This window comes from Medicago sativa, chromosome 2, assembly GCF_051527215.1.
Source record: "Medicago sativa cultivar Bolivia chromosome 2, Bolivia_mono, whole genome shotgun sequence".
Classification (NCBI taxonomy): domain Eukaryota; kingdom Viridiplantae; phylum Streptophyta; class Magnoliopsida; order Fabales; family Fabaceae; genus Medicago; species Medicago sativa.
Window position 1 is genome coordinate 10,144,632 of NC_140750.1, and position 122,364 is coordinate 10,266,995.

The window sequence follows — 122,364 nt, forward strand, 5'->3', positions numbered from 1 at the left end:
GTCTTTTGTTAAGAGGGATGGGAGTCGGGTGGCCGAACTAGCATGATTTGCTCTTGTCTATCTAAATTTTATTTGGGAGCTCATCCCCTATTGTGTCCCAAATTCTCTTTCAACCTTTTTGGGGTTTACTATATCAATCATTTATTAAAAAAAATGGGTTTTAACTCAAATTTGGATTAATTTTACCTTTGAAAAAAATTGTGATTATTCTTAGTTTTCAAATGTTTAACACCTTTGTCCTGCTATTTTCCTGCATTTTTGAACTATTTATTGTCGGTGTTCATACCTGAATTGATTGACATTCTCCACCGTTCTCATCAATCAGCACCATCCAACATGGTAATGAAAGAGGGTATTGGACACCCTCTTTTATTATCATTGTTGCCTTAAGAATGAGAACTCCTAACTGCCATTGGTTAACATCCTATGTTGTTTCATCACCTAACATTTCATATTGTCACGACAATATAATTTTGAGTCACAAGAAGAGTCTAACATATCATGTAGATCTCAACCTTTTACTAAAATCAACCACAATGAAGTTTGAACACTTCATACTTATTTCAAAATCTTAAAAAATCGAGTACATGAATTATCTCTCCATGCTCCTACCAAGCAGAAGTAATTTTTTCATCCATATACCATATAATATGTATTTGTTCTGTTGTTAGCTCACAAATTAAATACATTAAAGGAACACCTAGTATAAACCACCACAATGTGGAAATTTTTTTATACAATGTGCAGTTCATATTTAGTTTGATGACAATACCATGTCAAAAGAGAGTTTAAATTGGAAATAGATTGTCTTCCGTGAAATTTTTTCTAAATTTTCTTTAGTTTAAATCTCACCCCTTAAAACCCTCTCCCTCCCCATTTTATAATTTAAATACTCATCTCAATGGTTGAGATCATGCTCGATGATAATGTCGCATGAGAGGATCTAAATCCAAATTAAACACCATCACTTTTTTTTAAGGAACACCATCACTTTTAACCACTAGCATTTATGAGACTCTATCATTACTATGGGCCATATTCTCTATTGCATCCACTACCAACATCTTGTGTACTATTGTCCCATCATCATCGCCTAGCAACAAACATCATTGTTAATACCACCCTCAATTGTCACCACTTTTTCGCACCACTATAGCAAGTGGTTAGATCAAATTCTATCATATTTTAACACTAAATCATCCATGACATTTGCTAAAACTTTTACTCTAAAGTTCACCCATATAAAAATTCAATATTTGTCAATTGAGCCAAACATCACATCTAAAGTTGAATCATATAAATCAATGAAGGTTTTGGATTGTGTTTCGTCAATTCTAATCTAACTCTTTTGAAAATGACTCACATGAGAAACGAAATTGGAAAGCATGTACGGAAAAGCATGCCCTATATTTTATCAAAGACATGATGTGTTGAAATTTAAACCATCCCAAGTTGCAAATATGACATCTCTCCTAGTTGAGTTTTGGTCATTTCATAGTCCAAATATTTGTTCTGTTTTCTAGAAGACTTTGATAATGTGTCATTGTCAAATAATATTATAGATACTTCTTTCCCACTTTCATGTTGGGCTTATTGTATTAATAAAAATCATCAACATTAGAAAAAGTGATAGTACAAAATATTCACGAAATTGGTTATCAATCACATGAACTCCTTCAATTTATGCTTGGTTCCATTTTTCGAAGAGTCAAAATAGTTCTTCTAACTTGAACTCAAATTAATTGTTCATAGTTCAAACAATCCCTCTCTTAAGTGTGGATATATTTGGGCGTTGGGAAAAATCACGTAATAAAATCTTCACAAAGAGAAGCATAACTGCAAAAGAAACAAAAAAGACAAAAATAACTCACAAGATTGTGGTTTGACAATTCATACTTACATCCACAATCTCTCAACAAAAACATTTATTACTCAAACTACAATTTTTACCGCAGAAAATTGTAAACCCTCTCATACAATTTTTCTAGACACAACTATACATCTTTTGAACTCTCACACAATTGCACTTTTTCAAGGATGAAATTGAAAACCTCTCGATTGCAATTTTTGTACGGAAAAATTGCAAACCCTCTCACACACAACCACCCAAGTACACCAAGAGACTAGAGATGTTGTGGTGAAGAAATCACAAAATAACTCTATTTATAATAAGCTTCAACCTCTTTTTTCTTCTTACGACCCGATGTGTGACTTGGATGAATACCCACTTTGACATAACATTGAGATTGAGACACCGCATCTTATTGTTTAGGTTGAAAAACAACCTCACCATCACCAAGTTCAATAGTATGTTTGGTTCCATTTTTGGAAGATGCGAACATAATTCTTCTAACTTAAACTCAAATAAATTGATCAGAGTTCAAACAATCCCTCCCTTAAGTGTGCACATATTAGAACACCACATCTTAACCATGCACGGATCTAGGTAGAGTAAATTGAGGGCAACTACCCCCACTACTCTTTCCGTTATATTTGTTAAATCTTTGATATTTTAATGACTGCACCCTCTTAAAATAATATATTGCCCCATTAAATGGAAATTTATACCATAAAAAAGAGTTTCGCTCATTAATTTTATAAAATCAAATGTGTAAATGCATTTGAGATGAAATTTTGAATAATTTCTACCATATTTTTTTAAATATAAAGACACATAAAAGAACAATTTTAACTTGTAGACGTTGATGAGTTTTTTTTTTGGGTACAAACTACAAATGTTGATGAATCTTTAATTTTTCTAATACGTAATAGGATAATGTTTATAATCTCGAATATTTTGCTCAATGATAATGATGTTATTATTATATCACTTTTATATTGCTAAATTTTTCTTTAAATATATATCATATACAATCTTGCCGCTGCAGATCAACATTTTTAGATCCGTCACTTCTTAACCCAAAATTTTAAAACATTAGGTGTATGCATCTTCTCATTTATATATTACTCAACATTTTTTTAAAATGTGACACGCATATTACTTCACATTTTACTCACTTTCAACTAAAACGATTTATTATACTATCTCTAGGATTAGGAAGAGTGACTCATGTTCTAAGCAGACAAAAATCTAAAAAATGGACAAGATAAAAATCTAAAAAATACTTCTTAAAATTATACAATACCTGAAAATGAAACAGACAGTAGTACATATCTGCAAATTGGAAAGGAAAAGTGAATATCTAGATGGTCTATTTCATAAATAAGCTCCAAACAAATTTGACAACTTTATTGGCATTCTAAAACATGTGATTCATGAAATCAAGGGTACCCTACTTCCATACATATCTCCCAAAATAGTTTATCATCAACATCATCCAAATTAACATTAACCATTCTTATTTCCTCCTCATCATCAACAAGTAAAGGTGAAGAAGAGCATTCTATTTCCATGGTTGCATCTGATAACCACATGGTAGAGCTAAAACAGCAAAATTCACCTGACCCTTTATCATTCTCATCTTCCTTAACTAAGCTACACATACCATCATTGTCACCCTCACAGGTACATGACTCAGCATCATCTTCCTTGTGCCCAAAGTAATTAGCAGCAGGGTATAGAGTAAAGAAGCCAATAAGGTCACCTTCAGAATCTGCACTGTCCTCAATAAGCAACAAAGATGAACATGATACATCCATATCATTCATTTCTTTATGAAAATGAAAAACAAAATAAACTTGTGAATTCTACATAGAGAATCTTTTGCAAAGGGATCGAATAAAGAGTGCTAGTGAGGTGTCATTATATAATTAATAATTGTGAAGGTTGGAGTGGTCCTCTTTTGTTGAAACCATTTAGATATTTTGCCGTCACATGTTTTGTTTGCTATATATCATGGTCATTTTAGATTGAATATGTTTTAAGTGTCCAATTATTGGTGTCTTACACTAACACAACACCGATGTTTATAATTACATTCAATAATTTTATTTTATTTTAACTTTTTTTGGTCTCAATGTGTCATTGTTCATGCTGCTTTACGTGTTATTTGACTTATTTCTAGTTTAAAGAATGAAGGTTGGTATTGATTTTTCGATAAAAAAACATAAATCCAATCCCAACACATGACTAGAGAGAGCAAAGACTCGTTTTTACAAAATTGACTTTTAAGATGTGTATAATTTGATTAGTGATTTGAGTTGATAGACTTTAATATATTAATTTTTATATCGAATCTAGTTCATTATTATAAAATTAGTGGCTATGTAAGACATCTAATTTGATAAGTGATACAAATGGGCATAGTTTTTTTTTGAAGAAATGAATGGGCATAGTTATTTGATACTATAGAATTCGGTCTCATATATAAGCAAATTTTTTTTTTTTATATATTTATTGAGTAATTGCTATATCTGATCTATATTATAAGCTAAATACATTGATTATTAAGTGCAACTCATCATTATAAAACTTGTGGATAATTTAATCAACGACCCGAATCGATAAACTCTGTTATCATATTTAATATTTATGTCGAGTCTAACTCATTCAAATTAGAGTGCCTATATTTATTACTCCCTCCGTTTCAAAATGAGTGTCGCTTTAGCCAAAAATATTTGTTTCAAAATGAGTGTCGCTTTCAGTTTCCAATGCAATAATAACTTTTTCTTTTCAATTGTACCCTCCAATTAATACTCTGTACACTACTTCCAAAGTATTACTTTTAAAACTAACCAATAGTTAATAAGGATAATTTGGTAAAATAACTATTCTCTTTCTCTTAATCATTGCATTTCTTAATATGTGTGTAAACACCTAAAACGACACTCATTTTGAAACGGAGGGAGTAGTAAACTCTTTTAAAATCCTCTCTCTTTTCAAACCTATTTCATTCTCTGTTTGGTTTTGATTATGAATTTTATTGACATTTCATATTGACCATGAGTTTATGTTCATCAATCCACTCTATTTTGGGTCTTGAAATTTTCCACTTTGATTTCATGTGCCAATAATGGTGTGTTGCTGGTGGACCAAAGAAGGGGTTTGATTTTGGGTTGAAATATATGCTTATTGTATTGGGGACATAAGGAAGTTTATTCTTAATTAGTGATGTTTATGCAAAAGGGTGGAGATTGTCTCCAGTGGTTTCTCTCTCATGTGTAATCCAGACCCTCCATTAAATAGGGAGAGAGAGTGTAATTAAAGGTGGATGATGGACCACTGCAGAAAACAGAAGAGATCTCCACCGGAGAGGATCCACTCCCTATACAAAATACACCCTAGGATATGCCGACGCTTGGTATCACATTAGAAAACAGACTAGTGACTGCAAAGTGATGGTTATAATAGTTTTTTTATGTGGTGTCATTAGCACATTTGCTTATGTGTTTTGTCTCTTGAATTTGATTTGATATTAAGAATGTTTTTTTGTAAGGGTGATATTAAGAATGTTCTTAAACATCATACTGCACTTAAATATTAGTGTGCCATTTTGAAACCTTTGAATGTTTTACTACAAAATTCATAATTATTGGTTACATATCATGTGTTTATCTGTCAGATATGTATGAAGACGAAACATACACGTTTTCTTCATGTAGAGAAGAGAAGCTGCACTGATTTTGTCACCAGCCGACATCTTTGAAAAGAAAATGACTCTTTTGGATTGATGTGTTTATTTTAGATTTTTTTTTAAAGAAGTGAATATAAACTAGGTAAAATTATTCAATTCCTTTTTTTTTTTTTTTTTTATCTTTTTAACTTTGATTTAATCCTCAAATATCAACATTGTCCCCCTAAAAAAATGAAAATATTGTCGTCATTTTTTATTAAAAAACCCAAAAAATATATCACAAAACTCATTATTTCTTAAAAAAAAATGTAGAATTTTATCAAAAACTCCATCTTCTTCATTTTCTCTCTCATCAACCAAGTTACACTCCAACAACATAAAATGATCTTCATCTTTTTTCACTCTTTCTTCTTCGATTTTTCTTAAGTTAAACGACAATTGTGTAGTTTTGCCTATAAACTATTAAGTACGCGTGATTTGAACAATGTACTAGCACATTTCTTACCTTTTGAGTGATTAGTTAGGTTACTTATGTTGAAAAACAACATGAACAAATAATGTGAAACATATATATACCATTGTAATATAAAGAGGAGAGTTTTAGAATTTAAAAAATGGATAAAAATTGGTTTAAGGTTGAGATTTAAAATATGAGAAAACATGAGAGTAATAATGGATGTGATGAATTCTACCTAGCTAACAAGTGGGGGTGCATATCTTATAGATCGAGTATGTGGTGTTTATAAAGGGAGCTGCTAGGGCGTTCACACTTCACACAACACAACATGCAAGATACGATGGGCCTCTATCTATGGTCAATCATGGGCCTTCTTGCTGATTAACCAACTCAGGCCCGCTTAAATTTTATTGAAACATATATATACCATTGTAATATAAAGAGGAGAGTTTTAGAATTTAAAAAATGGATAAAAATTGGTTTAAGGTTGAGATTTAAAATATGAGAAAACATGAGAGTAATAATGGATGTGATGAATTCTACCTAGCTAACAAGTGGGGGTGCATATCTTATAGATCGAGTATGTGGTGTTTATAAAGGGAGCTGCTAGGACGTTCACACTTCACACAACACAACATGCAAGATACGATGGGCCTCTATCTATGGTCAATCATGGGCCTTCTTGCTGATTAACCAACTCAGGCCCGCTTAAATTTTATTGAAACATATATATACCATTGTAATATAAAGAGGAGAGTTTTAGAATTTAAAAAATGGATAAAAATTGGTTTAAGGTTGAGATTTAAAATATGAGAAAACATGAGAGTAATAATGGATGTGATGAATTCTACCTAGCTAACAAGTGGGGGTGCATATCTTATAGATCGAGTATGTGGTGTTTATAAAGGGAGCTGCTAGGGCGTTCACACTTCACACAACACAACATGCAAGATACGATGGGCCTCTATCTATGGTCAATCATGGGCCTTCTTGCTGATTAACCAACTCAGGCCCGCTTAAATTTTATTTTTTGAAAAAATAGCAAAATTGAGTTTAAAATTACCTATATTCTAAGACTCTTATACTGATAATTAATTAATATATACTAAATTTTGATACTATATTTGATTGGACACATGTAAAAAGATCAGGAATATTAATCTCTTATTGGATGTCAACTATATTATTATATTTGAGAAAATAATGTACAATATAAATATCAAACTGACCTTGTTTAATCATTAGACACATACCAAAATTATGGATAATTTTATCAAAATAATTGATACAAGCAAAACTTTAACAATGTTTCGTAACACTAACTAATTTTTTTATAACTGAACTAGAGATAGGCTTTGTCTTTTATTTTTACTAAACAAGCAAAACTTTATCCTTGTTTGAATATAAAGAAACACATGATAAATATTTGTCACCGATACATTAAAAAAATCAGACAAATAAATGTTTGTCACTAATACATACAAAAGTGCTGGAATTTTTTTTTTTAAACAACGGGGCAAATATTTTGTTGGATAAGCAATCTGCATGGAAATCGTTAAGGGCATGAATTGTTTTTGTACCCACATTTACAGAGAAAGAAATGGCGTGCTTTGGCTGAAAATGGCCATGTTTGCCTTTAAATGCTTCACGTTGGTGGAATACTCACTCACCCTCCCTTTGTAATTGTATTACGTCTTCCTTTTTTAAACTTTCTTTCTTGTAATTTGGCTTGAGTCCGTCCCCCTGGTGTACGCTCCTTTGACTTTAATAATTTTTTTGGACTTTTATAAAAAAATAAATCATTGATAGATACAATAAAATTTAGATAAATATTTGTAACCGAACAAATAATTGTCATTCTTGCTTAAAAAACACGGAACAAATATTTGGAGCTTATTCATAACATAGACTTTAACCCACATACTTAATACACTACCATGTTTGTTTATTATACTACTAGGACTAGGAAGAGTGGTACCTATTCTCAATCAAATTTTTTAAAATGCTTCCTACAAAACTATACAATACCTGAAAATGATGTGTACATATCTGAATATGTATTCTAAAATCCATGTTTCACGAAATCAAGGGTACCCCACTTCCATACATATCTCCCAAAATAGTTTATCATCCACATCATTCACATTCACATTAACCAATCTTATTTCCTCATCATCATCATCATCAACAAGTAAAGGTGAAGAAGAGCATTCTATTTCCAAGGCTGCATCTGACAGCCACATGGTAGAGCTAGAGCAGCTACAATCAACACAACAAAATTCATCTGACCCTTTATCATTGTCATCTTCCTTAACCAAGCTATACATATCATCTATGTCACACTCATAGGTACATGACTCTGCATCCTCCTCCTTGTGCCCTATGTAATTAGCAGCAGGGTATAGAGTAAAGAAGCCAATAAGGTCACCTTCAGAATCTGCACTGTCCTCAATAAGCAACAGAGATGAACATGATACATCCATATTCATTTATTTCTTCAATGGAAATGAGAAACAAAATAAAATTGTCAATTCTGCTTAGTGAATGTTTTTGCAAAGGGAATAAAGTGTGCTTGTGTGATGCAACTATATAATTAACAATTGTGAAGTATTAAGTGGTCTTTTTTTATTATTATTAAGCGGTCATGTTTTGTTGAAAGCATGTTGTTGGTAGAGATACGTTGCCATCACATGTTTTATTTACGAGGGAATAGGAAAATTGGTCATCGAAATTAAAAATATCGGTTAAAATAGTTTATCATTTTTATGAATTGGAAAGTACATCCCTCAAATTATAAAATGTTATTAAAATAGTTCATTCGTTAACTTATATCGTAAGAGACCGTGAGATATATCGCTGCGCGTTCATCTCACATGTTAACTCTAAACTGTACGTAGTATACAAAAATTACCCTCTAGAGTGATGGTATTGTTGTGAGATCAATATTAATAAATGACCCATGTTTAGTTCACATGTCACATCATAGTCTTTAATATAATTTTAACTCACATACCTTACAAAAGAAATTAACTGAAATTTCACATTCTTTAAGCATGCCAATTATTAGAAGTACAATCTCCCATTGGTTGGTTTTGATTTTGAATTTGATTGACATTTCATATTGACCATTGGTTTATATTCATCAAACCACTCTATTTTGTGTCTTGAAAATTTCCACTTTGATTTCATGTGCCAATAGTCATTGGTTGCTGGTGGACCACAGAAGTGGTTTGATTTTGGGTTGAAATATATATATATATATATATATATATATATATATATATATATATATATATATATATATATATATATATATATATATACCCTAGGATATGCCGACGCTTGGTATCACATTAAAAACATACTAGTGACTGGAAAGTAAAGGAGATAATGGTTGTTTATGTGATGTCATTAGCACATTTGCTTATGATTTTCTCTCTTTAAATTGCTATTATATAATATATAGTATATGTCCTTAAACATCATGCTGCACTTAAATATTAGTGTGCCAGATTGATATACGTTGCCATTTTGAAGCCTCTAAATGTTCATTGCAAGATTCATAATTATTGTTGGTATCAAATCATGTGTTTATGTGTCAGGTATATATATGAAGGAGCAACAAACACGTTTTCTCTATGTACAGAAGCTACAATCATTTTGCCAACTGCCACATTTTCATTCTATGATATTTGCGGTGAGGAAGGCTCAAATCCACCGCAAATACCAGATAGTGAAGATGTTGACAAATGACAAAATATTTAAATTACTATATTATAAATAATAAGATATTAAAAAAATCAAATGATACATATTTTTTGGGTTTGTAAAAAAATGAGGATGTTATAAATTTAGATTAGTAGGAAATTGATAATTTTGCATAAAATTGAAAAAGGTATTGTTTTGGTTGTGATTCATTGATGGAAATCAGAACACTAAGATATAATTTTGAGATAATGTGTGAATAAAAATAGAGAAGAATTTTTTTTGATAAATTACACACATAGGTAAAATTTGGTATATTTAAAAACAGGTCATACAATGGTAAAATTTACAATTGACCTAATTAGAGAAAATAAATTAACCAGCACACTTGATCAAAAATATGCACCGGCATATTTTTTACCTTTTGAGATGGTGACTCGTACTTTCTCATATTTTCATTCTTATTTTAATTGTAAGACTCATGTGCCCACGTGTGTGCCCACTATTAATCAAAAATATGTTTAGGTAATATTGTACCCATTAAAAAATTGAGACTTTCATCGATGATAAATAACTAGTTGGTGAAACAATTTGCATTGATCATTCTAATTACTAATACTATATCCTTGTATTACAAAAATTAAATCATGCTATTTTGTACTTTTAGGGGAATGAATACAAAAATTAAATCATTACAATTAGTAATACTATATGTCAAATCCATGATCTGCATTTCTTTTATGTCATATACTTAATGAGTCATGACCTCTAGTGCCTCTCTTGTTTGTCCAAGAATATTGAATACTGTTGCTGCTATGTGAGATGATGTGAGACCAGCTACAGCCAATTGCTCAGCAGGTGAACCATGGTCAATATAAGTATCAGGAAAGACCATTGGCCTCCACTGGATAATATGAAACACATTTCAGTTTTCAGCAACTAGTTAAATGTTCACACAAACTTCAAAGATGCATGTTATATATTACAATGATGAATTTAATTCATACGCGCTGCCACCACCGTCAATGTGGGAAAAAAATTACAGCGTCAATCAATTATAATCACATATTATTAACATCGTTTAACTTTGATCATAAATATTTCTAAAGTCGCACAAATGATAGGCTATGATTTATTGATAGTGTAAAACCTTTTGAACTCTATTATTATAGTATGAAAGAATATGTAAATATTTGGCTAGGATTCATACCTTCAATTTTCCATCAAGAAGACCATCAAGGGCCATGAACTGAGCAACATGAGAACCAAATCCTCCTATTGATCCTTCTTCTACAGTGATTAAAACCTCGTGTGATTTGGCTAGGCTGCGAATGAGTGCATGATCTAATGGCTTGCAGAAACGTGCATCCGCGACTGTTACAAGCAAGCCATGATGTTCCAACATGGAGGCTGCAGCTATGCAGTTCTGAACAGCTGTTCCAAAACCCAAAAGTGCCACTCTCTCCCCTTCAACCAATATCCTACCTTTTCCAATCTGTTAACATGTCAAAACATTAAATGTTAACTTCATTTGCCAACAATGTTTTGAAGAGAAATGCTAGCAATACACAATCTTACGCAATTATTTAGTGGGATCCAAGTGAATTTATTCTAATAATAGATAAAGGATTCTGGTTAAAAATGACGTGTTTGAGAATATGTTGCTAACAATAACAGTTCTTTCTCATCATATTCATAAAGGCATAATTGTGAAGTATATATGTGACTATAATTCTAACTCACCTCAAGAGGAATGCCTCTATTCCCTGGTGGTAGTTCAACACCAGTTCCATTTCCCCTTGGAAATCGGAAACAACTAGGTCGGTCGTTAATGGCAACAGCAGTAGCAACCATGTGAATAATCTCTGCTTCATCGGAAGGAGCCATCACCACCATGTTAGGGAGACATGCCATATAGGTAACATCAAAAGAACCACAATGAGTTGGTCCATCTTCTCCAACAAATCCTGCTTTGTCGATCACGAATCTTACAGGCAGCTTTTGCAAATCCACATCATGCACCACCTTCGAATAGACATGAAATATATGCTTAAAGCGTTATGTAAAAAAATTAATGTTGTACAATATGCTATATGGGATCAGGTGCATTAGTGGAAGTATGATCGCACGTGAAAAGAAATGTGCTTTAATTATACATATTTGTTGCCTTATTATACATAGTATTAAATTACACTACCTGGTCATAAGCTCTCTGCAAGAACGATGAGTAAATTGCGCAAAAAGGCTTAAGACCTTCACAAGCTAGACCTGCAGCAAATGTAACAGCATGCTGTTCTGCTATCCCTACATCGAAGCATCTGGTAGGGAAACGGCGAAGGAAGTGATTCATGCCGGTTCCACCTCCCATTGCAGCATGGATTCCAACAATGCCTTTGTCGGCTTCTGCTTCTGCAATCAAAGCATCAGCAAAGCATGATGTGAGTACCGGTGTCGGAGCCTTGGTCTTGAACTGTTTTCCAGTTGCAGGATCAAACTTGGCAACTCCTGCAAAACTAAACCATGTTAGATACCTCTCATGAAAATAGAAAGTCAAAGATTAATTAGGATTTCTAAGGTTGAATGAGCAATAATAAGTGAATCATGTTGATGAATGACAACAATAAAATTGTAATGCCTATTGTATTGTACCATGGTACTTGTCTGCTGCTTTTTCTGCATACGAATATCCTAGGCCTTTTTCAGTGACAACATGAATTAGTACAGGACCAGTTTTCTTAGGACTCTTAACTTGTTTGAGAATGGCAACAAGATCATCAATGCTATGACCATCAACAGGACCAATATAGTCAAGTCCAAGTTCTTCAAATAGTGTTGATCCAGAACCACTGATCATGCCATGAGCATACTCATCAACCTTGGCAATAGGTCTACCATTTTGTTTAGTTACTCCCTGCATAAATGTTAATTCATAGAGAATCAGTTTTACCAAGATTTCGCAGCTATGCAAGTCTTTCCGAGTGTACTTGGATGAGGTAATTAGAAATTTTAGGAAAATTAGAGTTTTAGGCCATTCAAACGCTTCAATTGAATTTTCTTTATTTCTAATTTGCTTCAATAGGTCTACTTGGTTTAATGAAAAGTGATTCATAATGAGAATTTTAAAAGATTTGGGCCAAATTTGAAATTTCAAAAAGTTGGGAGACCAATTTTCAACATATGAAAAATAGAGACACATCTGCAATTTCTTAAAAAAATTAGGGATCGGTTTGCAAAATTTGAAAAATAAATAGTAACCAATTAGTAAGTTTTTAAAACATATAAGAATCAATTTGCATAATTTGAAATAATTATAAGGACCAATTTTAGCTTTGACAAAAATATTTCATAAAATGTGTTCATTTTGAAAATTCTCCAAATTTATCATCCAAACAGTATGATTTACGTTGAAGAAATTCAATTACAAAATGTGGCTTTTGCAAAACTACGGTAGCTCACTGTGATTTCGACAATGATCATCATAATACCCAACATACATTCACTCAATGATATAGACTTGAGAATTGTAATACTTACCTTGGCAACATCTCTCAATTCTCTTAGAGGTTTGTTTGATTGTAACCTGCTGAGAGTCCTACTCAAAGCACCAACAGGTGGTATTGGACCATCAAGATCAGCAGTAGGCAGAGAGACCTGTTTATTATCATTGAGAATAACAATCATATTAGAATTAAGATAACCAGCATTGTTCATGGCTTCAAAAGCTTGGCCAGCCGTCATAGCGCCGTCGCCGATAATGGTGATTACATTATTCTTTTCTCCCTTCAATTCCCTTCCAACAGCCATTCCTGTTTTTGCAGTAAAATGTCAAAATTTCAAGAGCCAAATCACACATCCAATTGTGCATCATAAACATGCTATGAAGCAATGACACATATATTAGACACGACACTCTCGCTAACATTAAACACTAATAATAATTTTAAGGGAAGAAACGATCAAATGTAATTACATGTATCAATGTCAAACACCAATATGTGTTGAACACTACACACTTAATTTTTTTTCTTCCAATATATCATTTCTTGTCAATTAAATAACTTTTTTTAGGGCTTCGGCTCTCTTGTATTCCAAAAAATATATAATAATAATCTTTTTTAAATAATCAGCTAAAATTTATAGTTTCAATTATTTCATCGGTAAAAGCACAAAGACTAGCACGTTAGTGTCTATCTTGACATTAGTGCTTATAATTGTATTTTCTATTTTGTTTGATTATTTCCATTTGAACATTTTATTAGAATTATTTTTATAAAAAAAGACTTATTAATTAAGTGTCTCTAAATATTTTGTCTTAGGCTTTAAAAGTTCTCTACACGGTTATACCTTCAAGTTGAAGTGTAATATATAAATTTCTTTTTTTGACAATATAGTCAGTGACATATAACTTAAAACTTAAAAGAGTAGATCTCATATCATCATCAAAATTCATTCTTCATGAAATACTTTACTACCTAGTTTTTTTTTTTTTTTGAAAGATACTTTACTACCTAGTTATTTATATAAACTATGGCCTGAAAAATTCTACCTAGAAACATAGATAAGAACAAAAAAAATACCTAGCCCTGCTGATATTGTTGTTGAGCTGTGACCAGTGCCAAAACTATCAAATTCACTCTCAGAGCGTTTTGTAAACCCACTTAATCCATCTTTCTGCCTCAAAGTATGCATCTTATTCCTTCTACCAGTGAGAATTTTATGTGGATAAGACTGCAAAATTCACACAAGTGTCATCATCCCCTAGAAAATCAACTAGTACTAACTATCAATACCATAGATTTTTTTTTTTGGGTTAATTATGTTTCTAGTCCCTATAAAATAGCGACCTTGTAAGTTTAGTCCTTACTTAATTTTAATAGCATTTTTAGTCCCTATAAAAAAAAATTTACTTATAATTTTAGTCCCTGCTAAAACAAAGTTTGATTAATTATCCTTAAACTCTTAAATTTTTGAACGATTTTTTTGAGACAGGATTAGAACACTATGAAAGGTTCGTTTACTAAAATTTAGAATTTTCAGACATGAAATGAATTAAATATGAATTTTTTAAAACGACAAAAGTTAAAGATAAAAAGTAATAAAATCTGGATGTAGAAATCAAATTTTGCGATAATTTTTTGCGGAGGAACTTTTAGTAATGTTTTAAACATGTCTGCAAAAAATTGTTCAAAAATTTAAGAGTTTAAGCATAAATTAAACAAATTTGAATTGAGTAGGGACTAATACTCAGGGCAAAAAAACAAAATTAGGGACTAAAAATGCTATTAAAATTAAGTAAGAACTAAACTTACAAGCTCGCTATTTTATAAGGACTAGAAACATAATTAACTCTTTTTTTTTAAAAAAAAGTTAATAATAATAATAATAATAATAATAATAATAATAATAATATGAGTATAATATAATCAACCTGATGACCAACATCCCACAAGATTTTGTCTATAGGAGCATTGAAAACATAATGGAGGGCAACAGTGAGTTCCACAACACCAAGGTTTGATCCCAAATGACCTCCAGTTTGGGAAACACTGAAAATAATATCTGAACGCAGCTCACGCGCAAGTTGTTTTAGTTCCTACATCAATAAATCATATATAATCAAATTCTCATATAATAACTTTGAATCCAATCCATTAACAATTTTATTATATGATGTATGAATTTGTAGTTGAAAATTCGTAATTGGCTCATAAGGGGTACCATCATAATATGGGATATCTTAGTTTATCATGCCATGTTTTTGCATTTTTTTGTTTTAAAAAAAATATATATAGTTGGATACATAGCTAATTGGATGCAATTGTCACCCCTGGTATTTGGGCACAATGTTGACATTTTCCTTTAATAAATATCATGTATATTTAAACACTTGAAGAAGAAAAAAAACATTGACATTAAAATAAAAAAAAAGATCATGACACCTGCCATATTCATTATACGTTCATTAACCATTTAAATTATTCGAAGTTTATAGTGAAATTATTGTGTCAAAATATATATGTTTCAGTTTACCTTGTTAGAAAGATTCTTCATATGAATTGGATAGTTTATGGTATCCAGGAGTGGGGTTGGTTGTCTCTCATAATGATACTCCCCCGTTTCAGATACTGATGCACAAACCCTATATGGTTTTTTCCTTACCTACATACATTCATAATAAGACATGCATTTATTTCAGAATACGAGTCACATCTCAATTTTAATGATAGAAAATAACTTCAACAGAAAAAACCAAACAAGTTGGTTTAAATATATTGATAGAAATGGGAACAAAAAAAAATATATATTGATAGAAAATAACTTCAACAAAAACAACTCAAACAAGTTGGTTTAAATATATTGTTAGTTCCCGTAATGTATCTTTTGCTTTTTAATCTTTGTGATTTTTGCTTTGTTAGCCCCAGCAAAAATATCAATTTTTTGCTTTTGCTTTTGCTTCTTGTTATTTAATTTTATTCAATGCAAAATTTATTCATTTCAAAATTTGTACTTGTAATATGTAGAACCAATTTCAATATGAAATTTTGCATTGACTAAAACAAAACATCAAGGACCAAAAGTAACAAGTTGCATATTTGCAAGAACTATGAAAAAAAATATATATTGAAGAGTCTAACAGTATATTTAAACCTTGGATTTAATTTTGGTATAAATATATGTTTAGTCTCTATAAATATACTACTTTATAATTTTAATCCATCCAGATATATCATTTTTTTGCCTTTGATGTTTTATTTTAGTCCCATCAAAGTTTCTTTTTGAAAAGGCCATGCAAAATGTGTTCATATTAAAATTATCCTTCTATGTTAACTTCAGTCCATATTTTGAGAGATTAAAATCAAATATTCTACATCATCACCATCATTAAAAATCAAATATTTTATGTATTACTGGAATGAACTTCAATATGAATTAATTATGAAATGACTAAAATAAAATAACAATGATGTAAATCAAAAAGTGGTATATTTGCATAGATTAAAAACATAGTTTTTACAAAGACTAAAAACAAAAAATAATTATATATTTGCATGTAATAAAAACATATTTAAACTTATAATTTTGTGACTAATGAGCAATTAATAATGAAATGACTAAAATAAAATAACAATGATCAAAAGCAAAAAGTAGTACATTTGCATGGATTAAAAACAAAAACATAGTTTTACAAAGATTAAAAACAAAAAATAACATATTTGCATGTAATAACAAATATTTAAACTATTAATTTTTTGAGACTGAAAATGAGCAAAGGAATAGGCCGAGTTAAGTTCAAAGTTTTACTCTTTTCACCCATTGACTCTCACAATAAAATTGAGTAACAATTATATTAAAACTCTTTAGTCCTAACCTGGTTGAGTCTGTGATGGGAGATAAGATCTGAAGTACCCCATTGATAGTTAGAACCACCAAAAGGAGTTGCTCTTTTGGGTTTTGCTGTTTGGCTCAAATGGACAGGGAGTGGTAATGTGTTACTTAGAGCCATGATAGAACACCACAACACAACACAATACAAACTAGTTGGAGAGATTAATGAATGAAATGAATGTGTACGTGTTTCATTAAACAAGATGGAAGAACATGTACTTCACGTTAATGAGTTGTACTAATAGAGGTGTGAACTAATTAATTATTTGAATTATACTTAACATGAAAGACGAGACTTAAAAAAAATGAAGAAAGAGGATGTGTGTAAGTGTAACACTCCATTTTTATATTATGTGTGAAACCGTACTAAATTATTGTGAATAAGTGATGGTTTTATTATGACTTTGATAAGTGATTTTATTTTGACTGTGTTAGTTATCTTTAAGTTAGTTTGAGAGACTATTAAAATTACTGGATGATTATTAGGAATGGATCTTGAGAACTTAAAAATGTTTGGGAGTGAGTTAGGATACGAGAAAACCAGATTTTGAACCCATCGCGTAGGCGAGGTCATTGCTCGTGTGAGTGAGCTTCAAAGAGTGGGCCAAAAATGTTTTTTTGCTAACTTCGTGTACATGGGGGGCGAGTCACGCATGTGAAGTTACCAAATTTTTCAAATTAAATCCCCGCGAACTTCGTGTACCTAAGGCTATGGGTCGTGCACGCCATGCTTCACAAAACCGATAATATTTAAGTGAGAAATCATAATCTTCGTAGGTTTAAGAACTCCCTTTGGCCGCTGCGCTTTGGTTTATGGCAGTTTAGATATGTCTCATACTCCATAATCCAAAGTTTCAATTCATGCTTTCAGTCCCCAATTTAAGCCCTTCAATCTTTGAGTATTAGTGACCTTACCAAACTCATTGGAGTTGATTGATTCCTCTGTTTTCAAGTAAATTGTTCAACCTATTTCTTTGTAATTAAATTAGAGTTTTCATTAGGTTATGATTCTAGTCCTATTTATTTAATTGGTAGATTTAATTTATTTGCTCGTAGTGTTGACCTTGTTTTTGTGCCCAAAAACCAACTTGATTGTAAAACTTCATTTAAGGTAAGGTTTTTTTTTTTTTGATTGACGGGAGGGCCGAAGCCCAAAAAGAAAAAAAATTACATCTTAATCAAATGCAAAAAAGAAATTCCTGCTTGATCAGCAGCTAACATATGACTAATTTGAGTCGGACAAGACTCATAAAACATCATTCCATGACTCATTCTACACCCCCATATTAGCTAAAGCATTGGCACAATTATTTGCTTCACGGTACGAGTGTTGAACCTTAACTTCCCATTCCATCTGTAAGAGTTGCCTAATCCTTTGAACAAGACTCCTTCCAATCGAATTGATATCCTGCCCCTTCGTAATTATGTTCACCACAACCAAAGAATCCACATGTAATTCCACACCATTCTTTTTGCACACCGGAGACCTTCCAAAACTCCCCACTACTCCGCTATAAAAGCATTACATTTTCCCAAGAATTTGGAAAATCCCCCAACCACTCTAAGGTAAAGGGTTTTAGATATCGATTGGGTTATGGTATGATAATGAAGAGTGACAAACAAGGGGTATCCAATTTCCACTTTTGTCTGGAGTCTTGTTAATTGTTAGGCTCTATTTGGGGAATTAATCGAGTAAATGTAATATTGATAAGAGACTTTTTTTACAAGATAAGAGAGACTAAAATATGAAATGAGATACATTATTAAGGTTTCACGTGCTTTATATTTTCTTTATATTGAGATACACACACACAGACACTTGATGATGTGTTTATACAATTTTGATAAATTCATGGCATATAATGATAACACTTTCTACTAAAATAGTTGTTTATCCATCGATTTCATTTTCTCATTGCATTATAGAGCGAGAGAGGGGGATAATTCATGTGATTATGTGACAATGCTTTGCTTGATTATTATAATACATGAATGAGTGCAAACGAATATGACCATCTAATTTTGTTTAATTAAAATTAATTTGACACTCGACTATGATTAACTCAAGCAAACGAATATGACCATCTAAATTTTATTCTTTCTCCCTTTTAAATGTGGTTGCTTCAAATTACTGCACGATAGTCGATAGAATAATAGAGTTTATGCCTAAAAAAAAGTCTTGCATTCAGTCTCTCATGCCTTGCTGTAGCATATGAATATCCATTATTGTAGAAGTAGTTCATAGTTATAAGTGATTACTTGATTAACAAGGAATAGTTTAGTTTTGTGACTTGTTAATCAAGTAATACAAGTTAGTTAAATTTGTTATATTACATGTTTGTCAAGCAAGTAGTTAGTTAGTTGTTGTGAGGTTTAAAAGGTTAGTTAAGGTTGCTTGATGTATAAGTAACCATGCAATGAACAATTGGATCATTCCTTTTTGTTAATAATTTTGATTCTTATCGTTCTCTTATGTATTAAATCTTTCTAAAATCTCATTTCCTTATTATTTCTTAACCTTTTCTTTCCCAAATTGAGAACCCTAGTTTGCTCCGACATCTATGTAGCTGCAACATTTTTTCCTCGAAGTGTTATGGCACATGGGAGAAATCGTGACGCAAAATATTTCTATTCAATTATATTTTAGCTTCAAATTTTTTGACAAGGACGTATTTAGTGGTTATGGGAAATATTGAAAAAGTCTTCATTTAATTAAATAAGTTAATAGAAAAAATAAATAAAAACTGAGGGATTATTCTTTTCAATGACTATGACTGCATTATGAACACGAGAATTGTACAGCTCTTTACAATTTCACTTGTCTATAATTAAATAAAGTCTTTACACCCACTTATAATAAGCGATATTTTATTTTGTTTTTTCAAGAATGACTATGATTTGAGGGCTTTACATTTGATTTTTAGAGTTTTTTTTTTTTTGAGGGAAGATTTTTAGAGTTTTTAAATCATGTTTTCATTTTGGTTTGATGGTTGTGCAAGCCATGTGATGGATTTTATGCAGTAAACTAAGGTATGTCATAATCACATTAATTAGTAAATGCATATTTGTAGAAGATAGAGAGGCCGGGAAAGATGGTGTAAACGGGTGAGCTTATAATTCATATACTGGCATGTGCCTGTGGTTATGTATACAAACAAAGTGAAATGCTAGTTCTCTCGAATTTTTTGCTCGCGATAGCATCACGATATCAGAAATTAAATGCAACAATAACTCCTTTTATTTTTTTCCACCCATGTTTTCCGGGCAATTCCTAGATCTAGCGGTTGCTGTTTGTTCGTGATCAATTACTATAAAAAAAAAAAACTAAAAAAAAAATTAATGATGTTTTATATTTTTATTTTATTTTTTGGCGAAGAATGATGTTTTATATTAAAATCACTATTGAGCTTTTTAGTCCAGTTATTCCGCGCAAAAATAAAAAAAAAAAATCTCTTTAGTCCATTATATATATATTTTTTTTTTAAATAAACGGCCTTCGGTTCAAAAAAAAACAATGTTTCTTTTTCCACCCTCCACATTTAATTTGAATTATGAAATAAGAAAAAGGCTTAATTGTATGTTTGGTCCCTTATGTTTATTTTAGTTTTCAAGTTGGTCCCTTACGTTTTGAAAGTTTCAAGTTGGTCCCTTACGTTTTAAAAGTTTTCAAGTTGGTCCCTTACGTTTTGAAAGTTTCAAGTTGGTCCCTTATGTTTATTTTAGTTTTCAAGTCGGTCCAAAACATAAGGGACCAACTTGAAAACTAAAATAAACATAAGGGACCAACTTGAAAACTAAAATAAACATAAGGGACTAACTTATTCCAACATGAGCAACGTTTTGGACCAACTTGAAACTTTTAAAACGTAAGGGACCAACTTGAAACTTTCAAAACGTAAGGGACCAACTTGAAAACTAAAATAAACATAAGGGACCAAACATGCAATTAAGCCTAAGAAAAAATAGATGGTGAGTTTTGAAATAACGAAACAATGGAGAGTGTTGAAGGGTGTTTTTAATGTGTTTTTAGGTTTTTTAAATTATATAATCCCAAATTCGTAGGGCGCACGAGAAACCATTACGATGGAAAACGAAACTATAAAAAATAGAACGAAAGACGATAATTGAAAGGTTAATGAGTTAATGGGAGCTAGTGTTGACAAGAATGCACTTAAGTGTTTTGAAAATTGTTTTGTATTCTCAACGGCACTTAAGTGCAGTTGGAATGACAGTTAATTGTTGTTCGACACCGTTTGAAATCGAACGACGTTTAATTGTCATTGGGGTAAATGGGTAATTTCAGGATGTTTGAGAGCAATTTTAGAAGTTAAAAGGGTCAATTCCTTCCCACAAGTCCAAAAAGACCCAATGCAACTGGTCCTTGAGCCTTTGAATACTTAGACCCAAATCTATCTATATTCCAAGAAACTACATAGCTGCCACAAAAAAATTTCTCTTTATTAACCCAGTGAATTTTAACACGCCACTATTTCATCAATAAGGAATTGATTCTGACATTGAAAGAGTTGATGTATAACACTCCGATTTTTTTTAAAATAATCTATTATTATTATTATTATTATTATTATTATTATTATTATTATTATTATTATTATTATTATTATAATTGTTATTATTATTATTATTATTATTATTATTATTATTATTATTATTATTATTATTATTATTATTATTATTATTATTAGTATAAATCGTTTGATATTATTAATTAAATTATTCACAATTATTGAATTATATGTAACGAGGAAGTAAATGGGTTAAGAGAAATGATATTTGTACAACCATTTTTGTACAATTTTCTTATACTCACATTATTTTCTTATTCTCTCTCTTCCTCTCTCTCTCTCTCTGTTGTTTTTGACTAATGAGAAGAGAGAACAACAAGGTTGTCCCAAAAGTTGTACTAAAAATACTTGTTCAAAGTATCATTACTCATGTGTTAATTAGTTTGTTACAGAATGGGAGAAAATAATGTTCAGGAAGAAAATAGTGTTTTGGCGAGAATAAAGAAGTAGAGTGAAAACAAAGGTGCATTAGTAAAATTGGGTAGAAAACGGGTGTAAATAGTAAGTTGTGTAGTGTTTTAGTAACTTGGATAGAGGGAGGTGTAAACAGCAAGGTTGTGTGGTTACAAAAAAGAATAGTAACCAAACTAGGGGTGCAGATAGTAATTCTGTCTAAGAATTATGTGAGAAAAATAAACCCAAGTGGTTATAAATAGAGAAGAACATTAAAGAATGAGTTAATTAAGTTTTTAGTCCCTATAAATATTCACAGTTTTGTTTTTAGCCCCTACAAAATAAAATCACACTTTTTAGTTCCTATGACATTTTTCTTAAGCATTTAAGGGACTAAAAATGCTGATGGAAAAATTTTATAGGGACTAAAAATGCTGATTGAAAATTTTATAGGGACCAAAAATGTTGATAAATTTTATAGGGACTAAAAAGTGTGATTTTATTTTGTAGGGACTAAAAACAAAATTTTGAATATTTATAGGGACCATTTACTTAATTAACCCCTAAAGAATTAGGGTTAGAGAAAAAGAAAGAAAGAAATTCAAAGAGCAAAAGAAAACTAGGGTTTCGGAGAAAGAAGGTAAGGGAAGCATAGACAGAGCTTATGGAGAGATTCAACCGTAGAAGTCACCGTTCCTGCTAAACTTGGGAGACCAAAAGTGCATTTTAGCCTAAATAAAACTATGAAGGTAGAAAGACCGTAGCACTTACTATTGTAGCGCAAACCATGTTTTACATTGTATTCATCATGCACCTCTCTTATATATGTACTCTTCCTCTTAAATATTTTCAAAACTTCCGATGTGGGATTATTTGTGTACAAATATTTGTTTAAAAAGCCTTCAAAAGGTATTAACTTTTTTCTTCTATTATTACAATTATCGTTAATTTTTAATCAAATTAGTAATAATTCCTATGAGAAAAGTACATAATAATTATAAGAAACTTGTAATAAATTACATATTATATAAGAGCATGCAAAATAATATTTTATATATATCGAGCTGGTTCATGAACCAAACGAGTCGAACCATACTCAACCCAAGTTCAACTAATTTATTTAACGATCTTAGTTTTCAACTTAAGTTCGACTCATTTGGTTCATGGACCAAGTTCAACGAATCAATTATCGAATCGAGTCTCGAACTATTTTCGAGTTGGTTCGGTTCATTGTTAACCCTAATCATAAGTGTGATAAAATTATTGATATAAATTATTAAGTATGCTAAATCGAAGGTACACTTTTAACAATAGTCTAACATTGATTTTATATCATTATAATGAACATATTAGAGATACTTGTAGCATATAAAAAGAGGAATGATGTACTTTTAGTATACAAAGGAGTTTTTGTATCTATGAGTTTAACATTGAAGAATTTTCTATCCCAAAATTTAAAATTTAATTAATTATGAGTTGATATACTTTACTTTTTTGGTGTTTTTATTTTTAGATGCTAAAATTTCAGTTTCTAATCTTCTGGTGCTAAAATTTCAGTCTACTCCGCAGGTGCTATTGTTAAAACTAAACCATCTTTCTTCAAAAAAAAAAAAAGTAAACCATCTAAATGCTAAGCTCGATGACGTAACATAATTCCTTTCAAGAAAAAATTTGTCGCATTTATGCATTCAACACATCATTCGCAGTTCATGATCTTAGTTTTTTTTGGCTTAATTCCACTTTTCCCTCATATCTTTTGCTAATTGTGCGATTTTGCACCCCCTCTTTTTTTTTGAGCGATTTTGCACCCTATTTTTTTGCCAATTGTGTTTTGTTCAAAATCATCATTAAAAGAGGGGAAATCGGGCAAAAGATGGGGTGCAAAATAGCTAAAAAAAAAGAGGGGGTGCAAAATCGCACAATTGGCAAAAAGATAGGGGGCAAAAGTGTAATTAAACACAAGAATGTCCATCTAACCAGAAAGGGGCAAAAAGATGGGGTGGAAAATCGCTCAAAAAAAAGAAGGGGTGCAAAATCGCACAATTATCGAAAGATAGGGGAAAAGTGTAAGTTTTTTTAGGGATCAACTATCTAAGTTTTACCTAGAAACAAACGATCTAAATTTTAAATCAACATATTTTTTTAAAAGGAAATATTAATAAGTGTTTTAGACACTCTTTAAGCACAAAAAATAGTAAGTTTTTATAAAAATTTGTACATTTATTACATTAAAAATTAAAGTCTTTAATTTTTTTAAAGCATATTTTTTTTATTAAAAATAGTTAAATAGTATCCCCGGATATTCGTTAACAAAACCTTTTTTAAAACGATTAAAAAATTGCATTTTAACCTAGACCATCTGATTTTGACTCAACATTCGTATGTGTGTCCAACACATGTGACATGTTATGAATTGAATAAAGTACGCGTGTGATAAGAAGGATTAAGACAGCGCGTGGTATCAGTAAGAAAACTTAAAAATGTCGTCACAATGACCCTACCGTAGAAAAATGAAAAAACAAAACTCAACAACCCATCCACCACCGTATCGTACCTTCTCCGCCAAACATCCAACAACTCTCTAACCACCACCAAAAAGCGCTTATTCCAACCGCGCTTTTTTCATAATCTCAAATGGAATCCAAACCTCAATCTCAATCCCAATCAATTCTCCCTCCAATGGACCCTCCCGAAGATCTCTCATCCGTTTGGGACCTCTCTTACCTCCTCGACTTCGACGACGATATTCCACAACTCCCTCCTCTTCCTAACCCTAACCCTAATCCAGACGAAAACGATAGGATCCGAAAGCGTGACCCGAGGTTAACTTGCTCCAACTTTCTCGCGGGTCAAGTACCATGTGCATGCCCCGAACTCGATGCTCTGTTAGAAGATAACGGTTTACCAGGGAAGAAACGAGCACGAACTGCACGCGCGGCTGCATCGGCGCGTTGTCAGGTTCCTGATTGTGAAGTTGATATTTCCGAGCTTAAAGGCTATCATCGACGGCATAGGGTTTGTTTGCGGTGTGCTAATGCTGCTACTGTTGTTCTTGATGGTGATGTGAAGAGATACTGTCAACAGTGTGGGAAGTAAGATTGATGTTGATTGTTATGAATTTTGTGATTGATGTTGATTGTTGTGAATTTTATGATGATGATGATGATGTTGATTGGGGAATTTGTTGATTATGTAGATTTCATGTTTTATCGGATTTCGATGAAGGGAAACGGAGTTGTAGAAGGAAATTGGAGCGGCATAATACTAGGAGGAGGAGAAAGGCTGTGGATTCTGCAGTAGGAGTTGATAATGAAGTTCAAACTGTCACTCAAAATGATGATTCCAATTGTGATGGAGAACTAGGAATAGGTTGGTTTATTATTATATTCAGTGATTAGTATCACACTCTTATTTATTGCTGTAAACACTTGTGAGTTGTGACACTGTTTCAGAGAAGTTATGAAAACTGCGTATAAAATGATGTTCATAGGTTGTTTTCAGCTTATTTCCGTCGGCGCATTAGGATAACTTATGAAAACAACTAATAGGTTATACAGAAGCCGTTTGACTTTATTTGTCCTGTGTTAGAAATAGCTTATTCATAGGCGCTTATTATATAAGCTGCAAAATAAACTGTTTGTGCAAACAGGGCCTATCACTCTGTCAACTGACAAGTCAATGGTTGAATAATTGTTTTTCTTCTTCAATATGATAGTATATTCTAATTTAATTTTCATGTGGCTTTATGGATGTGTATGGATCTTGCAGATTATTCGAATTTGAGTAGTGAGAATATTGAAAAAAGAGTGTTGCCGGATCATGAAGAAGAACCGGTTGTTAATGGTTCGTCAACTCCAGAGACCCAGAATATTAATGGTGACAGCGTCGTTTCCTTTGTTGCTTCTGCTGAAACACAAACGAATATTGGAAAAGATGTTTCCGATCCTTCTAAGTCGCCTTCATATTGTGACAATAAGAGTGATTATTCGTCTATGGTAGGTTGCTCTGCTTGTTTATTTATTGCTTTTCTTTCACGTGTTTATTTTTGGTGCGAGAAATTGTGGTTGGTATTTGCTGATTGAAATTTTGCTTGCAGTGCCAAACAGGCCGGGTTTCTTTTAAGCTTTACGACTGGAATCCTGCGGAATTTCCGAGAAGGCTGCGGCTCCAAGTATTTTAAAGCATTTTATTACAGTTTAGTATTTCGATTGTGGCAAGATTTTCTGCCATCTACATGTTAGTGACTGATTAACAAGCAGTCAAATGTTTTTGCAGATATTCCAATGGTTGGCAAGTATGCCTGTAGAGCTGGAGGGATATATCCGCCCTGGGTGTACGATCCTGACGATTTTTATTGCAATGCCAAATATTATGTGGATAAATGTAAGTGTTCAACTTGATGTTCTTTATATTATAGTTCTTGTACCATATCTTAAGTGCCTGTTAGGTAAAAAGAATGCTTTCGTATTACACCGGTTAAGTGCCCTGTATTAGACTTTATGGTTCTTCATTATGCCCTTCTCATGGTTGCTAGTTTTGCTACATTGAGATCATCTTTGTTTGTTCTCTAATTAGTTGTGTGCTACTACCTGCGACATTTCTCCACTCCCTCTCTGTAATGAATCAGGAATTTCGTTAATTACTAATAAAAAGAATTAAAACCCCGTTTTCAAGTATTTAGTTTTCACTGAATCTGATTGGTCCGTATTTTTTCTTTCCCTTTCTGATTTCTGACTTCATTTTGTCTCTCTTATGGATCAACCAGTTACTCAAAGACCCTATGTATTATGTGCGTGATCTCGTTGCTCCCAGAAATATGCTATCTGGAAGAGGAACCGCTCTAATTCATCTGAATGATATGATCTTCCGTGTAATGAAAGGTTTGTTTCCGTTTCATTTGTATACTTCTTATTTTTGGTTCACTCTTCTCCTAAATTATTTGAGTTGTTTTTCTGGAAGAGCATTTTAGAACCTTATTCAGGTTCCTTTTGTTATTTTTAGTTATAGGCTTCAAGTTCTGAGGGAAGCTTTCCATTGTTTAAATTAACTAGTACATTTCATTGATTACAGATGGAATTTCTGTGACAAAAGTCGAGGTAAACATGCAGGCACCTAGGCTTCACTATATTCATCCCACATGCTTTGAAGCAGGAAAACCCATGGAATTTTTCGCCTGTGGAAGTAACTTGCTGCAGCCTAAGTTTCGGTATGTAATTTTCACCTCTTCTAAACATCATTTAAAGCATGTTTTTGCATGTTCATTTGACAGACATACGCATATTTATTTGCATTATATATATATATATATTTGGCAGCGTTGGGGACCTAATGTAAGGGAAAACACACGTAGGTGGTAAGGGAAAACACATGCAGGTCACAAGGCAAGTGATAGAAACCAGAACCACACAAAGGCAATTAATAGAAAAAACAACTTAGTAACAAAATCCAGTGTTCGTATTATTCCTGAAATGAAAATATTACAGTGGAACAATATCCTTATTGCCCATTGCTGAGCTGCTACTCTGTCCATATCTAACTATGATTTTCCAAGATACCTTTCTCATACTACTCAATCCCCCATATATTAGAACCCCTCTACGCGATTTCCCCTCTCTCACTCCCCCGCTACTCGATTTTGTAATCTACTTGTCTCCACCTTAAATATAAAAACAAAAGGAATGGAGGGAGTAGCAATTAAAGCTGTATTATTAGTTTTTTAAAAACAATGATTATCTATGTTCCTAAATATGAGACCCTTGTGAAACCAATTCAAACTTTCTTGTATTAACTATTATTTCACCATAATACCCGTAATTACTTCATTTCTCTCTCATGTGAGGATCGAGGAATGAGGTTTAGTGATGAGCCCAGATACAAATTAACTATGTTGATAATTAATTACATGTAAAAGTGAGATATTGAGTCCCAATAACTTTAAGAGTAATTTTGGAAACATAACACAAATTTTAACAAATTTAATGCCACAAACCAAATTAACCAATTTTCTTAATCTGTGTAAATTTATCGAAGGGTCTTATATACGAGGGTGTAGTTAGTATATGAATGTTGAACATACCAATTAATTTATGAAGTGTATTTCACATCTAAATAATGTATCAATAAGTGTACCTAAGGTAACTTATCAATCAGTATACTCTTAGGTACTATATATTCTATTGGGGAAAAACACTGCATTACTTGAACTGAATACTAGGTACTATGATTGTAAACATCTTCAGTTGTTCTATCTGGCGTTAAGGAGAGAATATTTTATGCTGCAGAAAGTTAATAAAATGACTCTGCTCATCACAGCATCAAGTTTTGCGAATAAAACTTCATGTAAAAGGCAATTATTCATATAAATAGCTATATATTTTATTTAGGAATTGAACTTCCTTTTAGGGTTGCATTCCCATAGCATAATGATAGCACAGTTTAGTGGGTTCTACCTTTTGTTATAATCTTTTTTGGTTTCACTCCGATCTAAGTAAATTTTGGGAAATTTAATTTAATATTATATTTATCATAAAGACATAAATCACTTCGGTTGGCCTGGTGGTGTTGGTTTGGGACCTTGGAGTGTGCTCCTTCAAGGACTCAGGTTCAATTCTCCCCGTTACCAATTTCGGTGGGCTAGTTTTGCTTATTCAAAAAAATAAATAAATTATATTTATCATATTTGAGTTTTTTGTCTTTTAGTTGACACGTGTTTATGCTCATTTTCAAATGTATCATATTTGTTGAAGCCACTAGAATCGGTATAGTGGCGAGGGGTTTGGGTAGTATGCATGAGGTCATAGGTTCCGACCGCCACCATCGTACACCAAAAAAGATAGTATCATATTTATTCAGCTAGTTTAGATTTTGGTTCACTTGTCAATGTACTTCTGACTGTAATGAGGTGATATTCATGGCAGGCTTCTTGTATCATTTTATGGAAAGTATCTGAAGTGTGAGTATTGCGTTCCGTCTCCACATAACTCGGCTGAAGACAATATTTCTTGTGCTTTTGATAATCAGTTATATAAGATATGTGTCCCTCATATTGAGGAAAATCTCCTGGGGCCTGCATTTATTGAGGTAGTTTTTGACATCTTTTGTTTCCTGAACTATGCATTGACCTCCATTTCTAATTTTCTGTTTGCTATGTTTCATATCACATTGAGAAAGAACACTCGACGTTGACCAATACTTATTGTTGTATGTTTTCTTTTAAATTAGTTAACTTCATATGCATCTGTTGCAATTAAATTTTGTCCGTATGACCTGATAATTTAACAGTTCATTCTAAAAAATCATCAAACAAATTGAGGAACACTGAGACTTTAATGGGTGCAGCTGAGTACTTTGACCTTACGTATTTAGTTTAATTTGGATGTGTCATTTTCATTGGTAATTTCTTTCTATATTTATTTCTTATTTATTTTTCTGATTTCTGATAAATTAATTTCAATGCATCAAAAGATAATCATAATGCAACGTGCCAAATTCTAACATATCGTCATAGAAAGTCTTCCCGGTATTGAATTTTGCACTGATATCTTATTGGTTCTTTTCATTTAACCTGTTCTTATCTTAAGCAAATGAAATTTATCTAAGGAAGCTATTTTACTAAAAGCTGTAGTTATCATGGAAACTTTCGAATTTGGGATTTGTATTATAAAATTGGGGTTTGGCGATGTTGTATTGAATTATACTTGATCTGTAAAAAAAGCAAGAAATTTCTTGATGATTGTAACATCAAATCAAGATAAATTGCCTGAACCTTTTATTTGATGTGCCTTTGGAGGTAGCTATAACCCTGATTAAATTTCATTTATAAATTGTTTTTATCAAAATGGAATTTTTTTCGTTACCACTTCATATTTTTCCCTTTTGTGTTTCATCATATTTCTTTCCTTTCTGTAGGTTGAGAATGAATCTGGTTTATCAAACTTTATTCCTGTACTTATTGGGGATAAAGAAATTTGCACCGAAATGAAGATATTGCAACAAAAATTAGACGCTTCTCTCCTTTGTAAACAATTTCGGTCTACACCTGGCAGTTCTATTTGTAGCTCATGTGAAGCTTTTGTACATATTCACACATCATCATCAGACTTGCTTGTAGATATAGCATGGTTACTTAAAGACCCTACTTCAGAAATTTTTGACAGAATGGTATCTGCTTCACAGATTCAAAGATATTGCTATTTGTTGGATTTTCTAATATGCAATGATTCAACTATCATTTTGGGAAAAATATTGCCAAATTTGATAAGCATAACAAAAAGCATGAAATCCAATATAAGTGATGCTGACATGGACCAACTGCTGAAGGGCATGTGTAATGCTAGAGATGCTATTTGTCGGAAAGGTGGAAGTATATTTTTGAACTCCAAAATGGAAGGCTTCAAACCTGCTCAGTGCAGTTCTCAAAATGCGAAGTTATCAGTTGTTGAAGATAACAGTCAGGTTAGAGCTATTATCAGTTCTGTTTTATTCCCAAGATTATGTCATTCATTAATTTTTAGCTTTTAGATTAGATACTCCGCATTGTACTTCATGATATTTTTTTTACTATACAATCGAAAATAAAACCTAGTGGGCCATGCATTTATGTCAACTATAGATATCTCTCTCAATCTAAGGAGCCCAACTCAAGTACTCCAAACTGGTGGCAATGTGAATGAAATTGTTGGAGAATACTTTAAGCATTATATTGTATCTGACTTCAAATCCTATCCTCAATTCGTTATTTTTTTGTTGTTGAAGATTTAAAGCCATTTCTTCCACATATATTTTTAGCTCAAGAGTATGTTTTGAACTATTGATTAAGTTCTCTCAGAAAAATGGTAAAGTAGAATCACATGAAAACAACAAATTTATTTCATCTAGTAAACTCTGCTTTGGACCATCAACAATAGCTTGTGTTGGAGTTTCCATGCAAAAGATGGAGCAAAGTTCATTTTCTGATTCCGCAAATCCTAGTTGGATTGACATGTTTCTTATCTTGTACATTGATTTTTGCTTTGCAGGATATCCAGTTTAGAGCAGATGCAGAGTTGGGAGTTCCGAGCAGTCTCGCTTACGATGAAAAAAATCAGAAGATACCCCTTTTGAAAAGGGATATTATAATGAATATGGAAGAGTTGCCTAAAAGATGTGACCATCGAAATCTTACCAGGGGATTCTTGAGATCTCGACCAACTATTTTTGTGCTTGTATCACTTGTTGTTTGTCTTGCAGTATGTGTATCCATCTTTCATCATGGGAGGGTTAACGAGTTGGCAGTATCCATTAGAAGGTGTTTGTTCAACCATTGACAAATTTTTCAATTTTTTGGTACTTATATTGTGTTTGGTACATATTTGTTGTAACTCTAAATAAATAGATGTCATTAGGACAATAGATGTCATTAGGACAGCCATGTTTATTTGTGGATTTTTAATTTAGATGTCCGGGAAAAAGCAACAGGTGCTAATTATGAACCCAATTTTATGGGTTGAAGGTATAATTAGCATGCTACAAGGGTATTACAACATAATAATACATTTTGTTCATTTTTGGCTCATGCGATTGTAAAATTTAGCTATGTAATTATGCTAATTTATTTGTGCAAACGTTTGTATACAGGTTTAAGAAAAAAACATGAACTTTCAAAGTTGTGATTATCTTGCTGGAATTTTGCAAGCATGTCCTGAAAAGAAGAAATTTAATAACCATCACTGTCAAAAACGTTGGCTCTTAATGCAATGTATGAACTATAAACATGTAACGTACCTTAAAACTAAAGTAGAAGCCTTGAACTGTTTTATTGAATTGATGAAGTAAAATAAGTTTCATAGCTACTTGAATGATTACAATAAAGAAGGAAGAATCAGAGAGAAGAGTTCAGATAGAAAAGAAGATTTTGACATCACCATTTTCATCCTTTTTCCCTTGGCTTTCTCTTATTTATAAGAGTCCACATTCACATTTCCTATAATGCCCCTTTCAACTCTGACTCATTACAGAACAATTCACTACAAACAAATGGCTTAGTTGCATTTTGGGTTTTCTTGTGCTCACGAAATTACTTCCTTTTTAAAAATCAAATTTGCTGGCCTTATCACAATTTTTGTAATTTTGATCTCAGCCCACTTTTTTGGCTCCAAAAGTGGTGATGTGACAAGTTTCTAAATAATTGTGTTAAACATGCTAAGTGGTGAAAATAAATTATAAAAAGATTAAGTTATGAATCGTAATCTCCAAATCTCATAGACCTAAAACCGTAAGGACTTTCAAATTGAAACTAAGATGGCAAAGGATATAGGACGAAGAAGTGCTTTGAAAATGTTCAAACAAAAGATAAGAAAGTGGATGATTAAGGGACAAGATATGTGTTAGCAACAAAATTACACAATATTGAGCTAATGTACTTTTTTTTCTCTTAGAAATTATTTGTCGGTAATGAAAATTTGGGGTATTTGAATATTATAAGAATCATATTCTAGTTTTTAAGGTCCTCATCAATCAACCCACCCACCCCCTAAAAAAATAAGCTGGTTGAAATCCCCTCGAAGAAAAAAAAAAAGCTGGTTGACATAGATGGTCTAGCAGTTAGAACTTAGAAGCACCAACACTTTTGAACGATGGCATGTTCACTGTAGACACCGACACATACAATTGCATTTATTAATTTATTAGTGTCGATTTCTGCCCGTGTCAATACTTCATAACTAAGAAGGCTTAGGGGGTTGTGATCTTCAAGTTTAAAATTCGATGGAATTCAACTGTCCTTCTAAATATAAGCAAATTTGCTTCCCTTTCCCTATTTTTCAAAACCTCTACTTTTAGGGTCTGTTTGATGCGATGATTTTGGAGGAATAGAGATGGGATGCCTTGAATTCTTGGAATCTGGTAGCTTTGGAGTCTCCTCCTAATGAGCTTCAAAACCTCATGTTTGATGATATTTCTGGAGCGTGCATGCCTAGAAATATGCGATTAGCTCCTTAGTTTTTTGTTTCTTTCTTTTGGGCCTTTGGCCCTCTTTTGTACCAAAAAAAAAAAAAGAGATGGGATGCCTTGTTTTTATTTTTAAAACCAAGTAAACTATAAAATGTTTCTAAAAACGAATGAAGTGTGACTGAATTGATATACAAATTGATCATATATCATAATATTCTTATAAATTATTTAAAATCTCAAAAATGTATTAAAATGTAGACTTAGTCACCAAAACCATTTCAAAATCTCCCTCTAAATAGACCCTTAATGATCTAGGCTGCATTATGAATACTTTTTCTAGTTTAGCTAGCTTAATTTCACTCATTAGCCTCTATTAAATAGGAAATAGGGAAGTATCTGGCTTTTAAACATTGAGTTAAAAGAGATTGAAGTTTAGTAATTTGTATACTTAGTAGAGTGAGCTTTATTGAAATTCTAAATAATCTGAAAAACATAACCAAGAGTCGTTAAACAGAGGTTCTCCCACATTTTTAATACCTGAATTCTTCTTGCTGATCCCTTTTAATACATACAATGTGTTGAAAAATCATATTCTAAAATGCAACAATAAATAGCATTGTTATGAACCGAATAAAATTTCTCAATCTTCCTTCTTATAATCAACAGCAGTGTAAGGAGTGAATGCCTCTTTGACCAAGTTCTTCTTCCTCCAAGTATGCCAACCCAAATCTTCACAAATTTCATCATTATGGTTGATACTAAAAGTTGTGATGCAATTCTTTTTGTAAAACCTTGTAGACTTTTTCATTGTTTCCATGTCCTTCATTGTTTGTAAAAGCATCTTCTCAGCACTTGGAAGCTTAAATTTGTTATCTATTAGTCCAGCTAGCCACATGGAACGTATCTCTGATGTATAAAGATTTGAAACACTCTCAACATAACCCACAAAGGCCATATTTGGAATTGATGGATGGATAGTTCCCCTGTGACCAATACATAATAACTTACTACTCTTTCTCAACTATGTTTAGAAAGGAGCCCTGATTGTCTGCGGTCACTGATTGCAGACAATCAGGCAGTTAGAGAGATGCTGACGGCCAGTCGTGATCGGACGATCACATCTCAAGTTCGGTAATTTAATTTTAAAAAAATCGTTGAGATCATCGGACCATCATGATCTCTTAGACTTCTTGATTGCGTGCAGTCAATGACTGTATGCAATCTAGGTTCGCTTAGTAAGCTAGGGAGATTAAAAAACATGTCAATTGGTTAGAAACAAAATATCTCTTATGATTTAGTACCTCAAGCCCATTCTATCATTTTTGTTTGAAAACTTTGTTTTGAATAAGCCAAAATCCAAAATTGCATCTACCTGTATAGTGGCATGATACCAATAGGGTATTCCAACAAGCTACAAAAAGGCTCTGGCAAAAGTGTTTTGAGCTTCTTTTGGCCATCATAACCAGTTGCAAGTAGAACAACATCAGCATCCATTTTAGTGTTATCATCAAATTCAATACCACCACTCCAAAACCACCACTTTGATGCTCTTTTGAATATTATTTTCCTCTTATCAGCCTCATTGTAAAAACTTTCTGGTAGTACAGCTACTTGACAAGATGCATAATCTTCTTCAAATGAGTGTTCTGGTTTCAATCCATATTTCTCTAATGGAAGTTTCCAAAGCAAGTAAGACTCTATGAACTTTGAAATCACACGCCTCTGTTTGGTGTCATTAATTCAACAAAAAAGAAAATTATATTTTTGCTATTAATTTAATTTATTTTCTATATGTGAAAAACATATGCATTTAACAAATGATCCAATTGATTAAGAGCATATTTGCTTACCATTGGAGATAATAGGAGGCATACAAGGGTTTTAAGTAAACACTGATTTGGTGTTTGGTGGAGGAACTGTGCAGATCTTGTTGAGTAGAACATGAAAAATGGTACTCCCCATATCCGAAAATGGGGAAGTGTCCAATGCACACTCCTTACTATCATGGTGCATGGTTGCCCTTCAGGTCCTTCATAACAAGTTAGAAGCAACGTTGTCACTTGTGTCATTATGATGTTTGAAGTTTTAAAAAATTAGGTTGGTGTACAATGAGGATGTTGTATACAGTTTTGTATTGCAAATGTTTGAACTCACATGCACGAACTTATTTTGGTTTTAAATTTTAAAGAAAAATCATGTTGGCCATGATAATTTTTGAGTGATGATACACATACCACCATAGGTGGCATACCACTCCTACACCCCCTTATGTGGCACATTTTATTAATAAAAATTTTTGGGACATCACTTTCTCTTTCTTTCTTTTCTCTGTCTTCTTTTTCTTTCTTTTCTCACAACCCTCACCATCTTCTTTCAGTTCCTTCTCTGGTACCCCCTCTCCATTCACCTCCCGTCTCTCGCGAACTCTCTCTGGTACCCCTCACTCTCACTGGGCTCTTCAACTTCGGCTACGGCCAGGCTCAAAAGCTCTTGAGTCTCAGTCTCTGGCGCGGTGGAGGCGCGAGGCATCTGCTATCTTACTCTCTCATATCTCAGTCACTTTCAGGTTTGTTTGTTTGTTCTATGTTTTTTCAGTTCACTTCTTTGTTTCCTTTAATTTTGATTCTTTCACTTGAGGAGTTCAATTTGTTCCTTTAATTTTTTTTAAAATTATCATTTGGTTCAATTCAAAGTTGGTATGGAATTATTCTATGTTGCTTGAACCCTAGAAATAAAAAGGGGGAAACTTGAACCCTTTATTTCCTGCGTTGTTTGATTCAATTGGGGGAAGCTTGAACCCTTGATTTCCTATGTTGTTTGATTCAATTCTATTATTTCGTTTGTTGAAAGCAAAATGGCTTAATTCCATGATACCCATGGATAAAAAAATTTACTGTTTCTAATTTAGGTTTAATTTTTCCCTTTTTAATTTGCTAATGTGAGGGTTAATATGAGGAATCAGAATCTTGTGACTCAGTGACTAACATCTCTAATTCTATCTCATGTTTTTCTTGAATTATCAGATGGTTTTTTACTAATATGAAATAGAATAAAGTTGAGATTTTGATAAATTGTTTTAGCCTGTTTCTCTTTAATTCTTATTTTGATTCTAATTATTATACATTGTCTATTACTCTTTGTTTTGTGTTCTTAGACAATGTGCCTTTTTCAATTACTTGCTTGAGCCATTGTTCTTATTCTCCCTTTCTTGTTTTATTTTGTTATTTTTGTGTGAATTGTGCATTTTGTAGGAGTAATAATGCAATGGTTCAACCAGATGAGCAGCCTTGAAAGGAACTTCTTAGTCAATGTTTTCAGCCTCCCAAACCTCTGGTGATGATTCAAAGGAGTGAAAGACAACAGGGGTAAGCTTGTGTGGTTACTTGCAAGATAATAAAAAGCATCTGACTTGTAATCTTTTTAGTCAGCTGTACAGCGATAATTCTAGATATAGATGGTTAGTTTTTGGTGATTTCAATTTGGTTTTGTGTCAAGCTGAAAAAATGGAGGTAATCCTATTGATAGCAGTATTATTAAACAGTTCAGAGACACTATCCATCTGTGTGGCTTTAATGATTTGGGCTACATTGGGGATATTTTCATCACATTAAAGCTAGATTGGACAGATTCTTAGATATCAATCAATGGTTGTATATGTTCCCCAATTTCTCTAATATACAAAGGTATGCCTCTGATCATATACCTTTACTTTTTTTTTAAAATCCGTAACTCTCATTTGGATATAATATTTGCGGCTCCCCCCAATATTTCGGGCAAGATCCGCCATTGTAGAGAACAAACATCATCATCGTATCATCATGTCATTCTCGTTCTTTAAGGTTTCGAGGCCTAAAACGCCGCAGGAAGTTGTCAAGTCTATTAAAGAGAGTCTCATGGCACTCGATACCAAAACCGTTGTTGAAGTTTAAGCTCTTGAGAAGGTAACCCATTTCTGATTTACACGCTAATTACCACCCATTTCTTATAAATTTTCAATTACTCTATCTGGGTCTTCGTTTTTTCTGTTAAAGTTTCTCTTTTTCATCATGGGTATGTCTTAAATTTGTTTATTAGTTTAGTGTGTTTTGTGCTGCAAAAAGATATGATTTTTTAATTGGTGTTGAGTAGTTTTGTTGGAGAAAACAATAATAACTGAATTAGACTTTACGTAGATCATAAATTATTCTAATTTGCTAGTATTAAGCTTTTTGAAGTGTGTTACTTGTTTCATAAATGAAGGAGGTTACTCTGATTTTAAGTCATCAATGCTTTCTGATGGAAATTGGTTGTGTGGTTATATACTTCTATATTTGTATCTGTATAAGAAGGTTCTTTTTGCTTCCAATTGGGTTATGATCTCTGTTAAAAAAAATCCAATTTTGTGAAAATAAAATAGTTGGTAACTGGTAGAGAGTAAAAGAAGATACTTGAGGTTGCAACTTCAATTACAACATTTTGTTATGTCCCTCTCCAGTAATGGCACGTCTGATGGTTGTTGAATATGAACTTGTAGATTTAACACTCTTTCAATTTAATACAGCGTGGACCAAACAAGCACTAAAATTACTCATAAATATATGGAAAATGCTTGTTGGTATGAAGACTAACAAGCTCGACTAGCGACGGATATGTTTTAGCCGACCCTTAGATGAAACACGGCACTTTTATTTTCTCTATCATGTATTGTATTTCAACATTTGTTATGTGTCATCAGTTTGTCGTGGGTATATAAGTCTTGCAATATATGCTTCTGATTGTTATCATTTTGTTGTCCATAGATATGTTCGAGTGATATTATGCCTTTCTTTTACTTGCAGTTGCTCTACATTGGTTACTGGTTATTGATGCTTGTTTTACTTTATTGTAGGCATTAGAGGAAGTTGAAAAGAATTTCGTAACAATGAGAACTATGCTTTCTGGAGATGGAGAATCAGAACCAAATTTAGATCAGGTTTCACAACTTGTGGTGGAAATCTGCAAGGAGGATGTTCTTACTCTTCTAATTCACAAGTTGCCTATACTTGGATGGGAAGTAAGATTCAGATACACTACACTATCATATGCATGCAGTTGACTTAACTGGTTGCTCATCGTGGGTGCATGAATTTTGATACACGCTAGAAAGGATTTAGTCAACTGTTGGACGATATTGTTGAAGTCTGAAAAATTTGGTGAAGGATTGCATTCGTAGTTATTTTTAGTTTGTGAAGGTTCGGGTATCCACATGATGAAAATCATCAAATGTATCAGATGATGAAGATCACCAAGCATCAACCGTGTTCACTCGAATAAAAGACAAGTCAAGAAATCGTGTCAAGAGCGGGGTTCTTGGAACACCGTGGGTGAAGAGTGATACGAGGAAGAATAAAAATAGTGTAGTGGCGTAATCAAAATTTAATGTAAATTTTTTTATGCTCTTTTAAATTTACCAGCACCATGTTAAACCTATATTATTAATGAAACATAATATGTTGTTAGTTACTAACTTTCTTGAACAATACTATAGTATGGTACTCACTAAGCTTGTAATGTATTATTCCTTCTAATCGCACTATGTATGGTTTTATGGTTCTTAAGAAAGATATTGACAGAGTATGAATATGAATATGTTTTGTGTGACCACATATTTTAAGGTGCGTGACCACTATTTTTTCAGAAATTAGAACTTGTCCGTCTTTAGGCGTGATAAACTTGCAGATTGTAAAAGAAGTTATTTATCGTTTGAAAGGCTTTTAATGCAGTGATCAAATGAGATCATGCGTTCGATTCGCCTAAAACGAAATTATTTACATCTGGGAAATATAAACTAGCCAAATATATGGTCTGTATGACCACATTTTTACATATACGTGACCACTATTTTTTCATAAATTGGAACTTGTCCGTCTTTAGGCGTGATAAACTCGCCGATTGTAAAACAAGTTATTTATGGTTGGAAATGCTTTTAGTGCAGTGATCAAATGAGATTATGCGTTCGATTCGCCTAAAACGAAATTATTTACATATGGGAAATATAAACTAGCCAAATATATTGACTGTATGACCACATTTTTACAAATACATGACCACTATTTTTTCATAAATTAGAACTTGTCCGTTTTTAGGTGTGATAAACTCCCCGATTGTAAAATAAGTTATTTATCGTTTGAAAGGCTTTTAATGCAGTGAAAAATGATATTGTTTAGGCGTGATATTGGTCACTTTTTCAGAAATTAGAACTTGTCCGTCTTTAGGCGTGATATCGGTCACTTTTGATATTTTTCATTGATAAATTGCCTTAAAAAGATATTGTTTTCACAACAAAACTGCAGATGTCCAAATTGTTGAAGTGTATAACCATAATTTTACAAATGCATAACCATGGTTTTTTTCCTGTGTTTAAAATTGGTCGTCTATAAGTTTACCAGCCTCATAACAGAAAACTATTGCAATTAAGAGTCCAAAAAACATATAATCTCTATCACTTTTAATATTTCAGTGATAAAATGACTTAAAAATATACTGTTTTCATAGAAAAACCACAGATCACCAAATATTTGAAGCGTGTAACCACAATTTTAATGTGCGTGACCACTATTTTTTTTCAGAAATTAGAACTTTTCAGTCTTTTGGCGTGATAAACTCGCAGATTGTAAAAGAAGTTATTTATGGTTGGAAAGGCTTTTAGTGCAATGATCAAATTAGATTATGTGTTCAATTCGCCTAAAACGGGATTATTTATAGCTGGGAAAGATAAACTAGCCAAATATATGGTCTGTTTGACCACATTTTTTAAGGTGCGTGACCACTATTCTTTCAGAAATTAGAACTTGTCCGTCTTTAGGCGTGATAAACTCGCAGATTATAAAAGAAGTTATATATGGTTGGAAAGGCTTTCAGTGCAGTGATCAAATTAGATTATTTATTCGATTCGCCTAAAACGGGATAATTTATACCTGGGAAAGATAAACTAGCCAAATATATGGTTTGTATGACCATATTTTAACAGGTGCGTGACCACTATTTTTTCATAAATTATGACTTGTCCTTCTTTAGGCGTGATGAACTCGCAGATTGTAAAAGGAACACTCATGACATTTCTTTGTCTGTCTTTACCCACTTTTTATTAAAAGAGTAACTGCAATTTTTTATTGTAGAAATTAACATTCTTGACTTTTTTTATCACCTTATAATTTTACAAGGCACATAAAAGGAACACACTCATGATATTTCTCTGATAAGTTTTGAGTAATTTCAAAAATATGACAGCAACTCGTGAACTAACCAAATTGTTGAAGCATGTACCCACTTTTTATCAAAGGTGTAACTATAATTTTTTTTAGTCTTGAAATTAACATGTTACTTTTTTTTTATCATCTCATAACATTATAAACATAAAAGGGACACACTTGTGGTATTTCTATGATAAGTATTTAAAAATTTCAAAAATATGACAGAAACTCGCAAACTAACCAAATTGTTGAAGCTTGTATCCACTTTTTATCAAAAGAGTAACCTATTTTTTTTTACCAAATATCATTACATACAAAAATAAGTTAAAAACTTATAACAAAATGATAATATCTTCCGGTGGAACTACAACTTAGCATGTCTTGTTATAATTTTACAATAGAACTACAACTCATCAAGTCCTATCACTAATTTACAAATTTCCTACAAAGGGATGAATTTTTCCTTGTGATTGAGTTCACCACGTACTGTATCTGCTATGATGGTATGTCATTAGGTTGACTTGTTGTTGATAAGTATCAATCCTAGAGAATTCAATTAATCCAAGCACTGCATTCAATATCAAAGCTCTCATTTTCACAACTTTCATGGATGTGTTGTTTGTATCAAAATCAAATTGTTAATCAATGGACCAACCTGAAAATGCATCAATGTTAACGTTTCTATATCGAACTTAAGAAAATAACAATAGAAGGTAACCAAACATGTTATTGCAATGAGCATATTTCATTTTTTTTTTGAAAATTATTTGTTCAATGGCTTAATGAGCAACTATATTTGTTCTTGGTCCAACTTTTGCATAATAATCAAATGAACCAATTCAAACACTACAAAGAGACTAATGTAGAGAGGTATCCTCTATAAATGAAAGTCTAATTAATCATAATGAAATATCTTAACACAAAAAGGAACATTGATCGAAGGAAGTAACATACCTTTTTGTTTTGTTTCACTGTTCATGGCTAAATGAACATATTGAAAAGCTTGAATAAGGAATGCCAAGTAAAGAAAACTACATCCAAATAAATTCATCACTGTATAAACTAACAGCGGGACTTAACATACAAAACTAAACAAAAAACATGCAAAAACACCCCCAATGATGCTAAAAAAGCAATGACAACAAATCAAAGAAACCCAAGATAAGATATGTGTAGCCAAAACCAAATGCCCCTGCAACCATAAGTACAAAGTAGTCCAGCTAACTGCACAATTAAGAGCGCTTCAATAATCCCATGAAGTTGAACGAAAGATACATGATCAAATGAAACAACAGAGCAATGAATCCAAAAAAAAATGTTATGTGCAACTATAATGCTTGGCACGCCGAACGAATACAAAACTGAACATAAGACATCTCATATGACCACAAACTCATTAATATAATCACAGGATTGATCACCACAAACATCGCAACTCCCGCACAACCAAACAACTCAACCTACAAGCTTATTCACCATGAATCATTCATAGGCATAATCACTTAAGACATGGTAAATAATTGGAGGAAAACTTGTGAATTTTGATTAAGAAAATAACAATGAGAGATGAATGTTATTCTATGTATAACATGTTTCACACAAACTAGCCAAAGAATGACTTAACTTAACCCACACAAATTATCATCACAATCCCATTTGTAGATCCCATCAAATGCAACCAACAACATAACATCTTAATAGGTAACAACCCAAAAGACAACAATAAGACACTAAAGTAACAGAAGATTTTAACAGATATGTGATCATGAAATTGCAGGGAGTTTAGCAATACTATTTATGGATATGTACAAAGCAGTAAAAAGTCTTCATTTTTTTACTGGATATGTATGAAACAAATTCTTCAACATACTCAAATTTAAATCCTTACATAATACAAGAAAGATGTTTATCATTTTTACTATAAGAATTGGAAACAGAATGAATCACATTCAATAGTTGTTAAAAAATGGTTATGATTTGTAGTCCTGATACCTACAATCACGATGGACCATGTTGCTATAAATCTATAAGAAAGTGTGCATAGTAATCACCATCTATATAAAGTTCCATGTTTACTATTTAATCACTATTAATTCTATAAAGTTCCCTATTTAATCCATATACCAAACTGATAACATTTAGCAGTAATCACTATCTATATAAAGTACCCTATTTACTATATAATCACTGAAAAAGGAAACACAAGATCAAATGTATCTACATTCTATATTCTATACATATCAAGTGTATGTGTCATTTTCACAGTAAATTTTTTTCCATTGTATACTTTGCAGAGTGTGAATTCTTTCAACTGATGTGTATGAAAAATTCAGCAAGCACATAGAAATTGTATCAGTTGATATTTTCACATCACAACAGAATATTTTTTACCTTCATTATGCAATTTAAATCAAAACAAGATGGTATCAATTCATACACATAAACCAAAATCAAAAGAGAAAATAAGAAATCTAAACACACTGCATTCTAATCCATTTCCTGTACAACTATATCATAAACACAAAAACTGCATTCTAATCCATTCTAATCCATTGCAGCAGTTTAAGAGTATGGCTTTGTACAAAAAATCTTAGAAATTATCATATTCACATTTTCAATCCTCAAAATAACTTAATTATTTTCAACATATTCACATATTCAATCCTCAACATACTCACATGAGACTTAGTACAACTCATGTAGACCAGATTAAAACATCATCTAAACCGATTTACACAAATATGAAAACTATTGGCCTAAATGATTCAAAAACAATAACCCATAAAGCATAAAGTGTAAAAAAAATATAAATTCAAGAGAGCAACTTACTGTGAGAGTTGACTGCGAGAAAGGATAGCTGGTGGCCGTCGCCGGAGGGTTGAGGGAGAGATGGAGAGATCCGTCGCCTAAGAATGGGTAGAGAGATGGAGCCGTCGGAGAGAGGGTTGAGATGGAGCCGTCGGAGAGAATTGGAGAGATAGCTAGTGGCCGTCGGTAGCGAAAGGGTAGCGTGAGTGGAGATGGAGCAAAAGGCGGAGAGTAATAATCAAAACGGCAGCGTGAGTGGAGAGAGAGACAAACATAGATCTGAAACTATGATTTTTTTTTTCTCCTTTTTTTTCTTTTCAATTTGCCAAATCTATTTGTTATTTTTAATTATTTTTTATTGCCATGTCATGGTGGTATAAGAGGGTGTACCAAAAGAGTGGTACATGAATCTTTTTCCATAATTTTTAGCTGTCACATTATTGGGAGTGTTTGCTATAATTATGAAGAGAAAATATATAAGGACTAAAATTGCTAAAAAGAGTGATACCAAAATTATACCACTGATATATTTGAATCATTAAAAAGAGAAGGTATTGCCTCATCATAAACATTTGGGCACACCATTGAAGCATACCCACAAAATTACACATGCTTTAATTTTTTTAAAGATACACGTTATTCAATTATTTTTTGTTTGTACATTTTTTCAAATATGTGTGTCTAGATAATATGCTCAAATACTTATGTACGTTTATGATATACCGGTTTAATGATAAAATTTTGACCTTCTAACCCTAAAGGAAGCAGTTCAAATTCATTCAAGAACAATTGCAGTACTAGTATGATCATTAATGTGATTTTAATTAATAATATTTTATCTCTTCCCTAATTTTTTTTTTATAAATATTATGTACATCATAGATTTAAATTATGATTCCATATGCAATTGAGTTGGCAATATAAAAGATTTTAGAAGTCTCATTACGATGTCACGACAATTGCAACTGTAGTTGCATCTGTATATTAAAATAAATAAATTATATCTTAAGAGAGAATTGTTACCTTGGTTTTCGTGTGCACATTCCATGGCAATATCAGTAGCTGATTTTTTGAAACCGATCACCACAACTTTTTTTCCTTTAAGAAGGTCACTAGTAGCTTCGTTGTTAAGTTTACAGTAATCAATGGTATGCAAAACCTTACCCTTGAACACCTCAGGGCCCTTGTTGTGTGGAAATGTTGGCATCAATGGTATATCTCCATATTTTCCAGTGCAAACCACTATAAACTCGAAGTGGTACCTCTGAAAAATCAAGTAGGTAAAGTAAAATAGTAGTTTCCTCTTTAGATAAAAATATTAATTTTCTCAATTAAATGATTAATTTTACCAAAAAATAGTAATAGGCTCTCTCCGCGGAAGGTAAGATCCCCCAAAATGTTTGAATTTCAATTAGTATTACCATGTTTGCTAATACACCCTGTGTTTTTATGGGATTAAATATACACCTCGCCCATTTACTTGTAAATGATTTTTTGGTCAATAATTTCTATATTATATAAATTTGCTTAAATTTTACTTTTAATCCTTTTCTTTTTCATTTTTTTTTTCTTTCTATCTAAGACATCCAATTTTGCTTTCATTAATCTTGAACTTATATGTTTTTAAATTTGAGTTTTTTTATTAACTAACATAGATGGTTAGGTTGAAAAATAATTGAATGGTTACAGATAAATATGTCAGAAAAAAATCCGATCAAAAAGTAACTATTATATTTAATTTTAGAGTTGCCTTTATATAACGATGAATGCGTATATATTTAATTTTAGAGTTGCCTTTATATAACGATGAATGCGTATTATTATTTCCAAAATCTTGATTAATATTAATTATAGATGACGTGTTCGAAGCTAGTTTACGAGTTGAGAGTGAATAAACACCTGAATAACATCCGATTCATTAGTCTGAACATAAAGTTCCCACACCGGACGACCAGGAAGTGGATTTCCATGGTCATTAGGCAAGCGTCCAAAATCAAAACCTTCTTTGTCCGGAACAAACTTGATTTCCACCACCTTGTAGTTAAACTTAACATATTTGAACAAATCAAAATGAACAGCATAAGCACTTAAGTATTCCAAAATCTCAACATAAGAAGGATGTTCAGAACTTTCCCTTTCAGGCCAAGGGAAATCACTGAATTCATAATTACATGTTGGTGATTGAAGCTTAGTACACTTAGAGGAACAATGTCTCCAAACACCACCAATTGAATCAGTGGCTTCAAAAACAATAGGGTTATAGTGTGATAGTTGTTTTGCTATGGCTAAACCACTCACCCCAGCACCTATGATGCCAATTCTAGACACCATAATTGGTAGGTTGTCTTGAGTGGCCATAGAGTTATACAAAAATTGGAAAAAATGTCTTGCAGTGTAGGGAGTGAAAGGGTGTCCTTATTACCATATACAGAACAGAAATTATATCACCATATTTTATCTCATATTCTCATTCTTTTCTATTATTGGAGTGGGTTGTAGGGATGATGCTAGGATATGTTAGGAATCATCACGTTTTATGATCTTGCTAAAATTGGTAGTTTGATTGGGTAAGCAAGGGATTATTGAAACTTTTTTTTTTTCACAACAACTGTGTGATACTCATACATGATCAATCCCGTACGTAATTGATGATAGACAATACTTTATTGACACGCTTTAGTTTTTATTAGAGCTATATAACCAATACTTTTTTTTTTGGGTACAATATAACCAATACTTTATTAACAAGATTTAATTTTTATTAGAGCTATATAATGGTCAATCACACTGCCACATTACAATAATGTTTCAAGTGGCTTGCAAGACCTTGCGTGACGGTCAATCATTCTACTCCAATATTATGATAATCTAACAAAAGCTGATTTTAACAAATGAGCTTGGCACCATGTGACCAACACAACGATGGAGAAGGAGGGGATTAAGAAACATTGTTTATTAGAAGAAGGAACAACAATTTTGTTAAGGGAGGTGAGTGCTTTTATATAAATAGAGGGTAGGTGAATGCCATTTTGATATAGCAACAGAGGGAGGGCTTTTGTAGAAATAGAGAGGAGATCAAAGTAATTTACTCTTTAAAAATTGGCTCCATGTAAATTATTCAAGTTTGCAATGTGAAGTCTGCGGTTGTAATCTTGACCATTGAGTCATTCTAGGCATGACAACATGGTACCTATGGGTGTTTGTTCGATCCCGCACCGATTTTGACGTAGGAAATTTGATTGAATTGGATTTGGGGTTTTCTCGATTTTAAAAGACGGGACATGGTGGGTAACGGCGACAATGATACCCTTCCTAAACCCATCCCTTACTCCGCCTCGCTTGTATTAAAATTACGTTTCTGCCTTACTTAAATTAGAAACTCTTAAACAATGTCTTCAACCAACATGGCTCCATGTTACTATATCATTATAAAATAGAACTGAAATACGTTGTCGTGTAATTAATACTCTCTAAATATCAATTCTCACGAGTTTGCTTGATAGTGTAGACTTGTGATATAGAAGGGTGTTCCTCTCTAAGTTTCTAGTTTGAATGTCATATATGTCAACATTTTTGTATTAGACTAATCCATGCAGAACTTTGATATGGTTTTAATTGGACCCCTTTCGCTAATGGACTCAGATTTATCCAATTGATTAAACAATCATTAGACCGAATATCGAGTTTCTAAACACAAAAAACTCTCTAAATATCACGTGAAATCTCAAATAGAACTTTATGTCACTGACCTATTAACTCTATAGTCTATTTAAATATAAATTGGACTATTATTTATTTGAAAACAATAATATGAAATAGACATTTAAGTAGGCTAATATGAAATAGACATTCGTAAAAAATGAAGAAAAACTAGTATCTCTCATCATTTATTTAATATACACATGTGCTCTGCCACATCAATAATGACTTGAACACATTATCAAAATTGACCTCAAAATAGGGCGAGGTATCAAAACTTAGAAAAAATTGAAATAAGAAGACCAAAAAGTTTTTTTTTTTTGTGGTGGCCGGGGTTTGAACCCTAAACCTTGCATATTTGATGCATTGTCTCTACCAACTGAGCTAAGCTCACGAGGACGAAGACCAAAAAGCTTAATTTTATAACAGGGGTGCCAAAGTTTTTTTAAAAAAAAATTAGAGGTTCAAAAGTGCATTTAAGTGATTTAACCCAAGTAATAAATAATTAATAATATAATATAAAAATAACTTTAATGCTTTATTGTATAAAAAAGGACTTATAATTTGAAAATAAATTATTTCTCAATATAATTTTACTTTAGCAAGCCAAACAACATGACAACTTGGTGAAATCACGTTTTGATCAAGGCAAACTTGCGTTTGTCCACTCAACCAAACATAGGCTTATGTCTCATGTTATACTCTATTTTTTTTTTTTTTTTTACTAACAATATAATTTGGCTTTAGGGTTTTACCTTCGTGATCTTGACTGAACCCCTACCACCATGCAAAGCTTTTCTCCGCAACTTCTTCGTTACGTACTCTGCTCCTCTACCCCCACCACGGCGGCGGGGTCTCTTCTCACCGGCGGCACTTCCCACCTCCGTCACTTCTCGACGGGAAACGTAGCGCGTGCTACTGCGGCAACAATTGACAAGGAGCCATGGTGGAAGGAATCAATGGAAAAGGTTCGCAACATCGGTATCTCAGCGCACATTGATTCTGGGAAGACGACGTTGACGGAGCGGATACTGTTCTACACTGGTCGAATCCACGAGGCTCGCTGGAAAGATGGCGTTGGTGCGGAGTTGCTGCGGGGAATCACCATTCTGTCTGCTGCTACTTATTGCAATTGGAAAGACTCCAATATCACCATAGTTGACACACCTGGTCACGTTGATTTCACCGTTGAAGTTGAGAGGGCTTTGCGAGTTCTTGATGGTGCTGTTCTTGTTCTTTGTAGTGTTGGCGGTGTGCAAAGTCAGTCCATTACCATTGATCGCCAAATGCGAAGATATCAGGTACCAGATGCAATAGTTAGCTAAGTTAGATTAGTTAGTTGTGTTGAGAGTATTTAGAAGTTTGTTTTTGAGATTTAGGTTTATATTTATCAAAATAAAATATCATTAGTATTTAAATTTGAATATTTGTTGGTGTGTTTTACAATTTGTTAGTTTGTTCTTTATGATATGTTTTTTATTCATTAAATAACTAATGTACTACCTCCGTTCCTCATTATAGGACCCTTTTGAAAAAATAACGGGAATTAAGATAGTGGATATTTGTATTAAATATGTTTGTAATTACTATTGGTTTTACAATTTTATCCTTTAAGAAAGATGGTTGGTTTATGTTTTCAACATGTTATTTATTGCTTATTGAAGAAAAAGATGTATAATAAATAGGGGCATGTGTGTAAAAAAATAATTAATGTAGTTGGAAATAGCAAAGGAGTCTTATAAAAAGGGACAAAAAAAATTCTCAAAAGAGTCTTATAATTAGGGACGGATGTTGTATTTGGTATTTGGTATTTGGTCTGTAAATCAGACCAAATACATTAGTGACCAAATGTATTTTTTATTCATTAAAGTACGTTTTGCTTATAATCATGGCTAGAGAGGGTACGATTTAGCTCTATATGGAGAGTATGAATAAAAGTTTAGTAATAGTTTTCTCCGTATAATAATTATAATTGGATATATAATGTAACTAACTATTACATTTAATATCAGGTTCCAAGAATTGCATTTATCAACAAGCTTGATCATCCGGGAGCGGATCCATGGAAAGTTATAAATCAGGCTAGGTCTAAGCTTAAGCATCATTGTGCTGCACTTCAAGTTCCAATAGGTTTGGAAAGTGATTTTAAAGGAGTTGTTGATCTTGTGAAGTTAAAGGCCTATTGTTTTGATGGTGAATATGGCCAAGATGTTGTTGTTGGAGAAGTGCCTGCAGATATGGAAGCTTTGGTAGCAGAGAAAAGACGGGAACTCATAAAAACTGTGTCAGAGGTAGATGATGTACTTGCTGAAGTGTTTCTTAGTGATGAGGAGACCATTTCAGATGCTGATCTTGAGGGAGCAATCCGTAGGGCTACCATAGCGCGGAAATTTATACCGGTATTCATGGGTAGTGCTTTCAAAAACAAGGGGGTGCAGCCACTTCTTGATGGCATAGTTAGTTATTTGCCGTGTCCGATTGAAGTTAGTAATTATTCTCTTGACCAATCTAAGAATGAGGAGAAGGTTGAGCTGACTGGAAGTCCTGATGGGCCCCTTGTAGCATTGGCTTTCAAGTCGGAGCAAAGGGACTTTGGTCAGTTAATAACACATCTAAGAGTTTATGAGGGTGTCATTCGGAAGGGTGATTTTATTGTCAATGTTAACACTGGAAAGAAAATTAAGGTTCCTCGCTTAGTTCAGATTTCTAATGAGATGAATGACATTCAAGAGGCCCATGCTGGCCAAATAGTTGCTGTACTTGGTGTTGATTGTACATCCGGCGATACTTTTACTGATGGGTCGGTTAAATACACAATGACTTCTATGAATGTTCCCGAGCCCGTGATGTCATTAGCTGTACAGACAGTCTCAAAAGATTCTGGAGGAAAATTTTCAAAAGCTTTGAACCGCTTCAAAAGAGAGGATCCTACTTTCCGTGTTGCCTTGGACCCAAAGAGTGGGCAGGCAATCATTTCTGGAATGGGAGAATTGCACTTAGAAATTTATGTTAGACGCATTAAGATGGAGTATGGGGTTGATGTTTCAGTTGGAAAACCCCATGTAAACTTCAGAGAAACTGTTACTCAACGTGCTGATTTTGATTATTTACATAAGAAGCAATCCGGAGGGCAAGGACAATATGGACGGGTGATTGGATATATTGAACCACTTCCCGCTGGGTCAGGAACTAAGTTTGAATTTAAAAACATGCTTGTTGGTCAAGCTATTCCATCGAATTTTTTCCCTGCAATTGAGAAAGGTTTTAAAGAAGCTGTCAACTCTGGTGCCTTAATTGGACATCCAGTTGAAAATCTCCGAGTTGTCTTGACAGATGGTGCTGCTCATGATGTTGATTCCAGTGAACTTGCCTTTAAGTTGGCTTCTATCGATGCTTTTAGACAGTGTTACGCAGCTTCCAGACCAGTTATATTAGAACCTGTTATGCTTGTTGAACTGAAAGTACCAACAGAATTCCAGGGAGCTGTTGCTGGTGATCTCAACAAGAGAAAAGGTGTGATTGTTGGCAATGATCAGGACGAAGATTATTCTGTCATTACAGCTCATGTCCCTCTTAACAATATGTTTGGGTATTCTACGGCTATTCGTTCGATGACACAGGGAAAGGGTGAATTCACAATGGAATATAAGGAACATTCACGTGTTTCTCATGATGTACAGACCCGATTGATAAACACATACAAGGGCAATAAGGCAGCTGAATGATACGGCCTTTCAAGTACACAGTCGTAAATTTTTTGGGAGTAGTTATCTAGGAAAAAGAATTGTAGTTTTGGTTCATTGAATTTCTATTTTGTATTATCGGATGGAATAAAGTTGGAATAGTATATTTGACATTGAATTTCTATTTTGTATTATCAGATCGAATAAGAAAAGATGAGACAGTATAAAATAGTGTTGAAACATAATATTATTAAATGCAACAATAAATAACATAGTTATTTACCCAAATAAAAATTCTCAATCTTTATTCTTATAGTCAACAGCACCGTAAGGAGTGAATGCCTCTTTAATCAAGTTCTTCTTCCTCCAAGTATGCCAACCCAAATCTTCACAAATTTCATCATTATGGTTGATACCAGAAACTGTGATGCAGTTCTTATGGTAAAACCTTGTAGATTTTTTCATTGTTTCCATGTCCTTCATTGTTTGTACAAGCATCTTCTCAGCACTTGGAAGCTTAAATTTGTTATCTATTAGTCCAGCTAGCCACATGGAATGTATCTCTGATGTGCCAAGATTTCCAGCACTCTCGACATAACCCACAAAGGCCATATTTGGAATCGATGGATGAACAATTCCCCTGTCACAAATACACCGTAACTTGACCATTTTTTCCCAACCAGCTTAGAAAGGAGCTGGATTGTCTGCAATCACTAATTGCAGACAATCAGGCAATCAGGGATCGTGACGGTCAATCTAGATCGATCTGTCAAACCTCAAGTTTAGTAATTTAATTTAATTCCTTTTATAAATAAAATTTGCTTGAGATCATCAGAAAATCATGATCTCTCTGACTGCCTGATTACGTGCAATCTATGATAGTAGGCGATCCAGGTTCGCTTAGTAAGCTAGAGAAATTAAAACATTGATTGACAATTGGTTAGGGGAAAAAAGCATCTCTTATAATTTAGTACCTCAATCCAATTTTAAAATTTTGTTTGAATAATTTGTTTGCTTCAATTGTATGTAGCATTAAAATATTGTGAAAGTATTTACTACTTTATTTCAATAAGCCAAAATCCAAAATTGTCTCTACCTGCATAGTGGCATGATACCAGTAGGGTATTCCAACAAGCTACAGAAAGGCTCTGGCAAAAGTGTTTTGAGCTTCTTTTGGCCATCATAACCGGTTGCAAGGAGAACAACATCAGCATCCATTTTAGTGTTGTCATCAAATTCAATACCACCACTCCAAAACCACCACTTTGATGCTCTTTTGAATATTATTTTCCCCTTATCAGCCTCATTATAAAAACTTTCTGGTAGTACATTTATTTGACAAGATGCAAAATCTTCCTCAAACGAGTGTTCTGGTTTCAATCCATACTTCTCTAATGGAAGTTTCCAAATCAAGTAGGACTCTATGAATTTTGAAATCCCACGCCTCTGTTTAATGTTAGCAGATCACTAAATTAATGAGAGAATCATAGGAGTATAATATATGTTCAATCTCTATATTTTAGTTATTAATTTAATTGATTTTCAACACGTAAAAAACATGCATTTAACAAATGATTCAATTGATCAAGAGCATATTTGTTTACCATTGGAGATAATAGGAGACATACAAGGGTTTTAAGTAAACCCTGATTTGGTGATTGATGGAGGAACTGTGCAGATCTTGTTGAGTAGAACATGAAAAATGGTACTCCTCATATCCGAAAATGGGGAAGTGTCCAATGCAAACTCCTTACTATCATGGTGCATGGTTGCCCTTCAGGTCCTTCAGAACAAGTTAGAGAAAATTGTTGTTGACACATTGCATAATGCTGTGCCACACGAGTAATTTACCTAAATACCCCTCGGTAGTTAACTGCCGAGGGAATATGAAACCGGCTGCAGTTAACTCCCGAGGAAAACCTCGGCAGTTAACTACCGCCGATTTCATATTTCCTCGGCAGTTAACTACCGAGGCGTCCTGAAGCCATAAAATGGCAGAACCTGTTGAGGCAGAACCTGTTACATGTGTTTTTACACATTGTAAACACATTGTTTCAATGTCAAATCATAAAGTTAATCAAAGAAAATTACCAACATAATTGAAATTGAAAATATGATACGGAAACGAACAATTGTCACAAAAAAATGTCATCGAAACAAAGTAACAACAAATGTCATGAAAATACAACAAAACGGCCAAATATCATGAAAATAAACACCAAGTCCTAAAAATATATCCTAAACATAAAATACTACTAGTCCTAATCCTACTGCTGGTCCTGGTCCTGCTGATGCTGCTGGTGCCTCCTCCTCGGTCTCTGGCCTCTCCTCCTAGTAATGATCGGCGCGATCTGCTGCCTAACATCATGCAAGGCCGCATACAACTGCTGAGGGGTCATGCTCATCACCTCCTGACCCAAAAACGCATCAGCATGGGCAACAGCGCTGCTAACCATGTCATAGGTATCAGGAGAGCTTCTCGCCTTGTACCGCTCCCACTGCTCTGCAATGATATGCTCCTCATTTGGAGGCCTCGGAATATCTCCCGGAAGAAGTGGCAAAATCTGAGGGTGAGACACAACGGTGTACCATTGTACATAGCCATCTGCCATAAGCCATGGTTGCTCTCCTGCATGCTCACCCCAATCGGCCGCCTTAAGCGTGCGAGTGCGGAAGTCGAGGAAGGCCTGCACAATCTCAGCCGGTGACAGTTGTGCAATCTCAGACGGATGTCTAGGGACGGACTGGACGTATCCGTACTGCCTCAAAACCCTCTCGGGCAAGTGACGGTACACCCTACGATCACCGCACATAATCCAGCATGAATACCAGAATACCTCCTCGAAAGCCTGGAACTCCCTGTGCTCTTCGTACAGCCTCCAGCATACGTCATCAAACGTAATGTGATCAAACAATGACCGATATGTGACCCCTTCTCCATGACCCTTCTGAAGCTTCCACCTCGCCGCAACCGGTAAGTTTTCAACATAGTCCGGGTTTGGATCAACAACATAAAACTTAGAAAAGTGTGCCAAAAACCATGCCTGCACAAACCAAACAAATCACATTTATAACTAATTACGCACGAAAAATATAACAAAAAATTAATAGTTAACAAAAAAATAAAAGTTAACAAAAAATAAATATAAAATTTCTTACAGTGAGCAGTGTCACGCTTCCCCAAGTTGTCTGTCTCCAGGCAAACAGGCCTCAACTAACTCGCTATATAGGTATGCAAGGGCCATCCCTCCCCACGAATAATTACGCATCCCCACGTAGTCGTCCTCCATGGTCGTCAGATAGACCAACTCGATGCGTTTGTTGCTTCTATCCCCAAACAACAAGCATCCAACCAAGTAGAGAAGGTAGCACTTCACAGAATAAGTCCTAACCCTCTCCAACTCCTCCAGCTCCTCTGGATCCTCTATATCCGCCACAATGTTAGCCCTGCCAAGGTGTGTCGTATATAATTCCCTCAGCGCTGGATAACTAATGTACCCATCATACTCTCTATTGTAGATTTTCTCTGCCTCATTCTTCGACGCACCCAAGTGATTCATCAGTAGTGCCTCTCCCTCATGTCTCAACATCTTCTTTCGGTGGCCCAACATCCGCCCTTCAATCGGGACATGCATAAACATGCGACATCATCCAAAGTCACAGTCATCTCCCCTATGGGCATGTGAAAAGTGCTGGTCTCGGGATGCCACCTCTCGCATAGAGTCATGTAACCCGCTCTCCTTAAGCGGATCCCAAAACCATGACTGATTGTCGTTTGGACGTCCGAGACTCAAAATCTTAGTGCCATGATTAATCGGTTTTACAGAACGCTTCTTGCGGCACTGAAATAATAGAAAAAAAAACATAGTTTAAACAATGTAAACATTTAACTAATATAAATAAAACTTAAAAATTTAAATCAAGATAGTTTAAGACATAACATATGTAAAACTTAAAAAAACATATAACAAAAACAATTTAAATCAAGAAAGAAAATATAACGAAAATAATTAAACATAAAGAAAAGAATTAAAAAAAACACATATACCAGTTGATATAAAAATTAAACAAACACACATATAAAGAAAATAACTAAAACAATATAAAAGCTGAAAGAAAGAAAATATAAAGAAAAAACATTTAAAAAAATCACACTTACGTTATCTGAATTATACCAAAGCGGCAATGCCACATGATTGGCATAAGAGTGAAGCAGAGATAGGTTTTGCGATCCTCCAGGAAAGGGAGCGTCCGTAGGTAACACCTCCGTGGCAGCCGTTGCTGCAATGTCATCATCGTCTGGTATATGCGGCTGCTCTGGCATATACTGCTCGTCGTACCCACCATCAGTGACATCATGGTGATCCTGATAATTCAGGTACTCCACCTCCTGGACTCTTCAGGCTGTGCCTGAGAAGCCTCAGAAGCCTGAGAAGTCCCGAACCATCCACCCTCCGACCTCTTCCCCTCTTTGCGATGTGCCCCCTTTGCCTCTCCCTCCGGTGGCTTTGAGTCAGCGCACGCCTACCACCAATCATCTTAGATGGATCAATCGGGTCCTGCTCAGACATATCTACACAAACAATTAAAAAATTTACATCATTTCCATAACCTAATCAAACACTTTGTGTGCATCATTTCAGTATAATCTAAACTAAACCTTCACATTTCAATATAATCATTCACATTTCAATATAACCTTCACATTATAACCTTCACATTTCAATATAAACATAAACATTCAATATTCATAAACATAAACATAACTAAACCTAAAACCATTCAATATAATCATCATTTCAATATAATTTGTGTGCAACATTTCCATCATAACCTAAACATCATTCAATATAATTCTCATAACATAAACTAACTAAGTAATCAATAAAATTGTCATTGAGGCATTTTATCAAACACTTTGTGTGCAAATATCAAACATACTCAAAATGTGTTCATTTGGCACCATTCAAAACCACATTATACTCTAACATCATTCAAACATCAATTAAAGCAACTGCATTCAATTATAAACTACGTGCAATCATCTAAATTTCAATTCCAACATCAACCCTAACCACATGCAAACTACCAATTTTTTTTTTAAAAAAAAACCTACACAAACTAACATTATGATTAAAAATGAGTCAAGATACTTACTTGTGATTAAATGGAGATGATGCACTTGATTTTGCTCAAAAATCGAAATTGAAGGAGTTGGATGGTTTTGGAAGTTTTTTGAACAATTGAAGGAAACTACAAAACTCAGTTTCTGCTTCTGTTTATGTTCAGCACGCCTCGGCAGTTAATTGCCGATGATTTCCTCGGTAGTTAACTGCCGTCGGTTGTAAATTTCCTCGGTAGTTAACTACTGAAGGGCATTTTAGTCTTTTACTCGTGTTTCTCAGCCAAACCACATGTGTATACAACAATTTTCCAAGTTAGAAGCAACGTTGTCATTGTGATATGTTTAAAATTTAAGAATGGAAAAGAGGAAAGAAAGGGGTTATTTTTTTTTTTTAAAATTAAGGATTCTCATTAAAAAAAAAAGTAAAGGTTATATATGTTTTTAGTCCCTCTAAAATACAAATTTTAGTTTTGGTCCCTTGAAAAATTTCTTTCGACCTTTGATGCTCTAAATTTCCGGTTTTTCAATGTTAGTCAATTTTTTTTACAAAAGTTTGTGTTTCGTGTTCTAAACAACCTTTTTTATGACATAAATTGTTTTGGGTGTGAATCTGATATCATTTACATGCAATTGCAGAGACTAATCTCTTCAGTCGGGTAGATCCGCAATGGGTATCAGAGCTCTCTCGCAAAAGATTCAACACTGTTGCCATTCCATGTCTGAATTCGAACTCATAACCTCTGATCAAACTGAAAAAGAGCCCTAAGTCCTAATTCAAGTACTCATAAATTTTATGTCATATAATTGATAAAACCTTAAAATATAATTAGTTTAATAATTTAACTATTTAATATTTAATCTTTGTTAATTTTTTCTATAACTGCAACTTAAAGATTAATTTTTGAATTTACAATTAAATAGTTTAATTATCAAACTAATGACATTTTATTGGTATTATAAATGATATGTCATAAAATAAAAGTTTTTTTTTGAAGGAAAATTTTTTTTTTAAAACACAAAACATGAACTTTTGTTAGAAAACAAAGATTAAAATTGAAAACAGAAAATTTATAAGACCAAAAATCAAAGAAAATATTTAAAGAGACCAAAACTAAAAATTGAGATATTTAGATGGATGAAAAATATATTTAATAAAAAATTAAAAACGCAAAAATAAGCTGGTGTCAACTTTTGATGTTAACATATAATTTATGAAAAGGCATACACTTACAATTTATTTTTTTTCCCTCCTGAGGGAACAAATTTGTTATTAAGTTATAGTAGATAATCTAAACTAGAGGATCAATCCATCAAAACAGACGAGCTCGCCTATGATAAATTTAAAAAAAAAAAAAACCCGAATTCAATTGAAAGTGAAATCCTCTATATGTATTTGTTATGAATCCTCAGCTGTTGGATGAAACACATGAGAGATGGTTGAACAATAAAAGCAGAAGAGAATCTATTTCCGAATCGGATTCTTGCACCGCTTGCTTCATCTCTTATAATAATATATATTCATTAATAAATGATTGATTAATGCTTGTCCCAAAAAAAAATTGATTTATTTATTTTTAATGAAAAAAGATTGATATGTACATTATGGTAAAGAGAATTGTTTACCTTGGTTTTCCTGTGCACATTCCATGGCAAGATCAATAACTGATTTTGTAAAACCGATCACCACAATTTTTTTCCCTTTAACAAGGTCACTAGTAGATTCGTTGTCAAGTTTACAATACTCAATGGTATGCAAAACCTTACCTTTGAACACCTCAGCCTCAGGGCCCTTGTTGTGTGGAAATGTTGGCATCAATGGTATATCTCCAAATTTTCCAGTGCAAACCACTACAAACTCGAAGTGGTACTTCTGAAAAATTAAGGAAAATTGCTTTTCTTACATGTGTTTTTTTTTTACTAAAAACACATGGAAAATACATTTTTGTCTCCAGCCATAGTTAACTGCAGTTCAGCCTTTTCGGCTGCAGTTAACTACCGTTGGTTTCAACTGTGGTTAACTACCGCTAGTTCAGCTGCACTTAAGTGCGGTTCTTGGCAGAGCATCAATTGTAATTTTATGTGTTTCGGTCGAAAAAATAAACCTATTCATAAAGATACGAAACTTTGCAAATCCTCTATATGTATTTTTTATTGAGGTATCTATAAAGTTTCGTAACATTCCGACTAAGACTCGATTTATTTTGATTTTTCGACGGAACCGTGCAAAAACATAATATTTTCCAAGTGCGCGTTCGAAAAAGTGACCTGTAGGTTGAATTTTTTCACGGTTTTTTGCACGCATGTTTAGGGCAAAAAATTTGAATTTTTCGACAAGGGACGGACTAATTATGAATTTTTAACGCGCCTAAAACTAAAGACATCAAAACATCGACCTAGAAATCGAATATTTAGCTGTTTTGTGCAGATACCTGTATAAAAATACATATACAAGATCTGAAAATTTCCTTAGTATTTCGACTAAGCCTCAATTTATTTTGATTTTTTACAGAAACGCGTAAAATCATTTCCCAAGTGCGCGTCCGGAAAAGTTACAAAGAGGTTGAATTTTTTCATTATTTTTTGTACACATGTTAAGGGCATAAGAAAGTCATTTCCCACAAAAAATTAGACTTTTCCTACAACGGCAGAATTAAATATGAATTTTTAAAGCGCCAAAAATTCAAGAAACCAAAACATCAAAACATCGATCTAGAAATAGAATTTTGTGCTGGTATTTTGCAGACACCTCTATAAAAATACATATAGAGGATCTATAAAGTTTCGTAGTATTCCGAATAAGCCTTGATTTATTTTGATTTTACGACCGAAACGCGTAAAATCACAGTTGATTCTCTGTCAGGACTGCACTTAAGTGTAGCTGAGTCAACGATAGTTAACTACCGCTTGGGGAAAAAACTTATTTTCCATGTGTTTTTAGGAAAAAACACATGTGAGAAAAGCAATTTTCAAAATTAAGTAGGTAAAGTAAAATAATATGTTCCCCTTTAGATAAAAGGGTTAAATTTTTTTTTTTTTGAAGAAGATAAAAGGGTTAAATATATTTTTTATTTCTATAAATATTTTAACTTTTTTTAATATCCTTAAAAAAATGCTTTGACATTTGATCATTCACAAGTTTTACATCATCACTTTTGATATTTGCTTTTAAGTCAACTCATGTATATTAATTTTGATTTTTTTTTCCGCAATCGTGTTTAATATACATCATAGAATTTTGTTTTGAAGAAGTTTATAATTTTTTAATAAGGGACAAGGTAAATATGAATTTTAATGTTTTTGACACTTAAAAATTCATATTGAATTAATGTTTTTTTTTAGAAAAAAATTCTAATTTTTTTGGGAAGACATGCTTATAATATTCTAAGATTTTTTTTTTTAAAAACTCATTCAAAATTTAAAGGGTTAAATATATTTTCAGTACCTACAAAATTAAAAGTTTTCAAGTTTAATCCCTACAAAAAATTTATTCACTTTTAAGAGTAGATTAGTCAGGAAAGGTTCCAACCAAAAAGTAGTTATGTGATGAGTTTGAAGCTAGTTTATGAGTTGAAAGTGAATAAACACCTGAATGACGTCTGATTCATTAATCTAAACAAAAAGCTCTCACACTGAACGACCAGGAATTGGATTTCCATGGTCATCAGGTAAGCCTCCAAAATCAAAACCTTTTTTGTCTCGAACAAACTTGATTTCCACCACTTTGTAGTTAAACTTAACATACTTGAACAAATCAAAATGAACGGCATAAGTATGTAAGTATTCCAATATCTCAGCAGAAGAAGGTTGTTCAGAACTTTCCCTTTCAGGCCAAGGGAAATCACTGACTGAATTCATAATTATGTATTGGTGATTGAAGCTTAGTACACCTAGAGGAACAATGTTTCCAAACACCACCAACTGAACCAGTGGCTTCAAAAACAATAGGGTTATAGCTTGATAGTTGTTTTGCTACAGTTAAACCACCCACTCCAGCACCTATGATGCCAATTCTAAACACCATAATTGGTAGGTTGTCTTGAGTGGCCATAGGGTGGTTGTGGAGAAAAATTGGACTTCTATGATTTGGTTTTGCAAAATGTGTTGCAGTGTGGGGAATTAAAGGGTATCCTTATTACTATGTATAGAAGAGAAATTATATCACCGTATTTTATCATGCTTTTTCTTTATTGTAGTGGTAGTGGGTTTAGGGATGACTGGGATAGGAATCATCACATGCAATGTAGTAGTCCTTATGAGTTATGAAGTTTTATGATCTTGCTAAAAATGGCAGTTTGATTGGGTAAGCAAGGGATTAACGAAACCTTTTTGTTTCACAACAACTGTATCATACTCATACATGATCAATCCCGTACGTAATTGATGATTGCTAATACTTGATTAATACGATTCTTTCAAAAAAAAAAAAAAATACTTGATTAATACAATATAATTTTTAGCAAATTTTAATTTTAGTTTCTGAAAAATAAAATAAGATGTTTTCATCCTTTAAAAATTTCCAGTTTAATCTTTTGTCCTTAATGACATAATTTCAGCATGTCATTTACATTTTTGAACATGGACATACCTAGGTTGTACATAATAGATTTTCATAACTTAAACACATCTTGAACATAAAAATTCATAACCCTGACATTGATATTAACACAAACTGGTCATTAGAAACCAAAAACAAAATGAGAAATTTTTAGAGAACAAAAATATCCGATTTTATTTTTTATGGACTAAAATCAAAATTCTCTATATTTTAAGAACGAAAAATTTTCTCCCAAAAAAAAAAAAGAACGAAAAATTTATTTAATCCCAATTTTTATTAAAGCTATATAATGGTCAATCACACTGCTCCATTACAATAAGGCTTCGAACGGCTTGCAAGACCTTGCATGACAGGCAATAACACTACTCCAATTTTTTAATATTCGTGTCAAGTACGGGATAATATTCCTATTTTTTAATATTATTAATTTACTTTTGTTGAAGAAAAATATTATTAATTTACTTTAAAAAAAAAGGAAGAAGACTTTCGTAACAATGTGTTTAGCATCGAGTGTGCATGGTATATTATTACCCATGAAAACATACACCAAGAAACATGTCATTCAAGTGGTCTAAGTTGGACTTAAACTTTAAGTGGTCTAAATTTTGGATATTACTTTTCTCACTCTATAATGTTCTCTTGCGCCCTATTTTTATTACGAAAACACTCATAAGATTTTCAGATTCTATGATGTAAAATGGAGTTTCACCCTTGTTTTGGGTGGAAACGGGTGGAAAAACGAGTTTTTCACCAATTCAGATTATACAATCCGAACAACCTAAAAAATATAGCGTGTTCCTTGTTTTTTTTTTTATTATCCTTATTTATTAATTTTGTTAAGTTTGCAGCAACTTAACCTAATTTTTTCCCTCCACTAATCCCTTATTAGGTTTGCAACAACTCAATCCTAAAATTTTGGCTCTAAATTTGCATCATTAAATGCTAATCCTCAACCCTAAAATTTTGGCTCTAAATTTGCATCATTAGTTTGTGATTATCCATGCTACCTCAACAAAAACCCTAATATTTTCCTCTTTTTTTCTTTTACCCATCCATGATTTTTCTCGAGGTTCGTTCCCGTTAAACCTTTCTCTCTTCCTTCTTTGTTTTTTCTTCACCGCTTTCCATATAAATTCACAATCACTCCTTTTTCTTTTCATTTCAGGATCTTTGACAATTACTGCTTCAATACCTCCTTCAAAAATCTCGCTTCTTCTCTGGTAACACTTTTTTTATATATGCATTTCTCTGTTTTTTATTTTTTCTTCTTAATCCCTAATTTCAATTCAATTTATACCACGGGATACCAATTATTTCATCTCTTATACTTTACTTATTACAGTCTATTCAACCTGTGCGGCGCACGGGTCAACAATCTAGTAAAATCAGAACAACTCTTAAGTACCCCTCTTGTGCCTGGAATTTAGGGGAAAACATTTCTGATTCTTGAAAAAATCCAAAAATTTCATTGTTTAGACCAATTTTTCATTTTTTTTATATAATTTTTCACATTCTCTAAAAAAGCCAAAAAAAATTGTGTTAGTTTTATTTGCTTTTTAGACTTTTTTGTCGTATTTTTATGATTATATTTAAAAGGCTTTATCGTTTTTTTACTTTGTCTTTTGGTTGTTTTTAAAAGTAAAGTTCAAAATTGCTTAAATGAGAGAGATTCTGATTGCTGATTATATATAAATATATTTAGGATTATATAATCCGAACACATCAAAATTGTGTTTGAATTGTATAATCCGAAACCACATTTAACATTTTTATATAATTTTGACAATGATACGTGATTTGTTTTCTACAAAAAATAGTGTAAAAGTAGTCGTATATAATCTTAAAAAAAAGTGATACACGCATATAAAGAGTGTATTTGAGACATTGTGCGACAAAATTAGATTTTTAGTCTCTTAATTTAATTTTAGGTAATAATTTGGTCATTTGTCTGTTTTTCATTTCAATCTTGCCTTTTTGGTCCATATTTGTATATGAATTTTCAAGCTTCAAATTTATAGTTTTATTTTCTTATGACCTTCATATATGTTTGCATTAGAGTATTAGATTTGAAGCTTGAAAAAGATAAAATTAAAATGGAAAAAAGATAAATGACCAAACTGTTATTTGAAATTAAATTAAAAGACTAAAAATGTAATTTTTTGTGCTCGTTAGGTATCCAAATGTTATTTTCTTCCCGTAGAGGCATCGCATAGAAAGAGGGTATCTATTTGCGGTCTGGATAGTTTTAGTGAAGAGGACAACAAGTCATTGTTGAGATAAAATCTAAAAATCCTTTATTGATGTTTTAATGATAACAAACCTTGTGAAGTAAATGATAAGTTTTATGAATATTAAGCTACTGATGTTTGCACTTGAGCTTTTGTTGAAAGGATAAAAATCAATTGAGGTGGACAAACTAGAATCAACTTACATCAACAAGTGCATTATTTATACTCAACGATGAAAGAACAAAAATACTGAAAAGTATCACCACAATAGTATCAGAAGCTTCATGATGATATTGAAAGACTATTGTTTTCATCAAAGGAGATTTAATCGAAGGTTATGATTATCTTTTTATTTAACTTGTGTTTTTAAGTGTTCTATTTAGTCACATGTTAAATATTAAAGGCGCGCAACAATCGTCAATTTTTGTTCTCATACAACGTAACAAATTTTGAAAGCCAAAAGACCTTCTCACACGCAAAGAAGAGAAAAATGTATAGTTTGGTATATTGCAATTTAAGGCATCAAAGGTCATTTAATTGACATTTTAAATGACAAATATGGAACGGTTGAAACAACAAGATTTTAGTAAAATGGCTTTCGACCAATAAGGAAGTGACACCTCATTAGCTCTTGCACAAAACAAGCATACAATTTTGCTATCAAGAAATACAAAGAAAATGGTTTTGGTTTTGCTTGTCTCCAATACTACTCTATGTCCAATCCAATGAGAGAAACAAGCACACAACAAAAGTTGGCTTTTCTCCTTTTACAGCAAGAATTCACTAGCCTTTGGATAATTTTGTACACATGGATTTACCTACCTTAGAAAGAAAGAAAAAACACTACACATAAGGTGAAGGTCACAACTAATTGCTGGCTTGCATATTATCAAGTTACACGTGAGAACATAAAACTTGTCCAAAGCTTCACACAATTTTTCTAGCTTATGGAGGTACAACACACGTGGGACTCAAGGCTCTTCTAAAGAAATTGAGAGTTGTTGCTAGCTGTTTACACACATGTGAGACTAAAGGAATTTGAATTAAAGTATCATGTGCACGTGAGAAGAATTAAGAAAGGCAGCAAGGATACCTCTTTCATTACAACTTGAAGCACCTCTCTGCCTATAAATATTGAAGCTCTCAGCTGAAGGAAAGTAACCGAATTCTTTTGAGAAAGCAGAAGCATACAAAGTTCAAATACTCATAAGCTCTCACTGAATTTTTGAGAAAGCAAGAAGCATACAACCTGCAAAAATTCCAAAGCTCTCTCTTTTCATATTTCAGTTTTAGTAACTAAAATTGCTCTTTTGCTTTGAGCCTTTTTAGTGAAACACATTTTTAGAGAAGCAAAGGCATAAACATCTAAATACTCCAAAGCTCTCTTTTTGTTCTTCATCTTAGAATCCTAAAAATTGCTCTTTTGTTTTGAGCTTTTTTTAGTTTAGCACAAATATTTTATTTGGTCCAACTAAGAATTTATTTCTTATTGGGTTGTATTAGCTTGTTGATAACAAGTGTGTAAAACAAGGGTAAAATTACTCGGTTGCAGAAAAGATCAGGAAGATCTAGCAAGGGGTAATTGTTACTCGTTTGTTTGTTTGGTTGTAAAAGCTTGTAGGTAACAAGTGTGCAAAAAAAACAAGGGTTAAATCACTCGTTTGTAGGGATAGATCAGGTAGATCTAGCAAGGGTGATTTGTACTCGTTTGTTTTTTGGTTGTAAAAGCAAAGGTAGATTTACTCGTTTGCAGGAAAGATCAGTCGGATCTAGCAAGGGTAAAAGTTACTCATTTGTGTAAAAAGAAGACTAAAGAGGAGTTGTGGTTAACGTAACTTAACGCAACTACCTAGTGGAAAATCTCACAGTATTGTGGGGACTGAACTAACCCATATTGGGGGAACCAGGATACTTCTTGTGTGTGATTTTCTTTTTCCCTATCTCTTTTATTTTTATCACACACTTCACAATATTATTGTTTTATTAACTAACATACTAACCTAATCCAAGTATATATACTTGAGAATTTTTATCAGGCAATTTTTAAACAGGTCACAATTCAAATCCCCCTTTCTTGTGAAAATATTTACTTCAGTCATGGTGCATGTTTGGATTACCGTTCGAACACTCAAAACGTGCGTTTGGAGCAGTCAAATGCGGTTTGACGAAAAACTTTCATGTTTGACTTTCATCCATATGAATTGCCTCCATACCCAAACTCACGGTGGACCCGAAGTTACGATTTGGAGCTTTTGCGTTAGTCAAAATCGATTCTCAGTTTCAATTTTGTTTTTCAAACCATCTTCCCTTATAACCCTTTCTTTATAATTGTCCTCTCTGGCTAAAGAACAACAAAGTTGTTGTGCAAGAGGAAGAAGAGGGCTGTACCAGAATACCAATAGGCTGTACCAGAAGAGGAGGAAGAGAACAAAGCTGAGATGCAGGGAAGGAATTAGAAATTGATTGTTTCCTGTGAGAAATTTGGACTCTTATAGGGAAGAAATTTATTGCTTCCGATGGCATCTCGGCTTGTTTTTTCATTTTGTCGGTGGTATCTCAATTCGATTTTCACTACAAGTGGGTGAGTAACCACCGAGTTGGCATGCTATCCTCTTTTTCTTTACTTTTTTTATTGGTGGTGACCGGAGTTTGAACTTCAGACCTTACATATATTTTGCATTGTCCCTAACCAACTGATCTAAGTTCATGAGGACATTCTCTTTTTCATTACAGTATAATTTTTTTTTAATTTTTTTTTACAATATATAAACTTATCCTATGATGCTTATATTACATTTAAAATAACTCTGTCAGAAAAAATACTAAAAATAATTCTTCTAAATTCATATTATTATTAAATGAACTTGTGAACAAATAATATTTCTTTACTAATTTTATGCAAGAGGGATGCTATGGACAGGCGATTTTACAGTCGCTATTGACACATGCTTCCTTATTGGGCCACGTTGCAGTTTTTTTAAATGTGGTTACCGGATTACCGGCTCTCTCTTTTGCATAGTTTAACACTTTTTTTTCCTCTTCTAAAAAAGACACATTTTTTCTGAATAAAAAAACTCCCTGGAAACAACTTTCACAGTCGTCCTTAATCTTTCACTTTGTATAAAACCACCATGGCCGGTGGTGCTGTGATAGTTCTGTTCCAAAAAGACTCCAACAAAGTTTAAGATCGAAAGCTTTTTTTATGGGAATTATACAGTGAAGGAAAAAGGGGTTATGACGGTTCCTTGAGTTTTGATGGTGATGTGGCTTTTGTTGTTTCTTTTACCAATTTTCTCAATAGATCTTCTCTCTATTGATGTCAAAAATAAAAGATCTTCTCTTGATAAAAATAAAAAAGAAAGGAGATTCAGTATTAAAATACCAGTTTTCATTGAGCAAGGGTGAGGTTAGTGGGTGTAGGGATGCTTGATGGAGAGCGGTTGTTGGTGATTTGCAGTTGACAAAGAAAGAAAGAACGAGATGAATGGAAAATGATGGCTAAAAAGAAAAAAAGAAAAAAGAAACAGAGAAAACCGGTTGCCCTTTACATGGCTAAAAGAGAGGATGACGTGGACGTATAATTGGGAGAGTGTCTAAAGAGAGAGTGCATAAGCGGTTGTCGCTAGCATTCCTCTTTATGCAATTATACTAAATTTAATTATTCAACATAAGCTTAATGGGTTCGGAAAACATATGTTTGAATGATGATCTATGTAACACCCTATTTCTATTAAGCGGTAAAACGCGCGAATACATCAGAAATATTCTAGAAATAGATGCTACGTCTCAAAACAAACCCAACAATATCGTGCATATATATAATATCTCAACGATCACAGCGGAATTCAAATCATAAACTTCAACATATACATGCCAAGGTCAATAAATCCTCAAATGAAAATACTTCAAATCCGACAAGTGGACAATAGCAACAACATAGCAACAGAATCCAAAACAACAAATAGACGCTAAGCCTAATCAGAGCCTAGATACTACGACACTGACACGACAACGGAGAAAGCTCCCGTCGTCCAAACATCCAACAAGCAAACTCACCAAGCGTCTAGTCCTGCACAACGTCTACCCATCCATACAGACAGGTAGGCGGTTGAAACCACTGGGGGTAAGTATTACATTAATCATAATCAAACTATAATAGACAGATGTATAATTATAAAAGAGTTCACAAGTATTTGCATGCATGTTCAACATCAATCATTCAATCATACAAGCAATACAAGTATACACTTACCACCCATCATTAACAATCTCAAAAACAATCATCTGACAATTCAATTTATGCAATGCGCCTAGACTTGACACATATATGCATGTGGTACCAAATCAACAACAATGGATGCAACAAAAACATCCAAGTAAGAGTACACCTCCTCTTACTATGTAAAAGTACACCTCCTTTTACATTTCAACAACAACAACAACATGATATGATGCATGGACATATAGCAATGACTCGATAATGCACAACTCCAACATAACAACTATCAAAACAATGTAAAAGTACACCTCCTTTTACATTTCAACAACTCAACAACATTGCATTATCAAGAATCATGCCCATACATTCAACAATCATAGCTCACATAAGGTTCATCCACATTCATCATCATCAATTTACAATTCGTTTCCATTTACATCACATAAATCAAGTAAAATGGAATAACACAACAATTTATGATAAACATCATTCTCAACCTTCCACAATCATTCAAACACAATTATTTAATCATATGTGACCATTCACAAAAGATTCATAAGACTTTAGTCCTTCAAGATTCATTTCTACTAAGTTCGTCTCCAAAAGTCACCTTTTAAAAATAATAGAATTTATGAACCAAAACCAACTCTACAAGCTCAATTGCCTATGCCATGTATTCTCACAAGTCGCTTATAGGTGCAGTAGAGGATACATAAGCATTTCATCGGCCAAAAACAACGAATTCATAAAAATCACAAAGTTCGTCTCACTTTTCCACTTTTTACAAAATTTTCCATTTTCAAAGCAAAACAAGTTAGATCCCTCACATCATAGTTTAAATACTACTAAACACCTTAATTGAACTCATAAAATATAAGTTTCGAAGATTGGAAACAATCCATGAGGTTTGGGTCGACTTAGAAATAGTTATGCGGAATTTTCGTAAAATTTCACCAAGACCACCTTGGAGTATTTTCATCATAACTCAAAAACCAAGAATTATTTTCAAGTCAAACCAAAGCCATTGGAAAGCTAACAAAATTCTCTACAACTTTCATGTTTACACCGAAAACCAATTCAAAACAGAAACGTGCGAAAAAGACACAAGAATGCGAAACAGGGAGTTCTGTCCTGTGCAACTCGCAACTGCGAGTAGCTCCCAGGAAGCCACTCCTGCTCGCATCCAACTCGCAGCTGCAAGTGCAGTGCGAGTTGTGACAGTAGTTTCGGGAAAAAGAGCCATTTTCACCCCAAAACCTCAATTTTGACTCCCCAATGCCCAAATTTGATTCCAAAGTTTGTTTAAACATTTCTAAACATGAAAAGACACACAAAATCATATACAACTTGCCCCAAACCATTCTCTTAACCAAAATCATCATTTGACCCATTTTCATGAAAACTTCAAATAAACAACACAAGTTCAAAATTATGAATACCCAAGGTTCAATTCATCAACAACATCATCTCACAACATCAACAGCAACTAAACGTCATGAATTTACCACCAATTCAACAACTACAACATAATTCATCAACTATTTCACTCAAGAACATGTTATATGTATATAAACCCATTTTGTCATGCAAATTCAACAACATCAACACAATTATCATTCAATTCACATACCCAAACATTGCATCACAACATAAGCACGAATTTCACCATTAATTTCACAAATAATCAATTATTCAAGTAAGCACTTATGTAAGAAGTTAGGGTAGAAGCTACAACTAAGTGATTATGAGTAAAGACTAACCCCCTTACCTCTAACACCAAGAATCCTTAATTCAAGCTTCAATTTAGCTTCTAGATGGTGAATCTCCCTCTTGCCTCTAACCCTTGTTCTTGCTCTTCTCTCTAGTTTCTATCTCTTCTCCTCTCCAATGAAATGAAATGAAAATGTTGTAACCCTATCTCTTCTCACTAACATTAGTTTATAAAGGCTCACTTAATGGGCTTATCTCACAAACCTTAATGGGCCTAACCCATTTCTAATTCAACCTCAAAAATGTTACTACTCACTTACCGGTAAAATACAACGCTAACGGTCACTTAACGGTAATTAAAATAATTACTACACCCTCTCTAGTAACTAGGTAAAATAATAACTTCCACTAAACACTAAAAAAAATAACTTTCTGCAAAATTACAAAATTGCCACTGCCCTCAAAATGACCAAAATGCCCCTAAGTCCAAAATGACTAAAATACCCTTCTACACCGAATTCTACGAATCCCGACCAAAAATACACACAGAGGCAAATAATCACATAAGAGCACTTATAACACACATAAATAAATAATAAAATAAAACTAGCGAAAATCGGGCTGTTACAATCTAAAATGAGAATGGGTTCTCTCTAAGTGTATGTTTGGGGACACGTTTTTCTCCTCCAAACTTGCGTTTCAACAGCAAAACGCCGTTCTGACCCTTTTTGTGTTGTTTGGCAGACAAAAAAAGCAATTACTAGAATCGTACGTTTGCCTTCAAAACGCCAGTACAGGAGAAGCTGAAATTCATAGCTTCCACGGCAAATCAAAATCACGTTTGGATTTCAATTTTCAATGATTGGTACACTTTACCAAATTACCCATGACTTTCTTCTTCACCAACCCAGGTCTTGCACTCAAACCAACTGCAGGTTGCATTTTAGCTCTAAAATTCACAATCACACAGATCTGAATTTCCCTCTGCACTAATTGATGAAAAAATGGTAGAATGAAATGAAATTATTGAGAGATGGAGGAAGAAGAAACGGTAGCAAAGTATTGAGAGATGAAGATGGGTGTAGAAACCATTGAAGAAGGTTGTTGAGAAATGGAACACGCGTTGGTGTATTGAGAAATGGAAGGGACACAGTGTAGAAAGTAGAAACTTTTATGAAGAAAGTTTGGTAGAAATGGAAGGGTCACCGACACAGTAAATCTGATTTTCCCAATTTTGTATTGAAAGTTTGGGTTGGGTTTTTTTTTTTTAAAGAAGAAAGTTGGGTTGGGTTGTAGTGTTTTTTTTTTTTTTGTTATAAATATGATGATCATTTTATCACACGTCTAAATACAACCTTCACAATGTTATATAAGATTGTTTTTATTTTTATTTGAGGGAATATAAGAAATTTTATGTTTAGGGGTATTTGGTCATTTTACATTCAAAATCAATTTTGATTCAAACTATCCAAACAACATCAACTAATAAGAATCACTTCTATAAAAGCATATCCAAACATAATCAATTCACATTCAACTCACTTTTAACCAAAATCAATTCTCTCAAACTCAATTCTATCAAAATCAATTCTCGCCACCGCTAAACCAAACACACACTAATTTTAACTACAATTAAAAGTCCTATAAAAAAAACTATATTGGTCATTACATATCTAAAATCAATTTTGAAACAAACAATCCAAACAATATCAACTCATAAGAATCACTTTTGCGTCAGTGTATCCAAACATAAATCAATTCATTTTAACTCACTTTTAACTAAAATCAATTCTTACTTCAAAAAAAAAAAAAAAACTAAAATCAATTCTATCTAAATCAATTATCTTCACCGCCAAACCAAAGACACACTAGCAATATCGAAATAGATTTTGTAAAAGGAAATCCATACACACATTTTAAAAAGTTAAATCAGTTTTACCTTTGCACCGGACGTTTAAAGAATTTCAACTTGTCGCAGCCAAACGTATACCAGTACTAGTACTAGTACTAGTTGTGTATTGTAATTTGGGTTTAGGGTTTTACCTTCCTGAACTGAACCCTACCACCATGCAACGCTTCTCTCCGCAACGTCTTCGTTATGTATTCTGCTCCTCTACCCCCACCACTGCGGCGGGGTCTCTCGTCACCGGCGGCACTTCCCACCTCCGTCACTTCTCGGCGGGGAACGTGGCGCGCGCTACTGCGGCGACAATTGACAAGGAGCCATGGTGGAAGGAGTCCATGGAAAAGGTTCGCAACGTTGGAATCTCAGCGCACATTGATTCCGGGAAGACGACGTTGACGGAGAGGATACTTTTATACACCGGTAAGATCTACAAGATACATGAGGTTCGCGGGAACGATGGCATTGGTGCGAAGATGGATTTCATGCCAATTGAGAAAAAGAGGGGAATCACTATTCAAGACGCTGCTACGTATTGCAATTGGAAAGGCTCTGAGATCACCATAATTGACACACCTGGTCACGTTGATTTCACCATTGAGGTTGAGAGGGCTTTGCGAGTTCTTGATGGTGCTGTTCTTGTTCTTTGTGGTGTTGCTGGTGTACAATGTCAGTCCATTACTGTTGATCGCCAAATGAGAAGATATCAGGTATATTAGATATAATAGTTGTGGTTAACATTGAGGGATAGGAATCTCTTGCTCATCTTGTGCGTGCTAGAGATTGATTATAAATAAAATTTAGCTGTTAAGAAAAATAATGTAACTAACTATTACATTTAATATCAGGTTCCAAGAATTGCATTTATCAACAAGCTTGATCTACGGGGAGCGAATCCGTGGAAAGTTATAAATCAGGCTAGGTCTAAGCTGAGGCATCATTGTGCTGCAATGCAAGTTCCAATAGGTTTGGAAAATGATTTTAAGGGAGTTGTAGATCTTGTGAAGTTAAAGGCCTATTGTTTTGAAGGTAAATATGGCCAAGATGTTGTTGTTGGAGAAGTGCCTGCAGATATGGAAGCGTTGGTGGCAGAAAAAAGACGCGAACTCATAGAAACTGTGTCGGAGGTTGATGATATGCTTGCTGAAGCTTTTCTTAGTGATGATGAGAACATTTCAGATGCTGATCTTGAGGGAGCAATTCGTAGGGCTACCATAGCGCGGAAATTTATACCGGTATTCATGGGTAGTGCTGGCAAAAACACGGGGGTACAACCACTTCTGGATGGCGTAGTTAGTTATCTGCCGTGTCCGATTGAAGTTAGTAATTATGCTCTTGACCAATCTAAGAATGAGGAGAAGGTTGAGCTAACTGGAAGTCCTGATGGGCCCCTTGTAGCATTGGCTTTCAAGTTGGAAGAAAGGGACTTTGGCCAGTTAACATATCTAAGAATTTACGAGGGCGTCATTCGGAAGGGTAATTTTATTGTTAATGTTATTACTGGCAAAAAGATCAAGGTTTCTCGCTTGGTTCAGATGCATTCTGATGAGATGCACAACATTCAAGAGGCATATGCTGGCCAAATAGTTGCTGTACTTGGTATTGATTGTGCATCAGGAGATACTTTTACTGATGGGTCGGTTAAATACACAATGGCTTCTATGAATGTTCCTGAGCCCGTACTGTCATTAGCGGTACAGCCAGTCACAAAAGATTCTGGAGGGAAATTTTCAAAAGCTTTGAATCGCTTCCAAAGAGAGGATCCTACTTTCCGTGTTTGCTTGGACCCAGAGAGTGGGCAGACAATCATTTCTGGAATGGGAGAACTACACTTAGATATTTATGTTGAACGCATGAAGAATGAGTACAACGTTGATGCTTCAGTTGGAAAGCCCCGGGTGAACTTCAGAGAAACTGTTACTCAACGTGCTGATTTTGATTATTTACATAAGAAGCAATCCGGAGGGCAAGGACAATATGGACGGGTGATTGGATATATTGAACCACTTCCTGCTGGGTCAGGAACTAAGTTTGAATTTGAAAACATGCTTGTTGGTCAAGCTATTCCATCAAATTTTTTCCCTGCAATTGAGAAAGGTTTTAAAGAAGCTGCCAACTCTGGTGCCCTAATTGGACATCCAGTTGAAAATCTCCGAGTTGTCTTGACTGATGGTGCTGCTCATGATGTTGATTCCAGTGAACTTGCCTTTAAATTGGCTTCTATCTATGCTTTTCGAGAGTGTTACGCAGCTTCCAGACCAGTTATATTAGAACCTGTTATGCTTGTTGAGCTGAAAGTACCAACAGAATTTCAGGGAGCTGTTGCTGGTGACCTCAACAAGAGAAAAGGTGTGATTGTTGGCAATGATCAGGATGAAGATGATTCTGTCATTACAGCTCATGTCCCTCTTAACAATATGGTTGGGTATTCTACGGCTCTTCGTTCGATGACACAGGGAAAGGGTGAATTCACAATGGAATATAAGGAACATTCACCTGTTTCTCATGATGTACAGACCCGATTGATAAACGAATACAAGGGCAATAAGGCAGCTGAATGATCTGGCCTTGTTTAAGTACACGGTCCTAAATTTTTGGGAGTAATTACCTAGGAAAAAGAATTGCAGGTTTGGTTCATTTTTTAGGGTCAACAAAATTTTGAAAGCAAATAAAAAGTTGCTATCATTGTGATAGTGTACAATTTGGTGTCACTCCAATCTTAGTTTTATTGGGAAATTTGATTTAATATTAAATTTATCATATATTGGAGTTTTCTTATATTTTAGTTGACACATCTATGCCCATTTTCAAATGTATCATATATGTTCAGCTAGTTTAGATTTTTGTTCACTTATCAAAGTATCTGAAGTATGAGTATTGTGTTCCGTTTCCACATAACTGGGCTGAAGACAATAATATTATCTTTGGTTTTGATAATCAGTTATATAAGATATGTGTCCCTCATATTGAGGAAAATCTCCTTTGGTCTGCGTTTGTAGAGGCAGTAATTGACATCTTGTTTTGTTTTCTTAACTATGCATCGAAGCTGTGTAACAGGTTTCCCTGCTTCTATATTGCTTTCCATTCAAATGTTTATTTTCGATGCGAGAAATTATAGTTGGTATTTGCTGATTTATAATTTGCTTGTAGTGCCAAACAGGCCAGGGTTCTTTTAAGCTTTATGACTGGGATCCTGCATAATTTCCTAGAAGGCTGCGCCTCCAAGTATTTTAAAGCATGTAGTTACAGTTTAGTATTTTGATTGTGGCAAGATTTTCTGTCATCTACATGTTACTGACCGATTAATAAGCAGTTAAATGTTTCTGCAGATATTCCAATGGTTGACAAGTATGCCTATGGACTGGAGGGATATATCCGCCATGGGTGTACAATCCTGACAATTTTTATTGCAATGCCTAATGTTATGTGGATAAATGTATGAACTTGATGTTCTTTTATTTATAGATCTAGTACCATATCTTAAGTGGTCATTAGGTAAAATGAATGCTTTCTTATTACACTGCCCCGTATTGGACTTTATTGTTCTTTGTTATGCTCATTCTCATGGTTGCTAGTTTTGCTATATTGAGATATTTGTTTGTGCTCCAATTAGTTGTGTGATACCTGCAACATTTTTCCACCCCCTCTCTCTGTAATGAATCAGGAATTTCATTAATTAACTAATAAAAAGAATTAAAACCCCCGTTTTCAAGTTTTTACTGAATTTGATTGGTTCATATTTTTTCTTTCCCTTTCTGATTGCCGAAGTCTCGTCTCAGTTACTCAAAGACCCTATGTATTATGTGCATGATCTTGTTGCTCCCAGAAATAGTCTGGAAGAGGAGCTTCTCAAATTCATCTGAATGACATGATCTTCTGTGTAACGAAAGGTTTGTTTCTGTTTCATTTGTATACTTCTAATTTTTGGTTCACTCTTCACCTAAATTATTTGAGTTGTTTTTCCTGAAGAGCATTTTAGAACCTGATCGTTGAGTTATGATAACCTTTTTAGTGTGTTGATCCTCCATCTCAGAGATATGCATTGTGTTTCTGATTCTTATGAAACAAATTAATCAATTGATTCTTTAATTATATCCGTGTAATTAGTACATGTTTTGCTATTTTGAGTTATAGGCTTTAAGTTCCGAGTTTGGAAACTTTCAGTTTGTTTACATTAACCAATCCATTTCAATGATTGCAGATGGAAGTTCTATGACAAAAGTTGAGGTAAACATGCAGGCACCTAAGCTTTTCTATATTCATTCGACATGCTTTGATGCCGGAAAACCCATGGAATTTTTTGCTTGTGGAAGTAACTTGCTGCAGCGTAAGATTCGGTATGCAATTTACACCTCTTCTAAACATCATTTAAAGCGTATTTTGCATTTTTATTCAACAGAAGTAAGCATATTTAATTGCATAGATATATATTTGGCTGTGTTACGGACCTAATGCAAGGGAAAACACCAGCAGGTCACAAGGCAAGTGATAGAAACCAGAACCACACAATGTTAAGAGCAGTTTGCGATGAAACCTAGAGGAACAATGTTTTAAACAATAAATAGTGTCTCCAAAATCGTATTGTTACTTCTTCTTCATGCTTTTAAACAATAAGCTAGGACTAATAGTGTTACTTATTACCTGAATTTGGTTCGACCTGCAGGTCACTTAGAAACCTTGTTAGAAATAAAGTCTAACCAACGATTTCTTAGGTCCCAAGGAACAATGTTGATTGAAGTGAAGCTCCGAGTAACCAGCTTAGAATCAGTCTCAAGCCATAAATTGTGCCAACCTTTGTAGTAAGCAATCTCAATTGCAAACATTGCACCTACTAGCTCAGCTCTGAATGCATTTGCAAATCCTAGATTATCTGCAAAACTGCCCAAGTTATCAGCAAGATGGGACCTAAACGTACCACCACAAGCAGCCATGCCAGTGGTACCAGTAGAAGCACCGTCAGAATTGCATTTGACTTACTTGTGGATTGGTGGCTTCCAAATAACTTCTTTGATTGTTGGAGCTTTGGGAGGGAGAATTCTGACATCAAAAGCTTTTAGCATTGTAAAATCAGTGATGAAGTTGTTTGAGCATTTCTTGGTGTTGTTGCCTGGGAGGTTCACATTTGAGATGATGCTTGCAATAGAATATTTCCAGTGAATTGATGAGTTGTTGAATCTAAGTTGGTTTCTAGCATGCTAGATATTGTTGACTGTGTTGATGATAGCTAGCTGTTAAGACTGTTACTTTGCTCTGGGGAGACCAATTCTTGTCCATCACTTTTCACATACTACTCTCTGATGACTCTATAGGAGGGACATTGACTATGCTTGCAATCCAGTTCCATATGTTTTTGGCATAGAAGCATTCAAACAGGATATGATTGTTAGTTTTTGGTGCCTTGAGACAGAAGTTACATATAGAGGGCATATAACAACCTCAGCATTAAATTATCATCTGTTGGCAGTTTGTTGTGCATAAATCTCCACATCATAATGTTGTTAGTTACCAGGAGGAATGCTAATATTCCAAACTAGCTTGGCCCAAAAAATGTTGTTACCAGGAGGATTAAAGTGAGCATAGGGTGATTTTAGAGAAAGCTGTCCATAATCAGCTTGAGACCAAAGTAATTCATCACTACTTTGCTCCAATGGAATGACAGTGTTTTCAACAATATTCCAAAGAGAAGGATAAGCTTGCTGCAAAATGGTTGGGAATTGGGATAGACATTGATTGTCTGAGATTGGATGAGATTGAATATGATCAGGGATGTTGTAAACAGTAGAAAGTTTCTGGCCACTCCAATCATCTAGACAGATATTAATTCTCTCCCCATTACCGATAAGCCATGATGAGTTTTCAGTGATTTCATCGCATTGGTATTTGGTGTTTTAATCCACTCCATATTGATGAGAAGACATTATGAGCAATAGTCCTGTGACCTCTGAGAACTCTACGCTTTAACAGAACTGCCCACTGCTCATTTGAGTTGAAAATCCCCTACACAATTTAAGGTTAGCAGCATCATTCAAACATGAAATGGACATCAGATAAAGGTTGACAACATTTGTTCCAAAGAAAAATATTTGTATAATTAAAACTCCAAATAAATATCATTTAGGTGGATACCAAAAAAAATTTTACACATCATTTAATTATTTTAAAAATATATGTTATTTAATTATTGATCCTTCAAATTCTCATACCACCATTATTATTTTGTATGACATTGCTATTGATATATTTAGGCCCCGTTTGGATTGGCTTATTTTGAGCTTATATGGGCTTATCTACTCCCATAAGCCTTTCTAAAGGTGTTTGGGTAAATAAATAAAATGGTTTATCATAGTTTCATAAGCTGCTTATGTCATATTTTAATAAGCCAAAATTTTCAGCTTACCATCCGGCTTAACGAGGAGCTTATGAATTTATGTAACCTCCTTCGATTCTCTCTGGCTCCACTTTTTCGAAACATATATTTTAATTATAATGTTAGTTATCTTTGGCGGTGCATGAGTAACAAAATTGCTATATGCTTATCTTAAGTAACACACGTAACTAATATTTTTAGATTTTTATTATTATTTTTTTTTGAAGGAAGATTTTTATTATTTTTTTGTTACGTAACAAAATGAAACTGAATAAAAAAACAAACTTAACTTGTCTTTTTTTGGTAACAAATTGTACACTAATATCTATATATATGGTAAGTTTATTTACACCTCTAATGTTAATTTTGTCTTATATGAATATTGATATTTTTTTTAAGGACGAATATTGATTATACTATATATATAATTATAATTCATATATTGTAATATTGTTTTTTACATCTTGATTAATTTTATCAAAAAAAATCTTGATAATTGTGGTTCGATTCTTTGATTTTTTTTTGTTAAATTAAAAATATTTAAAATTTCGATAATTGCTTATGTAATGTCACATTCAAACACTTCAATTTATGTAAGTATTTTTTAGTGTACATATCCAAACATAAATAGCTTATCAAGTATAAGAGTTTGTGATGTAAGCTCTAATGCTATAAGCCCTAATGCTATAAGCATCTATATAAGCTGTTTATCCAAACGGGCCCTTATTTATATTTGTGTGAACTATTAAAGCTTGCTACTAATATGCCTACGGTCAATATAGTTATTAGATTAAGTTTGAAATTGAATTCTTTGCTGTTATCAGACATGATTATTCTTGAGTTTCTATCCATCTATAAATTTTACAATTGTGTTTCATTAGTTTAATCTGTATCTAATTAATGTTTTATCTCTATATTAAGTACGTTGCACAAATTGAAAGGAAAAAAAAAATTGATGAACATCCTCTGTTTGAAATTTGTAACACAAACTAGACTTTTAAACAGGCTAATAGGTCAGGTCAAACTTTTAAAAAGGCCAGACCAGGCTTAAAATAAAGCCTTTGACAGGTAAAAGGTCAAGACTTAGGTCTTATTTTTTTCAACTAGGCCTAGCCTATTTAAGCAAAGCTCGGCTCGGCCCGGCTCATTCCCACCCCTAGGCTACAACATATTTACCTTGACTATGATAACTTTCATTGCCAAGTCTTAATATGTTGTTACCACACCAAATGTTATTTCATACAGTTTCTTTCTGAGTCTAATCTTGTAACAAAGCACAGCTAAATAGCACAACCAAATAAGATAGATCGAAGAAGATGAATGAATCCAATAAAAGTGCAATTGACATACTAATATATAATACTTGTTAGTTTTATCGGTTGTTTTATTTTTTATTTTTTGACAAGATCGGTTGTTTTATTTGAACATCAGAATATAGATATAATTTTTGTTTATCTCTTATTTTTTAACTTTTTTTTTTTGTGTAAACTGGGTGTCATCCGCACACAACTGCGGAGACTAATACTTCTTAGTTTTATTTTTTTTACTCACTACAACTAATACACATTATTCTCTAAAAAATTATACACATTTTAAAAATACGTAGAAAAATCAAATAACGTTGTTGTCAAATATTCATTTCTCTAGTTTTATATGTTGTATCATACGTAACAAAATCAACAAAAAAATTTATAAGCCAACACAACACTTGTACAATATTACGAACTTAAATTAGAGGTTGTTATCCATCTCATACTCATCAGAGAGCCTAAGATGGTGTCTTAGCATGATTCTCGAGAAGATGCTACGATAATTGATGGAAAATTGCTGTTCACACTTCTAATAAGGCTGAAACACACCAGAAAAAGACGTAAATGTCCATCGGCAATTAACTACTGCCGTTTAAAATTCATCGGCAGTTAACTGCGGATGAAGTTATATTGATAAATTACTAGTGTTTCTTAGCAATGAATGAAGTGCAAACAACATTCTTCTAATCGATGTTGATAGCCGTGCCACAGAAAACTCTAAAGTTGCTGGTTTTGGTGGCTTGGTGATATCTGGTAACCTTCATGTAGAATTCTTGTCCATTTTGCATGGTCTTCAAATTAGTTGGCATTTGGAAACTAATAATCTCATTTTCTCTTTGGACTCCCTCATTGCCATAAAGTTAGTAAATGAAAAGATTCAACCTTTTCTTGAGCTCTAGCTGCTATTTTGTACGACATTAAACTAGAAATGAGTAGGAATTAGAGTATGGCGTTGCGTATTCTTAGAGAAGAAAAAAAAAATCAGTGTACTGGATTCTTTTTTTGGCAAAAAAGGGATCGTCTTAGCTCGACTCTCTTAACTCTTAGGGCCCGTTTGATGGTCAGGATAGGATAGAGGCAGGATATGATATAAAGCTTGATAGAGATAGGATATGATAAGGACATGATAAACATTAATCATATCATGTGTTTGATGCGCACATGATAACAAACATGATATCATTATAATTAAATGAAAAAATTGCTCTCATAATTAATTAAATATTATAAAAAAGGCATGTTATTAATTATAATAAAAAAATACATATTATCATTATTTTAAAAATGACAAGATTTTAAAAATGGCAGAATATCAAGGTAATAAATAAGGAATGATCTTCTAATCCCATCAGGATAATTTCTAACCCAGCCTATACTCAGGATAGAAATTACAAAGGAAAGTCAGGATAGGATAGGAAAATGGTTTATTTTATCCTATCCCTTTGGTCCATCAAACATGAGATTTAAACAGGATATGATTAATGTATCATATCCTGTCTCCCTATCCTGACCATCAAACGCACCCTTAAGCTTGTTTCATCTCGGTCGATGGAGTTTGCTACTTCCATGCTTTGAGAATCTCCTTTCCTAGAGAGCAGTTGTTTTTCGGTTTTATTTTTCTTTTCCTTTTCTTATGTTACCAAAAAAAGCTTTTCAATTATTTTTTTTTATCTATTATCATATTCATCTTCTTTTTTTTTTTTTTTCTTATTCCAGTTATTGAAGCATTCCACAACACAAGAGACCAGGAAAAAAAAGTTTTCTTAAAAAAAAAAATTGACATCGCAAACTTTATGGAAGTCAAATATTTGTGCAAGAGACCATGTAATAAGTAAATATATCGTAAGAGATCAGATACTACCATAAGATAAACCTATTTCTTCAACATATTCACATCCCAATTATTGTATATACTATTCTAACAAGTATAGGTATAGCACGAGGTGCAAACTGTATATATGTAATATTCAAAACAAACAAATCAATTCCGTATTCTGTTTTGACTTTTGTACCGAATCACGATTCAAAGATGAACAATATAATAACTCAAAAAGTGACATAAAATAAGTCATAAATATTGCTTATACTAATGTGCGATCTATATATTACGACCATTGTTCTATTATAAAGAATATTTGAATAACGCAACCTCCAATTTGGAATAACATATATGTCATTTTTCCTCAAAAAATATATTTATGTCATTTTTTTCCTTTTTGGAATAATTTAGCTATTACAACCCATTTTCTGAACATCATTGGTTCAATTTGATTAAACTATAGAAACCTGCCACTTCTCTCTCAAAAAAAAAAAAAAAAAAGAAAGAAACCTGCCACTGCACCAAGTTTATCGTATACGGCCACTTGCATGCAAATACTTTTTTTTTTATTCGAGGTGCATGAAAATACTTTGAATAGCTCATACATCCACGTCAGGGGGTGGCCCTGACCACGGTGGAGGGGAGGCAACCCAGGGCACCCTATATATATAAACACACACACCATGAATTATGATCCATGTGTGTTATTGTGTAAAACATGCCCTCTTTAGTTATCAGATTCTCAAATGTTGAGTGTAGACTTTGAAGCATGAATCATAGTTTATAGTCATTTGTTTCACATTTCAAAGATTCATACTCGTATTTCTTTTGCACAATATCAAATGAAAATGTACAATAAACTCCCGGTTTATTTCTTTTATCCATGTGCATTTTTTGTTAAATTAGGGGCACAATCTCATGATTAATTCGCATAAGGCATCCAAATTTAAAGGACATGCCCTAATCCACATATGTATATATGTGCTCAATCACTGTAAACTAAGATTGTACTATCTTTGAGTTGATTCATACTCATCTAGATTCAACTCCACTCTCAGCGTAAGTTACTTACTCGCGTGTAAATTATAAGTATATTTGTCAGCATTAAATCTTGAAGTTTGTTATTGAGACCATTCATCTAAACTTTTTTTTTTTTTTTTTATAAAAGAAACTGAGATTGGTTTAGGTTGATATCAAACCAAAGGAAAATCGCACACATTGATTCAAAAAAACTTGAAAACCAAACAAAACCAAATTTTGTTGTATGTTTTTTTATTATTATTTGTAATTTGTAAAGACCGTTCAGATTGAATTTCATAGTATTATTTTTTGAACCAAACTAAAGCAAACACAATTGCATAAATAAAATGCAATACTTATTTATTTTATTAGTAGTATGAGATATATTATATTAATTTTTTATTTGTCGATTTCATTTTTTACTGATACGCTTAATATGATATTTTTTTAATGAAAAATGATTATTTTTATTCGATATGTTTCAAACATAATTAGTGTAGAAAAAAGTATATTACATTTTATATAAGTTTATGTTATTTTGTGTCAAAAAAAAAGTTTATGTTATTTAACTTGTCATTTGTTGTTCGACGTATATGTAACTATGAATCAGTAAAAAAACTAATTAATTAACCGATCCAATCCAAATCATATTTAATTGAATTTGAATCAAATCAAATATTTTTAAAGAAGCGATTCAAATAATTGAATCCAATGGCGTGCTATTTTAATATTTAGATTCAATGGCTTTCTATCTCAAATCCATATATCCAGATTTATTTTTTTACAACAATCCATATATACAGATAGAACTACAAACACCCCCTACCCAAAATCATATAAATGATATTCAAAATCTTGCCGCCTAGTATTAATTAAACTAATAAAATCATTTAATTATAGCTAGGGATGCCCCATCCTAGTATGAACCACGTAAGCTAGAAATAGAATGAATAAACAATAGCAATCATGCACTCACCACAGGATCCACATGCAAATTTGTTTACAAAATTAACACAAGTTGCATATTGTATAGCTTCTCCTAACCCCTTAATCCGAAGGATAGGGTCTTGATTAATTGGACCTTTGTAGGTTTGCCATATCATTGACAGCTTCATTTCTCACGTGCCGGTGCAAGTGCATAGCTAATTTGACACACTTGAATTTTGTACCATTTTATGTCCTTCCTAGCTATTTCCCAATGCAAATATGAGAATAACATTGTAAACATGTATATAATAATGTTGCACTTATACATGCAGTATAAATGTCATGCTTTTGCATGTTATATTTCACAACATTGGTCTTAAAAAAAAAATTGTTTTCTAATATTGCTATAAGAAAATGACAATTGAGCAGCATAAGGATATTGAGGATGGAGAAACTAATGGGTTTCAGTATTTGCAAGAACCTTTCATTCAACAAGGAAGTTGGATCAGATAAAAGTGTGGAAAATGGATCCATTGTAAAGAAGTTGGATCAGATAAAAGTGTGGAAAATGGATCCATTGGAATGGTTCTGCTTAGCACATTTGTTGCTGTTTGTGGTTCTTTTTCATTTGGAACTTGTGTAAGTACTTAAGATTTTTGTAAATTATTATTGGCATGCTTGTCTTTTTTATATTTTTTTCTTAGATTTGTTTTTATATCCTTCGATTTTCACATAAAGGACTTTGATAACCTAGAGTTCGGTAAGATGATAAGTAAAGTATAGTCAATGATTGTTCTAATCATGATTTAAATTCAAGTTCACCAAAATGACTTGTTTTTAATCGTAGTTTATTAAGCATCCGAGTCCAATCACATGGTTGAAATGTTTGCGTTTGCGTGTGCATTAGATTAAACAACATGATTAAACTTAAATGGAATAAACGTTTACATCTATGAGCACGTTAGAGTAAGCAACTTAATTACATTTAAATTGGATAAGTGTTTGCAATGGGCCGGACCCTGGGGGGTGCAAGCAGCGCTATAGCACCAGGCCTCCCCAAGGTATGGGCCTCCAAAAAATATTTACAGCCTAGTACCCCCCACTAACATATCAGTTCCTATGCTGTTGTAGCATGCTTTGCTGTTGCTGTTTCGGTATTTTGGGAGGGATTTTGTTTATTTTTCTTTTGGTGTATGGCTTTTTGGTTTCTTTCCTGTTGCTGGCCTTTTTTTCTGCTGTGTCCTTTGCCGCTGTTTGCTTTGGTATAGTAGGTTGGGCACCTTATTTTATCTGTTGTAACAGTTTGCCATTTAGTGCACTCCTGGTGCTTGGCACTTGAAATATATGCAGTTTCAAAAAAAAATTAGCGTTTTCCCCTTTCCAAAACACATTGTATGAATGAGCCTCATTTTACTTCCGGCACCGAGCCTCCAAATTCGTTGGAACGGCCCTGGTTTGCATGTGTTAGTTTATTAATCAACCAATTTAAATTCTTATTGATAAAGTGTTCGTAAGGTAAGTGCTTGTGAATAAGTTAAATTTTTATATGTTTTAAGTGTAAAACATATATAATCATATCATACATTCATACATATTCATCATATCATATCATATCTTTTTTTTTTTTTTGAAGAAATTATCATATCATATCTTATAAACACAAAGATTATTATGTTAAGCTAGTTTCTATTTTGTGATCAGGTGGGTTATTCAGCACCCACTCAAGCGGCTATCAGGTCTGATCTTAATCTATCTCTTGCTGAGGTAATTACTATTCTACTTTTTTCTCCTTATTGTCATTATTATATTATCATTCACTTCTATCACTTTTTATCTTTTTTTTCTATAAAATAAAATTACTCATCATATTTGTTGATAAGTGGGTTGATGTTCAAGCGTGACGAGTGCAATTGAGTATACATGAATGATGAGTGTATCAAGAAGAATAGGCTAGACAGACTCACATGGATCTATGACCTAACCTACATTACATGTTATTGAAAGAGTTTTCTAGACTTATGTCTAATTAAAAATATGTAAATATAATTATTATTTTTGTAATAAAATAAATATAATTATTATTATATTAAATTTTGCAATTTGTGTTAAATCATTAACATCTTATCTGATTTAATCATACTAACCTACATCTATTTTTGACATATTTAATCAACATTCTATTATAAAATAGAATTTTAATAAGATGTCATCTAAAAATAATAGTAAAGTAAGCATTTAAATAGGTTAAACTTTAAAATTGGCCTATGAATCTATGACACGTATTAGGTTATACTCAAATCAAATATTTCCCATGTAGCTAGACTTTTTTTTATTTATTTTTTGTCAAAGAAGATATTTCATTCATTCAAATAACTAAAAAAAACAAACATTACAAATGTGTATATCACTATCCATTACCGGGGTAAAGTACAGAATTTGTAAATTGGACCATAAATTTTGTACTCTCTAACCTTAAATTATTGCATAAAAAAAACTATAACAGTCAGTCTGTTGTTAGAATAATGAGTCAATGACACAATTAACATAATATTGCACAATTAAAACTCTAACATGATCAATCATTGTGTTCTTTTTTTGTTGCTATTTCTACATAATATGTTTTGGGGATTGGCAGTTTTCAATGTTTGGTTCTTTGGTGACCATTGGTGCAATGCTTGGAGCTATAACAAGTGGTCGAGTTACTGATATCATTGGCAGGAAAGGGGTATGCATGTGTAACTTAAATGCCTTAATATTCTTTCCATTTAAAATTTTATTCTTAGAAGTAACATTTTGGATAATTATATGAGAAACAGGCTATGAGAATTTCCACAGGATTTTGTATCATAGGATGGCTAGCTGTCTTCTTCTCTAAGGTATGTATCTTTTGAAATTTTAACAATGTGTTCATCTTATAAAATGTTGTTACAAAATAAAAATTCATTAAGTTATCTCATGATTCTCATGTAATGCAGAGTTCTTACACACTTGACTTGGGAAGGTTTTTCACAGGATATGGAATTGGAGTTATCTCATATGTGGTAATTAATTGATAAACAAAGAAATTAACTTCAACTTATTTTTATTCAATCATGTTTGGAGGAATTAAAATTGATTTAAAATGTATAAAATTAATTTTAACATGTATGGATATTGTCAAGTATAATTGATTCTTACTTGAAGTTAGAATTTGAAATTTTTAGTTCTAGGATTGATTTTTAACCTTGAATTTACCTTTCAAATCACTTGATGAATGTATTAAAACATAAACCATCTTACATTCAATACACTTACAGCCATAATCATTTTCAGAGAACCAATTCATTCAAAATCAATTTTTGTCACTATAGAACCAAACTAAACACATACTGATTGCATGCAGTGTTACTTAATTGGTTATATTTATATATATGTTGCCTCTTTATTATAATATTTCTAACAAAAATCAGCATAACGGATCAGGTTCCAGTATATATAGCAGAAATAGCACCAAAAAATCTTAGAGGAGGACTTGCAACAACAAATCAGGTGAGGAAATAATAACAACTTTTGTTTTTACTTCTTAAGTATCATTGAATTGGAATTTAGCATTGATTATGATTATTTTGCAGCTTATGATTGTTATTGGATCATCAATGTCATTTTTAATAGGAAGTCTCATAAATTGGCGACAACTAGCTCTAGCAGGTATCTCCATAATAACATTAGTTTTAAATTTTTGCTCGAAGGATATAACAAATTAAGAAGGTAAATATCTAACTCTTGATTTGATTTTGCTTGGCTGGAACTTTTGAAGGCCTAGTTCCTTGCATTTGCTTGCTTGTTGGTCTGTGCTTCATTCCTGAGTCTCCTAGATGGCTGGTAAGGAAGGACTACGTCTGCTTTAATCAAGTTATTTGAGAGCTTATAAAAACAGCTTATGATATGTCGACAAACTCTTTTGAACTTATAGTTTATATGCGAAAAGTTTGGCTTATTTTATCTCTTGTTGTAGAAATGACTTATACATAAACATTAGTATGATAAGCGTATACTATAAGTGCGTGATTAAGTTGTTTATATCAATGTGCTTCTATGTTTTCTTCTCCTATAAAAGAATAAGAATAATGTGTCAGTGCATAAACTAATAAATTATGCACAATTTTTTCAGGCAAAGGTTGGTCGTGAAAAAGAATTTCAACTAGCATTAAGGAAACTACGGGGTAAAGACGTTGATATTTCTGATGAAGCTAATGAAATTCTGGTACATTCCAAACTTTCTTAACTGATCAAGAACCATAGTATTTTTTTTAATTGATTTCACATGTTTGATGACCCTATCTGAACTCAATTTTGCTTATAGGATAATATTGAAACTCTTCAAAGCCTTCCTAAGACTAAGTTTTTGGATTTGTTCCAAAGCAAATATGTGCGCTCTGTAATTGTGAGTAACGACATACTTTATTTGTAGAAATTAAACTCATTCATAATCTGTTTGATTACTCTAAAGGGTCCTAAACTATATAGAACAATTTCAGATTGGAGTTGGATTAATGGCATTTCAACAATCTGTTGGAATTAATGGCATAGGATTCTATACAGCTGAGACTTTTGTAGCAGCTGGTAAGTGAGATGAAATACATGCCGGTTGTGGAAAATTAAAAGAAATATGTTTATTCTGTCATACTACATCCGTCATGTAGACTCCATTGACTAAACTATTGGAATTAAACAACTAAGAAATTTTGTAGTAGTATGAAATCCGTGGATAATTGGTACTGTTTTACAAGTTTACCATTTAAGAAAGACAAATTTGTCATTATAGTATTTATTACATTTTGCCGAAAAAGTCGTAACATAATAAAAGGGTACATTGGTAAAGAAATAAGCAATGCAATTGAAAATTTGAAAGAGATTTTATACAAAGATGTCCTATAGGTAGGGACAATGAGATAGTAGTTGTTACTTATTCCTTTATAACTTGATTTGCAGGGCTTTCTTCAGCAAAAGCTGGTACCATAGCTTATGCATGTATACAGGTACTTGATCCCTTTAATCATTTCTCAGGAAACTAACCATATAACTAAATTATTTTGTCTAAACTTTATTTGTTACATTGAATAATAGGTTCCATTTACCATGTTGGGAGCCATTTTGATGGACAAGTCTGGAAGAAAACCTCTTATAACAGTAATACTTACAAATACATATATCAACTACATCTGCATGCAAAGGGAATGAGAAATTTAGGTTCAACCAAATAATTGTTGTATAATTTCAGGTCTCTGCAAGTGGAACATTCTTAGGCTGCTTTATAACCGGAGTTGCCTTCTTTTTCAAGGCAAGTCTAGAGTGTAAATTTTCATTCTAAGCTTTGATTCAAGTCTATAGCACTTTCTAAACTCATCTTTATGATTTCAAATGGATCAGAATCAAAGCTTATGGCTTGAGTGGGTGCCAACATTAGCAGTTGCAGGTGTATTGGTGAGTTTTCTTCCTCAATTCTTGAATCTCCTCCTCTTTGCATGGTTGATACAGTAACTATACATTACTTATACTCAAAATAATGTTTAACCTGAAAATATCTCATATTTTCTTCTTGTAATCAGATCTACATAGCAGCATTTTCAATTGGGTTGGGATCAGTTCCTTGGGTGATGATGTCTGAGGTATTAGTTATCATTTGACACAACACCAAAAATTGTAATGGTTTAGCTAGACTCTTAGCATGTCATTAAAGAAAAAGTACTTTTCTTATTGCAGGTGTTTCCGATAAATGTGAAAGGAACTGCTGGAAGTTTGGTGGTTTTGGTAGCGTGGCTAGGAGCTTGGATAGTTTCATATACTTTCAATTTTCTTATGAGTTGGAGTTCTCCTGGTAATTAAGCACATAATCAATATTAATTACTTAGATTCATTATTATCTGATTCTGATTATAATGAGTAACATGTAATAATTGTATTGTTTTTGTGGACAGGTACTATGTTTTTGTATGCTGGATGTTCCCTCTTAACCATTCTATTTGTAGCAAAAGTAGTCCCTGAAACCAAAGGCAAAACATTGGAAGAAATTCAGGCTTGCATTAGTTCTTAGAGAATGAGCAATATATATATATATATGGATCGGTTATATACATTATGGACATTGCTTCTGTCTCTCTTGGACTCCCAATATTTTGATATATTTAATGATGAGAGATCAAGCTATAAAGCAGACCTGGACACTGTCCAATTATCGGCATTAGTTATCAAATTCTTTTGGATCCATTCAGGACAGACAAAGCATAGATAGAATAACAGGATGTTATTTGAACCAAGATGTCATTAAGGCCTGGATGTTGTAATTTACTTAAGAATGAAGCAATTTTGTGACCAATTTTCAATTTGGCACATATGCAGCAATTTTCTGCTATTACCTAAAATTTAGTTTTTGAGTTCTGCTTGATGTACATGCAGTATTGGATTATGGGATTCTGCACAAGCAAGACAATCCTTTTAGAATTTGAAATTCTTTTATAATGTTGGATTTTTTTTTTATTTGTTATAAAAAAAGACAATTACCATCTAAAACTCGTAAAAGTAATTGTGATGAATTTGAACTCGAGTGAAGGTGTCTAACCTATCAACATAAACATTTTGAGTTAAGTTTTATGAACCGACTAATTTTTAATTTATAACCCTTCCAATCTTTTTGAAAAAACATAACATTCAATTGGTTCACACCGTTTATTAAGCAACAATTGCTCCTTAATCCAAGAAATGAATGTCGACTCCTAGCTAGCTAGTGACTGGTTGGGGAGGAACCACACGCACGGGCGATGAGAGCGATGAGATTGTAAATCTCTATTTATAAATTACTATAAATAGAGAAATCACATTATTACAATATATATACCCTTAGCTAGGGCAATTACTTCAATCTTGCTTCCCCAACAAGTTAAGGATGAGCAATGTTTCCATGGCCTCTGCGTCCTCAAGGTGAATCATGTTTCTCTTATAATGCAGCTCTTCTTTGGTGTCTTTCAAGTCGTCCGTTCTAACCCTTTTCAAGGTACAGAAAATACTCAGGTTAATCGTTGATTACCAAAAAATGTTGCTACTTACTAATTCTATAGAACACTTGTGAAACATATCGTGAATCTATATATATTTTAGGGAATTTTATGAACAATAGACTGGAAATATTCCCAAACCATTAGTATTTTCTGAACATATCATTTAACCATTCAATGCAAAATCCCAGTTAGAGAATTTTATTTAACACAAACAAAAAACTACATTCAAATTCAGCTTTTACATTCAGGATTAGAAAACTGTACATAAGGTTCAAGCCATGACACCGTCAACAATTAACCAAACAATTAATAAAAAAGGAAATCAGCAAATTCAGAGTGACTTACAATAGAAGCAAACACCATGAGAGGATGGCCGAGAGCCAAGACGTAAGAAGATCCCAAGAGATTAAGGACACCTAAAGCGCAGAGAGGGGTGAACTAGGTCGCAAATGGTAGGATCGGATGGTCGAATCTTATTGCCACTACCAATGTATAATTGTGATAACGATGTAAAAATAATTAAGTGAATGTATACTTATACCAAGTATTTGCACACAACTTTGGTTTTAACAGGCACAAGGTTAGCCTATCTTTTGCATATTGAAAATCATAACAAGCAATATTCCAATAGCATCTCTTGTAGTCATTGCTGCATTACCAAACAGGTTCTGTAATATAATCAAAATATATACACACAAGTATTCTTTTAATGAAAAAGATACTTGATAAAAAAAAAAAAAGCCATATAACTAAGAAACAAATCAGTATCACTGATAGGTCAACAGATTAATAAGCAAACCAAAAGCTAATAACAAATAATCGGTTGGAGCAGTCGTACCATGGAGAAAAATAAATATTGTCTCCAAATACAACAATTTGGAAATCCAAAAACCAACATAAATCAACTGAAATTTTGGTAATTCCAAGCTTTCAAAATTGATTACAAACCATAATCAAAATTGCAATTAATTTTGCAAGTTTGATGACATAAGCTAAATACATTGTTGCTTATAGTATCTATAAGGGGTACCACTTGTGTGCTATAGTGGTTTTTTATGTTATATAACATTGGCAAATAAGGGTGTGCCACGTGGCACACCCTTTTTAAAAATAAAAAAATCAAATAAAACAACACGGGTGTGGTTATGGTGCATAAGGAGATCCTTATGCACCGTGCATAATTACTTTCTACATCCAACATAATTGTTTTCTACACCCTAAGTAAACCCACTATAAAATCTATTTATTTGTGGGCATAATAAAGCCTCATATTATAATTTTTTTTCTTAACAATTTATTTATGCAAAATAGCTTATTCGAAATAGTTTATTTATGCAAAACAACTTATTAGAATGATTTTTTAAAAACCGCTTATTCAAAACAACTTATTTATGCAAAACAGCTTATTCCAATCTCATTTTAAAAAACAACTTATTCAAAATAGCTTATTTATGCAAAACAGCTTATTCGAAACAACTTATTAGGATCACTTTTTTTAAAACCGCTTATTCAAAACAGCTTATTTATGCAAAACAGCTTATTTGTGCAAAACAACTTATTCAAAACAGCTTATTTATAAAAAACATCTTATTCCGATTTCATTTTAAAAAAAAAACTTATTCAAAACAACTTATTTATGCAAAACAACATATTTTTGCAAAACAACTTATTCAAAACAGCTTATTTATGCAAAACAGCTTATTCGAAACAACTTATTTATACAAAATAGCTTATTTGTGCAAAACAACTTATTTATACAAAACAGCTTATTTGTGCAAAACAACTTATTCAAAACAACTTATTTATACAAAACAGCTTATTTGTGCAAAACAGCTTATTTATGCAAAACAACATATTTATGCAAAACAACTTATTCAAAACAGCTTATTTATGCAAAACAGCTTATTCGAAACAACTTATTTATACAAAATAGCTTATTTGGGCAAAACAACTTATTCAAAACAACTTATTTATACAAAACAGCTTATTTGTGCAAAACAACTTATTCCGATTTAATTTTAAAAAACAACTTATTCAAAACAACTTATTTATGCAAAACAACATATTTATGCAAAACAACTTATTCAAAATAGCTTATTTATGCAAAACAGCTTATTCGAAACAACTTATTTATACAAAATAGCTTATTTGTGCAAAACAGCTTATTCGAAACAGCTTATTTATACAAAATAGCTTATTCCGATTTCATTTTAAAAAACAACTTATTCAAAACAACTTATTTATGCAAAACAACATATTTATGCAAAACAACTTATTCAAAACAGCTTATTTATGCAAAACAGCTTATTCGAAACAACTTATTTATACAAAATAGCTTATTTGTGCAAAACAGCTTAATCAAAACAACTTATTTATACAAAATAGCTTATTTGTGCAAAACAACTTCTTTATACAAAACAGCTTATTCCGATTTAATTTTAAAAAACAACTTATTCAAAACAACTTATTTATGCAAAACAACATATTTATGCAAAACAACTTATTCAAAACAGTTTATTTATGCAAAACAACTTATTCGAAACAACTTATTTATACAAAATAGCTTATTTGTGCAAAACAGCTTATTCAAAACAACTTATTTATACAAAACAGCTTATTTGTGCAAAACAGCTTATTCAAAACAGCTTATTTATACAAAACAGCTTATTCGAAACAACTTATTTATACAAAATAGCTTATTTGTGCAAAACAACTTATTCAAAACAACTTATTTATACAAAACAGTTTATTTGTGCAAAACAGCTATTTTGCACAAAATAAGCTGTTTTGAATAAGCTTTTTATGAGTTAGAGAGAGAAATGAGTATGGATTATGAGTTTCTTTACTGGAACGTTGTTTAACATGTTTTACACTGAAATTATTACTGAAACCATAATTATGGTTTAATGGTTTTGATAATCATGTATGTGAAACCAAAATAATTGTGTAATGGTTTTTAATGAAATTACTATTGTTAGATGGTTTTGAATAATGATTAAGATGTTATACACTGAAATTATTAGTGAAACCATAAATATGGTTTAATGGTTTTGATAGTCTTCTATGAGAAACCAAAATAATTGTCTAATGGTTTTGCTATGGCTATGGTTTCTGTGAGTTGGTTTCAAAACCATTTTGCAGTGGAAATGGTTTCTATGAGTTGTACTCCAAAACCATTTTGCAGTGAAAATGGTTTTCGTGAGTAATGCTAACACCAGATCCGAACCGGATTGATCATAAACAACAAAATTCATCACAATATTCTCAATAATTCATCAAATCCGAATTCCAGCTTATACCAACAGATTTCACATCGAAGCATTTCCTACTTCGCAAATAACCGACTGAACAGCTTTGTGAATGTTAATTAAATATAAAATACTCAAGCACAATTAAATTAACAATAAAAAATTACATTATCATGATCCATGTGACAGAGAAGTTTAATTAAATTAACAATATAAAATAATCCTAGAACATCATATGGGCTGTTGATCTCAACTTCCATTATCCTGGTGACCTGATACATGAACAGGTGATTACTAATACTTCCACATTCAATTACAAAATAAATATCAACAATTTAATTCAGTAATGAATCAATAGGAACAAATAAACTGAGAATCAACAAGCTTCCCCCTGATAATTCTTTTTGTGAGATGGAGGGGGAGAGAGAGAGAGAGAGAGAGAGAGAGAGAGAGAGAGAGAGATTGCAACAACTCAAATGATCAATTGTCAAAAGGAAAAACCAAACATAAACAGACAATAAAAAAAAACCTATATAAAGATCCTCGTCTTCAGATAGTCAAACTAATCCCGTAAGGAATCCATCACCAGAGGGAACCAAACTATTATATCCTTAACAAAAACAAAAACATGTCTGGCTATTAAAGATTAATCCAACTTAATGCATCATCAAAATCAGATGATGCCACCACATTAAACTGGATGGACATACAGTTCACTTCAACTTAAGGAAGCCAATGGCTACATAATCAAGGAGACTGTAAAAAGCATATACCACCAAATTAAAGTTCTTTATCATGTTCCTCAAATAAAATCTACACTTACAATTGAAATACCATGCTATCAATCATTAAACCCAATTTTACTTTAACACTTGAAGAACAAACAACAATTTGATCCTAATCGATAACAAGTGAGATTAAATACCTCTTCAAAACGTTCTGCTTCGTTAGCTGATTCTGCTTCAGAAACCATAGCGTGGCTAGGAGCTTGGATAGTTTCATATACTTTCAATTTTCTTATGAGTTGGAGTTCTCCTGGTAATTAAGCACATAATCAATATTAATTACTTAGATTCATTATTATCTGATTCTGATTATAATGAGTAACATGTAATAATTGTATTGTTTTTGTGGACAGGTACTATGTTTTTGTATGCTGGATGTTCCCTCTTAACCATTCTATTTGTAGCAAAAGTAGTCCCTGAAACCAAAGGCAAAACATTGGAAGAAATTCAGGCTTGCATTAGTTCTTAGAGAATGAGCAATATATATATATATATATATGGATCGGTTATATACATTATGGACATTGCTTCTGTCTCTCTTGGACTCCCAATATTTTGATATATTTAATGATGAGAGATCAAGCTATAAAGCAGACCTGGACACTGTCCAATTATCGGCATTAGTTATCAAATTCTTTTGGATCCATTCAGGACAGACAAAGCATAGATAGAATAACAGGATGTTATTTGAACCAAGATGTCATTAAGGCCTGGATGTTGTAATTTACTTAAGAATGAAGCAATTTTGTGACCAATTTTCAATTTGGCACATATGCAGCAATTTTCTGCTATTACCTAAAATTTAGTTTTTGAGTTCTGCTTGATGTACATGCAGTATTGGATTATGGGATTCTGCACAAGCAAGACAATCCTTTTAGAATTTGAAATTCTTTTATAATGTTGGATTTTTTTTTATTTGTTATAAAAAAAGACAATTACCATCTAAAACTCGTAAAAGTAATTGTGATGAATTTGAACTCGAGTGAAGGTGTCTAACCTATCAACATAAACATTTTGAGTTGAGTTAAGTTTTATGAACCGACTAATTTTTAATTTATAACCCTTCCAATCTTTTTGAAAAAACATAACATTCAATTGGTTCACACCGTTTATTAAGCAACAATTGCTCCTTAATCCAAGAAATGAATGTCGACTCCTAGCTAGCTAGTGACTGGTTGGGGAGGAACCACACGCACGGGCGATGAGAGCGATGAGATTGTAAATCTCTATTTATAAATTACTATAAATAGAGAAATCACATTATTACAATATATATACCCTTAGCTAGGGCAATTACTTCAATCTTGCTTCCCCAACAAGTTAAGGATGAGCAATGTTTCCATGGCCTCTGCGTCCTCAAGGTGAATCATGTTTCTCTTATAATGCAGCTCTTCTTTGGTGTCTTTCAAGTCGTCCGTTCTAACCCTTTTCAAGGTACAGAAAATACTCAGGTTAATCGTTGATTACCAAAAAATGTTGCTACTTACTAATTCTATAGAACACTTGTGAAACATATCGTGAATCTATATATATTTTAGGGAATTTTATGAACAATAGACTGGAAATATTCCCAAACCATTAGTATTTTCTGAACATATCATTTAACCATTCAATGCAAAATCCCAGTTAGAGAATTTTATTTAACACAAACAAAAAACTACATTCAAATTCAGCTTTTACATTCAGGATTAGAAAACTGTACATAAGGTTCAAGCCATGACACCGTCAACAATTAACCAAACAATTAATAAAAAAGGAAATCAGCAAATTCAGAGTGACTTACAATAGAAGCAAACACCATGAGAGGATGGCCGAGAGCCAAGACGTAAGAAGATCCCAAGAGATTAAGGACACCTAAAGCGCAGAGAGGGGTGAACTAGGTCGCAAATGGTAGGATCGGATGGTCGAATCTTATTGCCACTACCAATGTATAATTGTGATAACGATGTAAAAATAATTAAGTGAATGTATACTTATACCAAGTATTTGCACACAACTTTGGTTTTAACAGGCACAAGGTTAGCCTATCTTTTGCATATTGAAAATCATAACAAGCAATATTCCAATAGCATCTCTTGTAGTCATTGCTGCATTACCAAACAGGTTCTGTAATATAATCAAAATATATACACACAAGTATTCTTTTAATGAAAAAGATACTTGATAAAAAAAAAAAAAAGCCATATAACTAAGAAACAAATCAGTATCACTGATAGGTCAACAGATTAATAAGCAAACCAAAAGCTAATAACAAATAATCGGTTGGAGCAGTCGTACCATGGAGAAAAATAAATATTGTCTCCAAATACAACAATTTGGAAATCCAAAAACCAACATAAATCAACTGAAATTTTGGTAATTCCAAGCTTTCAAAATTGATTACAAACCATAATCAAAATTGCAATTAATTTTGCAAGTTTGATGACATAAGCTAAATACATTGTTGCTTATAGTATCTATAAGGGGTACCACTTGTGTGCTATAGTGGTTTTTTATGTTATATAACATTGGCAAATAAGGGTGTGCCACGTGGCACACCCTTTTTAAAAATAAAAAAATCAAATAAAACAACACGGGTGTGGTTATGGTGCATAAGGAGATCCTTATGCACCGTGCATAATTACTTTCTACATCCAACATAATTGTTTTCTACACCCTAAGTAAACCCACTATAAAATCTATTTATTTGTGGGCATAATAAAGCCTCATATTATAATTTTTTTTCTTAACAATTTATTTATGCAAAATAGCTTATTCGAAATAGTTTATTTATGCAAAACAACTTATTAGAATGATTTTTTAAAAACCGCTTATTCAAAACAACTTATTTATGCAAAACAGCTTATTCCAATCTCATTTTAAAAAACAACTTATTCAAAATAGCTTATTTATGCAAAACAGCTTATTCGAAACAACTTATTAGGATCACTTTTTTTAAAACCGCTTATTCAAAACAGCTTATTTATGCAAAACAGCTTATTTGTGCAAAACAACTTATTCAAAACAGCTTATTTATACAAAACATCTTATTCCGATTTCATTTTAAAAAACAACTTATTCAAAACAACTTATTTATGCAAAACAACATATTTATGCAAAACAACTTATTCAAAACAGCTTATTTATGCAAAACAGCTTATTCGAAACAACTTATTTATACAAAACAGCTTATTTGTGCAAAACAACTTATTCAAAACAACTTATTTATACAAAACAGCTTATTTGTGCAAAACAGCTTATTCAAAACAGCTTATTTATGCAAAACAACATATTTATGCAAAACAACTTATTCAAAACAGCTTATTTATGCAAAACAGCTTATTCGAAACAACTTATTTATACAAAATAGCTTATTTGGGCAAAACAACTTATTCAAAACAACTTATTTATACAAAACAGCTTATTTGTGCAAAACAACTTATTCCGATTTAATTTTAAAAAACAACTTATTCAAAACAACTTATTTATGCAAAACAACATATTTATGCAAAACAACTTATTCAAAATAGCTTATTTATGCAAAACAGCTTATTCGAAACAACTTATTTATACAAAATAGCTTATTTGTGCAAAACAGCTTATTCGAAACAGCTTATTTATACAAAATAGCTTATTCCGATTTCATTTTAAAAAACAACTTATTCAAAACAACTTATTTATGCAAAACAACATATTTATGCAAAACAACTTATTCAAAACAGCTTATTTATGCAAAACAGCTTATTCGAAACAACTTATTTATACAAAATAGCTTATTTGTGCAAAACAGCTTAATCAAAACAACTTATTTATATAAAACAGCTTATTTGTGCAAAACAACTTATTTATACAAAACAGCTTATTCCGATTTAATTTTAAAAAACAACTTATTCAAAACAACTTATTTATGCAAAACAACATATTTATGCAAAACAACTTATTCAAAACAGTTTATTTATGCAAAACAACTTATTCGAAACAACTTATTTATACAAAATAGCTTATTTGTGCAAAACAGCTTATTCAAAACAACTTATTTATACAAAACAGCTTATTTGTGCAAAACAGCTTATTCAAAACAGCTTATTTATACAAAACAGCTTATTCGAAACAACTTATTTATACAAAATAGCTTATTTGTGCAAAACAACTTATTCAAAACAACTTATTTATACAAAACAGTTTATTTGTGCAAAACAGCTATTTTGCACAAAATAAGCTGTTTTGAATAAGCTTTTTATGAGTTAGAGAGAGAAATGAGTATGGATTATGAGTTTCTTTACTGGAACGTTGTTTAACATGTTTTACACTGAAATTATTACTGAAACCATAATTATGGTTTAATGGTTTTGATAATCATGTATGTGAAACCAAAATAATTGTGTAATGGTTTTTAATGAAATTACTATTGTTAGATGGTTTTGAATAATGATTAAGATGTTATACACTGAAATTATTAGTGAAACCATAAATATGGTTTAATGGTTTTGATAGTCTTCTATGAGAAACCAAAATAATTGTCTAATGGTTTTGCTATGGCTATGGTTTCTGTGAGTTGGTTTCAAAACCATTTTGCAGTGGAAATGGTTTCTATGAGTTGTACTCCAAAACCATTTTGCAGTGAAAATGGTTTCCGTGAGTTAGACTCCAAAACCATTTTGCAGTGAAAATGGTTTTCGTGAGTAATGCTAACACCAGATCCGAACCGGATTGATCATAAACAACAAAATTCATCACAATATTCTCAATAATTCATCAAATCCGAATTCCAGCTTATACCAACAGATTTCACATCGAAGCATTTCCTACTTCGCAAATAACCGACTGAACAGCTTTGTGAATGTTAATTAAATATAAAATACTCAAGCACAATTAAATTAACAATAAAAAATTACATTATCATGATCCATGTGACAGAGAAGTTTAATTAAATTAACAATATAAAATAATCCTAGAACATCATATGGGCTGTTGATCTCAACTTCCATTATCCTGGTGACCTGATACATGAACAGGTGATTACTAATACTTCCACATTCAATTACAAAATAAATATCAACAATTTAATTCAGTAATGAATCAATAGGAACAAATAAACTGAGAATCAACAAGCTTCCCCCTGATAATTCTTTTTGTGAGATGGAGGGGGAGAGAGAGAGAGAGAGAGAGAGAGAGAGAGAGAGAGAGAGAGAGAGAGAGAGAGAGAGATTGCAACAACTCAAATGATCAATTGTCAAAAGGAAAAACCAAACATAAACAGACAATAAAAAAAACCTATATAAAGATCCTCGTCTTCAGATAGTCAAACTAATCACGTAAGGAATCCATCACCAGAGGGAACCAAACTATTATATCCTTAACAAAAACAAAAACATGTTTGGCTATTAAAGATTAATCCAACTTAATGCATCATCAAAATCAGATGATGCCACCACATTAAACTGGATGGACATACAGTTCACTTCAACTTAAGGAAGCCAATGGCTACATAATCAAGGAGACTGTAAAAAGCATATACCACCAAATTAAAGTTCTTTATCATGTTCCTCAAATAAAATCTACACTTACAATTGAAATACCATGCTATCAATCATTAAACCCAATTTTACTTTAACACTTGAAGAACAAACAACAATTTGATCCTAATCGATAACAAGTGAGATTAAATACCTCTTCAAAACGTTCTGCTTCGTTAGCTGATTCTGCTTCAGAAACCATAGCAGGAGGTGGAGGTCCCACAAATAGTTCAGTAGCGTCGTCCAATTCAGCTTCTCTAAAGACATGAGTTTGAAAATGCCATGAAGCATCATATGATACGAACTAAGTCAGCCGAGTCAGAAAACATTCAACAACAAAAAAAACACTTTCAGAAATCGGTACCTGAATTCGTTTTGTGCCTCTGTTAATTTGGCAGCAGCAGCGAGTAACTCAGCAGACGGCATTGCAGGGCCAATCACCCTGCGTATAAAAAACAAGTTAACCAATTATCATTAAAAAATACTTCAAAAAGAAAAAATATCTCAACAAAATTACTAGAGAATGGCAACCTCTTTCTAGGACCACCAGAATGATCCTCGGGAGGTTCTGTCGAATGGTCGTTTATCATCTGCTCAGCTGGAACCGAACATGTTTCAGGCAATTCTGCAGAATGATCAGCTCGATCATTCCCCGGATGCATAGATTGAATTAGAGGGCCAACAACATCTAAAGTAGGGGAGGCTTTAGAAGGCAGTAAAAAAACTCTATCCCCATTTTCCTTAAGATTTAAGGAAATGAAAAGCTTCTTTAAATGCTTCACTAGTGATTTCTCTGATATATCCTTTATGTCCACAGCTTGTCCATTATCAATCATTTGCAATAGCTTAACACAACATCACAAAAAAAAACTCAAAATTCATTCAATTAAGCTACCAATTACTAAAAAAACTCACTTTAGGGTATATTGTTTTGCATAAATATACATTTCATCATGTGAACAATTACAATTAAAACCCTAAAAATTAAATTTTTAAATTAAAAAGTGGGAAATATGTTGATACCTGCATCAAATCGTTGCCAACATTGGGAAACTCAGTCATCATTTGACGGAGTGCGTTTTGGGGATGAATTTCATCGTCGGAAGATTGGGAGTCATCGGAATAGTGATGCCTCTTGGATTTTCTCCTATCTCTGTCTCTCCGTTTTCTCTTTTCCTTTCTCTTGCTCTCTCTTTCTCGTTTGGAGCTTCCGTCGCTTTTTGTGCGGCGGTCCTTTTCACGGCGATGACGTCGGCGGCGGGAAGAGTGGTCGGAGTCAGAATCGGAGTCAGTGCAGGGAGAGGATGAAGAAGGGGAGGTTGAATCGCGCGACCCATTTTGGGATGCTGAAGCAGAGAAGAGGAGTTTCATGAATCAATCAAAGCAGTGTTTGTATGTATCTGGATCATTACATGTGTTCAATTATCTGATGGTTGTGATTAACTTATGCATGGTGCATAAGTTATGGCTTATGCACCATAACTTTTGCCAAACAACACGTGAGAGTGAGAAAAGAAAGAACAGATTGCAGTTAACCCTTTTCTTCTTCTTCCTTCCCCTTCAAAACAAAACTCACTCACTACCATCATCAGTTTTTCTGAGTTTTTTTACAACAAATTTTTTCAGTTTCTTTCATTATAGCAGATTAATAACAACAATTCTCTGCAGATTTTTTTCACTATAGCAAATTTTTTCACTGACTAATAACAACAATTTCATTATAACAATTTTTTCATTAGTTTGTCACAATTAAAAAAATTCAAATCAATCTACTTCTCAAGAGATAAGTGAAAGAATATTTGTTGTTGTTATTAGTCTACTGATCTCTACAATAACAACCTTCAATGAATCCCAAAATTCATTCCAAAACAAATTCATAAAATTTGAAAAAAAAAAGATTGTGAAGGCAAGAGGAAGAATTGACGGCGGCCTATGGCATAACCGTGGTCGACGGTGGAGAGAAGGACGGCGGCGGAGAGAGGTGGAGAGAAGTTGATGGTGGGTGCTGGGTTTAGAAGGGAGGTCGCAGGTAGGGAGAAAGAGGAACATATCTGTTATTTGTTCTCTCTCTCACATATTGTTTTATTCTAATTTATTTGATTTTTTATTTTTAAAAAGGGTGTGCCACGTGGCACACCCTTATTTGCCAATGTTATATAACATAAAAGTCACTATGGTACACAAGTGGTACCCATCTATAAGGTTGTGAAAAGGATGCTTATTGGAAGGAGCGGTATAACGCGGATTCATGACGTGTCCTGCTTACAATCATTCATTGAGAGTTGTTTTACTGACGGTCAAGATCATAGTTTTAAAAACCGGCTCGGACCGGCCGGTCGAACCGGTCCGACCGGGAACCGGTCATTACACTGAGTCGAGCCATTCATTGGATCGGGTATGCAGTTAAACCGGTGAAAACCGGTAAGACTCGCTGAAAACCGGTAAAAACCGGTGACTCGGACGGTTTTTCGAGCCAACCCGGTTTAACAAATTTTTCATTCTTGATCATCATTAATTTTCGTTCTTGATGATCATTAAGCAGATTAAATGTCATGTTATCAATTTTCCATGCTACAGCAGTTTCCTATGCCATTGACCATCGCAATTTGCACTCTCAATACATTAATTAGATTAAAGAGTATTAATTGCGTTGACTTTTTAATTAGTAGAAAAATTAAGAATTTTAATCAAGTCTGGGAGGATCGAACCTTGTACATCAAGTTGCTAAAAGATAGTCTTTTCCACTTTAATATCTACATAGTATTATTGATATGAATTGGATTAGTTTCCATGTATAAGTATATTACATTATTATTACATAGCAAATATAATTTTTTTTCCTACGAAACCACATTATCATTGAATATATAATATTTACATAATACACTATACTCTTAAAAAAAATATTGCTATACAAATATTAATATACATATTACATATCAACTTTTTAGTTTTTAAGTGTCCGAGTCATCGGTTCAATCCGATCTAATCTGATTCAATACCTATAAAAATTTAATCCTAAGACCGAGTCATTTAACCGAGTTATTCGGTTTAATCCGATTCAGTCATGCGGTTCAACCATTGACTCAATGGTTCGACCATTAACCCAGTGATCCAGGACCCCTGCCGAGTCGATGACTGAGCCGAGTTTTAAAACTATGGTCAAGATTACACCTTATTCTTTGGAAAATATTCAGGGGGACCCATGATGTTTTATTTTTATATTTTTTTTGGATTATAGATTATTCTTTTAAGAGGTGGATTATATTTTTTTTATATTGATTAAATATATTTTTAATCCTTATAAATATATTAACTTCTCCTTTAAAAAAAATATATTAATTTTCATTCTTAAAAAGATTATATCAACTTTTCGTTTAAAAATTTATATTCAATTTATATTTTCTAAAAAAATCCTATTTTTTTTAGGAGAGGTTGGTTTAATATTGTACACATTATTGCACATTTTCATTCAAAAATACAAAAGTTACACATGAGTTGACGTAAAAATAAAGACAAAAAATAGTTATGAAAAACTTTTGTATAACTAAAAGTTAAAAATAAAAATTAAGTGGATTAAAATGAAAATTTGTTATATTTATAGAGATCAAAAACATATTTAACTCAATAAAATTCCATACACAACTAGAAAGATCACATGAGAGTCTCAGTGAGCTTAATTCAGTTGGTAGGGACATTGCATATTATATGCAAAGACTGAGGTTCGAACCCCGAACACCTCACTTCTCTACATTTAAAATATGTGAGCTGCAGCTACTAGACTACTTGAACAAAAAAAAAAGGTCTGATGAGATGAAGAACCATCGGTCCAAGTTGTGTTTGCATACTAACTTAACTTGGTTTTGATGGGTATGCCTTATTTCTATTAAAATTATTATTTATTACTAACATTCTAACACATTTGGGTTGGTCCGGTGGTATTGATTTAAGACATGGAAGTGCGTTTCTTCTCAAGGTCTCATGTTCGATTTTCCCCGATGCCAATTTTAGATTCTCCCCAATGCCAATTTTAAATACTGCTATATATCGCGACGGAATGAATTAAAGTTAGTCTGGCACACTGCAAGATTTATCCACTTTGATTTTGTTAAATTCTTCATCTGTAAAATCAATCGATTTTCCCCGATGCCAATTTTAGATTCTCCCCAATGCCAATTTTAAATACTGCTATATATCGCGACGGAATGAATTAAAGTTAGTCTGGCACACTGCAAGATTTATCCACTTTGATTTTGTTAAATTCTTCATCTGTAAAATCAATTTTATTATTTCCAACCGTTTTTTCCATTTTGATAGAGTAGCTGGACCCTTTTGTTGTATTAAATAATTAAAAAGTGTTATTAGTTTGATCTCAAAGTAGTTACATGTAGGGCTGACAATGAACCGAACCAACTCGAATATAGTTCAGAATTCGACTCGACAATTAACTCGTTGAACTTGGTTCATGAACCAAACGAGCTGAACTTGAGTTAAAAGTTAAGTCCGTTAAATAAATGAGCCGAACTTGAGCTATATGTAGTTCGACTCGATTGGTTCATGAGTTGGCTCGATTATATATATATATATATATATATATATATATATATATATATATATATATATATATATATATATATATATATATATAGGGATTTGTTAGAAGCTACCCATGAATGTGCTTTTTAGCAACCCACACCTCAAGGTGTGATTTCCACTTTTTAGTTATAACTTTGCTAAAAAACACCTTCATAAAATGTGTCTTCTAGCAAAACCCATATATATATATATATATATATATAGTTTGAAAGTGAAAGAGTATATTCTCAATTTAAATGGTTGAATTTTATTGGATTTTGTCTCTCTTATATGCACTAATTTGTTGGTTTGTGGTATGTTCTACTCATAATTTCAAGTATTTTCTAATTAAATAATAAATTACACACCAACATAAAAAAGAAATATGTCAAACAACTAACAATAATAAAAAAAATGATGAAAAAAGGCTCCACATTGAAAATTAACAACATATGCAATTATGCATTGTAGTAGTCTAAGATTTTACATAAGTTAAAATAGTCCCACATCGGTGGGTTTAAAACAATAGAGATAAAGATAGGCTATATAAAAAGACGGAAGTGTGTGTGCTTCATTGTGTTAACCACTCAACATTAGCATTTGTTAAGCGCTATTTTATCTTTGAGTGGCAAGTTTATGATTTGTTGTTTTTATACTCAGCACAAATTTGTGCGTTATAGCTTTTAATTTATTTTAATATATACCATTTAAAAAAATTGAAAGCTAAAAAAAAATGATTTGAAATGACGAATTGAACCTAACGAGCCGAGCTGAGTTCACTACAAGAAAATGGTGTTTTAGATTCAGCAGAAAAATGGATGCTAAAAGGCTAATTGTGGATGCTAACAACCTTTTAGCATCAGTATAGAGTCCAAAAAATTGACGACAGTAAAAGCTTGGATGCTAAACACTAGCATCCAACTGACGCTAAAATAGCATTTACAAAAATGGACGCTAAAATTGAAGCTAAAGGCATTTTAAAAGTGCATATTATGCAGACGCTACTTAGCATCTATAAAAGTGGACGCTAAAAGTTAGGCAAAATTTAGCATTAGCATATGTGGATGCTAAGATCAAATTGAAAAAACTAAATTGTCAAAATTAGAGTTCGAAATTGTGGATGCTAAAATTAGTGTATGCATATAAATTTAGTTCACGTACACTAATTATCCTGGATACATATGACTGACTATTTTTTGTTGGTTAACTACCCCTAATCAGACTTGCAAAATAATATTTATGACTTAATAATATAATATTATAGAAATTAAAATAAGACATGAAACTAAGACATCCAATTATAAATAACGCACATAATGAAGTCTTAACCATAAAATTAGTAGAAACTAAACATAATCCAAGAGTTAAATTAGTAGAAACTAAACATAATCCATCAAATTAGTATAAAGAACATCTACCCATAATCGAAGTCTTGTCTCTCCGTCCACCTCTTGCGTATCACCAGCAGAGTGCTTATCAATCTTTGTTAGCTTAGTCAGACGCTCTTGATAGTTATCCTGGTAAAAAAACACAACTTATTATAGAAACAAATCACCAAGCACATGTATACTGCAGTTTTCATGCATATTCCAAAAAGAACATGCATGTAGTCTCAAATTACAATGCAGGATGCAAATACCAGAATGTGACATGGTAAATTTGCAGATATCGAGGGTCAGCAGATTTTCATAATCTTAAATTATGTACCATGGTATTTCATTTCGCAGAAAATTAATGCATTTTTTACTCAATAATCTGTACAAGAAAAAGAAAAACGGGTAAAATCCTTGAACAAGAATATTCGTGAATAGGACCATGGACATTATCGTTTCTTCAGGTGAGCCAGTTCCAATTCAAAACCAGAAAGAAGAATATTCGTGAAGAGAAGCATATGAGAATAAGAGTGAACGACCAATTATTCTTCCTATGCTATTATGTCCCAAATTTTCTGGAAAATATTATGTAGATTTCTCACAATTTGTTTCATTAGTTAAGTAAGAAAAGAAATAAACTCATGACTAATGAAATGCACCTCTCAATATGGAAGTGAGTAAACCATATAAGTGAATGCTCATATAACATGTGTTTGTAACACAAGGGTATGCATCATTACATAACTTAAAATAAACCAACTCCTTGACACGAATTCCTGATCATAATTACATTAACAAGTTTATCTTGCCATTTTTCTAGTTATACAATGTGCTGCCAAAAGTTCAAATCATCATTTAATAATCCACACCATATAGATAAGTTTCAAGTTGATAACTCCAACATTTTTAATCACACCCACAATATGAAAAATTAAAAGAACAATTCAAGCAAGATGAACAATTAAAGCTCTGTACAGAATTAGGTTATCCTACAAAATAATGATTCTATTGGGGAACTGTCCAGAAACTATCAATTTAATTGAACGGAAACTGAAATTGCGAAGGCATTGCACAAAGTAATTATTCTAGTAGTGAACTGTCCAGAAAGTATCAATGAGAAGTAAATCCATGGGTGAACTAAGAAAGAAATATATTCTAGAAATCCTAGGATAATTTAACATCTTCTTCCATTTCATTAAAGCTTGTTGCAAGCCATGGCAGTAATAGTTTTCTAGCGCTAGTGGAGTTTTTATCAATTACACTAGCATATATATGCCCCTTTAAATAGGTACAAGGATTGCAAAATTTGATTGATATTACTTTCAGAGACAGAGAGAAGTAATCTGCTTAGTCATAACAGTAAAGTCAAAATTATAACAAACTAATTAGGAAGCTACTAAGCTGCATAGTAATAACAGTGAGTTCAAAATTAAGTTATGAATTCACAGACTTCTAATGGGAAAAGATAAGCCAAGCAAAATAGTGTAAACTTCATTCAGATAAGTAAAACAATGATAGGTTCACATAGTTGAATGTTGTATCTAAAAACTGTAAAAAAATAATGTTTTATAGCATAAACTTAAAGTTCAAATATCTATTTGATATAGGCAAAACTGTCCAGATTCAAAACTATAGGCAAGACTGTCAAAACTATATCCAAAATTGCAAGAAGAATAAACTGTCCAGATTCAAAATTATAGGCAGAACGTACAAATGTATATTTGGAAATAAACAAAAATAAACTGACCTCCGCAATCTGAAAATCCTTGTGTAAGAACAACCATGACCATTCTTCGATAGTAATCTGAAAATGTAAAAGCATGAATCGTTCAACAACAAAAAAAAAACTTAAATATTACTACTAGAAGATACAAATAAAGTTAATTCATATATGGCCGCAAGGTTATCGCCTATTATGGTTAATTCTCTCACATAACTCCACTACCATCCACACTAACCGCGGTAAGGCATAATCATGTGTATACATCAAGCCAAAAGAAAATGGGAAGAGTACAACAAAGTTGTATTTTAATCAGAAGCAGAAGAAAGAACAATTCAGGTCAAGAAACATAAACATACCTTTAACAGAGAGCACGACTGAACTGGTCTATAGAATAAGCATTGATCAGTGAAGTGGAGCTTCCATAAGTAAAGGTATCACATGCCTATGTAAAATGAAATAGGATTAAGATACACTATCCAAAGGAAAGATAAAAATTCAAAAAGTCAAGGTGTCAGGCCTATGTAAAAGGAATTACAGATATTTTATTTTAACTGTTATTTAATCATGAAGTGTTCCAACATGCCCATAAGTCATAACACATAACTCAAATTTTCAACAACATTACAACTTAAAATCTCCAATAACAAGTAACATTACTATGTCGAATGGAACCGTCAAAATCTCCATAATTCATATAGTATTTCACTTTACTCGTAGAAGCCAGGTCATCAAAGTTACACTCACAACCAAAAAACACAATCAATCATCACAATTAAACTCATTAGCATTATCACAACCAAACTCAGTAAAAATTATCCATTATTCATTGCAGCATTCACATGCGGGACATGGTAGACGGCCAAATTGAGTGTTTAAGAAAGTCATGTCATCTTGACTCATTATACTAATTTGTCTCGTATTAGTGATACACGCTTCCCCCGAGGAAAGACATCAACAATTTTCTTAATATACCAATTCCATATAATTAAGAAAAGTGATCAACTCTATGGAATTTTTTAAATTCCATACACATTCATGCTATATATAATGTGCCTCCTAATTTGCTTAACATTATCACCATTTAGTTTCTGATATCACAATTGCTAGCAATCTCACCACGATGTTCGAATACTTGATTGGCTCCATTCCGATCTTTTTTATTATCATGCTAGGAGGAGGTACTTAGTTAATTCTTTAACTTCTTGTTCTTTTCTACCATTCATTAGCTAGTTTAGATTATTATCTTTAGCTAGTTCTTCTCTTTGGATGCACAAATGATTTTCTAAAACATAGCTTATTGTTAAACAAATATACATAGCATACTATCCTTAACACAACATCCTACCATATCACATCAGAAACCAAACCACAAAATCCCCTAAAAAATCACAAACCACAAACCCAACCCCATTCCTAGAAACCATAAGATACCATCATAAACCATACACAACAAACAAAATGTCCTAAAAAATCAAAGATCTTCAGAAACAACAAACACTAAGATCTAACGAAAAGAAACATAATAAAATTAAGAACCATAATAGAAGAGAACAGAGGAGTTGAGGGAGAAAAGGGAGATACTAAACAGAACAAGCGAAGCTGCAAACGGCGAGATCTGAGACGATTGGAACTGCAATAACGGAACGATAGCGAAGCAGCAATCATAAAACGATCTTGAGCGAGATCGAGCACAAAACCTTCACAGATTTTGAACGAATCAGTAAACGATTGAGAACTGAATTTGGGATCCATCTTGAGGGAGAGCGAAGCAGCAAACCTTCACAGATTGGGAACGATGGGAACCTTGATAGTTTTGGATCGATTGTGTTATGATTGGGAACCATTGAGATTTTGGGAAAATTTGTGAATGTTTATGATTTGGCTGGAACGATTTCGAGATCTATTAGGTTAACACCGGAAGAGAACGATTTTGTGGAGGATTTGCTATGAATGATTATGTGAAGAATTTTAGGATCGATATGATAATGAAGCATTCGAGTTTATACTTTAGAAAGTGAATGTGTTTTGTGAAACGATTGGTGTTGTGGAAAATTAGGTTAACATTTGGGAACTAGTAGTAAAATTAAAAATTAAAAAAAAATAGCATCTAAATTTGTGGATGCTAATTGAATAATTAAATTAAAAAATATTAGCATCAATAAATAGCGTCTAACTAACTGAAGCTAAATTGCATATAAACAATGAATTGAAAAATATGCATTTGCATCAAAATTTGTGGATGCTAAATAGACGCTATTAGCATCCAAAATGGTATGATGCTAAAATTTCTGAAGCTAAACTGCAGTTTTCTTGTAGTGGTTGTTCGTTGACTTTAAACGAGCCGAACTCGAGCTTAAAAAAAGGTTTGTATCGAACTCGAGTCGAGTTTCGAGCCGAACTAATTCTTATCAAGTCGAGTCGAGCTCAGACGAGTTCGACTCGACTCATTTCCAGCCCTAGTTACATGCATGTCGTGAACCTGTCGTAAAACAAAATTTCGCTATGTTAAGCATTACTCTCTTTTTCTCATATTATTTTTTTTTCTTTTTGTTCATATGCATATGGAATTTCGAACTTCAAATCTACGATTTTAATTTCAGGCTTGCATTAGTTCTTAAAGAATGAGCAAAAATATATATACAGATTGGTTATATACATTATGGACTCTGCTTCTCTCTCTTGAACGACCAATGTTTTGATCTACTTGATGGTGAGAGATAAAGCTATAAAGCAGACCAGGACACTTTCCAATTATTGCCTGAAACTTCCTTGCCCACTGCATCCTCAAGGCGATCATTGTTTCTCTTATAATACAATTCTTGCTTCTCCAACAAGGCAAGGATGAACTACTTTGCAATCCACTGTTTGATGTCCCTCAGGTCCTTCTTAGCACTTGTTATGACTATCACACATGTTGGTTCCTCCTTCATCAGTTTCAACCCTTTTCAGCTTACTGCGAAACTTAAACATCAAGGTACAAAAGCAATCAAGAGTTATTATTGATTAAAAGCTGTTACTAATTCTATTTATCCTCTAGTAAACTTTCAAACTGCAAAGCATATAATCTAATATACAATTATTTAATTTCGAATCCTAACATATGAATAAGTTGGATTTAGTTATTAATGGGGGATCTAAAATTCCATATCATATAAAAATCGTGATTTAGCTAAAGCTTCAAAATGAAATGAAGTTTTTATTAGCATGATTTTGCAAAACATATCACAAATTTGCACATAGTCTAATTAATTAAGTCCAGATGAGACTTACTTACTTGGGCTTGAATTAACTTATATAAATGAATATGGAATTGCCCTTCGTTAACTAATCCTAGCTTAAAAAACCCCTATGTTAACAATTAAATCAATATCACCTAAAAATAAATGGCAATAAATAAAAACTAATAAATAATCTTTGAACTCTAAATAAGTTTAAATTGCCCTAAATCAAATCTATTTCATCAACTTCTCAATTGAAATGACAAAAATCATGACCTAACTTTTTCGATTATTCTTTCAAGCAAATTAAAGTCAATGCATACTTATATCATCATTCATCACACTCAAACAATAACAAACAAAAAGATGGAACGCACGACTCCAACCTCAAGGGTTGTTAGGATTGAGGGGGTTGATTGTGGCTGACGGTTAATTAGGGTTTCTCTTTTAAAAGAGAGTTGGAAAAAGTGAAATACAATCGAATATGTCAAAAAGTGGTTGGTTATGAATAGATTGAGGATTGAGCTTTGATGTTAATAAGTGTTTGTAAGGAGGGATGATTTTGGTAGAATGTGATCAGTTCGGTTCGTCGATTTTTGGATTTCAAAATAAAAAACTGTGAACTAAATCAATCAAACCAATATGGTTGAATACTTTTTCAATTTGGCTTGGTTTGTATTTTCGTATTCGTTGGTTTTGTCTGAGCTGCTTACACCATAGTGACATACTCCGTTCGTTTTTAAATGAATGTTATTTATGAAAGAAAAAAAAGTTGTTTAAAAAAGTAGTAGTATGTCACTTGCATTTTTCAACGTAATATTAATTTGTTTTTCCCAATTTCCCCTTTAATACACTACTCCCAAAGCATGATGGGAAACATACCGATAATGAACGAGGTTAGTTTAGTAAACTTGTAATGTGTTTTAATAAAGCCATTACATTTTTTAACTAGTATGTGAAAATCTTAAATGGCACACATTTTAAAACAAATGGAGTAGTAAAATAAGCAAGTAATTGAAGTATGTGTTTTTTCAAAGTCTCAAATTCAAGTGTCAAGGTAATTTTTTTTCCCTTTAAAATTTTTTTAAAAAAAAGAAGTGGGTAATTTTTTGTTGTCATAGATAAATGAAATAACAACAATCACAAGAAATTTATACATACAAACAAATGAATCGGAGTTCTAACTTGATAGGTTAAATTTAACAATTTCAACATTTTTTACTAGAGTAATTATTACACCCTCTGATCATATTTATAAGAAAAAATTGATTTTTTTAGATTCATTAAATAAGAGCAGAGGGAGTATTATTTAACTATTACACATAGTATCTACGTGCATGAATTTGCTCCACGTGTACAGTTATGTAAAAGGAGAACGTATCGAAGCAAAGACAAAAACATAGGGACTTAACTTTGACAAATCTAATAATCCATCATCAAACACTGTTTCAATGTCCTTTCCTTAAATTCATTCATCACACACTGACAAAAACACAACACTCACAGTTGATGGACGAAAACTCAAGCAATTGAATCAACTTCCTCATCGCTTCATTCTCCAATCACAGGTTTCATTCCTCAATCCTCTAAACCCCCCTTGTTTTAGTGATGGTGAATTGAGTTTCAATTTTGCTACCAACCCACATTCATTTTCTCTTTAATTCTCATAATTTGATTAAAAATCAGTTCTTTTTTATGTAATAATTCGATTTCTCATTTTTCTCACCGACCCTTTTCTTATATCAATCAAAATTTAACTTGGGAAAAAAAAAGTTTTTGGTTCTTTTTTTTGTTTGTTGAGTTTTCACCTAATTTCATTTGTAGAACTAATATTCATAGTGTGAGGCTAAAAGGATTTCTTATTTTTTTACATTTAGGTGGTAATTTTACATTTAGGTGGTAATTTGGGTTTAAAGTAGTTCAAAATGATAGAATTTTATCATAGTTTGGTGTATTTATGATTAAGATTTAAGAATTCCTTTATCTAAGGGTTTCTTTGATATGATGCATTTTTGTAGGATTTTGAAAGAGTTAGAGACAATGAACAAAGATACAAGTGACTGTATGAATGATGGTAGTGGCAGCAGTAATGAATCTAGTGGAAGTGGAATGGATGGAGAAGGAGCAAGTTATCTTGTTCATGAAGTTGCACAGATCACAAAGCTCAGGTCACGTCCACATGAGAATTTGAGTCGTGTTGTTCCTGGTACGGGGAAATTACCTGCATCAACTGTAAGGATGTTGGTAGGCAGAGAAGGTAATTTTTCTGGAAGAGGGAAATTTTCAGCAGCTGATCGCTGTCATATGTCGAGCCGCTATTTGCCTACCAAAGGTCCTTGGATTGTCGATCGCATGGGAAGTCGTGCTTATGTTTCGCAGTTTTCAGATGATGGTTCTCTTTTTATTGCTGGATTTCAGGTTATCTCTACCACCATTCTGATTGTAGTTACTTATGTATAATTATGTCTGAAGTGAAGCTGAAATATGAGGACACAACACTGACACGTCGACACCGATAGTATTTTGAAAAATGGAAGAAATTGAAAGTAACTACATGTGTTGGTGTTGTGTTGGACACCGGACACACCCTTAATCGGAAGTGTCGGTGTTGAATATGAAGATGATTTTGTTAAAAGAAACAGTCTTGTATTTCTGAAACTATAATTATGGGACCAAAGGGTCTTTAAATCGTTACTTGTGGTTTTTTCTTTTGACAAAAAATCCTTACTCGCGGTTGTTTGTGCTTTGTATGAAAAAGGGAAGCCACATCAGAATATATGATGTTGACAAGGACTGGAAAGTTAAGAAAGACATCTCTGCCAGAAACTTACGGTGGACAATTACTGATACATCTCTCTCACCTGATCGACAATATCTTGTAAGTTCAACTTGTTTTCCATATGAGGTGGCATTTGCCAGCTTTCTAGGATGGCAGATTTCCTGCTATAAACAGCCAATTCTGACCATGGCTCGTGAATTCATCTAAGTTTGCGCTATCATTTACCAGTTTGTCCCTTTTAACTTTGCATTTTGACAAATTGTTAATTCATCATTGCAGGTTTATGCTAGCATGTCACCAATTATCCATATTGTCAATGCAGGATCGGCTACAACAGAGTCAGTAGCAAATGTGACAGTATGTGCTTGAAATTTCTCACCTTCGTTCAATTAGCAAATTGCAGTTCAAATTGTGATCCACCCAGCTAATTCTCATATTGTTAATTGTAAATTGTTCAATTTAGTCGCATGATAAAAGTAGCTTGAAGTATGTCATATGAATGATTTATAATGGTTAATGTAACAATCTTAAATCATACATTGACAAAAAAACTCGACCGCAAGGCTATAAAATTTAAGGTCGCAATTGAGTTTCTCTTTGAACTTAAGTATAAGCTAATAAATAAATAAATAAATAAATAAAATCATAGCACATAAGTATCCTATTAAACTCATAAGTTGTCATTCTCTCTGTATTCTTGCTAAATGGTAGTTCACTGCAAGAAGGATGCATAGGGGGAGAGCAAGGTCCTTTTCACCCTTTGTCATTTTCCTTTTAAAAATTATATATGCATATGAAATGAGATCAATTGACACCAGGTGTCAAAGTTTAACTTTGACACCAAATATTGGCCGTTATTATCAATTTAATCCAAAGCCTCTCCATAATTCACTTAAGTTCTCACATGTTGTTCGACGGTCCACCCTTAGCAATTACACGTTCTATCTCCTTTTAGTTGCTTGCCGAAGAATCTGTGATCATCACGTCTCTCTTCTTGAAAATATTTTATGATATGATGTCTGTATTTATACATATGCGTATAGGTCTTTATCTGTCTCCATGTGCATATACACACTTCAATGATTATCTGCTTTACATTCATAAATCCTTCTTTCATTGCAGGAAGTTCACGATGGATTGAATTTCTCTTCTGATAATGATAATGATGAATTTGGGATTTTCTCTATCAAATTTTCAACGGATGGGCGAGAGCTTGTGTCTGGAACTAGTGAAAGTTCAATATGTGTATATGATCTTGGAGCAGACAAACTTAGCCTCAGAATTCCTGCTCACCTGGTATTACATATTATTTTCTTATAATTGGTTGCTGATTTTGCAAAATTCTAAAAAAAATAAAAATGTATTCTGATATTATTTTCCTATAATTGGTTGCTGATTTGTCCTAAATCGCTTTCGGATTATTGATCTGAATCTGCTCAAAATATCGAGTCTTTTGGTCCCATTAGTAAGAAGTTTGAGGTTTCAAGGAAGTAATGGATGCACAAACACTTAAAAATAGTTTTACCTTGTTTGACACGTATCCATGTACTGTTAGAAATGATTTTTATATAGATTGTCAATCTTTTTGTTCATCACCTTAAAGCTACTTAATTTCTTTGAAAATTATTTCTTTATATGTTAGTATGGATGACAGTGTATTATATCTGATGTTCCTTTTTTATGTTGCAGTCTGATGTTAACACCGTCTGCTTTGCTGATGAATCTGGTCATCTCATATATTCTGGAAGTGATGATAGTTTCTGCAAGGTACACTTCACCTTATAACTATTTGAGACTTCGTTAATATCCGCAGATGCTTGTGTCACTTTTGATATTTTCATTTGATGCATGTCATTATTCCATTGTTGGTGATTTAAATTAGCTCTAATCTCACTGACACACTTCATATTTTGTTTGAAATATTTACTTTCATTTCATTGATTTGGTATTTCTGCTTGATAAAGTAATTCTTAGCTGTTATTATGACCTGTACAGGTGTGGGATAGGCGTTGCTTTGCTGCAAAAGGACAACCAGCTGGCATCTTGATGGGGCATTTAGAAGGCATTACATTCATTAATAGTCGCGGGGATGGCCGTTATTTAATTTCTAATGGAAAAGACCAAACTACCAAGCTATGGGACATAAGGAAGATGTCTTCTAATGCCATGAAGTAAGATTTTTTTTTGTCCTTCACTTTGTTTGGTAGATACAGATTTATTCTAATAAATGGATTATTCAATGATGATGCTTATTATTTAAACCTACAGTCTGGGCCTTGGAGACGACGAGTGGGACTACCGGTGGATGGACTATCCTAAATATGCAAGAAATTTAAGGCATCCCCAGGACCAGTCATTGGCAACATATCAAGGCCACTCCGTGTTGCGTACTCTAGTTCGGTGTTATTTCTCACCATCATATAGGTAACTTGTATTTTTGGAACATTTCCACTCTAGTATATCACTGCTCTTTAACATGATAAATGATTCTGAATTTCCAAAATATTTAGGTTTTGAACTGCTAATGGTATTCCAGATTTCTTGACGTGAAATATATATTTTACAATTATGAATCAATTCCATAGCTTTTAGCTCACGGTAACTTGAATATGTTTTGCTTAGTAGCTAGGAGTTGGGTGGTTAAATTGTTATCCGTAGGTTCAAATTTTTGATGTTTTGTACATCTTATTTGTTAGATAAATATTTGTTTATAATATCACTCAAGGATAGTCTTGTCTTTTATGCTTCATATATACACTTTACTTTAACCTTGTACTCATTTATCGTCTTATCTTGCAATACTATTGGAACGCTAGCATCCTTTTCTTTTCTCTTTTGATTTCTCTTTAGTCTTTATGCATTACTGTTACTTCATTGTGTATTTGCGTCATTAGATTACGTTATGCAAAAGCCAGATTTAAATGACCACAAAAAGTTTCCTCTGAAACGATAACAATTTTTTTCTTGGAATAATAAAATAGACTTTTGTCATTTTTTAATAGTTTGCTCCAAGTCTCCGTGTGCTTTTGGAAATCCTGATGAAAGTACCCTTTTGACTTAGGTTACCATGCTTTATTGATGTTATATCATTTTGGAGAACTGATGCCCAAAATTCGATTGAAAAATAATAAACATACATAGATTGCCATGTTGAAATTGATAAATCCTTTTCCCGTGAATTAATGTTTTAGTTGAATTTATGTCAGACCTCAAGTCTGCAATATTAATTCTAAATATTTTTTACCATGTTCTCTTAACTCTTTGCATATGATGATTTGAATAATGCGAATAACATATCCTGCATTTCCTTTTGCAGCACTGGTCAAAAATACATTTACACTGGATCTAGTGATGGCTCTGTCTATATATATGACCTGGTAAAAACACTTGCTTATATATTTTTTAAGAATTTAATTTTGATACACTGTCAACGATGTCCACAAATCACAACTAATCATGTGATATTTTAATAGTAGTTACGATTCTTGTCAAAAGTTCTGAACGATCGGTACTCCAAAAAAAAAAAAGTTCTTAATGATCTCACCTCTTTACACCAACAGTGTACATAAACTAAATCCATTTTTAAAATTGGTTTAACATTGTCTAAATTTTTAGATTCACATTCTTTGTAGGTGAGTGGAGAACAAGTTGCTAAACTTGATCATCATGAAGCACCTTTAAGAGATTGCAGCTGGCATCCTTTCTATCCAATGCTGATATCTTCAGCTTGGGATGGTGACATTGTTAGGTGGGAATTTCCTGGAAATGGTCAACCTCCTGCTCCTCCTCCAAATAGAAGATCCACTGGAGTTCGTATTAGAGGTTTGTATTATATGTAGTTTCTTTGTACATATTTATCTCTCCGGATACATATATTTAGGTAGCTAGATTTACATAATTTATTATGCATCTTTATTTTTTTTTACTTCTCTTACACCAATAGAAAAGGTTCCAAAAGTTTGTTACACTTATTTATACCTTGTTTTTGTAAGCTTTGTAAACCTATCATAAATTCTTAGATTAAGTTCTGTATATTATTTTCATTGTCATTAGATTCTCAAATTAAATAATAAGCGAATCTTCTTTCTAATATTTTAGCTTTTTTAATGGCTTTTGTCAGTTAACTTGGTATAAGCTTACTCATGTAACTCATTGATATGAGTTGGACCCTTCTACTCCCTACTTAAAACTATTACATTTACTATTGGAAAAAAAAAACTAAATTATTACCAAAACAGAAGAAAGTATCTATAACCATGATACAAATTACAACTAAACATTGTACCAAAAAAATAAATTAAACTAAACAGAAGCATTAACCAACTTAACACCAAAAGTATAATCCTTACAATGTCTAATATAAGGAAAAGAAGAACCAACATCTTCAATACGCTTTCCATTGCAATGGTGTAAAGGAGGATAATGATAACAAGGCTCCAATGTAAACTCACGTTCACAAATCTCGTTACTATAAACTGGACTGTAAAGAATCCATGATCTTGAATTTCCCAAAGCCTTAGCAACATAACCAAAAGTAGATTGATAAGTAGTCACCAATACATCCGATAAACTTAGTAAATAAATATCAACCCAAGCCTTCATATTATGCTTATTATCATTAAACTTTTGTTGCCCTTCACCACTTGGTTGATAAACCTCAATTACTTCCCCGCTAACTGTTGATTTATTCATATACATCATCTTTAAATTTTCACCATAATGTCGATATAGAGACGATACAAGAACAACCTTCATATTCTTCTTGTTTTTGTCACTAGAGGACAATGAAATGTTTTTCGTACCAAGTACTTTTGGAAGTAACTTATTCCCTAATGTGCAATTCAAAATTTGATTCATAACAACATGGTGCGGAGTTAATTTAGGATTAACCACTCTAATTTGAAGTCCTATTCTCTCATTTGCTTTAGCAAGGTTTTGTTGATAGAAACTAGTGATTAGTTCCCATGCTTCATTTGAAGGGTGAAAAAGGTAACGTCCCAAATGGTGAAAAGTTGAGGTGATTTCTGGAAACATTTTGTTTAACTCTCTCTCAAAAATTGGTGTCATGAAAAAAGAAGGTACGAAATACTGACCTGCTTCCAAAAACAAAAGAGGAATATTACTGAGAAGAAATTGGTTGTGGTCACAATGAAAAAATCTCTCTTCAGATGTAGGACTATATTTTAAATTCACATGCAATGCTGATGGAAAATCTTCATTTAATGTATTAGTCCCATCCATCTTAATTGTGCTTTGATATGTTTGAACATTTTCTGCATTCCAAAAAGGGGATTTTTCTGGTAACAACCAAGTTGAATTTAGAAATGGTTCGCAAAATAAACCTTCTTTGTCTTTCCCAAATTGTACGAGCATAACGCGCTCTGTCAGGAGCGCATAAAGAAATGATGAAGCCATGCTAATTATTTGGTTACCTAAACCATTTGCAGGTAACCAAATAATGTATTTGCATGTTGTTGTTGCAGCAGAAGTACCATTTTTCTTAGATTTTGTAATTTTTTTCATGTCTTTATTGTAAGCTCTAGTGTTAGGTCCACACCTTCTATGAAGTTCTTCATATTTTCTTAGTTTAGATATCAAGTATGGAGAAGGTTTGTGAGGAGATGGTTTGTGATAGAAATGAGATTGTAACCTGCTTACACATGATGCTTCATCAAATCCAGAAACTAAAAGTCCGTCAAGCAATTTCTCTTTCTCAGCATCAGTGATCTCTTTTGGTGGAGTTGAAGTTGAATTTGTCAGTGAAATATTTTTGGAGCCTGTAGATTTTGTAGAGAATATCTTAGTGAAGTTCTTAGTGAAGTCAAAATATACATAATGCACTTGTAAACTAGATTGAATTTTGGTCCTTAAAAATTATAGTAATAGACAGAGTAAACAAAGTTAAATGAAAACAATTAGAAAAACTTATGCACAAAAAAGTGTTATAGAGGTACTTACTTTTGAAATTTGTGTCATTCTTGTCACTTCCTCCAAAGTTGTCATGTGTTACATTTTGTCTCAATCCAAAATCATTAGGTGTAACAATTGACCCTTCACTTGTAACGTTCTTATGAGTCATTCCCCCCATTGTCATGCCTTTTGAAAACTTCTCAAATTGCCCAAAAAATGAGTTTTGGTACATTAAAGTAACCATGATAAGCGTAGGGAAAGCTATCAAACATACAATAATTGACTTTTTGAGACTCATGGAGCTTGCTTGCATCTTGTGCTTCATGGTTTTCAGCATTTGACGTGCCCTTTAAAATTGCCAAGAATAAAATGTAAACCATTATTAACCTCCAAAACTAGTGATGAAAACCAAATGTAAATACAAATTGTTCCAACTAAAACAATAACAAAGCCATTAAACAATCCGTGAGAGGAGGGAGAAGAAATCAAACCATTATTAAGAGATAGCACGACTATGGTTAACAAATTCGACTACTTCCTACATATATTTTAGTCGTTAAATTCACACATCCAACAAATCAGAGAGATTAAATCAAGATCACAAAGTTTTTGTTTTTATAAAAAATTTAGGGTTATTCTAGTCAAAGTTTTTTTTGGTAAGAATTCTAGTCAAAGTTTAAAAGACCACTCAAAGCACACTTAGAAAAAGAATTACATTTATCTCCTCCAAGGGGACTAGTAGGTCTCGAACACGAACCTCGTATCGAAGACATTCATTTTATCACTAGGTCAGCCCTTTTGAGTTTGAGATCACGCTGTTTTGATTTTTAGTTTGTTTTTAAAGTTGATTTTACTAAACTTAAAGTTAGAGTCGTGCAATCTTGATCCAATGGCTCCGAGCCCTTGACTTCATCAACACATCAAACTCAATATAGAAAATCGAACTTTGAATGAATGTTTTAGTAATAATATCAATAAATCATGTGTAAGTGTGGTTCTACATGTTAACAAATCACACATCTATGAAATACGGATATGGACACCAAACACGACACAGACACAGACACTGACACGCCGACACAGTTAATAATTTTAAAAGGTGTCTGACACGACACGTGTCCAACACCAGAACACGCCCAATCCAAGGATTGTCCGTGCTTCGTAGTCACACATGTAACAAGAAAAAAAATCACACTGAATGAAGAAAAAATATAAATCAAATCAAGGAGGCAAAGGGGGATGATTACCTCAGCTCAACAAAACAACCTTCTTGGTTTTGCAATCAACTTTTTCCAAAATACGTTTGTGTAAATGTAAATTGTATCGAAGGCTACTTCATATTTAACATTTTAATTTTAATTTGTGTGATTTAATTTGAGTTAGAATAGTGATTACCATCATTAAATGTTTATACGAAATATCCTACGCTTTTAATGAGGCCATAAATAAAAATATTATAATTCTTAAAATATACTCGTACATATAAAAATTAAAGCATAACTTGTAGATTTACCATGTTTGAAAAGCTACCTTTTATTTTCACAGTTAAAAATAGCTTCTTCTATTTTTTAATGAAAAAAACGCACCTATGAAGCATTGTCCAAAGAGTTCATATAATTGCTCCAGTAAAAGAACAAGGATTCACATAATAATTCCAGTCAAAAAATAAGGATTAACTTTAAAGTCCCACCCACATGCTTGGCAATGACGATCAATGGTAGTTTATACTTTATATACAAATATTCACTCCTCAACCCAATCAAAGCAATAATAAATCACTTTTTGTTAAAAAAAAAAAAAAAAGCAACATAATAATAAATTACTTACTAGACAAAGGGAAATATTTGCTCCTGCGTATCCCCCCGATTGGCACAACAGAAAAATCAAAAGAAGCAAAATTCTGTTTTCGGTATCGATTCTATGTTATATATAAAGAAAACTACCTCAATTTTCAATACAAATAACACATGTAACAAATAGATAAGAATAAATTTAAAGCAAAAGTCTGTTTTCGGTATCGATTCTATGTTATATATAAAGAAAACTACCTCAATTTTCAATACAAATAACACATGTAACAAATAGATAAGAATAAATTTAAATATTAAAACAAATGTAACGAACACGATATGAATATTTTTTTTTTGTTTTTTTTAACTTTATCATTTAAAAAGTGTAACAAACTACATGAGTATATTTATGGGTTAATTATGTTTCTAGTCCCTATAAAATAGCGACCTTGTAAGTTTAGTCCTTACTTAATTTTAATAGCATTTTTAGTCCCTAATTTTGTTTTTTTGCCCTGAGTATTAGTCCCTACTCAATTCCAATTTGTTTAATTTATGCTTAAACTCTTAAATTTTTGAACAATTTTTTGCAGACATGTTTAGAACATTACTAAAAGTTCCTCCGCAAAAAATTATCGCAAAATTTGATTTCTACATCCAGATTTTATTACTTTTTATCTTTAACTTTTGTCGTTTTAAAAAATTCATATTTAATTCATTTCATGTCTGAAAATTCTAAATTTTAGTAAACGAACCTTTCATAGTGTTCTAATCTTGTCTCAAAAAAATCGTCAAAAATTTAAGAGTTTAAGGATAATTAATCAAACTTTGTTTTAGCAGGGACTAAAATTATAAGTAAATTTTTTTTATAGGGACTAAAAATGCTATTAAAATTAAGTAAGGATTAAACTTACAAAGTCGCTATTTTATAGGGACTAGAAACATAATTAACCCTATATTTATTTATACTTACTTTTTCATCGTTCCAATTATACCCTTAAACAACTTTTTCTATAATAAAATTTTTGTCGGTGTCATTAAAAAAAGAATTTAGATTATATTTTTTTTGTTATATTATATTATTGTCTGTGTCGTTGAAATAGATAATCATGGTTAATTTGATTTTTTATAACTTGAAAGCAACAAACATTTATATTTTTTTAGTTTTAATCAAAATACATTGTATTATTGTCTGTGTCGTTGAAATAGATAATCATGGTTAATTTGATTTTTTAACTTGAAAGCAACAAACATTTATATTTTTTTAGTTTTAATCAAAATACCGTTCATAATTTTCAAACATTAGCGCAATAAATTTTTTTAGTTTTAATCAAAATCAAAATTTCATAAAAAAAAAACATTGTTCATAATTTTCAAATGTTAGCGCAATAAGATCCGGATTTCAATAACTTTGTAACAGACAAATGGAATTCTTATGGCAGTTATCCAATTGTTGATAAATTGGATTTGTGTGCAAGTGACCTCTCAGATTGGAGCAAGAACAAATTCAACAATCTCAAACGTGACATTGATATGTGTCGTAAACAGATTGATAGAATGAGAAGCCACGTTGACAGTGATAATATACACTCTTTCAATGAACTTCGGAACCGTATGACTCAGTTGTTGATACAAGAGGATGCTTTTTGGCGTCAAAGGGCTAAAACACATTGGTTGCGCGACGGAGACCTCAACACTAAATTCTTTCATGCGGCAGCTTCTTCTAGGAGGAAAGTAAATAAAATTACTTCACTTCTGGACCCTTCTAACAACAGAGTTACAGATGAGGACAAGCTTTGTGAGGTAGCTAAGGATTATTTTATTGATCTCTTCCAAGTTCAGAACAGCGAGTTAGCCCCTGTTATTAGTGTTATTGAAGAATCAATTTCTTTGGAAGATAATAATCGACTCCTTGCTCCTTTTGTGATAGAAAAATTTAAGAATGCTCTTTTTTCTATGAAACCGGATAAGTGTCCAGGCCCGGACGGCTTCAATCCGGCTTTTTTTCAAAAATTCTGGTCTACATGTGGAGAGGAACTTTTTAATCAGTGTTGTGGCTGGCTGTCAACAGGAGCTTTTCCTCCAAATCTAAATTCGACAACCATTGCCCTTATTCCCAAAGGTGAATCTCAGACATCTATGAAGGATTGGCGGCCTATAGCTTTATGCAATGTGGTGTATAAAGTGGTTTCTAAAATGCTAGCTAACCGTCTGAAGCTGGTACTTGATAAATGTATCTCAGAGAGTCAGTCTGCTTTCGTCCCTGGTCGTTCCATTCTAGATAATGCCATGGCAGCCATAGAAATCATACATTATATGAAATCTAAAGTCAAAGGAAAAGTTGGAGATGTGGCACTAAAGTTAGACATTAGCAAGGCATATGATAGAATTGACTGGAGCTATCTGCAAGGGGTCATGATGAAAATGGGTTTCTCGCATCAATGGATCAAATGGATCATGATGTGTGTAGAGACTGTCGACTACTCGGTTCTTGTTAACGGTACCGCAACAAGTACTATTATTCCTGGAAGGGGTTTAAGGCAGGGGGATCCTCTCTCGCCTTATCTCTTTATTATGTGTGCTGAAGGCTTGTCCGCTCTTATCAGAAAATCAGAAGCTCGAGGAGAGATTAACGGAGTAAAAATCTGCAATAATGCACCCATAATTTCTCATTTATTGTTTGCAGATGACTGCTTCCTTTTCTTTCGAGCTGACTCGACTCAAGCATTGAAAATGAAAGATATTTTATCTGTTTATGTGAAGGTTTCAGGTTAGGCTGTTAACTTGCAGAAATCTGAAATCTTTTGCAGTAGGAATGTGTCGAATGCTGTTCATAATAGTATTGCAAATATCCTTGGAGTTC

General features: G+C 32.7%; 8 protein-coding genes, 4 long non-coding RNA genes and 2 pseudogenes across 23 annotated transcripts; 7 read left to right on the forward strand and 7 right to left on the reverse strand.

Moving 5' to 3' along the window:
* Positions 1-10,266: 10,266 nt before the first annotated feature.
* On the reverse strand, positions 10,267-17,281 carry LOC146944384 (putative 1-deoxy-D-xylulose-5-phosphate synthase, chloroplastic). The gene is made up of 10 exons (XM_085742771.1): positions 17,066-17,281; positions 15,727-15,855; positions 15,125-15,289; positions 14,274-14,424; positions 13,231-13,502; positions 12,346-12,607; positions 11,894-12,201; positions 11,440-11,721; positions 10,907-11,191; positions 10,267-10,600 (listed from the first exon to the last, which is right to left on the reverse strand). Exons 1-10 carry the CDS (start codon positions 17,198-17,200, stop codon positions 10,448-10,450), a joined length of 2,142 nt encoding a protein of 713 aa, XP_085598897.1. The 5' UTR covers positions 17,201-17,281; the 3' UTR covers positions 10,267-10,447.
* A 7,322-nt stretch (positions 17,282-24,603) lies between these two features.
* SPL7 (squamosa promoter binding protein-like 7) lies at positions 24,604-31,614 on the forward strand. The gene is made up of 10 exons (XM_085742772.1): positions 24,604-25,153; positions 25,258-25,430; positions 25,830-26,056; positions 26,158-26,232; positions 26,337-26,444; positions 26,827-26,941; positions 27,132-27,267; positions 28,979-29,141; positions 29,970-30,515; positions 31,079-31,614. The coding sequence occupies exons 1-10, from the start codon at positions 24,696-24,698 to the stop codon at positions 31,364-31,366; spliced, it is 2,289 nt and encodes a 762-aa protein (XP_085598898.1). The 5' UTR covers positions 24,604-24,695; the 3' UTR covers positions 31,367-31,614.
* A 1,830-nt stretch (positions 31,615-33,444) lies between these two features.
* LOC146944386 (putative flavin-containing monooxygenase 1) lies at positions 33,445-45,511 on the reverse strand. The gene is made up of 5 exons (XM_085742776.1): positions 44,909-45,511; positions 44,033-44,273; positions 34,841-35,019; positions 34,363-34,712; positions 33,445-33,973 (listed from the first exon to the last, which is right to left on the reverse strand). Exons 1-5 carry the CDS (start codon positions 45,365-45,367, stop codon positions 33,631-33,633), a joined length of 1,572 nt encoding a protein of 523 aa, XP_085598902.1. The 5' UTR covers positions 45,368-45,511; the 3' UTR covers positions 33,445-33,630.
* LOC146944387 (uncharacterized) lies at positions 35,251-38,570 on the forward strand. Of its 8 annotated transcripts, none has more exons than XR_015025919.1 (5): positions 35,254-35,556; positions 36,242-36,447; positions 36,532-36,673; positions 36,769-36,931; positions 37,858-38,570. It is a non-coding gene; the product is annotated as an uncharacterized LOC146944387 (long non-coding RNA). The 8 variants fall into 8 exon arrangements; XR_015025917.1 differs by having other exon boundaries at positions 36,242-36,355; XR_015025921.1 differs by having other exon boundaries at positions 36,242-36,355; positions 36,783-36,931.
* Positions 40,439-43,023, reverse strand: LOC146944388 (uncharacterized). The gene is made up of 2 exons (XR_015025909.1): positions 41,156-43,023; positions 40,439-40,856 (listed from the first exon to the last, which is right to left on the reverse strand). It is a non-coding gene; the product is annotated as an uncharacterized LOC146944388 (long non-coding RNA).
* Positions 45,512-45,535: 24 nt separating the features above from the next.
* LOC146944389 (elongation factor G-1, mitochondrial-like) lies at positions 45,536-50,569 on the forward strand. Of its 2 annotated transcripts, XM_085742774.1 has the most exons (3): positions 45,536-45,576; positions 47,456-48,009; positions 48,721-50,569. In XM_085742774.1, exons 2-3 carry the CDS (start codon positions 47,494-47,496, stop codon positions 50,431-50,433), a joined length of 2,229 nt encoding a protein of 742 aa, XP_085598900.1. In that variant the 5' UTR covers positions 45,536-45,576; positions 47,456-47,493; the 3' UTR covers positions 50,434-50,569. The 2 variants fall into 2 exon arrangements, with proteins under 2 accessions (XP_085598900.1, XP_085598901.1); XM_085742775.1 differs by lacking the exon at positions 45,536-45,576 and having other exon boundaries at positions 47,317-48,009.
* Positions 50,558-59,564, reverse strand: LOC146944390 (putative flavin-containing monooxygenase 1; annotated as a pseudogene). Its single transcript, XR_015025913.1, has 5 exons — positions 59,102-59,564; positions 57,140-57,386; positions 51,996-52,174; positions 51,488-51,837; positions 50,558-51,031 (listed from the first exon to the last, which is right to left on the reverse strand). The product of XR_015025913.1 is annotated as a putative flavin-containing monooxygenase 1 (transcript).
* Positions 59,565-68,332: 8,768 nt separating this feature from the next.
* Positions 68,333-72,893, forward strand: LOC146944391 (elongation factor G-1, mitochondrial-like). Its single transcript, XM_085742773.1, has 2 exons — positions 68,333-70,841; positions 70,980-72,893. The coding sequence occupies exons 1-2, from the start codon at positions 70,296-70,298 to the stop codon at positions 72,690-72,692; spliced, it is 2,259 nt and encodes a 752-aa protein (XP_085598899.1). The 5' UTR covers positions 68,333-70,295; the 3' UTR covers positions 72,693-72,893.
* Positions 72,894-81,938: 9,045 nt separating this feature from the next.
* LOC146944392 (Major facilitator superfamily protein) lies at positions 81,939-88,072 on the forward strand. Its single transcript, XM_085742777.1, has 18 exons — positions 81,939-82,213; positions 83,276-83,338; positions 84,210-84,299; positions 84,391-84,450; positions 84,550-84,615; positions 85,037-85,102; positions 85,186-85,261; positions 85,371-85,435; positions 85,725-85,817; positions 85,917-85,997; positions 86,092-86,176; positions 86,546-86,592; positions 86,681-86,743; positions 86,835-86,894; positions 86,984-87,037; positions 87,163-87,222; positions 87,317-87,431; positions 87,532-88,072. Exons 1-18 carry the CDS (start codon positions 82,157-82,159, stop codon positions 87,645-87,647), a joined length of 1,317 nt encoding a protein of 438 aa, XP_085598903.1. The 5' UTR covers positions 81,939-82,156; the 3' UTR covers positions 87,648-88,072.
* Positions 88,073-92,828: 4,756 nt separating this feature from the next.
* On the forward strand, positions 92,829-93,539 carry LOC146944393 (uncharacterized). Its single transcript, XR_015025922.1, has 2 exons — positions 92,829-92,894; positions 92,995-93,539. It is a non-coding gene; the product is annotated as an uncharacterized LOC146944393 (long non-coding RNA).
* A 3,943-nt stretch (positions 93,540-97,482) lies between these two features.
* Positions 97,483-99,522, reverse strand: LOC146944394 (uncharacterized; annotated as a pseudogene). Its single transcript, XR_015025910.1, has 4 exons — positions 99,160-99,522; positions 98,501-98,981; positions 98,291-98,393; positions 97,483-97,620 (listed from the first exon to the last, which is right to left on the reverse strand). The product of XR_015025910.1 is annotated as an uncharacterized LOC146944394 (transcript).
* Positions 99,523-103,991: 4,469 nt separating this feature from the next.
* Positions 103,992-107,853, reverse strand: LOC146944395 (uncharacterized). 2 transcript variants are annotated; one of them, XR_015025911.1, is made up of 5 exons: positions 107,585-107,853; positions 107,394-107,504; positions 106,164-106,249; positions 105,832-105,888; positions 103,992-104,228 (listed from the first exon to the last, which is right to left on the reverse strand). It is a non-coding gene; the product is annotated as an uncharacterized LOC146944395 (long non-coding RNA). The 2 variants fall into 2 exon arrangements; XR_015025912.1 differs by lacking the exon at positions 107,585-107,853 and having other exon boundaries at positions 107,389-107,527.
* Positions 107,854-110,518: 2,665 nt separating this feature from the next.
* Positions 110,519-115,894, forward strand: LOC146944396 (LEC14B homolog). Its single transcript, XM_085742778.1, has 10 exons — positions 110,519-110,593; positions 111,044-111,443; positions 111,784-111,903; positions 112,084-112,161; positions 112,927-113,100; positions 113,494-113,571; positions 113,800-113,975; positions 114,073-114,228; positions 115,121-115,181; positions 115,437-115,894. The coding sequence occupies exons 2-10, from the start codon at positions 111,066-111,068 to the stop codon at positions 115,641-115,643; spliced, it is 1,428 nt and encodes a 475-aa protein (XP_085598904.1). The 5' UTR covers positions 110,519-110,593; positions 111,044-111,065; the 3' UTR covers positions 115,644-115,894.
* A 212-nt stretch (positions 115,895-116,106) lies between these two features.
* On the reverse strand, positions 116,107-118,051 carry LOC146944397 (fucosyltransferase 2-like). Its single transcript, XM_085742779.1, has 2 exons — positions 117,763-118,051; positions 116,107-117,581 (listed from the first exon to the last, which is right to left on the reverse strand). The coding sequence occupies exons 1-2, from the start codon at positions 118,049-118,051 to the stop codon at positions 116,107-116,109; spliced, it is 1,764 nt and encodes a 587-aa protein (XP_085598905.1).
* Positions 118,052-122,364: the final 4,313 nt, after the last annotated feature.

Bases quoted from the DNA above. Each gene is read 5' to 3' on its own strand.
- LOC146944384 (XM_085742771.1), bottom strand. From the start codon at position 17,200: ATGGCTCTAAGTAACACATTACCACTCCCTGTCCATTTGAGCCAAACA. The intron at 12,608-13,230 runs GTAAGTATTACA...ACATTTATGCAG, and splicing joins AATTGAGAGATGTTGCCAAG to GGAGTAACTAAACAAAATGG. The intron at 11,722-11,893 runs GTAGTGTAATTT...GTCTATTCGAAG, and splicing joins TGCAGAGAGCTTATGACCAG to GTGGTGCATGATGTGGATTT.
- SPL7 (XM_085742772.1), top strand. From the start codon at position 24,696: ATGGAATCCAAACCTCAATCTCAATCCCAATCAATTCTCCCTCCAATG. The intron at 25,154-25,257 runs GTAAGATTGATG...TTGATTATGTAG, and splicing joins TACTGTCAACAGTGTGGGAA to ATTTCATGTTTTATCGGATT. The intron at 26,057-26,157 runs GTAGGTTGCTCT...TTTTGCTTGCAG, and splicing joins AGAGTGATTATTCGTCTATG to TGCCAAACAGGCCGGGTTTC.
- LOC146944386 (XM_085742776.1), bottom strand. From the start codon at position 45,367: ATGGCCACTCAAGACAACCTACCAATTATGGTGTCTAGAATTGGCATC. The intron at 35,020-44,032 runs GTAACAATTCTC...CTTGTTATGAAG, and splicing joins ATGTGCACACGAAAACCAAG to GACCTGAAGGGCAACCATGC. The intron at 34,713-34,840 runs GTAAGCAAATAT...GACACCAAACAG, and splicing joins GCCTCCTATTATCTCCAATG to AGGCGTGTGATTTCAAAGTT.
- LOC146944389 (XM_085742774.1), top strand. From the start codon at position 47,494: ATGCAAAGCTTTTCTCCGCAACTTCTTCGTTACGTACTCTGCTCCTCT. The intron at 48,010-48,720 runs GTACCAGATGCA...ATTTAATATCAG, and splicing joins GCCAAATGCGAAGATATCAG to GTTCCAAGAATTGCATTTAT.
- LOC146944391 (XM_085742773.1), top strand. From the start codon at position 70,296: ATGCAACGCTTCTCTCCGCAACGTCTTCGTTATGTATTCTGCTCCTCT. The intron at 70,842-70,979 runs GTATATTAGATA...ATTTAATATCAG, and splicing joins GCCAAATGAGAAGATATCAG to GTTCCAAGAATTGCATTTAT.
- LOC146944392 (XM_085742777.1), top strand. From the start codon at position 82,157: ATGGTTCTGCTTAGCACATTTGTTGCTGTTTGTGGTTCTTTTTCATTT. The intron at 82,214-83,275 runs GTAAGTACTTAA...TTTTGTGATCAG, and splicing joins CTTTTTCATTTGGAACTTGT to GTGGGTTATTCAGCACCCAC. The intron at 83,339-84,209 runs GTAATTACTATT...GGGGATTGGCAG, and splicing joins TTAATCTATCTCTTGCTGAG to TTTTCAATGTTTGGTTCTTT.
- LOC146944396 (XM_085742778.1), top strand. From the start codon at position 111,066: ATGAACAAAGATACAAGTGACTGTATGAATGATGGTAGTGGCAGCAGT. The intron at 112,162-112,926 runs GTATGTGCTTGA...CTTTCATTGCAG, and splicing joins AGTCAGTAGCAAATGTGACA to GAAGTTCACGATGGATTGAA. The intron at 114,229-115,120 runs GTAACTTGTATT...TTCCTTTTGCAG, and splicing joins TATTTCTCACCATCATATAG to CACTGGTCAAAAATACATTT.
- LOC146944397 (XM_085742779.1), bottom strand. From the start codon at position 118,051: ATGCTGAAAACCATGAAGCACAAGATGCAAGCAAGCTCCATGAGTCTC. The intron at 117,582-117,762 runs GTAAGTACCTCT...CAAAATCTACAG, and splicing joins GAATGACACAAATTTCAAAA to GCTCCAAAAATATTTCACTG.